This window comes from Melanerpes formicivorus, unplaced genomic scaffold, assembly GCF_026170545.1.
Source record: "Melanerpes formicivorus ecotype bairdi unplaced genomic scaffold, bMelFor1.0.p_v2 SCAF_5, whole genome shotgun sequence".
Lineage (NCBI taxonomy): Eukaryota > Metazoa > Chordata > Aves > Piciformes > Picidae > Melanerpes > Melanerpes formicivorus.
In genome coordinates, this window is record NW_027142357.1 from 9455170 (window position 1) to 9599348 (window position 144179).

At 43.2% G+C, this 144179-nt stretch overlaps 2 protein-coding genes across 7 annotated transcripts; one reads left to right on the forward strand and one right to left on the reverse strand.

Moving 5' to 3' along the window:
- The first annotated feature begins 7149 nt into the window (after nt 1-7149).
- On the forward strand, nt 7150-31429 carry ATIC (5-aminoimidazole-4-carboxamide ribonucleotide formyltransferase/IMP cyclohydrolase). The gene is made up of 16 exons (XM_068138008.1): nt 7150-7254; nt 8068-8194; nt 9932-10008; nt 11088-11154; nt 13363-13451; nt 14744-14895; nt 15027-15183; nt 16778-16903; nt 17068-17175; nt 18355-18440; nt 19670-19759; nt 21438-21566; nt 22528-22620; nt 28752-28934; nt 29807-29962; nt 31074-31429. The coding sequence occupies exons 1-16, from the start codon at nt 7233-7235 to the stop codon at nt 31191-31193; spliced, it is 1782 nt and encodes a 593-aa protein (XP_067994109.1). The 5' UTR covers nt 7150-7232; the 3' UTR covers nt 31194-31429.
- Nucleotides 31430-35077: 3648 nt separating this feature from the next.
- FN1 (fibronectin 1) lies at nt 35078-92414 on the reverse strand. Of its 6 annotated transcripts, none has more exons than XM_068138010.1 (46): nt 92217-92414; nt 91729-91857; nt 90133-90270; nt 88212-88343; nt 87952-88089; nt 85362-85520; nt 83043-83243; nt 82377-82556; nt 80593-80769; nt 79560-79712; nt 77548-77676; nt 75634-75777; nt 73391-73512; nt 72013-72190; nt 71715-71891; nt 70115-70243; nt 69910-69999; nt 69209-69403; nt 67564-67836; nt 64165-64431; nt 62536-62630; nt 62037-62205; nt 61640-61726; nt 60768-60959; nt 58200-58472; nt 56984-57166; nt 55919-56008; nt 54686-54955; nt 54186-54302; nt 52706-52870; nt 51838-51993; nt 50909-51022; nt 48576-48845; nt 46521-46708; nt 45363-45450; nt 45013-45189; nt 44241-44330; nt 43867-44046; nt 43274-43363; nt 42041-42507; nt 41363-41501; nt 39826-39990; nt 38480-38605; nt 37807-37913; nt 37423-37533; nt 35078-36088 (listed from the first exon to the last, which is right to left on the reverse strand). In XM_068138010.1, the coding sequence occupies exons 1-46, from the start codon at nt 92371-92373 to the stop codon at nt 36059-36061; spliced, it is 7407 nt and encodes a 2468-aa protein (XP_067994111.1). In that variant the 5' UTR covers nt 92374-92414; the 3' UTR covers nt 35078-36058. The 6 variants fall into 6 exon arrangements, with proteins under 6 accessions (XP_067994111.1, XP_067994112.1, XP_067994110.1 ...); XM_068138011.1 differs by lacking the exon at nt 35078-36088 and adding an exon at nt 36131-36981 and having other exon boundaries at nt 42041-42375; nt 92217-92413; XM_068138009.1 differs by lacking the exon at nt 35078-36088 and adding an exon at nt 36131-36981 and having other exon boundaries at nt 92217-92412.
- Between the last annotated feature and the right edge of the window lie 51765 nt (nt 92415-144179).

Consider the following 144179-nt stretch of genomic DNA (forward strand, 5'->3'; position numbering starts at 1 on the left):
CATAAATAACCACCTATGGCTCTCTTTCCAGGAGAGCCTCCCTGTGTTGTCTTTGGCAAGCTGCTTTTTTTTTCAGGCATGCTGCAAACTGGCAGCTTTGTCTGCATTTGCTGTCAGGTCTCCGATGAGCCCTCTTAGCAATCTGACAGGGCTTCCTGAATACCCCAGTGAGCTGGAAATGAATACAGGCTCACAGCATTTGCCTTTCCCTGTTGGCCAGCTCCTGGATACGAGACAGAATGGTGAGCAGAAATTTTCATGGAACTGAGTGATGAGGTTTATGCTTAAACCCTTCAAAGCCAGCATGGACTAGTCTTCTACTCAGGGAAATTACTTTTTCCTCCCTGTCTCAAGTCTCTCTCTTCCCTAGACAAGTGTCTCAGAAACTTTGTGAACCAAAGATGACTGAGGCTGGACTGCTACATACAATGTCTGCATTCACTGAGGGTGACAGAACACTGGAACAAGATGCCCAGAAAGGTTGTGGAGTCTCCTTCTCTGGAGACATTCAAACACTGCCTGAATATGTTCCTGTATGACTTACTCTAGGTGATCCTACTCTGGCAGGGCGGTTGGACTAGACAATCATTTGAGGTCTCTTATAATTCCTAACGCTCCGTGATTCTGTGATTGCTTCTTAACCTGTTGCAGGCTCCCTTGCCAGGATTCACTGATTTCCAGATGCTTCTTGACTCTTTGTAATCAACCTTGACTCTATTTGCATTATGTGTTAAAAACTCCTTGATGATGATTTTCACTTTGCCTTTTGGCTTTCCTTTGCTTTGTGCTATAGATTCCCTGTGCTCTACAATAGATGATGCCTGGTGGACAGTAAAACTATGTCACCTATCCCTCCAGGCTCTGGCTGGGAGGGAGAAGAACACTCCACACCCAGGTAGCATTGCATCACCTCCCAGATCCTGTCAGAGCAAATTCCAAATATCTGGGGAAGCACAATGAATTAAAATGCAAATTGAATCCTAAGCCAAGATTCATGTCACTGTCATCTTTATGTATTAGACTGTAGAAAGGAATTACATTCCAGCTGGCTAATTAAGTAAACATGAAGCAAATGAGGGTAGCAAAGGGCTGGGGTCTAGGAATGTGGGTTCAAGTGCTGGCTGAAGCAGAAAATTCTTTTGTGATGTCAGGCAGGTTTGTTAGGGGCAGTTTTTAAAAGCACAAATGACAATGGGACCTTAAGATGGCCTCCTCTACTTGTTGAAATACAACACAGATTTCCACTTCCTCTGTCTACAGAGCAGTAAATTAAAACAAAGTAACTGTGATATGAGACAAGTTAAATAAAAGGACTGAGAATAGAGTTTCTCCCTGCCCTCTGTGCACAGGTTGGGATCTTCCACAAGGTCCTTCCCAGCACTTGATTCAGCCCAAAACACAATGCACTCAGGCAAGCTACAGCTGGCTTTGCAGCACATTTCAGCCTCAACAGGGGAAACCAAAGCGTGGGGAAATGAGACAGATTCCCTGTTTTAAAAGCAAAGGTGCCACATCTTACATAGTGTTTTGATAGTTCCACTCTGATGCCAGAAGAAAATCATCCCCATTGTAGCTGTCCTAGCGCGCTCTAGTGGGAGCCTGTTCCCTGCACAGCATCCCTGCGAGGCTGCTCTCCCAGCAGCAGTCTTCTCACTCAAGGATCCAAAGCTATCCACTGCAGATGTCCAGAAAGCAAAGGGAGACAAGCTCCACTGGAAAGGGTCAGCGATTTAAAATGGTCTAATTGGAGACTAGGTAAACTAGCCTGGTATTTGAAGATAATGTCATTCTTCACTGCTACAGCAAAAAACCCCACCACAATATTTTCCCCTCTTCAATGGGAATCTTTCCTTTCAAATGAATAGTTCAAGAAGGAGTATCAAGAAACCCAGAGTGGCTGATACTTTGTTTTAACTGCAAACCCCATTTGCAACTACATATAGACCTCTTCAGGGTCAAATTTCTTCTTCCCATATGTGCACTTCCACCCCTACGAGGTATGTCAGTAACATACCTCCAGCACTGCCTCCACCTTGCTGAGTGGAGCCTGCTGTGAGGTTACACAGCCTTTCTCTAAACCACCACCATGCCCCTTTTCCCACACATCACAGGATGCTTCCTCACCCACTGACACAGGGTTTCATGCTCTGCAATTCATTGTCTCACTTCATAGTGATTTCAGACAATAGAGAGAACAGGAGAAACTATTTATTACCTTTTCTGTTTGTTTTGGTTATTATTCTGTGCTTGGATAGAAACAAGCCTCTGTTAGGAAAGAAATGGGAACATTCAGGAAATAAATTGTTGTTTGGTTTATGCACCTTTGGGTCTCGTTCATAATTCAGAGCACTGTGGGAGTAACTCAGGTTGGAATCTGCAATATTTATTCTATTGCAAGGAAATAGTTTCTTTTGCAGGAAAGCCTTAGACAGTGATAGCAAAGGTTTAGGGAAAACTGACCACTTGCATCCATTTAACCTTCAAGCCCCAGGTTAGATTGTACAGGCAAAGCTCTTTGGTGTCTCTGAACCTTAGCTCATAGGCCAGTCATCATCTCTGCACCTACGTGGCACTGTGGTCACACATTTACAAGGTCAGACAGCAGACAGTATGCCAGCCACACGTATATGATTTAAATGGGACCTCCAAGGAGCACAGTAAAACAAAAGCTGCTCCAAGCTGATAAGGCTTGAAAAAGAAACTCAAATGCATCAGAGCTCTTGGGTCTCTCAGCTATTGTGCAGTACTCCCGGATAGCTTGTTCATCAGCTCAGCTGATGGAGTTACCCCAGAAGTTTAGTAACTGGTAGCAAGTGGCATGGGCAGTGTGACGCAGCTTTCGAACAAAGTTCAACAGAGCAATACTCAGCAGCCCTTCTTTTCCTGGAACACACAAAAAAGACTTCACCCTGCAGTTCTCATGAACACTTGAAACAAAAGACAGCTAAAACAAAAGATTGGATATAGCACTATCCATTGAGAAATAGCCTGCTTTAAATTCCACTCCCAAATTTACTCTTGTGTAATATTTGGGACAGTGGATCTGAAGCCTGCTGGAGCATGTACCTTTATGAGTACTCAACTCTGAGCTCAGTAATTCCGCAACACTGTGCATAGGAGTTGCAAGATTGTGGTCTCTGTAAGACTGGAGAAACTGGGGTCCAGTGTCTGCCAAGCAGGAGAGGAAAGGACTAGATACCAGAACAAAACAGATGACAGCAGTGCCCCTTGTGAATGCAACACCTTTTTCATTTCCTCACTTTCCATCCAAATGTGTTTAAGTCCAGGCTGGATGAGACTCTGGCCAGCCTGATCTAGTGTGGGGTGTCCTTGCCCATGGCAGGGGGGTTGGAACTAGAAGATCCTTGTGGTCCCTCCCAACCCTGACTGATACTATGATACCATGATACTACTATGATATTTTTACTTCTTTTTATTAACACAGCAGAGTACATTGCTAATTAAGCCTGTTGTTTGGTTGTTCTTTTTTCATATATATATTTCTTGTATGTAGGCCCTGGTATGATTTAGATATCAACTTAATCTGTTTCTTGTAATTCTAGTATTTACCTCTTCCCATGATCCCCAATACGATGTTACTGGATTCTTGGCTCAAGAGGTTCCACAACGGTTTAAAGCACCAGGAAAAGCTCCAGTGAGACCTTGATCCTAGTGGATAAATGATGGGACATGAGCAGAGCCCAGGATATTTGAATATCCTCTAAACATCACCAAAGCCAGTTAATTACTTAAGCTCTATAAAGCAAAACTAAGCATTTGGGGAGGCAGATCGTTTTCCCTGAGTGACAATTCCCAAACCAGGACATTATATTTCACAACCAAACCCATACACCCCTCTAGCACACAGCCAGGAATGCCACTTCTTGAACGTCAGTCCAAGAGAGGACACAGGGTACACCCAAACTGCCTTCCCATCACACAAGCTACTGCATGGACATAAACCTCACCTCATCTGCCAAGGGGCAAAAAAACTGCTGAACAAGCTAAAAAACCCCAACAAACGCCACTATTTACGCTGATAATGTCCCTCCAACTGTCTGTTTGAAAGCAGCAGTGGCCCTGTCCTCTTGTGTGTGTGGCAGACAGGGCCACCTGCTCGCCTGCAGCTTCTGCAACAGCACAGCACTTCCTGCTTCACAAACTGCAGGTGTGCTGCTCCTCAGCCGCTCAGGCGCTGCACCAGAATACACAATTGCTCTCCAGCACTGAAGAAATATGCAGAGCTCTGCTGAGTCTTTCATTTGCACAAACATTAATCATCCCCAAAGCCCACCTCAGCTGTGCAGGTCTGTACTCTTTGTTCAACTTTTATTCTCTCAGAGGTGTGTATTTTCATAATGATAGTGCTCATGTACCACTTAACAGTAGATTTTCATTCGGCCCCAGCCACACTTGTGAATAGTAATATATTACTGCTTGTCACTAGCTGCTACTAAGACTAATACATATACTGGGCTTATTTAGTGTATTTAGTATTTCTTGCTTGGCTATTTCTTACACAGACAATACTGCCCAAGGCCAAAGATACACAATCAAAACAGCCAAGTTCCTGGGCCTTCCTGTTACATTTGTTTTGCAGTTCCCATTGTTTTGCCTGCAAGATTGAGAAACCTTCATTTATTTATGTTGGTTGGTTGGTTGGTTGGTTTGGGTTTTCTGGTTGTGGGTTGGTTTTGGTTTTTTTTTTAATGAAAATGGAGAGCCTAATGCAGCCTGCCCACCCCAGGAGCTGCAAGTGTACAGTGAACCCTCCTGTGGATGATGAAAACATGAGAGGAGCATATCGGAATGCCTCAGGGGCCTGCCCATGCTGGCTTTATTGCTTAAGGAACTGACTCAAACCGTACATATCATACCCACTCTGGAGGTAACCTGTGCCAGGGATGTGCATGTTACACAAAGGCAACAAGATCCCAGCTTGCTGGACCTGATACCTGCAAAGTGTTTTGCATTTTGCTGGTCAATGCTACTGCTGGGAATGACAGCACTGACAATGTGCTACTGAAGTGACAGGACAGCCAGGGAGAGGCTTCTGCAAACACTGTTAGGTTGATGGCCAAAGGTTGTGCTGCAAATTAACTGCAGAGCTTTCTATCTACACAGCAACATAGGCTGCTGATGTCCCACTACTCAGTAACCCTGATGGGGCACAGCAGAGACTTTAAACAGATGTTAAAACCAGCATATTCTGCCAGGGCTACTTGTAAACCACAAGCTAGAAGGAAAACAAGTGAAATTCTTTTGCAAGGAATTCCAGGAAATTTTGAGGCCCTGCAGGGGTCAAAAGCTCCCCCTATTAATTCCCTTTTCAGAGAAACATAACAAACAAACAAAGGGAAGTAAAGTATCATTTTACTATTTGGAAGCTTAATTTTTTACCTCAGACTTGGTAAACAAGTGTTTTGTCTTTGTCCACACCCATCAGTAGATTGTAAGCTCTGTGAGATTTTCCACAGATGAAATTCCAGTAAGTACTTCTGCAAAAAATTAATTGTCCTTATTGCACCACCTTTCACTGCAATGAGGTATTGCCTCACCTACACCTCATTTTTTACCTTCCCAGTAAGCTGTGTTTCCTGTCTCTAAAGAGGCCCCAGAAAAATCTGCAACCTGGCCTGAAGGTGTTTGGCCTGCAGGTACTATACTTGTGGCCACCCGACCTGTCCCCGCCGGGACATGGTGAGTGGGGACACCTCCTCCTGCACCCCAGAAAGGGCAAAAGGAGGGCTGCCCTGCTGGGTCTCCGCACCATGGGTACTTCTCCCTCCTCACCCCAGCGCTGTGGCCTGTTTGCATGCCTTTCCCCCATGTCAGCACAGTACACAGGCGCACACATGCATGGCATATGTGTTTGTGTGTGCAGGGACAGGCACTGCACCAGGACACTGGCATCTGCACACCAAAGGCCCGTGTCCATTCCACACACACATTGCTCTCTGCCCAGTGCAGGGAGAGCTGGACAAGATGACCTTTAAAGGTCCCTTCCAACCCAAACACCATTCTATGATTCTATGATGTGTTGCACTGAGAACATTGCCAGTCCTGTGGCCTGCGCAGAGCAACATGGGGAAGGGCAGAGCAGCCATAGAATACAATCACAGAATGCTTGGGGTTGGAAGGGACAGAAAGTAATTGGCCAGTGGAATGTGCTGCCCAGGGAGGTGGTGGAGTCATCTACCCTGAAGGTGTTCAAAAAAGGATTGGACATGGCATTTCAAGCCATGGTTTAGTTGTCATAAGGTGTTAGGTAATACACTGGACTTGGTGATCTCTGAGGCATTTTCCAGCTTGGTTGATTCTATGATTAAAGGGACCTCTGCAAAGACCAGTGCCATCTTCAACTAGACCAGGTTGCTCAGAGGTTTGTCCAGCCTGACACTGAATTTTTTCAGGGATGCAGCTTCTAACAACCTCTCTGAGCAATCTGGGCCTGTTTCACCACCCTCATTGTGAAAAACTTCTTCCTTAGATCTAGTCCAAATCTCTCCTCTTTTAGTTTGAAGCCATCGGCCCTTGTCCTGTCACAACAGGCCCAAGTAGGTTCCCTTTAAGTATTGAAAGGCTGTAAGAAGTTCTCCCGGGAGCCTTCTTTTCTCCAGGTGGAACAACCCCCACTCTGTCAGCCTTTCTTCATTGGAGGGCTCTCTCTGATCATTTTTTGGTGGCCTTCTCTGGGCCTAACACTTTCATGTCTTTCCTGTGCTGAGGACTCCAGAATGTGACAGTACTCCAGGTGGAATCACACCAGAGCAGAGCAGAGAGGCAGAGTCCCCTCCTTCGACCTGCTGCCACGCTGCTTTTGATGCAGCCCAGGATACAGTTGCCTTCCGGGCTGCGAGCGCACGTTGCTGGCTCACGTCCAGGTTTTTTTCTGCACCAGTACTCCCACACCCTTCCCCACAGGGCTGCTCTAAACTACATCATCCCCCAGCCTGTGCCCTCCAAGTTAGCGAGCCCCCATCGGCTCCTCCGGGCCCCGCACCGCTCAGCAGGGCGGCTGACACCCGTGTGCCTTCCACACGTCCCACGTGCGCTGCACACCCCCGTCCCACCCCGCTGCCCCCCCTCCATTCCCCGCCCCGTCCGGCCCGGCCCCTCCGCTCCCGCCCCCTGTTGCCGCGGGCACCCAAATCCCGCCGGGCCGCCGCTGCTCGTTCCTTTCCTCCCAGCCCTCCAGCCTGCCTGCCTCCCTGCCACCCACCGACGGCGACATGGCCGCCCGGCAGCAGCTCGGTAACGCGGGGACGGCGAGGCCTCGGCAGCCCGAGCTGGGCTGCGACCGCCCGCCCGTGGTGGCGGCGGCGGCGGCAGCGACGATGGGTCGCGGCCCATGGAGCCACCGTGGGGGGATGATGGTGTGGTGGATGGGGTGCTGCCCTCCCGCCGAGCCCCGAAATGGCCGTCGGGCGGGTGGGCCGCAGCCGCCGGGCTGAAGCGCATTTCCCCGCTGCCGGGTTCGGTTACATAGGGCGGCCCCGGAAGGCGAGGGGCGGCCGGGTGCTGCTCGCCTCGGAGTGGGGCCACTGTTTCCAGCCCGGTAGTTCCCATGCCCTGAGAGGGTTGTGCGGGGCTGTTTCCTTTCCTCCGATTACACTTGGGCGTGGGTCCGAGCTGGGGGGCAGCCGCCACTGCGGGACAGAGCGGTCTGAACTGCTGGGGAGGGGGGAAGAAAAGCGAGAGGTGGTGAGGGACTGCCGTGCCTCGGCAGCCCTGAGGCGGCAGCGGCTGCGCTGCCTTCTTCCTGCCCTGCCTCCCTATGGCGGGAGGCGGCCTTCGGGGCGCAGCAGCAGGCCCGGCGGCGGTGCGAGGGTGGGAAACGCAGTGTGTGTGGCCTGGGGGGTGCAAGCGGGTAGCTCCTCCGGTTTGGAGGTGGGGAAGAGTGGTGGTGTGTGCTCCCCTTCCCAGTCACCTCCTGGGCAAGCACTGCCTTACATCAGATGCGATGCTTAAATTATGGAACTTCTAAAGGCTTTGGCCTCTTTTTGTTGTTTTCTTTCTCTGTTGCACTTTTAAACCCAAAATATTTGTGCTCTCCCTACCTGTTAGCTTTGCTCAGCGTCTCTGACAAGACCAACCTGGTGGAATTTGCAAAGAGCCTGAATGCTCTTGGCATGGGGTTAATTGCCTCTGGAGGAACAGCCAAATCCCTGAGAGATGCTGGCCTGCCTGTCAGGTACTGACTCTTTCCTATACACCTCCACCAAAAAGCTCAACTGAGGCCTGAAGTGCTTAAATTGAAAACCGGTCTGAAAGCAAGTCTTCCCTTTCAAAAAAAATGTGCCCCAAAGCAAACTTGAGAGCCGCCTTGGCCAGAATTTGGCTGACAGAGGCCAAAGTGGGATACTGTGCAGGTCAGTGCACGGAGAGATGTCATGTTGGAGATGATGCTGTGTCTGCCTTGAGCCAGCGTTTTTCCCATGAGGCAATCAGTTGTCCTGAAATTCATAGTCTGCCCCTGGTGCTGATCTTCACAGCCATCTGAAAGCTGATCTTTGGCTGGTCTTGGGACAAGACTGACATGTGTCAGGAATATGTCAAAGCTCACTGGAGGTTATTTGTCACAAATAATTTTCTTGGCATGGTGGTCAGCTTTTTCAGACAGCCTTTAAGTGTTGTGTATGCACCATTTGAGAAGGGGCATGTGCAATCACCAGCTGTGCTAGCCCATAATTCTGGGAAATTTATTTTAAGTTTATTCTGTGCTGTGATTAAAATAAACAGCTCTGGCCAAATAAAAATTTTCCAGTGCAGTGATGAAAAAAATCTGTCAATTACTTGGCAGGAGAGGTGACTAAGTCCTTTTTTCCCCTTGCTTCCAGAGAATGCACTGGTAGGCTCCTGGGATACATCAGTATGGATATACAGTGTCCCCAGAGCTCCCTGTCCTGGCTGTTGTCTATCACTTGGTCATGTTTCTCCCAACTTGTTTGCTTGACTGTGCTGTCAGTGAAGCCTGAAGCAAATAATGGTCATATTTTCCCTTCCCTTTCCAATTTATTGTTGTTTTCTTTACTGTTGTAAACAGTCACAGGGAATGGTGAAACCTTAATTAATGTTTTGTCTAAGCTGGGAAGAAGTACCAAGGTATTGCTGCTTTTGAGGATGGTCTTTTATTCTTTCTATAAATTATGGTGACTTGGCATTTGCTTATCTTTGTTATTTGCTGTGTTGGAGAAATAACCATGCTGCCTAGTTGAGCGTGATGCATCAACTTTGTTTCTCTTTGTGAGAGAAGCAGTTGTTGCTCCTCTGGCATGAAGAAGAGGTTGTAGTGAAATGCATGACTTGTTTATTTATTTATTTTATTATTATTTGGTCACTTACTAGAAATTTCGCACTGTTCTTTCTGTTTTCTGTCACTTTTGCACAAGATAGAGATCAACGTCTTGTGATGTGTGAGAGTATTAAGCCAACATTTTGGCATTTTCTGCTAATCCTTCTGGTACTTGGCAGCATTCCGTTAAGTAGTTGACAGATGCCATCCATAACAAAAGAAGTCAGGTCTGTCTTAATGTAGATACCTCATCTCAGAACTACTTCCCAGCCTTCCACAAGAAGGATGTGCCCTAGTCAGTCAGAGCTGGCGTTCCCTTCTAATTTAGTAATACACCTTCTGTATGTTGTCTTCTTACTGAGGTGCAAAACACTGAAGTGTGGAGGAATCATGCATATGTTTTCTCTCTGAACTCTTGTCAGTGATGGACAGGTGGTGATTTTTTTTTTCCAGGCAGACCAAAATACAGCTAAGGTATTTTTTTTACCACTTTGCTAGGGTTTAAGACTTCTTTCAGTAAAACCAACATTGTCAATAGATCTAAGTTACTGCCCTGATGGGAATAATAAACATTCAATCTATAGGTCAAGTCAGTATATCATGTCTATTATCATGCTATGCTTTCTCGTTGAGCAGAGATGTTTCCGACCTGACAGGGTTCCCTGAGATGTTAGGTGGACGTGTGAAAACCCTTCATCCTGCAGTCCATGCTGGTATGTTTCTGTTAATATATTTTCACTGAAAGAGAAATTCATGGGCAGTGAGGATGGGAGGAATGTGTTGACAGATGTCTTTTTTTAAGGGTTATGTGGAAGAACTGAGTAATGAGGACAGATTTACTCTAGCTGCAGAAGAATAGGTGAAAAGCACTGGGTGGAGAAGTGCGCAGTGGCTGAGTTGCTTCCTCTGTTGCTATGCTGGCATCTCTGCAGTTAGCAGAGCTTTACCTCCACAGGGCTACAAGTAACAGGGCTTCTCTGTGAATGCCTTTGCATATTCTTTGCAGAGTCAATTTCAGACTTGCTCAGGCAGAGAGCTCCACTGAATTTATCTTGTGAATGAATCTGATGTGCAGCATATCCTTATGTGACAGCACACTCTTTAGTGGGCAATTTCTGCATGTTTCAGTATTCCCTGTCCCTCTTCAGCAAGGAGGATGTCTGATAATTGGTCAGTCTGCACATCAACCACCTGCTTTTTCATCTCCTGCTATGGTGCTTGAGATTCTTCATGTGGAACTTACTGTCCATCGTACTTGAGGGTTGGAGACGATATCCTCTGGTGGTAGTGTACCCAAGATTGTGCTGTTGGTTACTTTGTGCCAACCAGTCACTTGTGTGTTTCTCCAAGTTCCTAGACCCAAGCAAGCCACCTAAGCTTCTTAACTACAGGGACAGCCTCTCTTGCTTCTATTGTTTTGTAGGCTTTATGTGTTGCTGTCTGATGAGCAGCAGGTGTCCTTTTCCTCTTCACTGGCTACTTAGTGTTTTAAGGGTAGCAACTTAATGCTTATAAAGTGAATGTCTGAGGTGGCTGTTCAACACTTGGAATGCTCTAGTATTCAGCATTTGGGAAAAGAATCTCTCAGTACAGAATCTGAGTAGCTGAAGAGTCAGTAAAATGGAATAAAGGTGGAGGAGTAGGGGCTGAGAACTGTTTGAAACAGGATCAGACCGTTTATGATAGAGAAGTTCTGAGGAAAAGCACAATCTGCAGGAAGATGTGACTTTAAAAAAATATTGGTGATTCAGTTGTAATTTTATTAATAAAAATGTATTGTTTTTGTAATTAGGCATTTTGGCTCGCAATATTCCAGAAGATAATGCTGATATGAACAAACAGGATTTCAGCCTTGTAAGGTAAATTTTGGGGGGCATGATGCAACTCAGCAGTGATCAAAAATTAACATTGGAGACCAATCAACACCTGGGAGGGGGAGCAGTAGGGATTTCAACATCTGCACACCAGAAGATTTTCAATCTCCTTCCTTTTCCCTGTCAGGAGATACTGTGTTTTTAAAGGTACAAGTTTCTACACATGCATCTTCATCACTCCTAGTTAGAGAAAACTAAACCAACAAAGTTACATTGTGGATTCCACAGGGTACAGAAGTTATAAGTTCTGGTTATCTGGGAATTTTGACATGCCACATTTAGTCCGTGTTGGGCCACATTACACTTCTTGCAAAGATTCAGTGCTTTAAAAGCTGGTGCAGCTCCCCTCAGCTTAGCTCTGGGTGTCTGAGCAGATGATGATTCCTGATTTTGAAATACTTGCTCTGTAAATATACCCTTTGATATTTGCATAATGTTTACTGAGTTTCAACACATAAATAAAGAGTAAATGTGAGAAGTGGGTTGGGAACACGTACAGACAGAAAGCGCACAGATAACAGACAGAAAGCTTATTTTGAGAGACATCGTGAGGCCAAGTCAGCCTGCAGCCAGCAGCTGAAGCAAGACAATTTGTGTACTAATGTGCCAAAGAGTTGTTTTTGTTGGGTGTATTTACTGAGTACATTCACACAGGGCAGTTTGGGGCTGTGTTTAACTAATTGTTTTATTGTCTAACTTGTGATTGTGAGCTCTCTGTCAGTGGGTAGCTTCTGGTTTAGAAACCCATGGCCAAATAGAACATAGGAAGTTGTAGGTATAGCCAGGATGAAAGTTTGACTGTGGTGATTGGACCAGAATGCATTTTAGCTTTTCAAATGATTAAAAAAAATAATCCATCCAGGATGGTTGGATTTACAGGCTGAATACAAAAACCTGAAATTTAAAACCACAGGAATCCTCAGAGATGGCTCAGCAGTGGTGGCACTTGAGAGCACACTCACTGCATATTAAAAGGAGCTCTGCTGAACTGCAGGGAGAGTAACTTATATTGCACTTGCATCCAGAGTAATAATTTGAATTTGGGTTGCCTTGAGTAAAGCAGAAGGAGCTGGTCTTCAGCAGGAGTGTCTTTGCATAGTTGCATGAAATTTACATACCCAAGTTGAGATAGGAAACCCATTATCTTGATTTCCATGGATAAAAGCATTAGCAGTGTTAAAGTCCACAGATTCCTGATTGTTGGCAGCAGTTCAAGAGCATGAATGGGTTGGTGGGTGGGGGTATTAAGAATGGAACATGATAAAACACCTTATAGAGAATTTAGAGGCATGGGGGTTTCTGAAAACTCAACTGGAAGCTAATCATCCCTTCCAGTTGAGTTCATCACACAGTGTGGAAACAAAGAAATACGTGTGTGTCACAGCAATCCACTGCCAGCACTGGCCACGTGACACTTTGATACCTTCATGTACTGAAATCAAGAGAGTAAATTAATTTACTTGGGTTAAAAACATGGTTTGTGAAGGTCAAAAGAGATACCTCCTTCAATTACAGTCCATGTGGCACTGGTAGGGTAGGACTGGGCAAGTTACTACTTCATGCTTTCTGGAATACAGACTGAGGCTTCTACCACATGAGGACAAAAAAGAACTCCAGTAACGTCTAATCTTAACTTGAGAGGGGAAAGTCCTCTACTTCCATGTGCCATAGAGGCTTCACGCCTGTGCATTCAGGTTTCTTATGCTGTTGGTATTTTAAAAGTCCAAAAGGAGATATATAGGTTGTTTTCTGCTCTTGGAAAAGTTATGGGAAATTTATTGTACTTTGTTTGCAATGAACCTTGGCCTCTTAGGAAAGTTGTTGGAAGCCTGTTTTTCAGTACTGCTGAGAGCCCACTTTGAAGTCCTTTTGAAATGGCTTGAGTTGTACACCAAAATCACTAAACATTTAACATAAAGTGTAATTTTTATAAATTGTGGTTCTACCTGCTGTAACATTGTTTAGAGAGTTCAGTTACATTTCATAATGTGTTGTACAATCACTTGGCCTTTGGCTGAACACCACTGTCTCTTAAGTCTATTGGAGAAAGAAGCCTTGGCTACAGGATTTTATGTTGGTCTCAGATCTGAGAGGCCAGACCATGAAAACACTGGTGATATCTTGAGCTTGCCAAGTCCAGTTTGGTGGGTTTATTTCTTACTGAATAACCCTGCTTTCCCCCTCAACTCCCAGGGTTGTTGTGTGTAACCTCTACCCCTTTGTGAAGACCGTATCTTCTCCAGGTGTAACTGTACAAGAGGCTGTGGAAAAGATTGATATTGGTAAGTTAAAAGAAGAGCAAATCTCTTCTCCAGGTGGACTTGATGATTCTGATCTATTAAGTGATCTCAATTCTCTTCTGTTTATTTGGTGGCCTCGCACACCCATAAAGGAAATCTACTGAAGAGCTTGGGAGCTGCAAGGAGCAGGTTGAAAGTATAGATGGGTAAACATCATTGCTTTTAAACAGACCTACAATTAAAGTGGTCGGCAAACTTGATGCAAGGGTGGGCAAGTCATGTACTGCCCAAAGGAAGGAGCCTGATGTACTGTAGAAAGATGTTCTAGGAAAGGGCAGGTGGAGCATGCTTCCTACTGAAGCACAGATTGCAGATTAAAGCTCATTTACAGCCTCTGGCAGTATAATAAAAATAAAAACCATGAGCTTTGGAGAGAAAATGCTGAAGCATTCAAAGTGCTCAGGGGATTGCTGAAAACTTCAGGAAGCTGTTAGAAGTAAAGGGGTTGGTCTGCATATGTGGGAGAGTAGTTAGAACCTGAATTTCAAAGCATAAATACCTGTATCATCATCAGTTTTGTTCTTCCTGCTAGCTCTTAACCCCAAAAGGTTTGCAGTTCCTTCACTGCAGCATCTCTTCTTGGCAGCTTGTGAATAGTACAGGCACAGTTTTGTGCCATAAGGTTGGATTGGGACTGAATTTTCTTGCAGTAGTTCCATCCAAATGATGCCCAGCAGAGCTCTCTATTAAATGTTTTATGGAGTAATACACACTCTGTGTGCAGCAGTGCCAGCCTCCACTTTGCCTTTGGAGCAGCCTGGTATCTTGTATGATTTAAAATGTTGTGAGAGCTCTGCAGAGTCAGATTTAAGGGGGAAGCATGGCATTTTATCTCACACAGAGGACCTGGTCAGGGTTCATTAATATTTTCAGAGAGAGATGGGAACCTCTGGCTTAGCAGAGTAGAAGTATGATGCTTAAGCAGTGTGTATAGACAGGCATCCTTGTCAGCGTGTGGCTGCGCTGCTTGAAGACAGTCTTGCCCCAGTTGTTTGTGGCCCATGACCCATGTCCTTGCTGCTGCTGCAATTCTGTTTGCAAAGGCCAGCCAGCATGCACCTTCACCAGTGGAGTGAGTTAAACTTGACCAGCCTTATGTGTTTTGAACAACAGGGTTTTTTTGTCTCTTCTCCTTGCTGGAGAGCTTAGGGAGGGGTATATTCTTCTGGCACAAATGGTTGATTGGTACATGTCTGTTCTTGGCCTCAGATGTGACTCTTGATTATACCATAGCCAGAAAGGAAGTACTTCATGCCTCCATCCTTCTCTTGCAGGAGGAGTTGCCTTGCTGCGAGCAGCTGCCAAGAACCATGCTCGTGTGACAGTTGTGTGTGACCCTGCAGACTACTCTGCAGTGGCTAAAGAGATGGCAACATCAGGAGACAAGGACACCTCCATGGAAACCAGGCGTCACCTTGCACTGAAGGTTGGTTGTGCTCACTTGCAGTAAAGGGCTAGGCCTGACTCATTTACTTTTCATTCATTCACTATTTTAAACACCAAATCCTCTGTAAATTGATGTTGTAAGCTGATGAACATTCCCTGTTGTGTCCCAAGGCTTTCACCCATACTGCTCAGTATGATGCAGCCATCTCTGACTACTTTAGGAAAGAGTACAGCAAGGGGGTGTCCCAGCTGCCCCTGAGGTATGGCATGAATCCTCACCAGAGTCCTGCGCAGCTCTATACAACGAGATCCAAACTGCCCCTGACAGGTGAGGCTTGGGCCTTGCTGGCCACAAGGGATCTCTGGGGTAGGAGAGGAGGTGGCTGGGCATGTCTGTTGGTTGTCTTTAAAACTGAAATACCATCTTGTACTGTAGTCCAAGGGATGGCCAGCAGTGCCTTAACAACTGCTTTATTACTGAGTTGGCACTAGCTTTGCAATGAAAACGATGAGTTGAGCAAGTCAGAAGAGCTTGTCTGCTGACCCTCACAAGACTTACTGTAGCTCTGTGATCTCTGTTGGTGTCCACACTGAAGACACTTTGGGTAGATTTATGTAGTTAGACATCAGACCCAGATTTTGTAACAGAAAATCTTGTTTCCCTTTTAAGATTCTTTGCACTTTGCCATTTTCCTTATTCAGTATTATCCCAGTCTTTCTGTTACACAATTGACTCTCTCTAGAAATGAAGCTGTTCGCTAGGTTTGAAGGGGTTTTGTTCATTTATTATCTTTTTCTTTGATGGTTTTGAGCAGAGGTTTATTACCCTTAGTTTTCCAGAATGCTGCTTCTGCTCATGGTGGTAGAGGGAAATATACTAGCCTCACTCCCAAGAGACTGGGAGAGGTCTGGTGTGTGTCTCTGACATTATACAGGGTGTGCCACTCATCACAGCACTGCTGCAGTGAGGGATACCTCTGTTTTGGAGAGGGTATTCTTGTTCTTTAAATTGGTTTCGGTACTGGTGAAAACCAGCTTTGTCTTGTGTGCAGACACTGCCTGTTGAACAGAAAACAAAGCTTTGTGCTGCAGTGTTTCCTTGATACTGAGATCTCATAGGAAGCTTTTCCATGGCTGTATTGGAAGTTGAATTGCTTGCAGGTCTGCCTCCCAGTATGTCAACAGAACAGCACTCTTCACTTGTCCAGGCCATGGACTACTGCTAAAATGATCTTTTTCTCCCATCTCCTGAAATGATCACAGCCTTGCCATGTCAGTACAAGAAGTTCTTTTTGCAGGGCCAGAGCAAAAAGATTTGAGGACAAACTTTTAAACAGCCTTTAATCTTGGCATGGATTTCTGATGGAAGGACCAGACTAAGCATTTTAATAAAAACTTGCCTTAAATTTTGTGGCTCTGACTGGTTCCAGTTGACATCAGTTAGAGACAGTGTGCTTTAAGTTTGGCTCATGCTGAAGTATTTGCATGAAATTTTATTTATTAGCTTTTTAAAGAAATCTACCTGCTTTCTATGCTCTCTGACAGCTCTGCTTACGTACCTTGATCCAAGTCAAGCTTTGGTAGGCTCCCTCAAAGGGATGGCTCTTGTTCCAAATGGTTGCCAGTTGAACTCATCATAAGGGAGGATGTTCATTTTTGCTCACCTTTCACAAGAGGGAAGGTATCAGCAGCTTCTGGTAGAGGAGAGAATTGCATTGGCCTCTCCTGAGTCTCAAGCTGTGCATTCCTCAAGTCACTAAAGCTTTTCAGGGCACTTAACCAGTTGCTGGGGAGCCAGGGTCAGTTAGCAAGAACTATTTGTAGTAATTTCATACCTGATGGAAGAAATCTCTTCTGCTTGCTCTCCAGACGCTGAGGAGAGGGCTCTGCTGCTTTAATGTGTCTTTGTGCTATATTTGCAGTGGTTAATGGCTCTCCAGGGTTCATCAACCTGTGTGATGCTCTCAATGCCTGGCAGCTGGTGAAAGAACTCAAGCAGGCATTAGGCATTCCTGCTGCAGCCTCCTTCAAACACGTCAGCCCTGCAGGTGGGTGGCTCCTTGTTTCCATACTCTTCTCTTTGAACAGGCTATGACTTTTGGCAGGCCCTGCAAGTGGTGTATGTGTGTACCTTGATAGTCTGGAGAGGTCCCAAGGGCAGGAACTAGCGAGCAGCTCTGATTTGAGTGCCCTGGCTTGTGTTTCCCACTAGGTGCTGCTGTTGGAATACCTCTCAGTGAAGAGGAGGCTCAAGTCTGCATGGTTCATGACTTCCATAAGACCTTAACACCCTTGGCCTCTGCCTACGCACGAAGCAGAGGTGAGAAGGACAGGAACATACTGTCAAGTCTGAAGAGTTGAGCTTCAGTCTCAGAACCTGAGCAGCATGTTTAGGACTCCACAGGCAGAATACTCCCTGTCTGTAGGGTTTTTCTCCACAAGGATCTGACTAGATAGACTCTCTCAAAAATTGCTCCCCCATTGAGCAGACCTTGTAGATTATTTCAAAGGCTAAAAACCATTTTGGATTCTGTTCCTTGATGTGTATAGAAGACCTGTAGAGAATTATGTTTTTAACAATGTATGTATATACACACACATATAAATCTGTGGGGCTTTGGCTAAAGGAGCTGGAATAACAGCTGTGCTGGTAGCACACTCAGCCTTCCACTGCAAATGAGGTGATCAGGAATAATTGAGTAGAAATGTTTCTTCCTGATATTTGGTGGGTGTTTTTCTAAGGCTTTTGTACTGCAGAGGTCACCAAAAAAAGCTTTAAAAGAAGGTGAATTAGAATAAATTCCTCTGATCTAGATTAAATACTTGGTGAATTCTCTCATTTTCCATGGTGTTGCTAGAAAGCCTGCACAGGTCACAGAAAACAAAGTAAACTTTCTTGATAAGTATGTTGGCTTGGCTTCATTTTTCACCACTTTAAAGACCGTGTTTGAATGTTGCCCTTAGAAAACCATTGCTTGACTGGTAGAAAAATAAACCCTTAGAATGGCAGAGACTGAAGAACCTAACCTCACTTATGGCATCTGTGGTGGGAGCTGAGTTCACCTTAGCTGTACCAAAAACTACTTTAAAAGTTTGCTTTTAGCTACATTTCTAGGCCTGGTTTCTTGCAGGAAAAGCCAGATGGGAGCATAGGCATCTAAAAGGTTTCCTCTTTTTCTAAGTGTCTCCCATCTGAAATCTTTCTATATATGATCCTTGCCTCTCCTTGTCTTCTTGCCACCATGGCTACAGCAGAGCTGCTTGCAGTAATGGAGGTGGTCATTGCAGAGTTAGTGCTTTGACAAGTGCAGTGAAGAAGGAAGGGTATCTGAACTATGGCAGTATGTGCATGTGTTTGAGGTAGGACATTTCATCCTTGTTATTCTATGGTCTAGTTTGGTTTTGCTGTAGGATGAAATTATTAGCTTTTATGGAAGTTGACTGGATTGTAGGAGCAAAAACATCTCTTGGATAAGTCACTAAAGACAGGATTTTGCAGGTGCTGATCGGATGTCTTCTTTTGGTGACTTCATTGCCCTGTCTGATATCTGCGATGTGGCTACTGCCAAGATTATTTCCAGAGAGGTCAGTTAAACAGCAGTGAATAATTCAAGTGTGAAAAGGAGAATCACACTGGATGGAGTCATTGGTTTGTAACAGCCATTCTGTCTGAGTTTGACCCATTTTCCTGAATACTGTTATTGGTCCATTTGTGCAACTCAGTATACAAAGTGCAGAATTTACACCTATCTTGATGCATTTTTCTTCCTACCAGTTAAAACTTGCCTGTGTGGGAGAGCCTGTGAAATAGCAGTGCTTGAAATGCTGCTTTCTGAAAGGTGATTGCAAACCTCTGCCTTGGAGCAGGCCTCTGGAAATGAACCCTGATTATACTGTCACAAATATCTGGCTGAACAGCTGTAATCAGAACAATAGAGGACTGGAGAGCTGATGGCCACCTTCTTGCCCTCGGCAGGAATGTAGATGTAGATTGCTACCTGCCAGTTGATACAAGTCATATGTAGGCTCAGTCACTTTCCAAGCTGCACTTTTTGCTTTGCTGGATTCAGCAGTCACTCCATAGCTGACTGCATTGTACAGGTCACTGGCTTAAATATGGAGTTCAGTAGCTGGGAGTTAGTGCTTTGCCAAACACATTCATCCCATTATGTGTTGCTTCTAGTTTTTTGAGAGGGAGAAGGCACAGTGCAAAAGGCTCTCTTGTATGTTGGAGACTTCTCAAATAAATGCAAGAGTACCTTTGACTGGTTTGTGAGGAAAACATCTGGGATACTATTACTTAAAACCAAAAAACCTCACCCTTCTTGTAAGAGAAGAAGGTGAAAGGTGTGTATCACTCCCTGGCACTGATGAGCCTAAATTCCTCTTGGTTTCAATGATGTTAACAGCTCTTTTAACAGTATTTTTGTCTCATCATGAATGTCACTGTTGAAATGTGGATTTTAGCTGTTTTGTTGTTTTTGTTTTTTAATCTGTTAGGGCTAAGAAGTGGGGATATCATGCACAAGCTGTTTACCCCTGGAGAGGGATATTAAGTTTAATTCCATTCTGCTTAAAGGGATGGTGGGGTACTTTTAACACCCTCTTGCCAAAAACTTGTAGTGTGTATTTCTAGGACTGAAACCAATCTTGTAGTAGTCAGTGCTTTGGTTATTGAATGGTACCTATGGACCCTACAAGGTGTGCCTTCAGTGCTGTTCTGGAAATGGCAGGTGGGGGTTTCAATACTGGCTTCTCTTGTGGTTCATTTTGGGTTTTTTCCACATGGAAGATGAAATCTGCGTGTGTTGCAGGTATCTGATGGTGTGGTAGCTCCTGGCTTTGAGGAAGAAGCTCTCAAAATCCTTGCCAAAAAGAAGAATGGTGGTTACTGTGTCCTCCAGGTTTGTACTCCTGCTCCACTACAACCCTCTCCTGTTCTTCCCTTACCTGCTTTTCACAAATGTTGGAGTCTAAATAGCTGGGAGCCTGATCCAGACATCCCTACAGTGCATGGAATTGTTTCCTCTGGGTCTTTGGGGATTCCTGTATGAGATGAAATTCCAGCAGCAGTGTTGTGATCATGTTTAGCTTAATAGTCCTGTAGAGGAGTGATTTTTATAATGTCTTCCTTGGCTTTCAAGGTGATGTGGATTTTAAGTCATTAAATCTATGAACCAGCAAGAGAACTTCAAAGAACCACTTTCTGTGCTTCCTTTCCACTCTTTTGCAGCTTTCCTCTCACTTTTGCTCAATTAGTTTCCTCCCTGAATTCCTTATATCTAAGATACTCTGTCTCAAACCTGTTAGTCTTGGCAGTGAGAAGCCTGTGCAGTTCTGAGGGATGCCTTATCTGGGTGTGGGGTGTTTGTGGAGCAATCTTTCAGTGCAGTCAGTGATAAACATAGCAGCACAGGCAATTTGGACCTAGGGTGATGCACCTTTATATACTGCAGGCAGGATGCTTGTCAGGGAATATTAATATAGCGTGGTCAATTTAGTGTCAGGTTGCCTTCCTGGTTCCTGCAGTGGTTGTTGGGACTTCAAAATCATCCAGTTTTGGTGAATGTGACTTCATCACATTCAGTTCATCCAGTTTTGGTGATTATAATGTTGTCAGAGCAGCCAAACACATCCTATTTGTGCCTGACTTGGAGAGACAAAAGAGCAGAGAGCTTTACTGTAACATTACAAAAAGAAAACCCAAGGCTTAGTGAAAGTTATAATTGTAATGTTACTCCCAGGGGGAGCTGTGGAAGATGGCTCAGGAGCTTCAGGCAAGAAGGAATGAAATGGCAGATACTTTTGGCAGCTGATTACCTCCTGATTTCAATTAGCTCTACAAGGATGAGGTCATATTGATTAAGCCTGTGTCTTCAGGGCCTGTCTGCAGAGGGGGATGCTAAGGCAAGTTGATTTGAGCAAATGTATCTGGATTAGAGAAACCACATAAAACATGCACACTGCTATTTAGAGCTGGTAGCCTTAATGTGGTTTACATCACATCTCAAGAACCTGAACTGGGGCTACCAGAGTTCTAAATAAACCTACGCATGGGTAGACCTGAATGCAGTTTTAACAGTTCCATTTCACTTTGCCCCTTGCACTTACGTAAATCAGCTCTGCTGCATGTTTGTTTGAAGATGTGCCCCAAGAGAGTGCATCTCTGGAAATAATCACATGCACCCTTTTCTTTAATGTCAAAGAGGGTTGGGGGTTGTGCCTTTAGACGTGATTGAAGCAACTCAAAATATTCCTATCTTCCCATGGAAGACCCTTTTTGTGTGGATGTTTTCCTCCTGTGGAAGACTGGAAGACTAGATTTTTATGCTTTGCAACAGGGACATTTGTATGTAAACATCTATACTTCATTACCTCGTTTCACCCTGTAAATGTCACTTAGTGCTGTTGAGACCTTACTGCTCCAGTTAATTCTAATTACTTCTGATGATTTCAGATTGCCTTCCATAAACACTTCACTTCTGCTGGATTCTTTAGACCGTGTGTTTTAACCTAAGCTGTTACTGGGCGTTGGATTTTAATTGCTCTGAATGTCTTATTGGCCTGTCCTTCGGCTTTCAGATGGATCCCCATTATGAGCCAGATGACAACGAGATTCGAACCCTCTATGGACTGCACCTTGCGCAGAAGAGGAACAATGCAGTCATCGACCGGTCATTGTTCAAGAACATTGTTACAAAGAATAAAAGCGTAAGTGTCAGGAGATAAATGAGCTTAAAGATTGGTGGAATCAACCTGGGTACTTTTCTGAAGAACTCTGCACTGTTCTGCCTTAACAGCTCTTAATTTTTATTTTTTTTTTAAACGAGATTTAATTGGCATTTAACAAAGCACAGCAACATTTCTGGACCTAATGTACTTGGGTAAATCAGGGCAGTTTGCCTTGTTTTGATTCCTTGCATAAATATCTCTGAGTACCAAAATATTTTGTATTTCTTATTTATAAGAAGCTACTGTGTGTAGTTTCTTCTGGTGGAAGGACCGTGTGCTAAGGATTCATTGTGATCTCATTCTTGACTCACTGTTTATTTCTCCCTTTTGTGTACAGTGTGTTATATAAACTGTGGCCTTTCTGGTATTGCTCATCATTTAGAGTTCACATCATCAGAAAGTTACAAGTTATTTCTTTGTCTCTGACCTTTTTCTCATTAAAAAACAGATGTTAATGAGTACATGATTACTCATGGGCTCAGAAGCAAGTTCAGACATTGAGGTAATAAAAAACATTTCAATAAAGGAATTGACTTTAAAAATACTTAGTGCAGATATTGATATTTTGAGGTATTATTATTGTTGTGTTCCTATGTGTGTTTAAGCATGTGCTTAACTTTTTTTGCCTCTGAGCACAACTGATGACAGTGAGCAAGTACAGAAGGCTTTGCAGGCTTAGAGCCAGTGATAGAGTCCTCTTGACCTGCTGAGATTGTCTGATCCCTACGAGCTGTGAGATTAGATTAAAAACTAAATGATTGGTTTGGCAGCTATACAAAATTTGCTGGTAATTGGACAAAACAGGACATTTTTAGTTACTTTGCTTTCCTTCTTTATACTGCAGTACTTGTGGTGATGGCTTTGGGGGTTTGCAGATCACTAGCCAGCTGGCTAGTCATGACTGTTAGGATAGGCTATTGACAGTGGCATTTTGTTTCAGCTGCCCGAGTCTGCCATCCGAGACCTGATTGTTGCCAGCATTGCTGTCAAGTACACCCAGTCCAATTCGGTTTGCTACGCCAAGGATGGGCAGGTAACCCAGCTCTGTGGAGCCTGCTTGTAAAACAGAGGTGGCCAGAGAGTGCTCTTGTCAGGCTTGAGTTTGGAAATCATTTCACACAGAGGAACCTACTCAAGAGGTACAGATGAACCACCCTACACACTGCTGTGCAGAACGGTAGCTAAACCTCTCTGTGTTTCTCCAGAGGCTGCTTTAAAAGCTTGCTGTTATCTTATTCATGGCAACGACAGGGCTGGCTCTTTCAGTGACAGAGTTGGAAAAGCTCTTACATGCTTCTGCAAGTCTGGCCTTGAGTCATTACTTTCTAACTAGTGTCTTTTTATATCATTTTTGAGAACTTATGTATGTCGTAGTCTGTGTAGAGCCTTAGGAAATGATAGTAGTTTTCACAGCTGGATTCTGCCTGTCAAAATGGTTCTTGGTTTATTCTTACTTTTTATGTAAGAAAGATGTGATATACTATGTTTATTCCCTGATGTGTTTTATTTTTTATGCTTTTTAAATGCTTATGATGGATGGTGGCATTTATAGAGGCACTATCAAATGTGTAGTTTACATCTGAATCTTGAATTCTGAAAAGAAATCTTTTTTTCCAAGTTATTGCTGGGTGTTCACCTTAAAACAGGTACCCAAAAGTTGTTGTGAATGTATAAAAAAATCTTATCTTGCCCAGTGACTTGGAATGCTTCTGTTCAGCTGATTTTCTGTTCTCCATGGCAACTTTTTCCATATCCCTGGATTATTTAAAAGTGGGGAAAAAATGAAAATGAGGACAGTTTTGATCTTGATCTTTAGTACATCTTAAATCAGCAGAATGGACCATAGGGTGCAGAGAGCTACAGGTAGAGACTGTGAATAAACTGCAGTGCTGCCCTTGCGTTGGCACTCATCTGCATTTGTCAGATGGTTGTTACAGCCTGAAAACATTGCAGCGCTGTCTCTCAGGGCTTTCTGGGGTCATGTGCTGTATGGTTCTTGAAAGCATACCTCTGGAGAGCTGGCATTTTGCTTTCAGGATTTTTCATGGTTTTTTTTTCTTTAAAATGGTTCTCTGTACTCAAGAGCGTTATTTCTTGTAGCCCCAGAACAAAGGTGTCGCTATCTTTGCTCCTTTTTCCTTATTACAGCAGCAATTTCCCCAGTGCTTTTACAAGTCTGGGCTTAACGTGTTGCTGCAGATGTTTCTGAAGCGTGTGGGGTAATGCATGTACCATCTGGAACGGAGAAGGCATGAGGAGAGGAGTCAAAAGCAGTGTGGGCAGGCAGGGGTCTAACTAGCTGGGCTTCAGTCATGTTTTGCATATTTGCAGGCATTTATTTGAATCAAATTCAGATCTCTGTTGTCTTGGATTGCTGTCTTTGTCAAGGAAGGTGAAGATCAGAGGGCTCTCTACTGCACTGAAAAACAAGTGACTTTCTTGATAGTAAAGGTCAGCAGCCACTACAATCACTCATGGAGGAGGTGAATCTACATTGAGGTCTTCAAATCAAAGCTTAATGTCTTCCTTGGGAGAGTGACTACAGTCCAAGTGCAGAAACAGCAGCGTGGCATGCTCTAGGTAGCGATGGAGGTGCTCTGATAGGAACTTCCTCCTAATTTTAAAATCTCTAAAAGCTTCCTAAGACTGTTCAGTATTATCACCATTGTTCTTAAGGTACAGATGGGGAAAGAAAAGAAGGTCTATGGAAAACCAGTCTTGGTAAGATAGTGGTTAGCTTAGATTGTTTTGCTGATGAAGGGGGGTTGTAGTAAGGTGGGAGTTAAGTTTCTTCTCCCTAGTATCAAGTGATAGAATGAGAAGGATTGGCCTCAAATTGCATCAGGGGAGGTTTAATTTGAATATTAGGAAAAACAGTTTTACTGAAAGGGTGGTCAGACATTGGAATAGGTTGCCCAGGGAGGTGGAGTCACCAACTCTAGAGGTGTTCAGAACACATGTATATGTGGCACTTTGGCACGTGGTTTAGTGGCTGTGGTGGTGTTATGTCAACAGTTGGACTTTGTGGTCTTAGAGGTCTTTTCCAACCAAAACAATTCTATGGCTCTCTGCTATGTACAAACCACTGCTCATAGCATCTACTGAGATATACCATCAGATGTATACAAGAATATTTGGGTACAAACCAAAAAACAGTACAAATCAAGAACCAGAAATGGGAAGTAACTTCCAGAGCGTTGCACTTCAAGTGAGATCCTGAGAAAACGTTTTTTGGGGTTTTATGAGCCAAGTCTGGGAAGTCCAGCCAAGTCTGAGAAGTCCAGCTTGTCTTCCGTTCCATTGCTTTTGGTTTGCCCTGGGTGACCTCACATCATCCCCTTTACCTAGCAGAACTCAAGTGTATCAGGCATCCAGAATGTTTCCAACAGCTTGGCTTTGTTGGGTTCATAAGTGGCCATTCCAGCAAGGGCTGGTGCTTATGTTCATAAATTGTAGGGAAGCATGGACTGGGAGGAAGCAGTTATGGACTTCAGTATCATGTAATTTGCAGGAAGCTGGCTGCCACTAATTGCAAGAAACCTCTTCCTTTGTCTTGTCTGACTTTCAGCATTGTGAAGCCAGTCTGTAATGTGTTGATTTGCACCTTCTTTAATGTTACCATCATATTTGAAATTAGCAATTTAAAATCATCTTTTTCTTTATTCTTTGCACAGTAGGATAAATCAGGCTTGTTAACTTACCTCACTGTGTTTCACTGACAGTGCAGGTGTTTGTCAGTTACTTCATTGTTTGTTTGTCTTCCCAGTTGTGAAGTCCTTTATTTGACGTTTCTGATTCCAAATGTATTTAGGGTTTCTGCTTTCATTCATTCAGGGTAAATCTGAGTAAGTCCAGGCCAATCTGGATCATTTTACAAGAATCCTTTGGGTGCTATCACTCCTATCCACTTCATGCTTTTGCACAATATTCCAGCTATGGGACACGTTTGGCTCTCTTGCAAGCAAAAGTGGTTTTGGTCAAGTAGTTCTCCATTTTCGCCCAAGCTTTTCTATGAAGTAATTTTTCTGCTCGCCATGTATTGCTATCTGCTTTCACTCCTCACACTTAATAGGCTCTGCTTAAGTATGCTTTGATTCCCAGGAGATTAAACTTTGGAAGAAATGTTAGTATTTTTTCTGTAGCAAATAGGCAGAAAATAGAGGGGGAAAGATTCCTTTAAGGACAATTCTGAGGCTTTGGCTGTTTTCTTATGGGAGAAAGCCAACATCTGTGGAAGCAAGAGTAAAAGGGAAAGAAAAAGTGAAAAAGGAGTGAGAATAGGTTCATTCAGACAGGCCAGCATGAAGAGAGATTCAGGCAAAATACTTTGTCAGAAGTTCTACCTCCTGATTTCTCTGTTTTGGAGCAGAAACTTCAGGTAGACTGAAGAAATCTTCCCCAGTAGTGTTGCATCAAAATGGATTTTTCTACAAAAAAGGCTTATGCTTTCCCTGGATCACCTTTTTCCAGTGAAATGTGTCTTATGGGCATGCTCTTCCCAGGCTGTAACTCTGAACTTCCTTCCAGAGCAATGTGGGCTCATCAGAGGGTAGGCAGAGGAGCATCTGTTGTGCTCTCTTGCATTGTGCTGTTAAAAAAAAAATGTTCCACATTGCAAATAATCTCCCTCTAGGTTTGGGGGTGTCTGTGAACAGTTTGCAGGACACATCACTTGAAGTAGGAAGTTCCTGTCATACTGGAGTTGTTGAATATGAACTTTGGTTCAGTTATGCATCTTCTGATAAAATGTAGGTCGTCACAAAAAAATGTGAAATATTTTGAGTAGCTCATAGAGAAAAGGAAAAACACTCTTTTGGGGAAGGGTGCTTGGGCACTGACAGGTAGAGGAGCTTGATTTTTAATTTGCTTGGGGCTGCATTGGCCCAGAAACACTTTTTTTTCTACTGTGCTATTGTCCTTGCCAGACAAAGAGCAGGGCTTGCAATAGACTAGCCAGGTTCATCACAAGAGTTGAAGGCCACATTGAAGGCACCATTATGTCTGGTAAAGAGTAGAGGACATTGCATTTCTGACAGATGATACTGGATTTTTTAGAAACCTGAATGTTTTGTGGTGTTTTGGCCCCTGTTACCAGCAGTTTGCCCAGTACTCTCTACCATCTGCATCTCCAGCTAAGAAATTCTGCCTTAAGCTATCTTGGCTTGCCAGGCCTGCTCTTAAGGGCTGTGTGACAGCCAATGGTGTGCAGAATGTGACTATTTTAAGCCCACTCCTTTGTCTATGGAGAGTGGGAAAATCCCTGTGGAAGTGATGATACTTTTACACACTGCTGGTCTTAAGCTCCCTCAAGATACAGGGTCCTCTGCAAGTTTGAAGGTTAAACAGGGTGGTTGTGAGAGCAGAGGTTGGCTATGAGGAGTGTGTGGGGGAGAAAGTGGCACTAAGCCATGAGAAACTTTGCATCTATTTAGTATTTATGATAATGCTAATATCTCTGTGGGTTTATCAAGCACCAATGACTTCAGTTATAGCTGAGCAGATGATACTAGGTAGCTGCCCAAGTTTTTCACTCGCTCCTTGGAGGAATAGCATCCAGCAGCATGTTTTATGATTCTAGTAAGAGGTGAAGTCACTGTGTCTCAATGAATGAGAAGACAAATTATTCATTCCTTTGAGGGCAGCCTTATACTTGTAGCTTTACCATCTGGTTCAGTATGAGCTGGAAACTCTGAGGCACTGGCCAGAACCACTGTCTTCAACAGTGTCCCTGGAACAGTCCCCTAGGTGAACAGTTCAGCTGTGGCTTCACAGCAGGACGAATTTATGGGAAAGAGTTGTTTACTGTCAGATCTCTGGCTTGAAATGGCAGGAGCTCTCTCTAGAAAGCAGGACCCACAGCTCTGAAAGACATGAGGAAATGCACTAACCTGAGTTTTGACAGCCATGGTAGCTAGGTCTGGCCTTTGTGTACCCAAGACACCTCAGTTCAGTCCCTTGTGCTTGCCAGTTGTGACTGCAGGCAGATCCTAACTGCAGTTTGTTCTGCCAGTGTCTAGTAACCAAGATGTCTCTAGGCACATTGAGTTTTCAGTGGCAGCACCTAAGCATTGCCTTCGTCTCCCATGCAAGTTTGCAGCAGCCCAGATGTACATTGAACTGTAGCAAACAGCTTGCAGAATTAACACAGCTACCTGAAAAAATTGTGGAGGTTGAAAATGTCTGATGAGAACCTCAAAGAAAGCGATCAGAGCAAGTACCATGTTTTCATAGCAGCTTTCTTAAGGAAAAGATCACCTAGAATAGAATAAACCAGGTTGGAAGAGACCTTCAAGATCATCGCATCCAACCCATCATCCAACACCACTTAATCAACTAAACCATGCAACCAAGCACCCTATCAAGTCTCCTTTTGGATTTTGCTTCCAGAACCACCAGGTGTGTCAGGTACCAAGCACAAGTGCTATTAAATAAGGTTGGGTTAGCAGCAGCTATGTTAAAAATCCTAGAATTTCAGGCAGATGGCAGAGTGGGAAATGTGTTGGTAGCTTCAGGGCCTTAACAAGTCATGCGATCTAATGGTCCTACTGACCAGCCTTCCTGATTGAGCAGTGGATTTACCTTCTTACCAGCCTTGGTAGACAAACTTCCATGTAATGCATGACGTTCCACAGCTGGTCTTGTTAAAGCCTGGCCCACCAGGAAAGGTGGAGGTATTTGTGTGACCTGGGCATGGACTTTAATCTTCTAACTGAAGTGCCCATTTCAAGAACAGGTAGCCCACCTGCCATCTCTTATCAGTCCTATTTGTCTCTCATCGGTCGTATTTGTTTCTTCAGCCAACAGGATTTTGTTTTGCCTCAAACAAAAGTCATAACTGTATCACTCTCTGGAGGTTAACAGTTTGACTGACAGATGGGGCTGTATTATTTAGGAGGATAAAGGAATGTAGTGTTCTTAGTGACTGTCAGCTCGGCAGAGCTGTGGAAGTTATCAGTGCAGGAAACTGACCCTGTAACTAATTTGTGGGATTGGGGGATGAAGATTTTCTCAAAGCTTCACCGCCGCTCTTCCTCTGCTTCAGTGAGGAGCAGCTAATTTGTGGGAGCTTTTTCCCAATTGCTTTCCTAATGACTGGAATGCAGCTCTGATTTGTGATCTCTGTGCAGCAAGAGGTGATTGTGCCTTGTGTCTTCTGTGCTTCAGGTCATAGGTATTGGAGCTGGCCAGCAGTCCCGCATCCACTGCACACGTCTGGCTGGTGACAAGGCAAACAACTGGTGGCTCCGGCACCACCCACGTGTGCTCTCCATGAAGTTCAAAGCAGGTGTGAAGAGAGCAGAGATCTCCAATGCCATTGATCAGTATGTCACTGGGACCATTGGTGAGGTAAGTGCTGGCTGAGAGGTTGCTGTGGAGAGTCCAGCTTCTGCAAAACAAAGTGTTTGCATAGTATGTAAGCCTGGCTTGAGTTTTGTCCATGGGTGTTAGTGACAGATGATCCCAAAGAACTGGGCTTAGGATGGTGACTTCTCCAAGGTGATTTAATGGTACCCACCGTTCCAGATGCTGGAACCTGCCCTGTGCTTTGCTGTGCTGTTGGCTTCATCACAAAGTTTCCCCCAGCAGTAAGGAGGGGCTGAAGCTACAGTTAATGTTTCAGCTCTCACTGCAGTGTCAGGGCAGCTGTCCTTCCCTTCTTGTCTGGTGCTGTTTGCTTGTGAGGCATTTGACCTTCTCACAAGCAATAGCAAGACAAGAAAACAGTATATCCTTTTTAAGTATCAAAATTAAAAGCTGGACTGGTGACCTTATGAATCATCTGTGTGAGCAGTTGACTGTTTAAGGGACTAAGAACTAGAGCAGTTGCTGTTTCAGAAGGTGAATCATAAACCAAGCTGCTGTTTGTCATGCTTGAAGTCATCTACCAGATCCTGTATGAGTGTGCTGGCATTTACACAGACCAGCATACTGTAGGCAGGCCAAGCAGAGCATCTTGGAAATAAAGTGGGGTAGGAGGAATCCCTCAAGCCCTGGGGTGAGGAGGGAGAAGGAAAGAAGTTAAAAGGATGCAAAAAGAGTAATGTTTTCCCACCACATTTTGGGATTTTAAAATCCCTGGTATGAAGCTCCCAGCAGCAAGTGTGTGGGAGCAGAAAACCCAGCTGATGAGGTGGGTGTCAGAGGCATGCTATCATCACTCATCAGGGCCTGTCAGGGGCCTGTGCTTTGGGGCTGAGCTGGCTCTTTCTGTCTGGCAGGGCGAGGACCTGGTGAAATGGCAGGCAATGTTTGAAGAGGTGCCAGCACAGCTAACAGAAGAGGAGAAGAAACAGTGGATTGCCAAGATGACTGCTGTCTCCCTCAGCTCCGATGCCTTCTTCCCTTTTAGGGATAACGTTGACAGAGCTAAACGGGTAAGGTCACGGCAGGGCCAGGATGTCAGGGGGACTCCAGGAAAATGGCTGCACAGCCTGGGCTGTTGCTTTGAATTCTGTGTGGAGTGCTGAGGAATGTCTCTGTGCCGCACAGCTGGCTAGAAGATTGTCTCCTGGGAAGGATGTTTCTTGTGGTTAGTGGTCTCGTGGGTGGTAATTATGCAGCCTTTGTTCAGTTTGTTGATTGAGATGAATAGAGGACTCAAGTTTATTAAACCATTTAAGAATATTGAGACAAGGCCTGTTGTAGCACAGCGGAAGTGTGCTGGGCCCCATAACCCAGAGGTGGATGGATTGTAACCATCCTCTGCTACCAGAAACTGCAGGAGTTTGAGGGCAGATCCTCCCTTGCCTCCCACCGGGCCAGAAAAACAAGACTCAGACAAACGGATTGCAGAAGTGATGGAAAGTTTAAATGGGAAAGCAGCGAGTGTTTTACAGAGAACTACAAGCACAGTGACAAAAGAGATCCCAAAGCATACCCAGAAGCCTCCCAGCATTTCCCTTCTCCCTACCTAAGGGTATACCCAAAACCCCCAGGGCTCATTCTTCCTGCCCCTCCACTGTTAGGCTAATCTCAGCTGGTCCAATCTGAGATTGCCTCTCCCCCTTCTCCTCTTGGCATTAGGCCTAGCCAGGCCTAAGAGGCCTTGAGATAACTCCCTTTCCATTACCAGGTAGGGAGCATGTCCCATGGGAATGGCAAGGGAAGAAAGAGGATGTGTAAGACCTTGCAGATGGATTTATAGGGAGCAGGACATTATGGGAATGAAATACGCTGTTTCCTGTGTCCACCCACTGGGCTGGACACCTGGAGCACCAGAGGTGTGCCCCATGTGGCAGCAGCAGGAGGCACCCAGCCCAAACTGCCACATCATTCCAGAGGAGTAATTTTACTCTTATTTCTGAGCTGTGGAGAGAACTTAACTGCTCACATGAGGAACTCTCCTGTGAATGGCTTTGAGCAATGGAACCCTTTGTTCAACACTTAGTATCATGGGATGTGGATGAAATGCTGGGGCTGTCAGCTGCTTTTCAGGGGGATTTTGTTTTTCCATCCTCTAATGCTTCCCCTTTTCTCTTTGTTCAGAGCGGAGTGCAGTTCATCGCTGCCCCATCTGGCTCTGCTGCCGACGATGTTGTAATCGAAGCTTGCAACGAGCTGGGGATAACTCTCATTCACACCAATCTTCGGCTGTTTCATCACTGAACTTGCTGTGGGCTGTTGTGATCCCTCTTGGTCACAGTCTCACCAGCAGCAGCAACTGGAATATCACCAGCTTAATTGGGAGGCACCTCCATTCTGTCCATAGCAAGTATTACTAAGATCTGTAAATTAGATTGTTTTTTCCCCCTCTCTGTGTTAACAGAAAATGATGGTGCAAGAACATGGCCTCCAACATAGGAAGTAGCTCTTGTTTTGCAAATAAACACAGTTCTTAGCTATGTGGAGTCTGTGGTCTTGTGTCAGCCCAGTACTGGGTCCTTGGGAAAAAGGCTTCTTTTTGCTCTAGACTTTACTAATCCATTAGAAGACCTATGGAACGATAGGAAAGCCTGGCTTATGTTCAACTTCTTAATGAAGTGATAAAATTCTATGGTGTAAACTAAGCTGGGTTTAGTTTGGGTTTGGTTTTGGGTTTGTTTTTTTTAGAGTCAGCAGGTAGTTTTCTCCAGGCACTTCTAATCCATTATCTGCTTCCCTCTTGAGGAGAGGGAAGTGGTTCCTTTGTGTAAGGCAGTCTCTGGCTGAGTGCTCTGAATCCTGCCCTAGAGGTGTACTTTGGGCTGCTCAGCAGTTTCAGAGTGCTTTCTCCAAGGTAAAAGAGAGTTTGACATGTTTGTTCTTATACTGGGGAGCTCCATCCACAGTTCACAGGCAAGCATCTGGGAAGCATCTTGCCTGCAGCCACTTCCCCTCTCCATTGTGCACAATTTGCATTAAGCAGGTTTGAACTCTGATTAGAAAAACAAAGTGAAAATCTGGAGCGCAGTGAGATGAATAAAGTAACAGCCCAGACACGTTTTCGCTGGCAGTTGCTCTGAATATTTCAAAGAGTGTTGTGGTGGTTGTTTTGGGGTTGTTTTGGGGTTTTCTTTGTTTGTTTGTTTTTCATTTTATAAAACCTGTTTGGTTTTGGCAAGGAACAGTCTTCAGTTTTGTAATAAACACTTCTGTCGTGACTCTGATCTCGGCTGGTATAGAGCAGAAAGTCTGCGTGTGTTCCTTTTGCTCAGGCAGTAGCAGGGGCACATAGGTAGGAGATGGATCAGGAAGAGGGGAAATTAAGATTGTGTTTCTGCCTCTGCTGCAGACTTGCTGTGACTGGGCAAGGATTTTTTTACCTGGCTGCCTGTTTGATCCAGATTGGCACCAACAGAGCAAAGATACTTCCCGGGGGATGAGAGTCTTTGAAAACGCAATAACCCAGATACCGTTTTTCCTTTAATTCTGTCATTCCATCTACTCTGTGTGCTCCTCTTGCCCTCCTTGTCCCTTAGGGACTGCGCAGGACCTCCATGTGCCTGGCACAGACTGGCCTGAAAGGGAGCAGCCTATTCCCTTATCTGCTCTCTACAGTAGGTTATATTATCTTCTGATCTCTGCAGTAGGCTATTGCCAAGTGGTTGGGATTCTGCTTCTGGAACTCAGCTTAAGACAGTAGTCCAAAAGAAAAATGGCTTGCCTGTTGGCTATACTAACCCAAGCCCTGGCTGCTTTCTGTGGTAATGCATCCTGTGGATAGCCAAGGCTTGGAGACTTCCCTGTTTTCATTAGCTTACACTTTAGTAGAAGTTGGATTTTGGACTTTTCCACTGTTCTCCTTATGTCTTTTCCATCATGCTGTTTTGACTGTAGCTGGTACATACCATGCTGAGATTCTCTCAGAAAGCTCTTGACCTATTCTTTACTTGCATCTTCTAAAGCATCAACTGAAACAGAGCCCAGTAATAAGCATCTGGCTGCTCCTGTTCTCATAGATTCATGCTTATCATTTACCCTTTGTTTGCTGTCCTTGAGGCAGTGTTTAATCTAGTGATGGAAGTTAATAGGTAGTAATCTCCAGGTGAGACCTCTGCATGAGATGCTAGTAAATGTTCAACTAAGGTGGCATCGATCTGAGGCCTATCTGCTGTGCTACTCATGCTGAACAACTTGCAGTTCTCTATGAACACAACACCTCACAGCACCCATGGAGGGATGCTTTTGCCCCATCCTGTGCCTATGGTAAGGTTAAAGGACATACAGGAGTCATATAGAATTGAGAAATTGCACCTCAGTGGCCCATGTCCCATACAAGTGTCTTTTAACCTTGCTTCACTTGTCTGACTGAAGACTACTCTGGTCTAGGTCCAGGTGTGAGGCGACATCACAGGAATGCCACTGCAGTGGCCTGTCACCCAGGCTGTGGCAACAATTTCAACTAGCTCTAAGCCTTCAGGAAACTGGCAGTATGTGAAGCCCAGCACTCGCCTGGCTCTTGTTTTGGACATGGAGCCATGGGTGCAAGACTGGAAGCAAGGTGTCCCACTGAGAGGTGATGTGATGCTGTTTTTAAGCTGCTGAGAAGTGCCCCATTTGAGGGATCCAGTCGTGCTGGTACCAAGTCCCTGCTGACAAGTGGGCTTAAGAGCTGTGAGCCTTCCCCCAGTGAAGCAGGACAGATGAGTGGCTTTTTTAAGGGCTGTATTAGTCCAGGATGATTCCTCATGAGGTATGCTTATCTCCTGCTAGCTGAATGAATGAGTTTGATACCTGCAAGGATTAAAAGCAAATGGTGTAGTTCTGCTTACTGTTTCCCATGGGGAAGGCCGTGCCTCCTCTCACAGGGAGGGGAAATAGGTCTGCTCCCCATAGCTGTTGTTTTGTAATGAGCGGGCCGTGGTGCACTGCCACCATATGGTGCACTACCCCTGGCAGAATGAGAACAGCTTCTAAAAGTGTGGAAGCAAAGGGAGGGCAGGGAGGAATTGATCATTCTCAGCTTTTGCTGGCAGTAGCAGAGGATTTTTTTTTTTTTTTTTCCCTTTTATTCCTTTCTGGAATAGAGTCCTGACTCTGGTTTCTGTGCTCACACCAAAGCTCTGATATAACTGGAAAGACAAACCCTGTGGACACGTACCTCCTTGTCTGGGAAAGAACAGCCACTGAGCTCAGCCTGGCCATGAGCACTCTGGGAGCCCAAAGGCATCTGAAAGCTCAGGGCTGATGGACTGAGCCTTGCTTAACCCCTGCTTGGGCAGCTGCCCTTGCCTTGAAGGCAGCTTAGATTGGACAACATTAGTTGTCTTTGAGCTCAAGTTGACCATGGATGTCAAGTGACCTTGTGTTTTAAGGCCTAGCTGCTGTTCTGTTGCCACTTTGTATACTGCAGTCTGGGTAAAGCACAGGAACCTTCAAAAACCTTGGTTCCTTTTGTTCCTGCATGTTTCTAAAAAGAAAGAGTGTGTGGTTGCTGCTTTGGATTTCAGAAGTCTTCACTGCCTGTGTGTTGTGCTCTGCTAGTGGTTTTCAAATGTAACTGAAAACAAAAGCTTCAGCTGAATAACAAAATACTCAGCACTACACCAGTGAATGTTAAACAGAGATTGTCAGCAGTGTAAACCCTCATGCTTTCAGGCAAGGACAGAGCTCTACAGGGAGCTTAAGGCAGTAGCACTGTTTAAATCATTTTATCTTGCAGTACTTACTGTGGGGAGGAGGGGAGGCAGTTGCTGCCATTACAAGTAATGTGACATTAGAGTGAGAGTAGATGGACTGTGACTCCCACTCAGAGGGGCAATTGCTGGGTGTCTGAATTATTTAGTGGCAAGGTGACTAAGGAGGGATCTTTGCAACTGGTGGAAACCAATATCTAACCCTTACTTGGGAAGGACAAAGTAACAGGAAGTTCATCAGGAAGGTTTTCTTTTGTGTGTCTCTGTCATGTAGTTCTTGTGCATTCTAGATACTCACTTGGCTCCTGAACACTGGTAGGATGGAAGTGATTTCTGCTGCTATCATCATACTATTTGCAAATGTTTTGGTTGCTCTGTAGGTAGCAATCTGTGACAGCAGCTGCCATGTGTATTTCTTATGTCAAGAAGCCAAACTTTTCATGCTCTGCTTTATTTAATCCAGAGAAGCTCATTCACTGGAGCAGTACAGTGCTTGTGCAACCAGGCCAGGAACGCAGCTGGATGAATGGTGACAGAACTTTTCCTGTTCCACATCTGCAAATGTTGTGCAAGCTTTAGCAGCAGGGGCAGTGCAAGCTTAAAGGCCTTATTGTAAGCTCTCCTGCTTGACATTAAGGTTCTGAGGAGAATTTCATTTACCTCCCTTTCCACCCCGCAAAGCAGAAGCACATAGACTTGAAAGTGGTCTTTGCTTGTAACCTGTGGACACAGACCCTAGTGCTGTCTGTCCCCCTCTGCTTTTTTGAGGCTTTCTGCAGAGGTAAGGGAAAGGCTTTAATGATGCTAGAGCAGTGCCCAAGGGCATGCTCACTAGTACCTAAACAGCCTCAGTTATGGGCTTTGTTTGACTTTACCACACTGCAAATGGAGAAGGGATAGCTGAGGGTTGAAAGAATGATATGACAACCTCTCTCTAACTCCTTTAGATGGTCAGGGGTAAGTTACCCTGTATTGAAGAGGGCTGGTCTGCCCCTGCGGGAGGGCATGGAAGGAGGTTTTGGAGACTCAGTGTCCATTTAAACCTGTGGGGGAGTCACTGGGTCCAAGTACAACTAAGCTTTGAACACATCCTATGTCATGGGTAGAGATGGCAACTCAAACACTTGACAGCACAGTTTCTAAGTATTTCAGTGTCTGGATCAAGGACTGCCTCTACCTCAGTTCATGTCCCAAGCAGGGATTATTTTCTTTTCCCTCTTCCCTTTCTCTCCTCTACCGCCTTCTGCAAAGCAAGCCTGTGCCTCCTGCAGCGCAGCATACATACTCAGTGTCTGTGCTCTACTAGGGCAGGGGTGCAGCTGGAAGCCTTTTAATTAACAGACTGCTCTACAAAGTCTCTTGAGGTTTACTTCACGCTTCATTGAGATGTTTGCTTCATCGTGTTTCAAGGCAATGTTACTCCAGCTCAGAATAATAATCTTCATCCTAGATTCCGTGGTAGCAAAGAGAATTGCTTAAAGTACATGCCTGGTTTGTAAATCTTTTTATTAAAAGAGTTGATTTTCTCATTTCCACAGTAGTAAAGCTTTGGCACTTACAGTATAAAAATAATCACCGATCATAATTACACCAAATTCCTCTTTGTCAACTGCATACTAAGTGTCTTCAATTCATTTTATTCCCATATAAAAACACTCGAAGGTCAAGGGGAAGAAAACTGATAAATAACAGTATGAGATATAAAGATACAGCTAGAAAAATACTAGGATCATTGAGAAAGAATTAGAACTGTGCATATTTTAAATATCACAGTGACTGGATTTGCTGTTCCTATCTTATTGCTGGCTGCACGCTTATGTGAAAGCAGAAGTGTTTGGTGGACTTTCCTATCACTAAACCTCAGTAATGTTGTACTCAAATGTTCTTTGCAGAGCATGGAACCTTGAATTTTTAGGCCCTCCCTCCCTCCCCCTGAATGTTTTGATCCCCCACCAAATTTGTGATTGAGCATCTCTCCTCCCTTTTTCTTTTTTTTAATTTGAAAATATTGACTGATGTTCAACATTTTGAGCAAAAACAAGACAATCGCTATCAATCATCAGAAAAGTCTGAAACACTCCAAGAGTGGCGCTTGGAGAAGCTGTGAGTTGAGCTTAAGCTGGGAAAATGCCTCCAGAGCAGAGGGCCATTCTCCAAAGATGCGGTTTTGCTAGCATCACTCCAGTTTGGATGGTAATCGTGGCAGGTAAGTATTTATACTTTGGTTTGTCTGTTGCCATTGCTGCAAGAAGTCTTGCTGGATGTTACTTTCCCCGTGGATGTTGTGTGTCTGCCTGTACATCTAGGGGCATGAAACACTCAATGGGGCAGTTGACGTTCTGTCGGGAGGGAAGGAAATCAGTTAGCGCTCTGTCCTGTGAGGACGGACACCACTGCCGTATAGTTTGAGCTGAGAACTGTTGCCAGGCTGTGTAGCCATTTAGCTTTCTCAAGCACAAAACACACAGGCAGTTTGCAGCATCAAGTGGAAACCAGGACATCACTACATGCACTACTCTACGGCCTCAGCTAGAGCATGCAGGCACATCCCAGCACTACGAAGGGTGATGCAAGTGTGGCACTGAGTGTGGCAATGTGAGCTCAAGCGTACCTTCTGGGACGTGCAGAGTGGTGGGTTGCTGGAGCCATGGCTACCATGCAGTTCTGACCAAGCAGAAAGCTACACGTTGCCTTTATCCCTCAAGCCCTGTACAGACCCCACGTATCTGTGCCATAGATCATTCACAGTAAGGGAGGGCAGAGAAGGAAAGTGTACTCACAGCGTTTGTGGCCTGGTGGTATCTCTGTGTATACTGTGTGTAGGTATGGCCAGCAGAACCTTCAGGGGCCACCTCTACGCTAGGCCTGCGGCAGTTGTCACAGCGCCAGCCCTAGGGAAAGAGAACATGGGGGCACTGGTCAGATGACACTGATGGAAATGGCCAAGAAGCTGCCAGTACTCGTGTACATGCGCACAGCTCCACCAGCATCAGTGAAGTTGCTCCCATTTTATGCTGTACCGGCCCCCATGCAAGTACTCTAGCTCTCCTTCCTTCTTATATGGGCCTGTTATGGCCAGACGTGAGAAGTCTTTAGAACTGCACTCCAGCACATCTTTGTCTCTTCATTCCCTGTATTCAGCACACCAAGTCTTTCCTGCTTACCTGCTGACCTCCGTAACAAGTGCAGGAGCAGATGGCCCCAAAGTACTCTTTCTGCCACTGCTCTCCAACTTGGTACATTTTCCCATCATCATAGCACGTGGTCTCATCTGTAGAGGAACAGGCAGAGTTCAGTTGCAGGGCTTGCACTTGACTTTAAGCATTCTCAGAACAGTACAGAGCTCTGGCCAGCATGCTCTCCCTTTTTGACTGGAGCCTCACTGACCAGCAGGGGCAACATCAGTTGGTTTCATAGCTCCCCAGCTTTAAACTAGAACACAAGGGCATTTTGCCTAACAAAAACCATGCTGTTTAATTCAAAGTGTGAAGTCTAGAGGATCTTCAGGCAACAGGCCCTGCAGAAAAAGTACTGTGTCACTGATGGGGGTGATCCATACCACTAACAGTAGTGACATGTCCTGCTTTTGGGGCTCCAGCTGCTGAGCCTGCTGTGACCTTAGCTAACAAAAAAGGAGACTTCTTTTCAAGCTTGGGAATGAGTTTTATGCCTTCAGTTCTTCTGAGAACTGATTCAATCTCTTATTGATTCACACTTACATCAGACATACTGATACTTTGCTTGCCCCCCAAGGCAGGACCAGATGTTAATGGAAACAGCCATGAGATGCTGTTATTTCCAGAATGGGAGTTCAATTAATACCAGAAGGAGACTTACGAGGTTCACACTTGAATTCTCCTTTTCCATTCCCAAGGCAGGTGCAGCTCATCATCTGGCCATTCTCCCCTTGACGGTCCCACTTCTCCCCAATCTTGTAGTTTACACCATTATCATGGCACCACTCTAGAGAAGGCAGAGGAACAAGAGAAGCTGAGTTAGCCCCAGGACTGCAGTCACACAGCAGGAGGTGTACAGCTTGGTGTTGTCCCAGAAGCCAACAGGAAGGCAGGAGAAAGAATCTTTTTGGCTTATGTAAGGCCCAAGGAGGAAATGGGTTTCTGCTGGAAATGGGTTCAACTCTTGCAGCTTTGAGTGCCAAGGACTGTTAGAGCTCTGGGAAATGGCTAGAGGCTCTTAGGAGAAGAGTAAGTGGCATATGACAGAATGGGGAGGGGGAAAGGAGGGTTAGCTAACAGAAGAGGAAATGAAAAGAAATTTAATAGACCTGAGTCAGGAAGGGAAAGAACAATATTGTAAATACTCTTTTGAGCAAATACCCAGTAAAACTCTATCACAGAGTCTGCAAAACACAATGGGCAAGACATGCGTATCAAATGATGAAATATAAATATTGATCCTGTAAAACAAGTGTCTTCCCTGAAGCTGCTCCTCTCGGTCTATGCAAACTGCAGAAATATCACCTTTGCTCAGCTTAATCCACAATTTAAAAGCACCATTTAAATGAGTTGGATGTGCTGTGTTAAACCCCTCAATTGAAGACGTTTGTTCCATTCTCTTATGTGCAGTTTGATATTCTTCCATGTAACCCACAGTCCTACAAAGAATGAAACCTAGTGCCCCAGCAGAGGTGTTGCCTGCTTGTAACAGCTTTAAAAAGCAGCTGACAAAATTAGAAAACTAGTTCCACAAGATGTTTTGCTGTCTGCAATGCAGAACAGCCTCAGTACTTGCTGTGATATCCACTGAAATCCACACAAGTTCTGTCTGGCCCAATGCACCTATGTACATAATTAGAAGATGAAAATTCAACCACAATCTAATATTCAGAGCTGCCAGCTGCCTTCTTAAATAGCTACTTTGATCCTGTCACTTAGGCATCTTGCCTCTCTTGTTTTTACAGCTGGCAAGGTTAGGGAAAATAGAACAAACATTTAACTGTGGTGAGAAGAGCCCTTAAGTGTCAATACAATATTGATGGTTGCTGATACAGCAACTAGGTAAGCTGCACAGCTCAGAGGTAACCAAAGTTTTCCATCACTTGTCATGATGCAAAGCACTGCTTTGGTTCAACAAACTGAAGAGCCCGCATTCATTCGCATCATGTTTGGATCAGGCTGGTTCTATCAAACATGGAGCTTGATGGTCAAAAGCAAGCTACTCACTAGAAGAATCGCATCTGAAATGACCACTGCCAAAGCCTAAACACTGGCACCAGAGTTTAAAGCCAGTTTCAGATAGCCGCTCCCATTCCTCGCCAATGGAATAGAAGGAGCCAGTGTAAGTATCAAAGCAGGTGTCGTCAGCTGGCTGGTTTAGTCCTTCAGACACTGGAACAAAAAGAGAAGAGACAGGCATCACACACAGTAACAGGAACTACTCAAAGACAGAATGACTTTCACTGAACACATGCTATTTTTTTATTTCTTACTATATCCTGGCAGTAATGGAGCTACCCCACGGGCACACACTTGATGGTTCTGTCAGCAGTCCAGACTCCCTGTGATATATTTTCCATTTGCATGTGTCAGAGCAGTTGAATGATAAAAAAACATGACATGAAGGCTATTTTCATTTTGATTTGCCAAGTTTCAAGCAAGTGTGAGTTTTTGCATTTGCTGCTGGGCAGAATAACCTGACTTAAGCCTGTTTTGAAGAGAAAGCTGCTGTGCAATGCTGGGGAACAGCAGGAGATTGGTAGCTGCATGTGCACTTTTCAGGGGCACTTCAGCTTATTGCAGGGGAATGGAGGGAGACCAGGACCACACTGTTGTACAGATTGATTTCCACCTTGTGCCTTGACTAGAAGGTGGGTGTTTTACAGCCACCAGTTCAGTGTCTGTGACAAACATAAGGCAACTGAGGTGTGGAAGGGGGGAACTGCTTTATGTCCCAGAGACGTGAGGAAAGTAGGATGCTGCACAGGCAGGCTTAATGGGTAGACAAAGTAAATCCTTAGTGCCTCATTTCCTCTTCTCCCATCCTGTCCTCATCTTCTTCTTGACCTCAAAAAATATACACAGGAGGAGATGGAAAGAGAGAAAGGGTTGTTGACCAGACTCCCTGGTGCTGGTAAAAGCAAAGCCCAGGTCCCACAGGGTGTGTGGGCTCTGTGCTTTCCAGCTGTGACAAATGCTGTCTCTGACCACAAGTATTTGCGGCTGGTCACAATGCTTCTGAGTGTTGTCTCTTTGAGCTTAATCAGCATCTTTGCAGGCAGCCTGCCTTGCAGCCAGACCTTCAGGATGGTTATCCAGCAGAACTGCTGGACCAAGACAGCAGCAATAGCAAATGACTAACAGAGCAGATAGGCTGGCCACCAGCATATTCCCATAAGCGTGATGCGTTACTGTGACAGCAGATCCTTGCCCCTGAGCAGGAATCTGCTACACCAACATGATCCTTGCTTTCCTTTTAGAGCAGCAAATACCTGATCTCTTGCTTTCTTGGTCATTAACTCTAGAAGAGTGTTTGGAGCCTCAAACTACATTCTTCATGATTAGACAACACAGCAGAACATCTCTAGTCACACCATCAGTTAACCAAAACCAGTGGACCTCTGAAGTCACTTATCCCAGTGCCCTGCTATGAACTTTCCTTGTCTGGAGAGGTTTTGTTTCTCAAGCCTGAGCATTACATAGGTTGGCCCAGGTAAGGACAATGAGGTAGGGACAGCACAGAGTCCATAAAGCTTTTACTTACCAGTATTGCCAACTGTGACCACCTCCTCCAGCACCTTTTGTCTCCGGTGATCTTTCAGGGCTTCCACTACAATGTTGTAGGTGGCTCCTCTTGTAAGACCAGTGAGTGTAGCACTGGAAGAAGTTCCAGGAACCCTGAACTGCAATAAGAAGCATTGCCAGCAATTATTCCTTAGGTGTCACCCTACTCAGAGGAAAGACAGGGTGTTTTGGTTGACTTCTGTGCTCTGTCCCCTTAGACATTGAGAACTTCAGACAATACCAAGTTAAACTCAACTACTCTGGGCTATGGTTCATGAGGGATGTGCTATTAGCACAGTTGCAGGGAGACAGAAACTGAGGGAGACAGAGGAGAAGGGTTAAGTGAGTCTTTGGCTTGGAGAAGCAGCACCTCAGTCTTTGAATCTCCCAATCACCTTCACAGCAGCCCCTTCTCTGATGCAATGTTGATACTGACAGCATTTTGAAGGCTTTCTGTTTTAGCATTTTTTTCTGTAGCCTTCTCCATGAAGGAGAGGAGGGAAGTATTTATCCTGCTCTCAGCCACATGTTAGTAAGACTCTTTAACCCAAGTACAGCTGCCACTCCTTTAACACAGCAAAGGGACTGACTTCCCAAAACAACATCTCCTGCCACAGGTGAGGCTAACACTGTTCCTGTTCTGACACAGTTCAGATACCTGCAGAGTATCTTCATCCTGGCTGACAGGCTGACATGAGATGATGTATTCAGTGCTCTCCAGTAACGGCCTCCAGGAGATGGTTGTCTGAGAAAGAGCTTCCTGACCTGTGGTGTAATTGCGCTTGGGCACACGGGAGTGAGGGTATGAAGGTTCCACAATGATAGGCACTTGGTACCCAGGGATTTCAATCGCTTCATCTACATTTGGTGGCTGCCGTCTTGACCCAGGCCTAAGGGGAGTTGCTGTAGTGGGTGCAGGCCGTCTGTAGCCGTGCTCCTCAAAGAAGACTTGCTGACCCTGGTGTCCTATTGTCTGAGGGTGCCCAGAGGTGCCTGGAAGTTGGATACCGTTTCCATTATCATATCTATTGTTTGTGAGGTAAGGGGTCCCCTCGTCAACGGAAGGTACGTCGAGAATGTCAGGTTGGTTGGGGTGTGGTCTGGTAATCAGCGTGGGAAGATCATCTAGCCAAAGAAAGGTTAGAAGCCATAAAGCAAAGTGTGGCAAATTAACAAGGGTAAATTAAACAGCTGGAGTGGAGCTTTACACTGCTCCAAGCATACACAGACCAGCAATCATTCCAAGATGCAACACACTTTTTATGACCTCATTGTGAAGGTAATTTCTATGTATTTCTATATTATATAAACATCTTTCATGCATAGGCATAAGAAGTGTGTTGGTATGAAATGTTCATAGAACCAAGCAACCCAAAGAAGCCACCACTGCCCACATTGAGAAGAAATGATTACAAGAGAGATTCACAGGTTATCAGTTTAAGGAAAAATCACTGGTGTGCAGTAAGAAACCAGCACCTTGGTCACATTTGGATATGCAGCTGGTATTTTGCTTGCTGCAGGTATCTCAATCTCATACTGCAGAGGTTGTAAAGTAAGAGGAATGCAGTGGGCAACAAATAACATCATCATGTGCTAGATGGAAGTGTTTTAATTTTCAGTTGGGGAGCCAGACAAGAATCAAGCACTGAGCACGTTCTGTTCTTAGTGTTCAAATGCAGCTAAATGTGATTAATATAATTTCAGAGTCTTACCTCCTGCATCCTAGATGGGAAAACCTCCTTACAAAATGTATCTGACTCATAAAAAAGGTGTGGCTGAGTGGTGTGAAAAGGAGATTTTTAAATAACATTATTTCAGTCCCCAGATTGTATTCCCCAAGTGGAAAACATCATCTCCTATTGGCCCACAAGAATTCAAAGATTTGTTTTACCTGTCCTTTTTCTGCCAATCAGTGGTTCACTCTTTTGATTGTTCTTCACAGCAATGACATAGATGATGTATTCAGTTCCTGGTTCCAGACCTAGGGAGGGATGGAGGAGATAAAGCAATCTTAAACTTAAGGGCTGCTATTCTGTTATGCCTATGTGTGTAGTTCAAGGCAGAATGAGAGGTGGGAATGGGCATGTGCATTTCAGATCTGAGGTTTCCTAGGCAGTACAGAGCCCAGTCTCCTGCTCCTCAGAGCAAGTTTGGAATCTGACCACTTCAGCTGGGATCAAGGACACTGTAGATATGTACCATTATGAATCTTAAGAATGTCAAGGCTTTTTCTCTTGAGTGGATGGCAGTTGTGGTGGCAGTAGAAAAACATCTGTGGTCTGTCCAAATCTGTTAGCTGATCTGATCAGTGAAATGCATTGTGTTTGTAGGACAGGTGTGTTTTTAAACCCTCTGTCATTAAAGGAACAAAACTTTGTCTCTCTCTTAGCTGACCAACAACACATTTGATAAATTTGAAGAGAGAGGAGGAAGGCCTAATTAAGTGTTTCAGGTGAGAAGCTCCCAAAGAAAAGAGACAGGTACCAGTAATAGTAGCCTCAGTGGTGCCAGGCCGAGGGCGAGGCAGAACCTCCTTGGCAGGTGAGCCAGGTTTCTCATATCTGATGATGTAGCCAGTGATCTTGGCACGGGGAGGCTGCCAGGTAGCCAGGAGGGAGTTGCTTGTAGTTGTAAGGAAGCGCAGGTTAGAAGGAGCATCAATAGCTAAGTGAAAACAAAAGGAGACAAGTCAAATGCAGTAAAGACAAGCACATTCTTCACCTGAACTACATCCTCTGGCACCATTCTCAAACTCAGGAGAAAAACATATAGCTCTAAGTGATTAGATACAATTTCTGACCGACAATATGCAATGACTGTGTGTTAGCACATGCAGAAAAGTCAGACAAGATCATTACCGGTGGAGGCATCGATCACTACGGGGGAACTGCGTGCGTTCTCATTCAGAGTATAAAGGTAGATCTTGTAGTCAGTGCCAGGCTGCAAGCCTAAAATGAAATTGAAACACAAATGTTAGTTGAGGAAGCCATCTGAAACAGGCATCAGAAAGTCTTTCAACAGCTAAGTTGGAGACTCATCTTTATGACTACCTTTTGTTAGAACCCTAGAATGAATTGCATTAGAAGGGACCTGTAAAGGTCATCTAAGCCCAACACCTCTACAGTGATCAGGAATGTCTCAATTAGATCAGGTTGCTCAAAACCCCATCCAACCAGACCTTGAATATTTTCAGGGCAAGCTGGCCAGTGCTCCATCACTATCATTATAAAAAATACCTTTGTGTATCTAGTCTAAATCTCCCCTCTTTTAATTTAAAACCATCATCCCATGCCCTGTTGCAACAGGCCCTGCTGAAAGGATTATTCCTATCTTTCTAACAGGCCCTCTCTAAGTACTGGAAGTCTGCAACAAGGTGTCCTTGCAGCCTTCTCTTCTCCGGGCTGAACCAGCCCAACCCTCTCAGTTTGTCCTCAAGGCAGAAGTACTCCAGCCCTCTACTCATTTTTGTGGCCTCCTCTGGACCTGTTCCAACAGGTCCATGACTTGCTTGTCCTGAGGATGATCCTATAATATTATTCATCAAGGAAACTGAACTACAAAACAGGACACCCAGTGTATCCTCTGATAAGACTCTGGATGCTCCTGCACCTGCAGAAGCACCTCACTTACCAGTGATCGTGTAAGTCCTGACGTCAGGGCTGATGGTCCTTTGAATGGGGTTCTGGCCACTTGCTGGGACTGCATCGACTTGGAAGCCAGTGATGGTCTCAGTCTTGGTTCTCCAGGTAATAGTAATGGTTGTCTCGGTGGCATCTGTCACACGGGCCCTGCGAGGGGGGCTAACATCTGCACCAGGAAGAAAAGGTCTCCTGTCAGTACTTTGGGGACTGTGAATCTTAAAGCGTTTGTGATGGCCTTTCCTGGAGCTTTGTGCAGAGCCCTACATTTGACACAGTAGGATCTCAGCCTGTGATCCCGGCACAGTAATAGCCAGTCATTTGTAGAGGATCACTACTTACTTTCAAGAGTGGTGACCACTCCCTGGGCTGGTCGGCTGGTCAGAGAGTCCTTCAGGGCATATACACTCACTTCATACTTGGTTGCTACCTAAAATGGACAAAGTTATACCATGTTACAAGGAGGACCTGGCACAGCAGAAACATTCCTGCCCTCATTCAGTGTTTGGTGGCGCTGTATTTCTTGATCGATAGTTAGTGAAGTATGAAACCTTAAATAACTCAGATCAGTGAAGGATTGATGAGACAATTCCAATTATTTCCAGCTGTAATAAAAGAGTAGACATGGACCCTGATAAACAGTACTGTTGGTAATGCTAGTAGTGCACATGCCCAGGAACAGAGGAAATCTTGGAAGACACATCTGTGCTTCAAAGCTGATTCTTCAGAAAAACCTAATTTACATCCTGTTTTCCCTAGGGCTAATGGATACCATTTGTTATGATAAGGTGTTCTTGCTGTGAAGAAAAGAGAAGAGTGGGAGTTATAGCACAGTCTTTCGTCCTTGACTGTGTCAGATCAGGAGTCCACTTAGATTAGAATGTTTTTTTAAGGATCATTTTTGAAAATTATTCATAAAACTCCTTAAAAACTTATCAGTAGCTTTCAAAGATGCAGGGACCATAAAAGCAGTGATTTTCAGCCTTTTCCAGTTCAGGAACTTGTGAAATGTTTCCAGTGGAGAAGAGAGCTATATAGCAAAATTAAACCTACTCCAAAAGGACTTGCATTTGTTTCACTTACATTTTGGAGATGTCTTCAAAATAGGCAAGAGACTGCCAGCGCTTCCATATCACAGCTTGAAAACCACTGCATTAGGTCACTTTATCTGAACTCTTTTGTGAAAGATGAGTAACAGCATTTCACTGGGTTACTGTTGATTGTGAGACTGATAATTTGCATTTAAGGCATCCAATCTCTCAGTGCTAAACGAGGCAGGGGAAACAACAGCAGATTTGGCAGGCCATTTCCTTGCCTTTTAAAAACTGTGGTAAAGAGTAGTTACAGCTGATGGTTAGTCAGACTTCAAACAGAGCCAGACCTTTAGCAGCTGTCATGGTCTACTCCAGCTGAGTTTCCTCACAAAAGAATTTGAAATTACTTGGAAGTTATCCTAACATCTCCTTCCCACATCAGTTTGCATTACACAGAAAGAGTTACCATTAATCCAGACACGACGGCAGATGTACTGTCCGGAGAAAGGTTGATTTCTTTCATAGGACCAGTCTTTTCTTTGGGGGTCACTCTGACTCTGTAGCCAGTGAGGCGAACGTTTGGTGCATTCCAGTTGATGGTAAGACTGGTGGGAGTCACCTGAGTAAACTTCAGGTTTGTTGGAGGTGGAATTGCTACAAAAATCCGGATTAGCACATGGTTAGTTTGAAGAAGACAGTCTTGGCTAAAACAATCTTCTTTCCAGAACACGAGACAAGTTTAAGCCTGAAATATAGGGGCAAGAAAGTGGTGTGGCTTCTGCAAACACAGGCATAAAGCACTGTGGAAGGGGAGAAGGTATCCAGGGGGAGATTCTTAAATCTACAGTAACACTTTTCAGCAGAAATAAGGAGATCTCAATGTTTCAACCCTGAAGTTATGTGAGCAACAAGACTTGCCGTGATACGAGGTGAAGGCTTTGAGAGATGCTTAAATCTTTAGCAGGCCAGTTTGGTTTAATTCTTCTGCCTGTCCCTGCTTTCCATCACACAGCTAACAGTTTAGTCCTGCTTCACTTGCCTATCTCTGTTCATTTCTAATATATGATGGATGATTCACAAAAGTTAAGTAGGAAGGAGGCTCAGGAACTGCAAAGAGGATATAAAATACTGCAAATGCAGAGGGCAAGCACTTTACAGCCACTTACACAAACATAAATTGCTACACAGAGAGCAAGGCAATGGAAAAGCAGAGCTGTGGTGGCTATAAGGCTCATCACACAAGAGTCTGTTCATAAATTAACACATCTGATATCTTTAAAACATTTGCATAAAAAAGGGGCATCCATTGAAGCACTTTTTTTGCTTTACTGTTGGCAGTGCTCGGGCTGTAAACAGAAAAACAATATATACCTTCCCATAGTGCCCACTTCACAGCATGCTGCTGTGAAGCTTTCTAATTTTATAGAGTGGAAATCCAAGATAATTCTCCCTTGTTGCTTTGCTCAGAGCTCTGTCTAAAGCCCATGAGAGTCAATGGGAAGTCTTAAATGACCTCAAGTACATTTCTGAACAGCCCACAAAGGGTAAACCACAGAGAGTGGGGTTTAAAAATGACTGTATTTGCATTTCTGGCAGGTAGTTAGCCAGCTGCTTCAATCATTACAGCACTTGGCTTCAGTTTAGTATAGCAATCGGCACACTAGGAACCACTATCTTCATTACACCCCTGGAATTACAGCACCAACTTTTCATCCACAAATGAATGACAGACCTTTATTACACAGGTAGCACCTTTGTAATAAAGACACATCTGGTAACGCTGGAAGCTTTGCAATGGATTCCATGTTGCTGGAAGTAATTTTATCTCAAGCAATTAGTTTCCTTTCTCTTTTTCACAAAGGAGTTTAAAATGTGTTTTATATGGAAATGGATCAAACTGGCACATAAGGGACTCTCCTAAATGGAGTGTGTCCTCTTCTTCTGGAGGTGATGTGAGCACAGGGTGTGGGCATCCACATGGGCTGTAGTCCCTAGGGTAGTGCTGGTGAAGGACCTAGAGGCTCTGTGAGACCTGAGGGTTAAGTGATCTTGTAGACCTTCATGATGACCTTTTTGCCCCATCCAGCAGCAAGGACCCTGGTGGATGATAGCTGCTCTAACCCCTCTGTTGCTGGTTACTGCAGGTGTCCCATATCCTAAAGACAATTTAGGATGAGGGTTCATCATGAATTAGGCTCCATGACTAAGGACCAGACATTACTGATCCACCTGAGGACTGAGAGAAGGTAATACCCTAGAATTTGCTTCTTCACTCCTGATCTTTCCTTCATTCCTTGCCTTTGCTAGTGTGTGTGTAGGCTGACTCTGCCAGCAGTCAGCTCTCCAGCACCAACTGAGCCAGCTCTCAAGAGCAGTTGCATCCCTTGGCTTCTCCTGGGGTTTCTCTGGCACGGAATACCAGTTTGGTACCAGTTCAGTAGCAGCATGGGAGTACACTTTACCCAGCTAGGCAGAAGCCACCGCTGCCATGGCCTGCTGGGTGGTGTAGTTAAAGGTGTACCTGTGCACTGGGTCCCAGTGAGGGGCAGGCTCTCCATGTCATCGTATATGGCAACGATATTGATAGTGTACTCAGAACCTGGCTTGAGGCCATGCAGCTCAGCAGTGTCTTCTTCGCCACCTGGGGCCGGCAATAGCTCATGGATTCCATCCTCAGGGCTTGAGTAGGTCACCTTGTACCTGGTGACTTGCCCCTGCGGGCTTTCCCAAGCAATTTTGATGGAATCAACATCCACCTCAGTGAATGTTAGTCCTTTAGGGCGGTCAATGTCTGTTAGGCAAATTAACGGTAAGAGTTATGTGATAAAAAGCAGGTTGTGGGTGAGGAAAATAAAAAGCATTTCTGTTACATGCAAAGCAGTTCTCGGTTTTGCGCGGGTGAAGGGGCACTTGATTCTCCTCTGTGCTGAACCTTGTACACATGCTTATACCTGTGCAGAGTAAGGCTAGGAACTTGTGGGTGCCACACAGCAGGAAGGCAATCATGGCCTTCTTGAAACTGAAAGTAGTTGCATTGCCACATTCAAAGTGTCCAGGACATCAATCTTGATTTATATTGGAGCCTCCTTGGCACCGAAAGCCCTTTCACACAACTCTAGAAGCGTCAAGCTATTGCAATGTGGTCAAGAGAATAAGAAACAGGTATTTTAAGACCCATTTCTACCACCAGAGACAGTAACTGGTTTCCAGTGCTAAAGGCAGCCAGACAACCCACCTGACTCGGTAAGTCTGGATTCATGCTGCACTTGCTTTTCACTACTACAAGCTGCTGTGCAAAGTTCCAGTCCAGGGAGAATCAGTCCCACTATTTTCTTTCATAAATTAATATCCAATTAACATACTTATCAAGAAAACAAATTACTCAGTATCTTGTATTTTAAAATCAGATAGAAAAACTTTAGCTTTGCATAGAGTGCACAGGGGATGTCCACAGGTGCAACTGGGTGATAGGCACATTTTCAAATTAGACCAATTTCCTAGCAAGGTGGGAGCTCAGTGCCAGACAGCAAGGTAAGCAAGCCTTGATCCACTGAAGTCTAGTGTGTCTACCACAGAGCTACACCCATTTGTTGTACAAAATTTTATATTGGATCCAAATTATGCTTCTCTATAAGATTATTTGGCATATTAGTTCTGAAGTTTCTGTTATCTAGCTGGCAAAGATGATTTTTTTATGCAGGAATTTGTTGCCTTGAAATTTATACAGATTCCTTTCCTGCTTCTGCAAAGCTTCAGAGGAGCTCCCGCTACCTTATCTGTTTCTGTGGCTCAGCTGTGTTTTGAATACAAACCTGAGCAAGGGAGTAACAGGCATGCAAATCCCTACCCCAGAGGTAGCCCTGAAAAGGCACTTAACATCAGAGAGATCCCTCTGAGTTACATAGTATCATAGTATCAGTCAGGGTTGGAAAGGACCACAAGGATCATCTAGTTCCAATCCCCCTGCCATGGGCAGGGACACCCCACACTAGATCAGGTTGGCCAAAGCCTTGTCCAGCCTGGGCTTAAACACCTCCAGGGACGGGGCCTCGACCACCTCCCTGGACAACACATTCCAGGGCTTCACCACTCTCATGGTGAAGAACCTCCTCCTCACATCCAGCCTGAATCTCCCCACCTCCAGCTTCATTCCATTCCCCCTAGTCCTATCACTACCTGAGATCTTGAGAAGTCCTTCCCCAGCCTTCCTGTAGGCCCCCTTCAGATACTGGAAGGCCACAATTAGGTCACCTTGGAGCCTTCTCTTCTCCAGACTGAACAGCCCCAACTCCTTCAGTCTGTCCTCACATGTTCCCACTTGCTCTCTCCTCTGTGTCCAGAGCAGCACTGCCATCTTGTACAGGCAGATACAGCAACTTGAGGACTGAGCTGTCCTCTTTTGCAGTGCTTCATCCCAAGTTCTTTATATAACTCATGTGTTCTCCTTTATTCCGTCAGCACAGGGCAAGTGGTCCCAAGCTCATTTCAGACCCTTATCAGTAATCACCTTTGCCACCTAGTTTCAGAAAGGAGATCTTTGCAAATCATGTCCACTGATTGGCTGAAGGCGAACAAAATCCCAAGAGATTTTGTAGCTTTAGTGAAAGAAAATCAGAAGCACAGCATTTTGAGGCAGTGGGGAACTGCATTTTGCCAGTGTTTGAGGGAAAGTGACTGTATTTTTGCCAGCATCTGTGACTTAAGTGCATGGTACTTATCACAGGGCAGACCACCTTGCATTCTCCTGCAGACTAGGCACCTGCCACTTGCTTTCACTGGGGATGTGATGCTGCATGGTAGGTTCAGACATCCATAGATAACATTTGTTCTGTTACCATGAAGTGAAATACATACTGGTGACAGCTGTCTCAACCAAGGGGAGGCTTTCTCCATTCTGATTCTGAGCGTAGACACTGACCATATACTCAACTGTGGGCTGCAGACCTTCAATCGTGACTTGTGTTTGATCTGTCAGGAAAGAATAACATTAGTCCACCTGCAGCTGCACAAAGCTGCAGGAAACTGGCCTTCTAGTAGCACTGAATGAAGGTCCTGTATCAGCTATATCATGAACAAACATCATTAAAACAACATGAGATTGCTGTACCAAGCTTGCCATTTGCTTACAGCATGCTTCATTGGCAGTGCACAGCAAGGTATCTGCAATTTTTACCTGCTTGAAGTCCCACAGCTAAAAGGGCAGGTTAGTACAGTGGAAAAAATAAGGCAAGAGACTTTCATCATTTGGGGGGTATACAACTAACCATTAACCCAACTGCCTCACAAGAATCCCAGAGTGGTAATCTCTGCAGATCCCACAAAATGCACTGTGCTTCTGAGAACAGCCAGAGCTGATTTGGCAGGCTCTGTGGCAATGAGATCCAGCTTGCAGCATATGTGATTGAGTCCATGCTATGACCAAGGGTCATGTTATGTGACCTTCAGAAGGATTTCAGAGGAAGTTTTGCTGGATGTTGGAAAATGGCATTTCTGAAAAACCAATGGCATTTCTTTAAAATCTAGGTGCCTTCCAGAGGCATTGAGGTTGCCAAGAACAAGCCTTTGAAGCACAGTGATGTCAAAAAGATGTGAAGCATTCAGGATAAAACTTTGCCCTAGCTTCTCCTGCATGAGACCCTATTAAAGTCAGAAAGATGGCAAAAAAAGGGACAAGCAGGAGAAATTTTGACTTCAAGCATGTGCCTAGTGCCTAATAGTGTTGATTCTAGTGGGCACATCTTGCATTCTTAACAGATCTGGTGAAGGATGTCATATGTTCTTACCTGCAGGAACATTTTTAGTTTTTGTGGGCCCATGTCCTTTCTTGGGGACAGCTGTCACACGGTATCCTGTGACTGGGGATGTTGAAGGAAGCCATCTAACACTGATACTGTTGTCCTGGACATCGGTAACTTGCATCTGGGATGGTGTGTCTATTTCTGGGCAACAAAAGGTTGTTTTTTTCTGAGTATGTTGGTACAGAAAATCCTCCTGCCACTGTTGCCTCCTAGATCGATTTTATTCTACTCTTTCTTTTCTAGGCTGTGCTTCTTAAAACAAAAACCACCTGCTGCTGCTTATTCATCTCTCATGCTAGCCCTGAGCAAGAAACCTTAACCATAATGTGTAGGTGATTGACCTCATACCAATGATAGTTGAGAATCTGTGTTGTTTTAAAGACTTCTAAATGCCTTTATCTGCAGCTACAGTAGGAGAAGTATTAAGCTACATCCAGATCAGGAGTGAGACAATGGTCCTGGAGTTAGAAAGTCAGGTCTCACCAGGATTACATAATATGACAGTGTACCAGAAGCACCAGAGTTTAACTCAGAAGTAACCCCCTGAAATGAGATCCCAACAGGATCTGCACTCTGCATAAGCAGTCAAATATTGCTTGTATCCATCTGGACTCCACAGGAACTCCCTCCTCCAAAAGCCCAAGTTCATGATCCCCTTCTGTGTTGTGTCATTATCACTCTGGGTCACCAGGATACACAGCTCCATTGAAAATTATGGGCTTACAACAGAGCCCATGACTTCTAAAAGAAACCAGGGATCAGTGACACAAATATATGGGGATAAGCAAACACAGAGACATAAGGAGTTTTTGTAGATTTGTTTGTTAGTTTGTCTTGTTTAAAGAGGTCTCACCTGTTTTGTAGGTGACAGTGACTGGCTTGCTACTGGCAGGGCTGTCTCCACGGCCAGTTACAGCATACACAGTGATGGTATAGTCTACGCCAGGTTTGAGACCAGTGATGGTAGCAGTGGACATGGTGCCAGGCACTGTAAACTCCTGCACAGGGCTGCTTCCACCTAAAGGGGATGAGGCAAAATAAGGAATGTAATTAATTTCTAAATGATACATTTTAAATTAATATAAAGTCCAGAACAATCCCATGTGCATCAAGTTGAAGACATAACCTGCTGAAATCAACAGGGTCAAGACCAATACAATGAGAAGAATGCAATAGGCACACAGAACCACCTGGATCATTGAGTCCAACCTGTCATCACAGACCCATGACTAGACCATGGCACCAAGTACCACGTCCAATCTCCTCTTCAACACCTCCAGGGATGGTGACTCCACCACTTCCCCAGGCAGCCCATTCCAATGACGAATGACTCTCTTGGTGAAGAACTTTCTCCTCACCTCAAGCCTAAACTTCCCCTGGCGCAGCTTGAGACTGTGTCCCCTTGTTCTGGTGCTGGCTGCCTGGGAGAAGAGACCAACCCCTTCCTGGCCACAACCACCTTTCAGGTAGTTGTAGAGGGCAATGAGGTCACCCCTGAGCCTCCTCTTCTCCAGGCTAAACAATCCCAGCTCTCTCTGCCTCTCCTCATAGGGCTTGTGCTCAAGGCCTCTCACCAGCCTTGTTGCCCTTCTCTGGACACGTTCAAGTGCCTCGCTGTCCTTCTTAAACTGAGGGGCCCAGAACTGGACACAGGACTCAAGGTGCTGCCTAACCACAGGGGCACAATGACTTCCCTGCTCCTGCTGGCCACACTATTCCTAATGCAGGTCAGGATGCCATTGGCCTTCTTGGCCACCTGGGCACACTGCTGGCTCATGTTTAGGTGGCTGTCAATCAGCACCCCCAGGTCTCTCTCTGTTTGGGAGCTCTCCAGCCACTCCGACCCCAGCTTGTAGCTCTGCATGGGGTTGCCGTGGCCAAAGTGCAGCACTTGGCACTTGGACTTGTTGAATGACATCTCGTTGGACTCTGCCCATCTGTCCAGTCGGTCGAGGTCCCTCTGCAGAGCCTTTCTACCCTCTAACTGACTAACATCTGCTCCTAACTTGGTGTCATCTGCAAATTTGCTGATGACTGACTCAACCCCCTCATCCAGATCATCAATGAAGATGTTAAAGAGGATGGGGCCCAGCACTGATCCCTGGGGGATGCCACTGGTGTCTGGCCACCAGCTGGATGTGGCACCATTCACCACCACTCTCTGGGCTCGGCCCTCCAGCCAGTTCCTAACCCAAATACGCTGCAAGACTCTGAGATACAAGACATTGCCTGCTGCAGTCAAACTTGCCTTTGCTGTTTTCTGCAGTTTACTAATAGCCCCAGAATAGAATACAGCTTCTGGTCTCTGACTGGCCATAGCAGCCTGCCCTCACCTGTTTCACCATAAGTGATCCGGTAGTATCTGACTGTTACTGCAGGAGCATCCCAGGAAATTACAAGGCTGGTTGGGCTGGTGGGGGTGACTTCTAGGTCCCTTGGAACATCAGACACTAGAAAAACAGAAAATTGAATTTTTAAACACAATTAACCTACACCAGGTACATGTTTCACTTACCACACCATGCTCCCTTGCTACTCATTGGTTCCTAGTTCTAGCCCAGTGCACACGTCTCTACAAGAGATGTGTCTGGTTAAAAAGTATTTGGCATTGGACTAGATTTAATGAAAAAAGTTCTATTGGCCCCAAAGACATCTGACTTGATATGAAATTAGCATAGCTCCTCCCACTTGTTTCTAAATCAGGCCCTACCTCAGTACTGCAGGCATTTCCCCAGGAGCAGAGCTTCACCCTCTGGTAAGGCAGATCTGGCTTAACAGTAACTCACCCAAAATCCTCACAGTAACTTTTGGCCAGCACTCTCTCAAGGCTTACCTGTTGTTTGTTGGCCAACCAAGGGTAAGCTCTCCTCTCTGCCGCTGATGGCGATGATACTGACCACATATTCAGTTCCGGGAAGCAAGTTGGTAAGGGTGATGGAGTTGCGTGAGGGGGGCACACGGTCCTCCTTGGGCCTGCCAACACCCTGCTCTGGGTGATGCCGGATCTTGTACCCCGTAATGGCAGCACGAGGAGCAATCCAGTGGACGGTGAAAGAATTGGCAGTTATATCCGAGAAGTCAAGGCCAGTGGGGGAATCAAGAGCTGCGTATTTCAAAGAGACAAGAGACTGAGCTCAACCAAACTACTGATCATCATCACCGCTGCCATGTTTCATTAAGCTCAGCCAGATCCTAAGCCAAATGCTATTCAGCCACAGAACTAAAGAAATATGTGCTCAAGATCATGCAGTGGAATGCAGCTACAGGAAAAGCACATGGCACAGGCAGAGGACACAGCATAAAACAAAGCAGGTGACCAGCAAAGACTGGTGACACAGCCAAGAAAGACTCAGTGACAGAAACAATAGGCTCTGCCTAGGCTTGTCCTGATGGAGAGGGTCTGGAGGGGGGCCACAGGAGTGATCAGGGGGTTGGACCACCTCTGCTGCAGGGACAGGCTGAGGGACTTGGGGTCGTTCAACCTGGAGGGGAGGAGGCTCCATGGATACCTGATGGCAGCCTTCCAACACCTGAATGGGGCCTACGGGAGGCAAGGGCCTGCGGTGACAGGATGAGGGGCAATGGCTTCAAGCTAGAGTGGGGCAGATTTGGATTGGATGTCAGGAAGAAGTTCTTCCTTACAAGGGTGGTGAAACACTGGAGCAGGTTGCCCAGGGAGGTAATAGAATATCTCCAGGGAAGGGCTCCAAGGTAAGATTTGATGAGACCCTGGGCAACCTGATCTAGTTGGGGATGTCCCTGACTGTGGGGTGGTTAGACTAGATGACCTTTGGTGGACCCTTCCAGCCTGGACTATTCTATGATTCTATCTGTACCTTCACACCAGGGCCTATGATGCCCTGTTTAAAACCAAATTCTGCCTCTCTGACCTAATGAAACAAAATTTCCTAGTGTTTCCCAAGACATACACTGATTTGTTCTTTGATATCTAGCTGATTACCCATCAATGAGGTAGCAATACAGAAGAAAGAGCAATCAAGTCACATTAATGATTACTTCATGAGTGGCATTAATTGCACATGTGTCTCAGGATGCACTGAAGTACCTGTTTTCTGGATTCCAGACAAAGGTGCACTCTCATGTTGCTCAGAAACGCTGTAGACTCTCACTAGATATTCAGTACCGGGGAGCAGATCTGTGGAGTTTTAAGTACAGGAAGTTAGACATATTCCTTTACTAATAGCTAGAAGTCACTCAACCTACACAATTTTAACTGTGTTTCTTAAGGGAGGCAATCAGGTTTTGCTTGATGGAAGATCTGAGCCTCCAGGACAGTAAAAAAAATAAATCTTTTTTTGTGGCATTATGGCTGCTTGCAATGTTTTAGACTGAAAGAGCATGGTATCCTCTGTAATTTCTTCAGTAGTTTGTGAAAACTGGGCCAGGGTTAGTTTTCTACAAAGTTTCTTCTAGTTATCTAGTAGTTCAGTTATGCACCAGGCTAAAGCTTTAGCTGTTAACTAAACTGGAGGGCCAAGGATTTCCAACAAAGCTATTCCAACTCAGATGAGCTTCAGATCCGCTCCCTTATTCTGAAACTGAGTATTGCCTCTCACTCAATAAATGTGATTCCAGGACAGATGAAAAAAAAAAAAACCAAACACACCCTTCAAATGCAAAACAACCTTTGCAGCAGCAAAAATTACTGTCAGCTTTTGAAAATGCCCACATTTTGTTGCCATATGCTGTGAGGTTCCAATGAGTATTTATTTTCAGGTCCCGAGCACACAAAGCCAAGGGAGTAATGACCTTTTGCACATTTTAATCCTCTCCCTGAACCTCTGCACTGCAAGTCCTTGATGCTTTTGGCAAACCACGTGAATAATATGTATTTAGTCTTAATACCTAACCAGGCTTGTAAACCAAAGCAATTGCCGCATAGTCTGGATTCACCACCGTCCTTGGATCAATGGGAAAAACTTTCCTGTGTTTTGGCTTTAACTCGAATAAAGCAAGTGGCCAAATCTCATTTAGCGTGAGTTTGTCGGAGGCTGCTTTGACATCAGCTTAGATCAGCTGAGAATTTGGCCAGTTATACTTACAGTAAGCAATTTTTCTTTTGCCTTGAGGCCTCCTATATTTGTTTAACTTCTGCAGGTAACCCACTTACTTGTTAATATCACCATGTTGTCTGAGGGTGAAATTGTCAGCTCTGCAACATCCTCATCCTTCTTCACAGGTGAGTAGCGCACCAAGAAATTGCTCAGCACAATGGAAGTTGGTGCACTCCAAGTCACTCTCATAGTATCAGGCCCCACATTAGTGAAGCGGAGATCAGTGGGAGGAGGAACAGCTACATAGCAAAGAACAAATGTATTTTAGTTCTATGATTGGTAAAAGTGGATCAAAATGTTTGTTCAGGTAATCACCCAAGAAAGTATCTCATGCATAACTGACTATGTCAGACCCATGCAACAGACTTCTAAACTACATCCGAGTTCTACTATAGTTAAGAGAAAATGTGTCTGCACTACTGTCAGGCTCCCTTAACATCTTGGCAATTCCCAATCCTTTAAATATACCCCATGGGCTTAATTTGAAAACAAGGTAGCAAGTGTCAGTAATGTGCTCCTTGCAGCTGGATTTCATATTACTGATGGGGAGCCAAGAGAGGTTTAAAGTTGCCATACAGCAGCCTACAGATGGAAAAGTAATCTCATCTAGAATTCATACATGCATACACAGGAGAGGAGGAGGTATATCACTAATTTCCTATGATTCTACTTCTACTCGTGTGGAAGGATTTATAGCCTCAGGATTTTCAAACACAACAGGACTTCATGCAAGAACCACTTTTCAGCTCACCGCCTGCTCATGCACTACAGAGACCCTTGACAGTGTAGCATGGCTGTCAGTGGCATGTACTCAGAGAGTGCCATTTCACCTGCATCCTTTGGGGCAATGTGCAAAGAGTGGGGCCACCACTGAAACAGACTGCTGGAAGCTCAAACAGCTATCAAGGCTGGAGGGGTGTCTGCGGAACTGCTCCTCCCTCTGGCTCATATTTTAGGAGATCACAGTTTACAAGCCTGGTGAATATACAGATCATGTTTCAGGCTCATGATTCCAACTGGATCCTGGAAATCTGAACAGCAGAAAATGAACAAGCCTGGCAAGTCTGCAGCCTTTCACAGTATGGAAATGCCTCAGGTCAGAAAACTGAGCACTGCATAGCCACCCCCAGCTGCCATTTACAGCTGGGTCTGCCTGGCTTCCCTTCAGTGAGTGGCTCGATTCCTCTTTGGACAAAGCCCCATCATCCTGACAGCCAGTGACAGCATGAAACACTGCCCATGTCACAAAAGACAGAAGTTTTCAAAATTCACCCGTTTGCTGTGTCAGAGTGGTAGGGGCGCTCTCTCCGCCATTAATGAGTGTGATTACACTGATGTCGTAATCAATGCCCGGCTCCAAGCCTGTGACTGTGTAGTATCCTACTGAGGAGTCCACAAAATCTTCAAAAATAGGGACACTTTCTCCCGCTGCCACTACAGTGATGCGGTACCCAATAATGGTGGAGGCATTTAGCGGGGTCCACCTCAGGCCGATGCTTGAGTCAGTTATGTCAACAAAGCTTAGGTCAGTGAGTTGGGGCACCTCTAATGAGTTAAAGAGCACATGGGAAAGGCAAAGACACAGAGGCAAAAGACAGACAAGGGAGAAAAAAGCAGTGTTCATCACTCTCAACATTGACAGAACTGTGGAAGCAATTGCGGTGATATGCAGAATTTCCCTTTGGGTTTGGGGGAAAAAGGAAGGGGTTTGGCGTTAGAGGTTTTCTTTATTTCCTTTTTGCTATTGTACCCTTCAGTGCAGTCTTCAGCTGCCTCCCCAGAGAGGCAATACACTTCCACTTCAGACATATCAAAATTTTCTACAAGAGACACTTGCAACAAATTTACTTTGAGCAACAGGGAACCATAAAGACCTAGCATCTTCTCATGAAAATAAAGAGGGGGAAAAAAAAATACATCCTTTTTTTTTTTTTTTCCAAGGCAGAAAACAAGAGATCAAAGTCTATTAGCATATAAATAAAACAGCTCCTCTGAAGTAACGGTTGATCAACCCTCTAGAATTTTTGTCTTGTTCTAATGGTAAGGTTCACTTTTATCACTGGAATCATGAAAATATCAGCCTGTTTGAGGGAGCTAAATCAGACCACACCCTCAGCTGGTGAGAACCATCACAAAGTTACAGGGTTGATCATCCACTGGCCAAACTGTTTTTACTGGACTTGGAAAAAACTCTCAAATCTCTGTAAAGGCTTGAGGATCTGGCCTAGAATTCCTCAAGTTCTACTTAGCTCTAATTGCTGCAATCTATGTGCTAGAAATGGATGGTACAGAAGAGTAACAAAAGTATCTTCTTGGAAAGATGACAAAGGGTTAAAAAATGACCTTTAGAAGGTAAGAATTCTCTGAGTGACAACATCCCTGTATTCAGAGGTAATGCCCAGCATATGATGTGGCCAAGAGGGCAACTCAATTTGTTGGCTAAATTGTTCAAAATATTGGCATTAAGCCACTGAATAAGGATCCTCTTTAATGACCTCTAGATACTGCCTAAATTTCTGTAGGGTAAACAAGCAGAGCTGTGCTCGTTTTCCCTATCGATATCAATCCTGTTAGCAAAGCTGTTCTCTTCCTGCATGTTAAGCACAGAGTTGGGCAGGGAGTGGGGAATGTCAGGTGCGTCTTTCATGGACAATGTCCAAACCCTCAGGTGCTCAAGGCAATAGACTGATATTGATTTAAACCACAAGAGTTGGCTGTGTAACTTCAGCATGGCAATCCCAAAATCAGTGGGAACTACTAGATGCTCTTCTTCCCTCAGGATTAGGCACCAGTAGGTGAATCAAAGATGCAGGACTGGGAATCCATTCTTTTGGATTATTACAAATTAGCTTAAAAAATATTATGGGACAGTAATATGCAAAAGAGTGGCTTTAATAAATGTGGTTGCATTCTATTTCAATGTCCTTCCAGGAAAAGACATATTTTACAGAACAGATGCAAAAAAAAAAAATGCCAGTTTTCCTCAAAATCGTTGTTTACCTACGTGGAATGCATGTTCCATATCACCTTTAAAGAGTGCTAAAAGCCAGAGACATACATTCTTAGCTTTCCCCCACCGGCAGACAGTAAAGGGCTAAAGCTATTACTGCTTTAATTACGCAGTATCACAGCATTAGTTCACCTCCAGGGAGCATACAGCACTTCAGTGAAGCATGGAAATTTTAAAGCAGTGTTATAAGAGCGAGCACACACAGTAGCTGGCATCATTTCAGGGCTGAGCAGAAACATAAACAAACAAACAAAGCCCTCACAAAGGAAAATGAAATTAAACCATTTGGGGAGATGCACATTAATTTTGCTGCTGTGGTTACAAAGGTAGTTTCATGTAGTGTGAGGTGGCACATACCACTTTGTGTCCCAGAAGTGCTAGTGACAGACCTTTCAATCTCAGCTTTCCTCTCTATTGTCCTGAAGTGATCTCCTGCCATGACTGCTGCCAAAATTTCTCCTGTGCTCACTTCTCACTCATACCTCTCTTCATCTACTTCCTATTTTCTTCAGCTGTGCTCCAGATGCTGGGGCACTGCAGGGTCAAGTTAAAGTCTCTCTTGCTCTCTAGCTCAGTGTTACGACACAACAGATCCATCCATCTCTTTATCACCACCCTGTTGACAGACTATGTGGGATGCCTGTGTAGAGAAGCACATGGGTGTAAACACCGCTCTATCATGTGTCGGTACACAGCTATCCCACTTCTTGAGACTGAATATTAAGTCTACACCCTCTGCCATCAGACTAATAGGAGTTCTGCAATGTGAAACTCTTAAGCTCAACAATTTGACTTTGAGTGGCTAAAACTGCTACTCATCCTTTCATTACCTTGTGTGATGGTTTCAGAGATGGGAACACTCTCCTGGTCGTCCTTGACTGAGTAAACACTGACATTGTACTCCACACCAGGGTTCAGGTTTTCAAAGGTGCAGGTGGTTTCATCTGCACCTACAACTTCCTCCAAGGTAGAACCCTGCTGCCCATTGGTAGGAGCAGTGGTCACTCGGTACCCACTGATGCCTGAAACAGATATACCATCATATAGTTATCTCAACCTGTATTGATTTACATCAGGCCTCAGTATAAGCAACCGAAGCAAATACATGATATTTTACAAGTGATTTTGCCAGCTGGAGCCCAGCAGGGAAAAGGTTGCTTAGTCAACCACCCCAAAATGTGCTTTCTACGAGGTAGCCATGTAATTTCAGTTCCATTTGAGACCTTAACTGAAAAACTCATGACTCACCAAAAAAATTGCATCTACTGACAAAGTAGGGTTTTCAAAAGCTTTCAATTACTGAGTTGCCAAAGTTAATTACGTATCTCACATCAACTATTGTGGGAGAAGAGTGCATCTTCAACACTTTCAGAGTCCCATGTTTACTCTAAATAACATGAACTCATTCTTCACTACCATTTTGCCTTCTTTTCCCTTTTAAAACACTGGGCATATTAGAAGAAAGCCTTCAAATACCCAAACCAGATGAAATATTTAAACATATTCATACTCCAAAAATTGCATTTTACATGGGATGGAAATTATGAAGAGCCCTATAATAACCTATACTTAACTGTAAATCATATCCTTGAATATATATAGGAATATGTCATGTCTCCTTAATGAACGACAAGGTATCAGACAGCCAATATTAGAGTTCTGGTGCAAGAGGTTTGAGCATAGTGCAAGTTCACATTGTTACCTGGAGTTGTGCTTCTATCCCAAGAGACTACCAGGATCCCAGTATCAGGATTGGGCTCCAGGCGCAGGTTGGTTGGTGGGGACAGTGCTGCAAGCATTCAGACAGATGAGTCATTCATTTATGGCACTGAGAGTCATACTAGTTCCATCAGTATCACTCCTCCCCAGTTTACATCTTTACATTTCAAAATTAGCTAAGAAACATCCTCCTGAAGTTGTGACCCTGCATTGCATAATCTAGTGTTACTGTCACCCATGCATCAGGAAGAAAAACATCTTCCAGACCATGGCAGTAGGAAAAGACTAGAACTGTCTCCCAGAAGACAGCCATTCATCCAAGGAGCACAGAGGAAACAAAGGTTACAAGGAATAGCTGTAGAAAAGGAAACATGTCCTACGTGTAGTCACTCTCCTGATGATAGGAGTCTCTCTCTCCTGGCCATCCATCAAGACTGTGAGGCTGTAGGTGTACTCCACTCCAGGGGTCAGACCAGAAATCACAATGCTACCAGAATCAGAGATGACTTCCCGAGGAGCCTCTCCACCTTGGCTTGGGCGCACACCCAGCTGCAGAGAAGTAGCAAATTTTGCTTTTCAGTCTCAAATACACCTGTCCCAGCTAACTATCAGCAATTTGGCTTATCATCTAACATGAGCATCATGGGCCCTTATGCTGAATGTCCACTGCTAATCCTGTAACTTGTCTTTCAGATGTCCTGAAGCCCAGAGGATGTGCTTGTGCTGACCTGTGTGACCTAGACCTGTAAGCAGCGTCTTTTGCACCTCTTTCTTTTGTGCTGCTATCTTCACTGCAGTCCACAGCAAACAGCTTTAATCTGTGCTTCCTATCACAATGAAGTAAGAGGGGGAAAAACACAGGACTTCTGTTTCTCCTACCTTGAAACCAATCCTTGGGGCGGGTGTCCAGGTGATGACAATAGAAGTCTCAGTCACTTCTGTGTTAAAAGGAGGAACAGAGCCAGCAGGTTGATCTGTAAAATGAATTGAGGTAGTTGAAGTCTCACCATTCTGATGGCCCATACTGTTAGAGAACCAGATTAACAGCAGTCCAGATAACAAGAGTTATGTAGGAAGTGCTGAACTATGTAAGTGCTGAAGATCCAGTGATTTGGGAGAGATCTGACAAATTCTGTCTGCTGCTGAACTTGACACAGCATGCAAGTTTCATCACAGCTAGTGCTTTTGTTAGTACTAAGGAAAACAAAAATACTGAAGTGGGCCTCATGAGTCCTCTATGCATTCAACCCTAAGAATTTGGCATGATATCTGAAGTGTTTCTCAAGAAACCTCACTTCTTTTTCTCCTTCACTCACCATTCAGTCAGCAGAACACTATACCCTTGTCTGTCATCCAGCTGTGTCAGCTAGGACCATCTTGTCCCTCACCAACATCTTCAACTCTTTTGAAGTCAGTAGAGTGAAGAGGAGCTCAAAGAATCTGAGGTCTCATTGATAGGTCAGGAACATCACATAGAAGCCAAAGCCTTTGTATACCCCAGAATCAGTTTGAAAAACTTCTTTAATCTAAATTAACCTTGTTAGTAACAATGATGATTTGTTTTTTTCATCTGTAGTCCTGAACTGGACTGATTTCATTCAAATAAAACAGAATATTAATTTGAGCAATAATAAGCAATATTCATCTGAGATATCCAACCATAGCCTAATGGAGAAATATTTATAGATCAGGCTGTCTGTCAGCAAAACAGCATCTTGCCAATGTCAACAGTGCTACTCTGATTAACAGTTTGAACCTTTATTTAAATTTCACATTGTTCTAAAAGAAACCACATTCTTTTCTGAAAAGAGGATGTGGTTTGGGGCTTGGATGGCTTTGAATTTTGTTAGTTTATATGATGACTACATCATTATTTAAACAGCCAATCTATTTGTTCTTTCTAGAAGTATGTGTGGGTTCTTATAGAACTCCCTATCCTCCCAAAGTTTGCTTAATATTTCTTCCAAGCCAAGAGCACAAATCCAGATGACTGAAACAAAAAAGAAGAAATAAAAGAAGAGTAAAGCACACTGTTTGTGTCAGTTTCTGTAACTGCAGTTGAGCTGCCCTAGATGGTAAGGTTGGGCTTGAGAAATGACTGCCTTCAGCTTTATACAAATGACAGGCTAATTATTCCTTGCCCAGTTGAAGGGAGCTGTTTGCTTTCCTTGATTTCTCATGCCAAAACCAAACAAATGGAAAGATCAAGTAAAATTAAATTTCTTTGTCATTCAGTTAAACAAAAATGGAGGTGCCAGAAATAAGTTTTCCCTTTTGATTTTAATCACCAGAAAGCTGACATATATTTTACTAGAAGCTTTTTGATGGAAATAACTCTTTTTCCTGCCAAAGGAATGAAGAAAATTAAATACTTCCCAAGCAGTTCTGCTGGGATGCCACTTCAGAAGGCTTCTTCTGTAAACCAGTTCATAATAGCCACTTTCAGCACAAGTTTTGAAGAAAGACCAGGGTGTCAGGGTAGAGGACTGCAAGCCTGGTTACACTTACACGTTGTGAAGACTCCAGTCTCTCTGGCACTTTGCAAGTCATCTTTAACTGCCACAAGGTACACGGTGTACTCAGTGCCAGGCTGCAAGTTCCTGAGAAGGTACTTGGTGGCAGAAGGTCCCACATTGTAGGTCCTTGGTTGACCTCCTCTTGTAGGACCTGCAGTCAGGCGGTATCCTGTGACCACAGCACGGGGCCGTGTCCACAACACTAACACTGAATGCTCCGTGGTGTTGAGAAATCTCAGGTTGGTAGGAGCATCAAGCTCTATGGAACAAAAAGCAGAACATGCATCAATTTTCCAGCTGTACAGTTATACTTCTACTTCATTCCTACTCCCAAAGTATGCCTGTTACCAAAAAAAAGGGTGTGTAGCAGGAGGTTGTAGAGCCTTTATTTCTCACATAGGGCACATGTGTAACAGTAGGGAAAACAGAAGATGGGGACCATGGAAGAGAGCTGGAAACAGAAATAAAATAACTATATCTATGCCTCAGTGCCATGCAGTAATACTCTGGGCCAGGCAGACCTGCGTGGTGCAGGCTGCAGTGATTTGAGTGGCTGCCATACATGCCACTCCATGGGAAGGCAGGCCAGTGGCTGAGGCAAGACAGATGGACCCGAGCTAGCTCAGGAATCTCAGCAGTTTCTCATGAGTGTGAGCATTTTTTAAAATTCAGCTCAGTTTAGACTTGTCTGCATGCACACTAAAACCTATCTTTAGCTCTTTTCCACTAGAAAGATTTATTCTTTTAAATCTTTGCCCAGTTCTACTCCCTACACTCTCAAAGTCTCTTCCCAAAACAAAACACCCCCACTCTGTCATTTTACTGCAAAAATAAGTAACAGTCAGCAACTTTCCACATAAAACCAGTTCCTAGATCTACTTAAAAACACCACCACCATGGAACCGACTACATAACAATTCTAAGCATGCCCACCCCATGGGACTCATGCAACAGCTCTCTGTTGCTGCCCCTCAGAAGCTGCTGAAACTGATAACCCAGAATACACGTAAACATGAGGCTGAAGTAACGCAGCCTCTTCTGCACTGCACTGGAGCCCTGTGAAGGACAGAGATGTTGCTACCTTTGGCTGAGACATAATGAGGCTCAGAGGGGGAAAGACAAATAACCAATTTGCCTTTACAGCAAGCAAGGTAGCACCAGCTGCAGTGAAGAACCTAATGTCTACATGGCAAGTTTCCCCAGCTTTTCTAGGCCTCAATCATATATTGAAATCAAGAGCAGTGAAAAGAGATTCCATCAATGCTCTTTTTTTTGATGACAAGTGCTTTTTCCTTCCCCGAGTAAATAACATTTTTGTGATAAAAATTAATGTTTTCCAGGGACTCAACAGGAAATGATTTTTGTCCTTTCTATTGTTTCTCCAATCATTTTCTCCCTTTTGGAGGGGAGAGGGAAAAGGCAGCAAGAAGTTCCTTCTTCCATCACTTGCAAAAATGGGGGATGAGTGTGACCATCCTTAGGCCCACCTCCATCTCACAGCCTGACAGCTTTATTTCTCTTTTTGGTACTTGAATGTGTTCTCCGTCTCCTCTGACAAGGACCATATCTTCCTCCACTTTGTAGCCTATAGTCAGTTCCTTTCTGCACAACTGCATTAAGCTTTTACAACTTCCTCTCCCCATACTTAAAAGTGGAAGATTAAAAAGCCACACACACACACACAGTTTATTTGTGGAAGGTCAAAAAGAGAATTGCCTTTACACCGTGGGAAGAGACTTCTGCTGCAGGGCTTTCCTTGGGAACTCTAAATGATTTCTGTTTCCCAGGACTTTCAATTACAGGATGCAATTTATGTGAATACTTTCTGAAATGTGGTTTAGGGAAAGCAGTTACATGGATGATCATAGCCTATGGAAAATTATTCCAGATATTTGCAACCAGTCCTGTGCTTGAATCAAGTGTCTGTGCCCTGATGCACACCTCTCTGTAGACTTTCAGAGGTGACTCTACACCTAGCCTTGGCTCCTGAAAACAATCAGAAAAAATTACAGATCTAACTAGGAACTGAGCACTTCTTTAAATGCCTCCAATGGTTCAGACTCCTAAGTCATACTCTTGCTTTTAAAAACTTGGCTTAAAGAAGAGGGTGTTAATAACCTCTATGCTACACTCAAATCAGATACTTATGCCAAAGGACAAACTTAAGGATCCCATTTTCCCCAAGAAGTCAAAGGAGATGGTAAGAGAGAGAGACCCTATTCAGGTCTCGTAACTTCATGAATGTAAGTAAATAGTATCTCTTAAACAGCACGGCTGTATTCCCAGCTTATCCCACTTCCTTTCCTTCCCTCTCATCTTTCTTAGTCTGAATTCTCAAAAGTTGCTCTCAGCAATAAGTATCAGAACATCAGCAGATGCACACTGCTGAATTTTGGTCCTTTGAATAATGGGACCCAGTCGAAGAACACTACACTCTTCTATAAACACAGTCATTTCTAGAAATAGAAGTCACTCTTCTATTGCCCAATGAATAGGTCCAGTCAAATGAACCACATCCTAGGTTCTGTCTGACTTGTTTTTCTTGGATCAATACCAGAGATAACCATCTGAACCCATGTTCAACTCCTCTTCCACCTGAAAGCCTACATGTGCTCCCCTCTGCACTACTGCAAGGCAAAAAGCAACACCTGACAGACTACTTTGCTTGTCATCTTGCCTCAAATTAGTGCATGCTGCACTGCCACTAAGTCCTTAGCAGTCAGGTTCTGAGAGATCCTGCACAGCTCTTCCATGCTCTTCCATGCTCCCCATGACTCTTGTCAACAACCCATTGAGGTCACTGTAAACCCATTCCCCAGGTCTCACTGGAATAATAGTGACATTTCTGGGGTGCTGAGACAGCCTGTGGAAAGCAATGCCTGATCTGGCAGAGTTGAAATGCAGCCCTTTTGCTGACAAGGCCTGTCCTTACGTGTGCGTGCAGAGCTCTGACTACTACCAGTGGAGACAAAGAGCTGTCAGAAAGGAGAGAGGGATTTTCAGAGCAATCTCAGCAAGGTTCCTAAGTCAGGCTGCAAAATGCTTCAAGGTATCCTCAAAAAAAAAAAAAAAAAGGACAAAAAAACCCCACAGGCTGAACTCTTGTGCTGTGAAAGAACTGCAGGGCCCATCAACTCTCAGTCAGTAATAACGAAGTTGAATTCCAGCCATATGAAATTGTTTTAAAGTGCCATGAAAGTTAAACTCCCATTGAAAAGCCCCAAAGGAGGATAAATCTGCTGAAGAGATCATTGTCTGACTGAATGAATTCCCAGCCCTGTCATCCCAGTTATGGGATACCTCCTGGGCTATAACTGTTGCACATTTCTCCAAGCGACAGAGAAATCTGCACTTCAAAGGTTGAAAAAAAGCATGAAGGAAAGACACTTACTGGTGGTTTGCTCTCCAGTCAATGGTTTGCTCTCCCTTCCCTGGTTCACGGCAAAGATCTTAAAGAGATAGGTTGTTCCAGGCAGCAGGTCAACAACTTCAGCAAAAGAGCTCCTGGTGATAGGCAGTCTCTGGCCGTGGTGGCCGGGGCGATTGACAGGGATCACCTCCACTCGATAGCCAGACACTTGGCTCTGTGGTGGAGTCCACATGATGGTGATTTTGATATCAGAAACCTCCACAAACTGCAGATCTTTGGGTGGAGGAACTTCATCTGTGGACAGAGCAATAGAACAGTGTTTGAGGGAGTCTGTAGCAATTGGCAGAAGAAGCTTTAAGTTTACATGGGAGGAAAAAAGTGAATTTTGATGGAACAATAGCTAGCCCAAAAGTATTTACCAAATTAAAAACATCATGGTAACCTTTCTGTAAACATATATACACATATTCCCAGCCAAACAGGCTACAATTCAAAATGTCACCACATAGTTATAAGTATCACATACGTTCAGTCCTAGAAGCTATCATGCTGTCTCAGAAAGTATAAGACCAGATGTAATATACCACAGAACTTCAAGTACATACAGAGTCAAAAGTCTGGGGGCAGAAGGGAATACTCCAGGGGCTGGAAACAGGAACATCCTTTTAAAATTAAAATTGAGGGGTTTCAAAACACATTGCATGTTCTGAAGGTCTGTAATTAACTTAAAATCCATCTTTTATAATTAAACAAGTACAGGGGCTGATCTGGCCTTTCTTGAAAGACAAAATCCAGTTCCCTCTGTGTTGGTCCACAATACTGCACCCTTGAATTCCTATGTTCAAATGAAATTTCTTCAGATGAGGACTGATACTGCCCTAAGGTTAACCAATGCACATTTTTGGAAGTCAGATGCCAAACCATAAAATCATTGAGCTGAGTTCATTCCTGGTAAGTTCCCACTTGAAAACATGAGCTTGCAACTTGCAGGACCATCAAATTCCACTGCTCCCACACCAGATCCCAGCTCTTTCACTATGCTTTCTTCTGGTTTGGCTATTCAGACCAATTGGATACTTAAAAAACCCTGAAGCCATTTTCCTCTTTCTTTTTAATTGTGTGTGCCCCAAGCTTAGATTTCCTGCCGCTATTTTGGTACATCAGTGCTGCACAATCTCCCATCCTCACCAATTGCAATGACAGTGATTAGGACTGGAAGGAGAAGCTCAGGTGAACCATTTGGGTTTGTGTTGTGGTATCTAAATACACATCTTTAAACATTTGAAGGCTAAATACTGAGACCAAATGATTTAACAGGCTCTTAAGAGGATCTCTTAGCGGAACGCTCTTAAGACAGCTTAGGAAACTGATTTCTTTCCTACAGACACAACACAAGGCCAGACTTTTGACCTGCCTGCAGTCCATCCCCTAGAAATTACGACCCTATTAATGCAGAATTGTGGCTTGACTGTGTCAACTCATAAGTGAGTGTGACTTGACTTTAGAATACCAGTGACATTTACAATTAAAAACCACAACAATGCCAAAAAGCAGAACTAAGTCCAAAGACTGGTTTAGCTAGGGCAGTGTGAGCCTGCATTGTCACTTGGCTCTATGTACCCACAGAAAACTCAGTGGCTGGTATCCGGAACATGCTGATCATTACCTGTGCGTGGGACACCTGTGGTTTCCTGTTGGATGAAGATAGGAGTACTCTCCTGATTTTCTTCCACTGCATAGATGCTGATGTTGTACTGAACACCTGGCATCAAGTCACTGAGTGTTACAGAGGTTGCAGTGTCAGGAAGGTTGAGTTCTGTGCTGCTGCCTTCCACAGAGGGTGTGTAGATAATCCTGTAGCCTAAAGCAAGAGAAGTCCATTTAGTTCTCACAATCAGCAGGCCAGCACAAGGAATGCTAGAAATATGAGCTAAACTGATCTCCCCAAGCTGAGGTTTCATGAAAATAGTCCTGAACTTCAGCAGGACCACTGGCTTCCACAGATGATACATTCATAGTGTCTTACAAAGCACAATCTGACCTGGTTTAGAATGTTTTTTAGTTATGATGTGGATTTAGGTCTATACATTTTTCATTCTTGTTACAGGATGGTTTGGATGACAGATACAATGAGAAGGTCAGGGAGCTCGGTTTTCTTTAACACCAATCTAGAAGGAATAGTTTTGCATCCAGCCTCCTGAATTGCCTGCTTTGGACAATGGAAGCAAGCAAATGCTAGGCTGCCCATGTGCTTTCCAGCTGGTCTCTCAGACTGGGCAGAATTATGCACTAGATCTCTGTCCCAGAGCTACACTTCATTTTCTCTTTTGTCTAGATTTCAGATGCTATCAGAATAGGACCACAAACCTGTGATTGGAGCCTGTGGTCTACTCCAGCTAATGACAATTGATGTGTCATCTACACTTTCCACAGTGTGCTCAGGAGGTGCATCAGGAGCTGTTTAAGGGAATAAACAAGAGGACAGCAAGAGTGAGGATAAGAGGTAACAACAATTTATTGATAAAACAACGTAAGCAGCTTTCAAAGTGCAGCAACATCCACCCACACATACCTGTAGTCTGTGAAGTAGACAGGATCAGATTCTGCTCTCCTTCTTCAGAGATCTGATAGACATTAACAATATACTTGCGACCAGGAAGCAAATCAGGGATGTTGACAGAAGTGGCTGTGCTTGGAAGATCTGAGAAAGGTGGTAAAGAAAAGATTGCCTTAGCAATTCTATCATTCTGCTTTTTCCCCCAAAGAAATAATTTTAAGACCTCTATTCTAATCTGGGCTGAATCACAGTTTTCCTGCAATAGAACATCAGTCGTTCTGCAATGTCTCTTTAGTCCACATCGAAACAACTTCTGTGGAGAGTCAGGACAGATCTCCATACTTAGCAAGCAGACAACAGCTAGGACAGAAAGGCTTGGTGTGTGATACGGCAAAGCAACTTAAGCGGCAGCCCCCCGCACTGTGCTGGCATTTAGCCATCTCAGCTGAGTGCTCACTGCATACCCAGACTGTTATTATTTTCAGTACAGAAATGTATGGAAAAATTTTCACATGGTCATATGGAAAGACTGACTCATAAGTGGAGAAGAACAACATTATATGGACTGATGAAGTTCCCTCCTCCCTCCCTTCCCCCAGATGTCCACCTACATGCCAGATGTAGAAAATTCCCCATGAAGCAGCTCCTTAATGGCCAAACTGAAGCCAAGCACCTTAAGGGAAATTGGGAATTGACTGTAAGCCTCTGCCTGTACAGAGATGAGCTCAGGAGCTGCTTCGCAACACAGCTCCGCTGCCTGGGCAGCCAGTGTGCAGACAAGAAAGGTGGTGACAGTGCTGGCAGTCCCTGTGTAAGCCACTTTCTGCTCATGAGCCCATGCCTGTGAATTCAGGGGGGCACCAGTCCAGGGAGAATTACTAGGCTGGGGAATTATTGTTATCTTCTCATGTTGTTCTCCTATCTCATTTATGTTTGAACAGCTATTATGACCTCAAATCCCTGTGAGATGTTTCTATTACCATGGTTAAGACAGGAAACTGGGGAAAAAAGTCAAGATGAAAATATGGATGGTGACACAGGCTCTACAGTAGATGCTGGAAAAGTGGATTCAGTTTCTAGATCTAAGTTCAGCATCTTTAACCAGCCTTCCAGCTTAGCTAAATTGTCACATCAAAGATGAGTAAGATATGATCCAAATAAAACAACTGACAAAGTAGACGGTACAGATATCCATGCGATGACAAATAGCCAAGAGGGCATTTGTGAAACATTTCTCTTTGTCTGTTCTGACGGAAGGAGAAAGGTACAGCAAAGGTACAGCAGCAGGTTCAGAAAGCAGACTTGGTTCTCTTCTCCTCTGCACTGCTGCTCACTTTCAGATGCTGTGGAAGCCAGCAAGTTTACATGATTTCAAAAGGAAAAAAGACTGGACAAATTCATGGTGCTGAAAGGAATAAATACATCCACCCATACAAATCTACTATCCTTTGGCTCAGAGAGCTGCAGGATGCTGGGGAAGTATTCTGAAGGGGGTTTGCTACCTACTTGTCTTATTCTCATACTCTTTCTTGTACAGCAAGATCCCCATAGCTGTTGACACTAGTGACATACTTTTAGCAATGCTTTGGTCTAGTAGACTGAGAGATTGTCTCACCAAGATACTGTGGCTCATCACCCTCCTCACTCAGCTCATACTCAACACGGAATCCAGAAACTGTGTCAGAAGCAGAAACCCAGGAGACAACAAAGCTGTTGGATGTGATTTCAGTGACTGACTCTGAAGTAGCAACCACAGGAGGAAGAAGAGTTGTCTCTCCTGAAACAGTGTTGCCTACGAGAGAGAATAAAGAGAAGTTTAATAAACCATCACTACTTCCATGTTAACTGGGATGCACAAAATAGACTTGGGTGAAGGAGATGAGTTTTGCCTGGATGCCCACTGTTCAACTTACTTGTCACTGCTGTGGTGCTGGTTGTGGTAAAATCAAAGCGGGTGACTTCTTTGTGGCCATAGCGCTGAACACTGATGAGCTGCCCTTCGTATATCACACCAGGCCTCAGGCCTGAGATGGTGTAGGAGTTCTGGTAGCCAGGGACAGTTGCTTCCTTCCACTGCCTTCCAGAGTTTTTCTGTAAGCACACAGACAAATATTGAGAGTCCCTATTCTGCAAGCACACATATCTAGTGACCTAACCTGCTACTTTGTTATGAAGCTCTGTGACACTCGAACACAGGTGTGACTTGAATGACTAATGCACAGATGGAATCAAGTCCAAGGAGATGAGCCAAGTATGCCAGGAAGCAGGGCTAATGACATTTTTGGTGATTAAGTTTCACTGAAGTAAATTGAAAAGGAACCCAACTTGCAACTTTTTCCTTTAAAGGAGGTATTATTTGTAAAATACGAACTAAACTCACCCCTTTATCAAAAACACAGTAAGCCACGAAAGAATGGATGGAAAACACACAATAACACTAAACCATCATCTGAAAACAATATACAGAAAATTTCCTCCCTTCTACCCTGCAGTTGAACTCTATGGGAAGCTCTGAAATAATGCTCCATCCTCTGAGGTTTGTACTCCAGTGCTTTAAAGCCCATTTCATTCAGGACTTGATCCAAGATACACTGAAGTCAGTAAAAAGATTTGAGTGCCTTTAATGTCTTTGGATCAGGGCCTTTATTGTTCTCTTAATAACAGGCAACATGGAGGTATTAATGTTCTTAATCATTAAGTGGTCTTTTGTGAAGCTGTACTCAGGGGAAATGTAACACAACTCATCTGCATGGGTTAAACCAAATCATTCCTCAAACATGAATGAGTCAACAAGGAGAGAGTAACTAGCTTTGGTTTAGACTTTAGAGAATATGCAAGATGACCATTTATTTAATCCTATCCTAGCTGTTTAGATCTTCATATCCTACCCATTTTTTCCCTCCTCATTAATAGGATAAAAATCTATCCCAGTTGTCTCTGGATACACACATGGTATTAAAACAATGTTTCATAGGACAAAGACACTTCCACAAGGACTAACTTGAGTTAAAATTGTGGAAGGATACAGACGTGCCTGCTTACTGTGCTAGTGGTTTGGTTAATAAGATACTTCGTAAATACAGTGATCAGTAAAGTCTGGGCAGGAAAACATCAAGTGTTTATACAGCACTGGTGGTCTCTGATCCTCAGAGGAACTGCTGACCTTAAGAGGACACAGGCACCAAATGAGCATCTAAAATTTGCAGGAATTATTAGCCACTTCTTTCAGACAACAGAAAAAGCCAAATACAGTATTTTTGGTGAATGCATGATGTTGAATGTGGCACTCACAGGTCTCCAGCGCAAGATGTACTTGGTGATGTGAGATCTCTCAGGAGCATTCCACTGGATAGGGTGGGAGTTTGGCTGATTTGCACTCTCTGTGATGATTACTTGAACAGGCCCAGCTGACCCTGAAAAAAAAGAGGGGAAAAAAAAAAATTGAAAGAATTGCCATTTTTACCACACTGGAGATGCCTTCTGCCTTCATTGTGGAGTTATTGAAATGCAAGAAAGTTGTGCGGCTCATGTACTATTTTGGTACGTGGGAGATAATTGTCATTGTCTTTCTATCCTTACTGCTTCACAGAAGCGGTGAATTAGAATATATTCGGGGGGAGGGGTGTGGAATTTTAGGTTCATTTCTTGAGCTAAACAAAACAGAAAAATCAGAGTGGTCTAGTATAGAAAGAAGTCTGCAAAGCAAAGTTGTATTGTTCAAAGAGAGGGAGCTTCTCAGCAACTAACTACTTTCATTAGTATCTTCTGCAAGGAGAACAAGAAAAAACTCTGAGAAATAACTGACAAATCCAGGTCTAATCTTGGCATGGTAAAGACAAATTCCTGATTTAACATTGAATACACCCTGCAAAGAGACTCTAGTCTTTCACTGTTTTTCTAAATTTCTTAATAAGTTGATTTGAAACACTGAATTTTCATGAAACTGGAGCACTCCACAGGTAGCGAGGCAGGTCTTCTGCACATAAACTACAGTTCAGTAGTGCTACAACACTTCAGACTACCAATTGTATTTAGATAGATCAGGCTCAGCTATATTTTTGCCACAAAGCTCTCCAACAGAGAAAGCTTTTATGATCTGACAGTTCTCTTTTCAGTCCCTCCCAGCCCTGCTGCAGAGGATTCACTGAACACTCAGCAGCATTGTCCTTGTGCTAGTTCTCTGAAGGTCCCAAAGAACACCCTGAAATCTACAAAAGTGTCTTGTTTTAGCCATTAAATACCTTCACCTCCTCCCCCGTTCAACATTTCTAATTATAACTTATTTGGACAAATGTGTAATTTTTATATCTGCTCCATATTTAATAGGACTTCCAGGTACATAAAACTGTGCACACAGGTAGAAAATTTCAAAGCTCACCTAACCTCAAACCTACATTCACAAACACGTTTGGTTGACTTACATATTTTCAGTTACTCTTATGTCTAAAGAAGCCCAAAGCCCTGCTCTCCAGTCTAGAGGTGTGCATATTTCACATAGCTCAGGGAAATGTGTGTTTAAGCAGAGTGACAGAGTCAAGCCCTCAGCAAGCCCCAGTAAGAAATCAAAGAAAAAATACAATCAATTGACAACACTGATGGGTTCAACGAGAGCTGTCACAAAGACCTTCTGTATGATGTGTGTGAAGCAAGTCACAGAGAAGGGGTGCTCACCTTACTTAGATGAAGCCTGTTGCAATAGACTTCAAAGGGGCTATTCCTCTTCAACCCTCTTTCTGAATGAACCTCACATTCTCTTTCTTACCTTGCAGGGCACATAGGGCATAAATACATTGCAGCTAGTGTGTGAACAGAATCTTCCTAACCTATCTTGATATGAAGCAAAGAATCACCTCAGCAATTCCTACAGCCAGTCCTTATGCATCTCCTCCACATTTATGCTCAGAGATGGGTTGGGGAATCAACAAGCACAGTGTTCTCCCAAAAGAGAAGCCACAACACAGTCTTAATATTTCACCTTAATCAGATTAAGACACTGGCAGCTGTAACTTTAAACAGGAAAGTAGAGAGGTTCCCCTTATGTTTTGTTCAGGGAACTGAAACAGAATAAGCCAACAAACAGGCATTGCCTGTCTCTATAAAGACTTCCCGGAACTGACAGGGCAAACAAAAATTCAAATATGTAATTTCTTCAGGGCACCAATCAGGAAAAATGTTTTGTTCCTTGGTGGATTTTGCTTCTGTAGTGAATTGAAAAGGGAAGAATACACAGGTAGGAGTTAAGCAGCAGAAACTGAAGGTTGCAGATGTGCTATTGCTAAATACCTAGAGGCAATGTAAACCCGAGCTGTGCCTTGTAGTCATTCTCTAAACCAAGCCTGACTCTCAGGTGCAGCTGTTAACAGCCTGGCTCTCTCTATATAATCATTACGCCTGTTTGCACCTGCTACGGTGTGGGGGCAAAACGGTTGTTTAAAATGAATAATGTACAGAAACTTGAGCAGGTGATATGTGGACAGGTTGCTTTCTTCACATCTTAGTCAGCAAGTAAGTTACTTATCAGTTGGGTTTCTTACCAGGATAGGTCTGCAGAGGCTGGCAACGCCATTCTCCAATGCCACGACCATAGCAGTAGCACTGGTATCTGACTCCATGGACATTCTTCTCCCATGAATCTCCAATTTGATAAAAGGTACGGGTTTCTGAATCCTGGCACTGATCTAAAGGCATGAAAGAGGCAGTTTAACCACTGTGTGTTACTGATACTATAGCAAAAAAATCTAGGCCAAAGACAGAAGAGCAAGTCACAAGAGACTTTGACACAAAGAACTGTAACACCAAATTTGCAACTGTAACACTGTATCTGCAAATATAGCTGAAGTGGCAACATAAATTTAATCTCATATCAAAGTTCTTGATATGCCACTGGACGTGTTAAATTACATACTAGGGGGCTAATTCAGTTGAGACCGGTTTCTTAAGACACTGTTAAGTACAGGCCATCCACCTGGCAAGTTTCCCAGAGAAGTCAGTGGGGTGTTCCTTCAAAAAAAGGATTTTGAACTATTGTGAATGCCAGTTCTGCTCCAGTCAACTAGGTTCGTCTCTCATCTGAAATTAAACCATGCTGCTCTTAAGGGAATCAATGGCAAAGGCCCTACTGGCTTCAGCAGAATTCTATTATACTTTCTAAGTCCAAAGTGACCCGTTTATTTTCAGCAGAATCTTTCCAGATTTACCACTGTATAAGCCAAAGGAGGACAAATCAAGATCAAATGCTGAAATCAGCATAACTAGGGTAAATACAACAAAGCACCAGCACTTCAGAAGGTTTTGTAGCTGACCTTTGCTTGCGTTTCTGGCTCAATGGAAACTTTCAGTGAGGACCAGCACTATGCTTGCTTGGAAAAACAGAAGCCTTGTTGGAGAGAGAGCCAACAAAACTAAAATGATTACACCTTTACAGATAGCTGAAACCATTTCCCTGCCACCTTCTTTCAAAGGAGTAATTTACAAGAGTTTTACAATCCAAGTTTCCCCAGTAAACCTGTACAGATACTGCTGTAAATAAAGCAGAACTTAACTGCTAGTACTTTTTAACAGATTTTCTTGGCAATAGTTTGAAGTTCTCTTGGATTTAGTAATTGCAAACCAAACAGCCAGGTCTTATCTTCCAATCAAGGTTCACTAGGGAAGTGGGGGAGGCAGAAGAGATGCAATCTCATTCCTGCAGAGAAGCATGATGGTTTTAGCTAACCTCCAGAGTGCTGTTAACACGTGTTCTCATCCTGAGCTTTCTCTCATTGCCAGAACAAAGGGCAGCCAAAAAAATCAATTTAGTCCAAGGTAAGTTAATATAGGCTGGTGCTCCTTTCTCAGTTTAACGAGGAGACCTGAAGATTTTGTGCAGAAAGGAAAGAAAACTGATCCTAGCATCAGTGCCTTGCTGTATATTGTTTTATCAACATTCAGACTGGGAACACTGCCTGATAGGCCAACAGCTCAGATACCAGTATCTGCCCAAATAGTCCCCTACCCTGGTGCTACTATGCCACTTAGCCACAATCTGAAACTGAAACCAAGAGAGTCACAGTATAACTAAGGTTGGAAGAGACCTCGAGGATCATAGAGTCCAACCTATCACTACAGACCTCATGACTAGACCATGGCACCAAGTGCGACATCCAATCTCCTCTTGAACACCTACCATCTGCCACGTTGTAAGAGGTATGTTGCCACAATCCATTACTACTGCATCATCACTGACATGTGGCACATCTGATAAGCTTGGGTTATGTCATCAAAACTAGGAATGCCCTTTCACTTATGCTCCAACAAATCCAGTGTTTCTTCTGCTTTTGCAGTTGTGCAGCTGAAAGCAGAAAGTGGGCAAAGACTGGGCCCAAATTCACACACTAGTTTGACCATACTGAAAACAGTTTCTTCACAGCCTCGGAGTGACTCGTAAGTGGGAACAGCTGGTGACTCACCAACGGGATCACATTTCCATCTCCCCCGGCCCTGACCAAAGCATGTGCAGTTCAGCATGTGCCCCTCGTCATGACGCTTGTGGAAGGTCTGGTTCACATCATAGGTGATACCATCCACGATGCACTGGTCTGGTTGAGAAAGAGCAGAGACACTTTGTCAGCAATAGCTCTAAGCATAAAGACAAAAATACTTCTGCTTGGCACATAATTCCCTGCTCTCCATTAGCTCACAGAGACTGACCATGATGAGCCTCCGTTCATGCAAAAAGGAGCCTGACTGAAATCTGTGCGCATCACAGATCAACACTGCATACACACCGCTGCTCCCAAGTTCATTCATTGGCAGTGTGCAAATAAGCAACACTTGCAGAAAAGAGATGTGTGGGTTGCAGTCCAAAGTACTATGTGTTACTCAAACTACAAAAGTACCTGCTTATTCCTTTTCACAGATTCCACGCATGAAAGAGTCTAAACTGGCACACTAGGTCTCTTACTACCTTCTGAGGAAGGTTTAGACTTAAATACCTCAGTGAGTACTGTCTGAAATCATTAGAACTATACAAGGAGAAAAAGGTTACTCCAAATTCATAAAGGTACCACAAAGAGGTGCAAACATCCTCACAATGTTTTTCTGCTGGGTGTCTCTACTACACTTTGCAGTAATCTGAAGACAAGATCAGGTCTATTACACTTCCAAGATGCTGCTGGTACATACTAATCTATTATTCCCTCAAAACACAGCAACCAGGTTCCCAGTCCCATGCTTGGGTACAATGGTACAGTCCATTAGGGTAAATGGTGATGTGACAATCTGATCTGGCCCAGAATTCCTGGCAGCAAGGAGCAGAAGGACAAAACAAACACAAAACCAACCTAGAAGCTTGTCGTTTTGTCAACTGGGACCCAGGACACCAAAGTTCAGTTCCAGAGTAACTCACAGACCATCTCTCCTTGGGGAACTGACTCCATTAATTCCAGACTTTCAACCCCCACTGTATTTTCCCACATCATAGGCAAGGTACCAGGATAAACTAAGCCATGTTTGGACCCTCCTATAGGTGTAAAGGACCATCTCTGATTGCTCTGTTTAAACAGCTCTATTTGGATAACCTTTGCCTTTAAAAAAAGCATAATATCCCTACTCCCCCTTGTCAAGAAAGACCACTTTAATTCCAGAATGAAACTGCAGAGAACTGGTTGCGTATGTGGAAAAAGGAATTTCAGAGAGCAGAACTTTTAGCAGTGCATTTCTCACTGTTCTGAAGGAAACGCATGAATAAAAACCCTTCCCACAGCCCTGAAGTGAGCCTTTCCCTATAAATTATATCCTATTTCAGCAGTGCCGTGAAGAGCTCTTTTTTGGATCCCTGACAGCAACCCCCTTGCCTTTTCCAGACATGAAGCCAACGGTGTGAGCTAGCTGTAGGATGATCAAATGTCTGTACTTTTTAAGTCTTCTTTTTTGGTACTGCTTAAGCACTTCTCCACTTGGAGAACTCATGTAAGTAAGTAAATAAATAAGAGTAATCTCAGTGCTGTCCTGCCAACTTTTCATATAGATTAGCCAGCAAAGGCTAATCCGCCACAGAAGAACTGAAAATTCATTGCAGACCAATAGAAGAGGACTGCTCTGCATTTATTCCTCGGACTAGTCCAGAGTTTTGTCTATTCTTGAGGGAGAGGTGCCTCTGCTGAGCTCTGTGTGAAGTCATAGTGGTGCTATTCCTAAAATTTGCAAAGGTATACCTACAGATCAAGCTAATCAAGGGTTTCCTGTGCTTGCTAGCCTGTAATGGCTGAGACAGTACTTTTGTAGCATGTGAACAAGATAGGAACTTCATGTAGTTCCTCTGATTCCCTTTCTACTCCAAAGAAAAACTTGGCGAGAAACAGTTCTTGAGTCTGGGCTTGAACTCACAGTCATTGGGGAAAAAAAAAAAAAAAGTAAAACAATTTCTCCTGCCCCTCAACACTTAGACTACAGTGATGACATCAACAAGTAAAATCAGTACCTCTGAGTTGGGAATATGCAATGCAAGTCCATTCTCCACGGCCATTTCCCACACAAGTACATCTCATCATATGGCCCATATCATGCTGTTTATCCCACTGGTCTCCAACACGGTACATGACCCCATCATTGGTTGTGCAGATTTCTTCATGAGCTGGTTGAGAAGAAAGCAAGAGGATACTTCATGTGGCTAGAATTAACAGGATCTTGAGAGCTTAGAGCATTTGCAATGTCCCTTTCATGCAATCCCAGGGGTTTCTGCATCTTAACAAGGAAGCTTTAGGCAAGAGTCAACTTCAAACATTATTTTTGCTGGGTCATGACATTCTCAAAGTGCAAATCCCTTGTATGCACTCATTCATTTTAATTTTCATTTGAAGGCTGCTAAAAGTAGTTTCTTGAAAGTGTCCAAGACAAGCTGTGTGAAAGAATCAGTTCTTACATACATGCCTCTATATGAACATAGCCATTTGAAGATCCATGTGTTCCACAAGCTGTTTAAGGGCTCAGATGCTGCATTGCCATTAATTACTGAAGGTCTTCCATTAAAAACATTAATAGTCACCTTCCCTCCCATATATCCCCTCCTGACATCAAGACAAGCATGCATGGATTGTAAGAATGGGTTACAGCAGTAATTTTGACATTACTGTCATTTTCAGGGTGACACGCAGATAAGGCAAGAAGAACCAATAAGGCTTGAGACAGAAGCTTTAGTACATTCAAGCTAAAAACTCCACTTGCTACAAAGCTCTACAGAGTGCTGGTCCCTAATGCATCATCTATCACCAGCTTGTAGCAAAGTAGTAATGAAAATTGCCTTCTCCTGATGTTGCCTAAGTCTCTGCTAGATGTGATCAGTGGGGAAAAATTGTGACAAAACAAAACTTCAGAAGTGCCTTAAAGGGGTTTGGGCTCAGATGCAGCTCACTGGAAGTCATCAATAACTGATGAGTCACAGCCATCTCTTTCCTTCCCATCTTAAAGAACCATTTATAAGTACTCCATAATCCCTTTATGGTTCTCAGCCTTACCTGCCATAGGGCAGAACCCAAATTTCTGGTCAGCATCATAGTTCTCAGTGGTTCCACACCACTTCATGTTGTCTCTCCGTCCCTCAGAAGTACAGTCAGTGTAGTTGCGATTGTTGTACAGGAAGGGGAAGTGGCACAGAGCACCATTGGAATTGCCACCACGTGTCTGGATCAAGACTGTATCAAAATGAAAAGGAAACAGACACAAATGAACCCTGCACTCTTCCTTTACATGCACAAAAGAGCTTGGAAAACAAATCACGAGCACTGTTTTTTCCCACATGTACCCTGCATGGGCTTCTTTTTTTTTGCTTTAATTAATTCAGATCTGGAAACTTAACTCTAGCATAAGGTCAATTCAGTTCAAACATTCCTTTGGAAGGAGTTGTGGAGCCAGACATGGGGAGTCCTGGGCAACAGGGAAAACCAAAGCTTACTGCGTTTGGGAATTAGCTTTGCAGACCCTTTATGCCAAAGCCCAAACTCAAACTCACACAGTTCTCAGTATGCCTGTATTACCTCACTGAGGCTATTACCCACTTGTGCCCTTCAGCTTAAAGTAAAGCCTCAGCCCTCAAGAAACGATTATAATTCATCTAGAGCAACAGGACAAGTCAAAACCTTTCTGCAGGTTGGAAGCTTTGTGTTTTGCAAGCAGCACTGTCAAGAGGGCTGTAATCTACCTGAACTATTCACCTCTTGAGCAACTCAGCTTTACAAACAATGCAGAATGAGGAGGCATTTGCTGAAGTTTTTCTGTAATGATATTTCTCATTCTCCAGTGTGTTCCAAGAAGCCTCATTAAAACAAGAATGTGTGTGTGGACTGGGATAGTGGTTGCTGGGTTTTTGTTGTTGTTGGGGTTTTTGGTTGGTTGTTGGGTTGGTTTTTGTGGGTTTGTTTGGGGTATTTTTTGGTGGTGGTGGTTGGGGATTTTGTTTGGTTTTGTTTCTGTTTTGTGTTTTTTGTGGGCTGGTTTTGGTAGATTTTGGTTTGGTTTTGTTGTGGTGGCATTTTTTTAAGGAAAGAATATTGTGTGCGCTGCAGAGAAAGGCTTACATTTTATGAGAAAAAAGCAACTACAGTAGAACAGAGCAATTAAAAACATACATATATCTCCAGAGTATGAAACAGTATTTTCACATGGGAACATGAAAAATGCCAGATGCCAGACAAGCTGCCTGGATACTGTTCCATGGATGTTTGACGGGCTTTCCAGGAAGAGCAACCACACAGGTAGATCTGTGCTTTGGCGGGAACACTGATTATCCCCAGACAAGAGGGAATGCTACTGCATTAGTCATATGCCTGCTCTTGATCAGTGATCACAAATCACATTAAAATTACTGCTATATATGGCAACCTGGCTAGATGGTCAGGATGGAGGGAGTGACAGAGGACTGCACAAACTGTACTCCATGGATATCCTCCTCTTTGCAGCCTAATATGGGCATTGCTCTAACAATTCAGCCAAGCAAAGGCTAAGTCTGAGTATCCTTCGGGCCAAAGCTCTATCCTGATGAGGCACTCCTGTTCTCTCTTCTCTGAGCTGACCTTAGGACAAGATTCAAAGGGTACACCTGCATCATCCTGTGTGCCCTCCAAAGATGCAAAGAACACAAAAGTGCCCTGACTGTAGGCAGTCCTGCCTTGATGCTGAGCATGCTTAGAGTCCCTCCAGACTGCTAGAATTGTTCAGGCAGCCTGTCCCTATGTTGTCGACTCCTTTCTCCATCTATGCATGAGGATCATGTGCACATGAAGATCCTCCAAGAAGAGCTTACCATTCTGCTCAGTACAGAAGGAATATCTCCTGTCTTGTTCAAAGTTGGAAGTGGTGCTGCACCAGAGGTGCCCGTCTGTGCGGCCTTCAGTGGTACAGGAGTAGAAAGTCCTTCCATCATAGGTGAAAGGCAGAACACAAGGTTCTCCATCAGAATTGCCTCCATACGTTTGGGTCACAGCTTTAAAACAAGCAAATCACAGCATTAGACTCCAGCTAAAAGTAATCTCCAAATCTTAGGGTTCCATAACAGCAATAGCTCCTCTGGGCCAAGTCACTGTCTGCTGTGAACCCACACTGACTGCCATGGCCCTGAGCCAATACACACCAACAGATGACTTTGCTCCACAGCTGTGTCATTCTTTTACATGTTTTTCCAAACATATATTATTGCAGCTTGATTTGAATAAAGTTATTAATACTTCTCCCCAAGGGCTGTTTTCCTTCAGCAGGTTATATATAACTCACTGGGAAATGTTTCTACTCTACAGAATCAGACTTCAAATAACAAAATCTACTATTTCTTCATCCCTTTCACCTTTCTCCAGTATGTCTTCGTCAAAATACATTTCTCTTGCACACACAAAAGGATTCTACTTCAAAATTAAACCATGAGACTGTCCCAAAGATCTCATCAGACTGAACAGGCACTAACACAAACTCATACCTATTTCCTGGCAGCTCACTCCATTTCCCAGGCAGGTACAAAGCATTTGCTGGCTGCCCTGTGTCTTTAGCCACTGCATACCCACAGAGTACACCATTCCATTATCAGTTATGCACTGGCCATATGGCTGAGGCTGGGGCTGTTGAGGCTGGGGCTGGTACAAAGCAGTCTGCACATTCGTGAAGCTAGGAGAACCAGATCCTGCACCAAAACATGAGGGAAAAGCAAGATGTTACATACAAAGCTAAAGAACAGAACTCTAATTAAATGATGATGATAATGATGATGTCCAGGAAGGTTTTGAAAGTCTTCAGAGAAGGAGACTCCACAATCTCTCTGGACAGCCTATTCCAATGCTCTGTTGTCCTCAAAAGGAAGATTTTCCTCATATTTGGACAGAATTCCTTATGTTCCAGTTTGTACCCACTGTCCCTTGTCCTGTCACTGACCACCACTGAAAAGAGTCTGAGAGTCTGACCCCATCCTCACCTGATAAGCATTGCTAAAATCCCCTCTCAGTTTTCTCTGTTCCAGGTTAAAGAGCTTCAGGTCTTTCAGCCTCTCCTTGTAAGAGAAATGCTCCTTACCATCCTCACAGCCCTCTGCTGGGCTCTCTCCAGTAGTTCCTTGTCTGTTCTGAACTGGGGAACCCATAACTTGACACAGTATTCCAAGTGTGGCCTCACTAGGGCAGAGTAAAAGGGGAGAAGAACCTCCCTCAACCTGCTGGCCACAGTCTTACTCATGTATCTCAAGATACCATTTGCCTTCCTGGCCACAAGGGCCCAGGGCTGGCTCATGGTGAACTTCTTGCCCACCAGGGCTCCCATGTCATTTTCCCACAGGGCTGCTTTCCAGCAGGTTACCCCTAAACTGCACTGGTGGATGGGGTTTTTCCTCCCTAGGTACAGGGTCCCGCAGTTGCACTTGTTGAATCTAACTAGGTTCCACCCAAATCCAACACTCCAGCCTGTCCAGGTCTTGCTGAAAAGCAACCCAACCTCCTCCCAATTTGGTATCATGATCAGACTTGATGAGGGTACTCTAGACCTTCTTCCAGGTCATTGATTGGTATGCTAAACAAAACTGAAGTCCAACACTTCAGATCGAAGGCACAACTCTCTTAGCTTCGCTAGATGCATTTTAATTATCTCACTTAAACTTCTAAATTAAAAGAAGAGCTCCCACTTCTGCCGAGGGCAGATTCCAGTTTCCACTATTGTAGAATGCCTTTAGAAAGTGTTAAGAGAGCTGAATGATTTTCAAGGAATCTTTTAGAAAAAAAAAAAAATAGGTGAAGGAAATTTAAAACAGAAAAATCAAGAGCAGTGACAACAAAAAACTTACCAAGGAAATAGGTCAAAATGGATTCATCTTGACTTTTTTATTGAAAAATATAAGTAAAACATAAATGCATTTACTTAGGAATTTTTAAACTTTGAATCAAAATTTTTGGCCCATTATCATTTGGAATAATACTTTTTGTCTACATTATGAATGCTTTTGCCAATGATTCCCGCAAGAATCTCCACAAATCCAGTTCTGCTGAAATGAAGAAATTAATCGAAACGAAATATAGGCATCCTTAAAGCATTGTGCATTTTGAAATTCAGACCTGAGAGTTTGAGGTCAGCCTGCTGGTACCGAACAGTTAAAGGTCATTAATCAAGAAAAATTTAGTGTAGGTACTGCAGGAAAATAGAAAAGTTTTACATTGCACTCATCAATAGGAAACCCAGATCCTTAAAATAACAAAAAAAAATCCCAAAAGTTAGAAACTGAAGGCTTTAACAATCCTTGGGCAAAATACATATATGTTATTTGTGAATTAGTGTAATTTAGATATGAAATCTTATCTATCTAATGTACATGCTCAACCATTAATAGGTGTACTTATCTTGTCAAAGAAATCAGATGGTCTCAGTGCAGTTTAAAGTAAGGACATTAAGAAAGTTTCCCTGAGGTGAATACATAAAGTTCAAATATTAAGATGAAGGGCCATGCTTCCAAGACAAAGCTAGTAGACAGTTCCTGTGGTTGCATGGCCCTGGGTGAGATTTTCTGCACTGTGTTTGTGCAGGTAATCACATTTGTATGTGCAGTCTCCATTTGCACGTGGAAATAAGGTGTAAAGTAATCCTATCTACACGCACATGAACAAGGAGTATCTCCTGAACTCTGACCCTTTGTTGCTGATGTTTCCTTGAGGAGATTCTTAAACACCTAAATTAGCATGACACAATTCAAATTCAAGTCCCAGCCATTCAAATTGTGCTCTTCTACCTTCCCCTACCTCACACACTATGATGCCCCACTTACCAGTGCTAGTTGTATGCAGGGATGTGTGTCTTTCACATTTCCATTCACCTCTGCCATTACCGGTACAGACACACTGAAGCAAGTTCCCACGGTTATCCTTCTTGCTCCAGGTATCCCCAATTCTGTATGAAGTCTTGGTGTCATGGTCATTGCACCTATCTGTGTAAGGAAGATGACTGTTAGCTATTTCTGTGTTGGATGTAATTTATAGTAGCAAACCACCAACATTATCACCAAGCCAATGATAGTTTAAACCTCTGAGAGCCTACCTTATTTTCTGCAGCCCACTATTACAAGACCTGTATGACTAAAGCTTGCATTGAACTGCACAGGTTGAGGGCATCTGAAAATCCTGATGCTTTAGTGCAAAGGAAAATTCCCATTTATTACCAGAACTGCAATTTGACTTGGCAGTCAGTGTCAAACCTAGCATCATAACATTCCCAGTATGAACATGGTAAACCATGTTCAAAAATCAATGTGAAAAGGCACATTCTGGATTTCAAACATTCCTGATAGTTACTTTAAAGCTATTTTAAGCCCATTCTATCTAGCTCACATCTTCAAGGCTTAAACTTGCTTCAATGTTGTTGGGTTTTTTCCTTCTCTTCTAAGCAGAAGTCTAGTAGCTGTGTCATTTCATACTATACAGGGGTCACAGTTCAAATCTGGGGCTATACTTCAGCTAGGAGAAACAAAAACCTATCTGAGGGCAATAGGTAAATTCAATTTCTTCCAAAAGGAGCATGCACAGAGCTCTACTAAAGTTCATACAAGCTCCTCTTGTTGTACCAGGAATCTTAGACTTCCTAAGTCTCCCTGTTGTCTTTAATAATCCACAGCCCTTGATGAATTGAGTAAATGGGTTCAAAGGACAGCATAACAAACTACTTTTGTCTGGATGCCAGATCCACATGGATTAACTAGTTCTTCCACTACAAAATTTCACTTTTTCACTCAAGGGCAACTTGATACAGTGGCTCAAATATAATCATGGATCAATGAACATAGATTTATGAAGAGCTGTGGAACGATGTATGCATCATGCCAGATTACCACTGCAAGAGCACATGGGATAACAATGTGAAAAACATTCACAGTAGTTAAAATGACCAAAAACTGAGTATTTGCCAGAGAAGTGGTAAATTGGTGAAGTACTCATATCATAATTTGGTCAACATGAAAAAAACCCTGTCCTATGGACACTCAGAGTCTGAAGTACAAAAACCTGAAATGTCTCAAAAATGCTGGCCATAAAAGATGCAACAGCAGCACATACTGAAGCATAATGCCACTTTGTTGGATACAGCTATCATTTTACATGTATAAATTTGAATTTATGTGTTTAATTACATTTGGAGGGGGGAAAAAAAAAGAAAAATTAATAGGACATTTTATGGCAATTTCCACTATCACACAACAACACAGACCTCAATTATGGGAGGAAAGATACTGTCAAGTCATTTTCATTAGTAATAATAACTCTTCCAAAACTCGCAAACAGCATATTCTGGTTTATTCATGCCTATATGACAGTTAATGATTTTTACTCTTTTTTAAAATAGACTTAATATTGCCAAGGCTGGTTTAATTTTCAGAGCTTATTTCTTGGCCAAGTCTCTCCAGATCTTCAGTTTTAATTGCAGCCCTCCTTAGTGTTTTAGTTCTTTACAGGTCTGCTGTTTATATCATCAGAAAGCAGTTATCTGTGTGTGCCCTGAGGCAAATGAATGAGGCAATTTAAAGACTACAAGCCTTGCATAACAAGGTGTAAGGTACAAAGTTAAATTTTCTTGAAGCAACTGGTGTAAACCATGATAGCTCCACAACAGAGCTTGCTCTAACAAAATTGGAATAGAAGGCAGATAAACAAGTGAGATTTTTGGATTTTAAAAGCCTTGTTTGCTTTGCAAATAAAATAAAGTGGAGTATTTACAGTCATGTCCTTCAGTGATGTAAAAACTAAAAAATCACCTGTGCTGGTGAAGCATGTTTACACCAAAGACAAAATGGAAGGAAAAAATAACAACTGAGAAAGGAAAGCAGACAAAACTTGTTTCCACTAATATATACAACAAACAGCAACAAAGAAGGAAAAACAATCTTTAAATCTGGTAGATCCTGCTCTTGCAGTAGGTAAAAATTTCTCTTTAAAAACACCTAATTCTCCTTCAGGAGGGTACTTTGAAAAACAGAAGTGAAGATGCTAAGCCAAACTTGCTGCCATTTTGTACATCAAGCAATTCCTCCTATTTTGGGGAATGCACAACAGCAGCTCAGCTGGCCTGTGGATTTATTGAACCTTTTTTCCTAAGGAGGTTAATATCCCATATAATCCAGCCACTCTGTCACCAGCACAGATCACCAGCTCTCCTGCATGTCCCCAGAGCACAAATGGCAACCAGGATGTGCAAATGCTCCCTTTCCTCCCCAGAGGAGTCTACTTCCCACTCCTTCTCAGGAAATGGCTACCCTTTTAAACCTACTGCCCCTTAGAACAGGGCAAAGGAATAGTTGCTCTTTTTCATGCAAAGTAGATTGGAAAAATAAGATACATGGAGCAGCTGGCAGGTGCCAGGCCAGCACTTACTTCTGGAGGTGCAAGTGATGCGGCCACTGCCCTCCCCCAGACAGGTGCAGTCCACCATCATCCATCCCTGGTAGGGCTTCTCCCAGGTCTCACCAACCACGTAAGATGTCCCAGCTGCATTGTCGTAGCATCGCTCAGCTGTAAGAGGGAAGGGAATAACTGTCCATATAAGGCTCTTCCACATGGGGACACCTCAGGGAAGATGAGGAGGAAGAAGCAATACCACTGACTGAGCAGGGAAGAAGAGAGCTGTGACCTACCCACAGGCTTGCAGGTCCATTCGCCCTTGCCATTGCCCAGGCACACGCACTCCAGCATGTAGCCGCCGGTCTCGTGAGGCCGGCGCCAGGTATCACCAATCTTGTAGGACTGGCCACCCTCATGGCAGCGATCTGCAGAGGGAGAGAGGGGAGATGTGGTGAGGGACCACACCAGGGACAGAACCTTGGGGACAATGTCAGGGACACCCTGTCAGCACAGAAGCGGTGAAGCTGGGGTGGAGGGCAGTGAGGAGAAACAGCCAGGTAGGCCAAGGCTGCTGCCTCCTTCTCCAGTGTGCAAAGTGGTGTCCGACATTTTCAACTGGAACCCATCATTTTCTGATCCTCACAGGCCATGTCCTCTCCCTTTAAGTACCCTCTCCAGGTTTCAAATCACAGCTGAGACCCAGCTGGTAAGAGAGGAATGACAGAGCCTGAAGAAGTATGGTCTTCCTCAGTCCCTGCTGAGGCTGGTGAGGGAAGGTTTGCCTCCATCTTGTTCTGAGGCAGTACCACATGGGCCTCCCTGTGACAGTCCCTATATAATGTGAGGGACATGGTGGCAAGGCCAGCATGTGCAGAATAAGGAGATGCTTGGTGTAACATCCCAGTGGGACATCAGCCCTCTTGGGTTTAGAAACTCTGCCCTGTAAAGGCAGATTTTCAGCCCATCCGAGGCAGTCGGGATCTACTGCTTGAAACAGGCTCAGGGAGAGAAACGTGTTGAAGGGCAGTTTGGAAACACAGGTTCTTCTTTCAAAGAGAATAGGAGAAATATGTATCTGGTCATTTATTATGAGCCACTAAAATGTTTCATTGGCTCATTTATGAAAGTAAGGAATAAAGAAAAAAAGTCATGAAGATTGATTCAAATCCAGCTGCAGTCAATGAGACTCTCTGGTGAGTCCTAAACCAGGCTGATGATGACAAAATGAGACTGTTCTTATGTTTGCAATTTCCTTACTGACTCTTTCTTTTCTTACAAGACTTATCATCCTTTCCCAATGAAGTGCCATTAAATTCAGAAGGGCTTCGGCTCTACTTGTTAGATTCAGTGCATTTTTATTCCCATGCTATAATGATGGCTGCCTTCTGAGTCCTCTCCAGCAATGCTACTAGGATCAGCATGTGTGTATTAAATAAGAAACTGGATACTTTTAAGAAAAAAGATGCCTCAGGGACTTTGAAATCTCAGTCTAAAAGTCCTGACACAGCAATTTTCATCTGTGCTTGTAGAGAGACTAATTATGAACTGAAGGGAAACTGTGAACAATTCAGTGACTCAATAAGGAAAGGATTTCCAGACAGAGATGTGAAAGGGAGAGCAGGGGAGAAAGGACCAAAGGAAAGTGAGGGAGGAACAAGAGGAAAGTATGGATCAGGCTGGTGAAAAAGGATATGCAGAAACATGTTGAACTGGTGTCTGGATATTAAATCCCAGCTCCCCCCTCAGGGACAAGTGTTGGCATGATACTTCTTGAGGACAGGGGACTAGCACTTGGGTGGTATTTATTTTTGGGTTTTTTTTAAGAGTAGTCCCATTAATGCTGATGGTGGTATCCTGGGTCACCAGATGCAGAGCAGACTCATTTTCCAGTCAAAAAATTACTTTCCTAAGTGCACCTGAAAGTGTAACACTCTTGTATGTAGTAACTGTACACACCTGTATGGCTGGACACTAACAGTTATTTTGGGCCTATGCTATTTTTGCACATAGCACTTTACCTCTTCAATGAAAGAGGAATTTAGTTGTGCCAACATATGTACATTGGGCAAAGACTTTCAATTATAAGACTTTAATGGGCTTTGGATTAAACCTCCCCAACTCCAGCTAATGGACACTGGGAATATTATGCAAGTTGCTCTGGAAAATGCAACACTGATGAACAACAACTCTAATAACGAGCTTTTAGTTACATACTGGCAATGGTGCAGCTGATTCTCCCACGTCCAGCTCCAATGCAAGTACAGTCCCAGATCATGGAGTCCTTGGGGCGCTCATATGTCTCCCCTACTCGGTAAGTGGATCCAGTGTACTTGTCAAAGCAAGTCTCTTCAGCTATGAGAAAAGTCAATTTCATGTTACCAAGTGAGTAACATGCACAGTCAACAGAAACACACATTCCATCTCACACAAATGCTCTTTTGTTTCCTGAAGAAAAATTGCTATTGGTCTCCTCTTTTTTTCCTAGGATGAAACAGCAGAGAGCAAGTTACACAAAATTTGTCCCCTCAAGGTCTCAATGATGCTGAATAACCTCATCTTCCCTCCCCAAGAAAGTCAAGAGCTAAGCACAGCACATGGGCAGTCATGCCCTGCAAGGATCAATCCCAGCAGTCTGAAGTGCAACAGTACAGAAGATGGGAGGGTGCAAACATCAACTAGAAGCTGTGTGCTTTGTCCCACTAATCCTCCTCATTTTGACTTGGCAAAAATTGAGTATATGGATCCCAAATTCTGCAACAGCTCCACCGAAGTCAACACCACTACTTGTGAATTGCTCACACTCACACACAACAAAATCATTACAGAAGAGTTATCTCAGCGTTGCCACCAGACTCAAGATCTGGAAGAGAAAAACCTTCTTCATGGCTGGACAGATAAAGTTCACTGTGCTGTGAAATTTGCTAATGGAATTTGAAACTGTAAAGCTTGGGAATCCCTGCAGGGGAAGCAAAGGTAGATCAAACCCTGCTCTGTAGCAGGGCAAGAGGGCTGAGTACTCCTTAAAATAGTCTAGCCGTGGGGCACACAGCACACAAGCCTTTCAAAACAGATTGCTGGGACACTCCCATCAAGCTTACATGAACACTATCAACCAGGAACCAGTTTTTCTCTTATATCTCCAGAGAAACATAAAGGAGTTAAGGCAAACCAGTGGCTTCAGACCAAAAACTACAGATAGATCACATCTGATAATATAAACTATTTGGTATCCCAGAGAAGGGCATCTTCCAGCAGATGCAGCCTTTAAAGTTTTTTCTGTTACCTAAACTTTTCCTGCTGGAGACTAAACAATCTCATTTTACACTCAATTATAGAAAGCTCACAGCACAGCAGAGGGGGCTGCAGAAAGTTGTAAGTTGAAATATTTTTAAACAAGCTGACGACACTGCACAGCTATGAAAAGTTGGAGTGAAGCAATCAAACAGCACAGAGCCAGTGCTGCAAAGTGACTCCAGATTTGAACTTCCCCGTGCGAGTCCAGGAGTCAGTTCAGTTCATTATAAAGAAAAGGCTGGCTCCAAAATTAATGTTTAGATCCAATCCTCCAGAGAGATGAGTGATGTTTGGCTCAGGGTTCTGGTGGCAGGCCCACTGCTAATGAAAAGCATTTCTTAAAATCCCAAGCCAGATCTTCAGTGTAATTGAGTGTCGATCCATTACTGACCCTACGTACCAAACTTCAGCTGAAAGCCCAGTTTGCCAGTTACAACTCGGCAGAAAGCTCAGCTTACTCAGCATCAAAACCCATGCCGAAGTCTTGATGCAGACAGAAAAAGACCACCGACTTACGTTCGGGCTTGCTTTCGCAGTTAAACCCTCGGCTTCCCCCGTAGCAGGTACAGACCAACGTGTTTCCCAGGTAAATGCGCTCCCACTGCTGGTTGATCTGATAGTATCTTCCATTGTCATAGCACGTTTCTGGGGCGAGAAGGTGGAGGAAAAGGAGGGAGGAAGCAGAGGGTGAACAGAAAGTTTGGAGTTACCGACGGCAAGCTGAGGAGGGAAAGGACACGGCACGATTTATCCGCGCCTGTACCGGGCACCGGCTCGCGCGCTGCAGCCTCGCACGTGTGTGGGTCCCACAGAGCCCGAGGGGTTGCAAAGGGCCACGGAGCCCGAGGGGCAGCAAGAGCCACCCGAGAGTCACCCCGTGGGGCCGGGGCGCCAGCTCCCGCCGCGCTCCGGGGGCTCGGGACTGCGCTCGCGTCCGGGACGAGCCCCCTCTGCCATACCCTGCCCTGCCCTGCTCGCGGGACGCGGTCCCGCGCGGTACTCACGCTTGCCCTGCGCGGGGGTGCCCTGAGGTATCGAGGTGGTCTGTGCCTGCCGCCGGCTCTTGCCGCCGGCTTTGCGGCGCACTCCGTCGCTTCCCGCTGCTGCAACCCCCAGGCAGAGAGCGAGCAGCGCCAGCCGCCACACGGTGCGGCCCGGCATCCTGGCACGGCTCGATATGGAACAGCACAGCAGGGATAGCGGCGCTGCACTTAAGCAGCCCGACGGATGGGACAGCGGCGCCGCCCGAGCGCTATATAGGGCGGGTGGCGCGGGGAGGGGGCGGCCGCCGCCGCCCCGGCGCCCATTGGCTTCTGCGCCGCCGGGGGCCGGGCGGGGGCCGCCACCGCCCCACCGAGCGCGGCCGGGCGGGGACTGCAAGCGGCGGGCAACGCGGTGGAGTGTCCGGCCCGCGTGGGAGGCCCGGCCCCGCAAGGAGAGCGGGCTGTGAGACGGTCGTGCCATTTTGTGGAACGTTTGGCTGAACAAAATGGCTTTTCTGGGGTGAGACAAACTTTTCTTTTTCCCTGGAGCAAGGCTGCCTGTAAGCTGATACCGGTCCGTCCAGGGGAAATAAAGTTATGCGCAGGGTAGAAGGTGAGGCGTAACATACCTGTGCAGGTTGGAAAAGAAACCCGAAGTGATGTTTTGTCTAGTCCTGGTGACCCTTAGGTCTTTCACACCTCCTATGGAGAAAACAAATGGTCCTGTTCTGTTCCAAATAAATTTCATTGCCTCTTTCTCTGACTTTATTTCTTGCTGTCCAAAATCAATTCTGAGAACGAAAGAAAAGGGGAAAATAAATACTAGGCTTTGAACCCTTTCTAAACATAGAAGATCTTCAGCTGTAGCCCTGCTGTCTATAAATTTTGTCATCCTCCTTCCCTCTCTTCTTCCTGTAGCCATCTCTGCTGGTTTGGGGAGGTGTCTTTTTTCCCTAGCTTGGAGGAATACTGTGAAGCAGAGAGCATACACTTTAACTGTGGTTCTCCAGCAGGAAGCTGCTAGTGAGAAAAGCACAGTGTGCCCCGTTCTGCCACAATGCCCAGGCCAGCACTCAAGTTCAGATTGTAAAGAAAGATCATGTCCCTAACCATTTTCATGCCTCTCAAGCATACTCTGTGTTGACAAAGGGATTATTAATCTAAAAGTCTGCTATGGTTCATGATCTGTTAAAGAAACTCTTCAGACAAATGTGAGTGTGAAGTGGTCCCCAGTATTTCCAGACATCTTAAGCTAACATCCTTAGGTCTCCTCAAGAGTTGTCCAGCAAGCTGAGCACCAAGCTCTAGTTCCACTTGCTGCAAATCAGTAGTGTTATCCTTACAAAGATAATGCAAGCAGCTTGGGATGAAGACTCTTTCAGTAGGCAGCGTACAGATGGAGCACATGCTTTGTTTCAGGAAAGCATGTAGCCGTGACGTCAGGTATCTGTTTTCAAAGACATTTCTATTCCTCTGGAAGACAAATGCCCACAGATACATTAACAGAAGTTTCCCTGCTGAAAACTTACTGGAAATTGAAACCTGACCTGGCAACTGAGGTGAGCTGTGGTGAGCTAATTCCCATCTTTCCTAACTTTTATGTTTAATTCTACTGTACTGCAAATTTTTTTGGGTTTCCGGACACACACTATCCCTCAAAATAATCACAAGACTAAGATGGCCATAGCAAGGGAGAGCATTAGCTTTTGAAGAGGGGCATATCATTGCAAACTAGCAAATATCCAGTTCCTTAAAATGAGAACCTGCTTTCCAAAAGTGTTCCTGCTTTACTGAGATGTAAGATATGAAGTGTCTTCCTCAAATCTCAGCTTGCAACATAGCTGAAATTCTCTGATAAAAGCAAGGTGCAAATGATGCTGTACAATCATTTAGAACGGGCATGTCCTTTACCAAGCCTGTTCCAAAGGAAAGGTCACTGAGTGGAAATCAGTGCAAAAGAAGAGTTTTCCTTTTATGAAATACATATGTACAATGAAGGGGTATTTTTAGGTAATTTTTCCAATCATCATGCATAGATTTAGGTCAAATGTTTAATTTCTTGTGCACAGTATGCAGTGTAGAGCCGCTTCTGCGCAGTGCTTGCTTCTGCATAGTGTGTGAGCAGGTCATGCTGCTGATAGGAGCTGCTCCTTAAGCTCAGTTGACATAGAAAAGGAAAGTGTAATGTGGAGTCTTCAAGTACAGGAGGATTATGATAAATAAAAGTTGCTGGAGGAAACCTGCTTAAAATGTAAGAGCTAAGTACAAGTAATCCATAAGGAACAGGGTATAGTGGAATAAGCAAACATGAGGAAACCACCAGCAATCCTCACTGTAGAGCAGGAGTCTGTGGTTGCTAGGTGCTGTGTAAGCACAGACAAAGTGTGCTTCAGGGAGTTTATAACTTGTGTTGGTCTAGGTACACAGTACCTACCAGCTTTCTGCAGGCGTTAGAGAAGGATAGTCCCTGTTCCCAAGAAATAAGACTTACAGAGGCATCTCCAGGACGCTGCTTTTAGCAACCCCATTTCTGAAATTCTGCTTTTAGCAACTATGTTTAAGTGACATTTAAAAGGTTCATATACTGGATATAGAATCATAGAATGGTTTGGGTTGGAAGGGACCTCCAAAAGTCACCTAGTCACCTACTCCAACCACCCCTGCAGTGAGCAGGGACATCCTCCATTAGATCAGGTTGCTCAGAGTCTTGTCAATCCTGACCTTGAATATCTCCAGGGATGGGGCTTTAACTAACTCCTTGGTCAACCTGTTCCAGTGTTCCACCACCCTCTTGGTAAAGAACTTGTTCCTAACATCCAGTCTAAATCTACTCTTCTCACAACCTCACTTATGTCTGCTTTAAGTCAATTTCTTGCAGTGTTGTATTGCACTGGGCCTTCAAGAATAGTAGAGTATCCACACACAACTGAAAATGCAGTTCAGCCTGAAAACTGAAAAATAAATACAGTGTTAGTGAGTGTGTGACTGTGTCTAATGCTTTCCACAGCATTACTTTGCACAAATACAGGGACTGATGTAAGATTCTTCTTTAAGAAAATGTTACTGGAAGAATACAAAACAAAATGCTATTTTTTTAATGATGCTCAAATTAGTTTCTTGCATAGCTGTCATTTATTAGCAGCCAGAAATAATCTTATGAGTTGCATTTCAACACAATTTGGAACATCGTGGTTTCACTTCTAAAGAAATCTGACAGCAATTATGACACAAACACATAGTAATTACTATATTGCAGACTGTTAGACTTTCTGAAAGGTCTATAACTCTTTTGTCTGTCCTGTTGTCAGTTTGTCCCTTGAGCTAACGGAAAAGAAATGAAGATTCACCTGAAGTGTTCCTTAGGATGAGATCAGTCTGAGTTTATAACCACCCTTTCTGTGGTTTTTGCATCTGAATAAGGATTCAGGATGTCCTAAACTTCTGCTTTAGCCATGGATGTTTTGATTCATGTTTTTGGGCTCTTCAATTATTTTTTTTTCCCTACTGAAATCCTAACTTTTCAACTCTTGGTTAGAAAAGGCACTGCCCTTATAAGGTTCTTTTGACTTTTGTTACCCCATTGTAGTGCTTCGCAGGTAAATTTCTCCACTGGGTTAACTTAATTTCTTTTACTGCGCACACTTGCAAGGGTCTACATATAAGACTGGGAGCATAGTCTGTCCCTGAAACCATTCTCCTTCCAGTACAGAAAAGACAAAGACAGGCCACTTGTTATTCTTTCAACAACCTTAGAAAAAAGGCCACACAGGCTTAATCATCTCCTTCTAAAATTATCACTCATAGGAACAAGAACCATACAGACAAGAGGTCAGGATTCCTCTTCTTGACATAGGCAGACCATTAAATGCTTCCTGCAGTTCCCAAATATTTTGCAAGAACTCCTGTTGCGAGCTGAAAATTTCTGAATCATCACAATTTCAAGTGTGTGGTTTTTCTTAGGTCACAGCAAAATTCATTTTAAGGCTGCTGAGGCTCTACTGCACAGTGCTTCATTCACTCCAGAGTGTCTCATCCAGCAATCTGGAACATTGCTCTTTAAATGAAATTCATTCCTTGTGCTGGTTAACTGCAGCTTCAGCAGTACATAACTTTATGCCGGCTCTCAGTGTAGGAATGAATTTCATCATGTAGAAACGGTCCGTAACAGGGCATTAATTAGACCTTTGGCACACTCAGTGGAAATTCTTTTCTCTTCCCCTCCTCTTCAGCCTTTCCTAATGAAATACTCAATGTCATCAATGTAGAAAATACATTTCCTTTCTCCTATCTATCTGTGGATTATGTTATTTAGTTTGATCTACATGAACTGTTATAGTTTGCTGGTGGTGAGAAGTTCATGGCCACAGCTCTTGTTTTGGAGTTGGGTCTGCGGTACTGTCAGCCCCAGGCTTTTAAGACTCATGAGTCACGCCCTACAAAATCAGTGGAACAGCTTTGCAGGGCAATAGGGAAGAGATTTTCATTCTTTTCGAAGTAGAGGGGTTCTTTTAGGGGGTTTCATGTTGGTTCATTTGTAGCTTTTCTGATTCTTTAAGGTTGTGTTTACATCATATACACAGTGATTTAAGAATGTAAACTGAGATTTTGACATGTGTCTTGGTGCCAGAATGTCAAGGAAAATGAGAACTCCCATGAGACCCATGACAATGTGAACTGGCAGGCAAGTACAGACCCTCATTCACAGGAGAAGCTTTTGGAAGGGCAATACCAGTCAGGGAGATCTGGAAACAGGTTCTTCATTACATTTTGAGATGTTTGGTGGAGACTTCACACATGCCCAAATCTTGTTCATGTTGCCCCAAATCCCCTGGAGCCCTGTTGGGGAGCTTCTGTAGCACTTCAGAGAGCTTCCCAGGGCAGCTCTGAAAGTCTGAATCAGCAGTTTGATATGTGTCATGAACACCACTGAATGGGGCTGTGAGACCTGACTTAGGACACCAAGAGCAATGTTGCCAGCTCTTGAAAGAACTTATTTCAGGCAGAATTTGATGTCTTTTGTCTTAATGAGGTATATTCTGTCTCCTCAATTGATGGTCTGCCCTACTCAAAGGAAATCATCTAGCTGGTTGCTCATGTAACTTATTTTCCTCCTTTCAGAGGCTAAGCAACTCCGAAGACCACCACAGGGAATGGACAAGCCTTCTCTTCTTCCAGCTCATGGCCCAGTGCACTGGGCACTGGCCCAGTGGCACTCTTGCATGGAAGGAAATGGGATACTGCAGCTTCTCCCCAAAGCAAAGATGCGAAACTGGGCTACTGGGACAAAATACACTAGAGAGGATTACTGTGAGGATTAAGTAGAGATCTGCATTGCTGAGCACAGGAGTGACTCCTCGGAGCCAGAAACCCCCTTCACAATTAACAGGGGAGAATTAGCAATGCCTGCAGTCGTGTGCAAACCTGTATCCATTAAGCATGGTCAATGGAAGGAAAAACAGTTATGGCAGCTGGAAGAGCAATTTCTTGTGACTGTTATTTTCTTCATAATTTTTGCATTTTGACAAAATTCTCATGCAGTGATGGTGATGAAGTCTCCTCATTCCAGTGGCTGTTTTTATTTAGTCATTATGGGTTTTAACAATAAGTTGACTTTTGAGTAACAGAGGATTTTGTACTCTTTCTGTGTAAGGACAACAGTTAGTTCTGTCCATGCTGTTAGTATAATTTGCATCTCCTTCAAAGCCCAGAAACAGAATTTAAACCCTTCCTTTTTCCACTGCAGTCTTCAAAGTACTGAAGCACAGTCAAATAACAATGATATCACCTCCAAGAGCATGAGGTGAACTTGGCCACAACCTCTGGTGTTTGAGTGCAAATGCTTTTATTCTCTCCTAGTGAATATGGCAAATCACATCAGTTTTAGGCAGGCCTGGTCAAAATCCAGAAATCAATGCTAGTGCTGGGTTGAGCTTGGCTTGCTGTGAGGAAGTTGAATACACTGAGCAAGCAAACAGCTATTTATTATGGTGATTATAGGGGAGTGCGTAATGGGTTGAAATGGAGAGTCACAAAGGGCTGAACTGAGCCAGGAGCATCCAGAAGGAAAATATTTTGGCTCCAGTCTCCTATTTGTCCCCTGTTCCCTTCTTACCCCTTTCACCCAGCCTTACATGGAGCCAAGGAGTGTGGATATTGTTTGCTGCCAATTGAAAAGGATTTATCTTTCTTTTTTTTTTCTTCTTTCTTTTACTGTTGGTAACCTGACTTTTTGGCTGCACTCAGAGATGAGAGAAGCTCTCGCTTTCACTTGTTTTTCAGCCCTGCCCAGAAGTTCTCATTGGCTGCCTTTTCTACTTTCCAGCTTCTGGGGAAGAACTTGGGTCTTCTCCCTGTCTTCATTCTCATTTTCCTTTCTCTTTCTCTTTTTTCTTTCTTTTTTCACCATCTCCTGTCTGGTAGTCCAGGTCTCCTGACCTGCAAGGTGTTCCTTGGTTTCTGATGTATTTATTTTAACTTGGCTGTATTTGTGGCCCAGGAATAGTGTCACTTCTCCTATGGGACCTTAAAAAGTTCTTCTCTTTTGTGGGTGGGAATCCAGCCCAGAGAGAGGCCCAGAATAAGGCATAAGGGCTGCTTCTGACTTGTCTTAACCCTTTGTGGAAGATGTGCTTCTAGCTTGAAATTTTAGTAAAGCAGGGTGGAGTTTCATTCTATGTCAATCACTCATAACTGGTCTGAAATAATGGCCTGCTATAGGTATGAATCTTACCTGGGAAGCTTTGCTGCTGAGGATTTTTGGTCCTATGTAGGCCTAATTATTGATAAGATCTTTTTCCTCCCAAGTCACTTCAATTGGAAACTTCTAACTGTGCAGTCAGGCTCAGAAATGGAGCTATTTCAATCCTACATGTCATTGCTTAACTGTTTCTGATGTGGCTTCAAGTGCTTTGATTCATTTTTGGTTGAAAGCTGGACCGTACGGCAAAGGGCTTTCTGTTCTGACTCAGAGAATTTCTGAACTGTGATTACTACTTGGAATTAATTCATTACTTTCAAATGTTGATTATAGTGGGCTAGACTTGGGGGTTTTGTTGGTTTTTCTTTGTTTGTTTGCTTGCTTTGAGTTTTTTTTGGGTTTGGGTGTTTTTATTGGGTGTTTTCTGTGGTTTTTTTTTTTAATGGCACTCAGGGCTGACAATAGTTTGCATATGGGTTTTTTTTACAGTAATCTTCATTCTGATTTTAGGGTTACTTTGCATCTTGGACTGACTTGGACTTCACATTTTCGGTCTGTTCTGAACTACCTCTCCATGAAATAATACAGATGTGGAGCCAATGCTTTCCAACAGTCATCACTTCTTTTACCTTTCTGATACTATGGAATTTAGAATAGAATAGAATAGAATAGAATAGAATAGAATAGAATAGAATAGAATAGAATAGAATAGAATAGAATAGACCAGGTTGGAAGAGACCTTCAAGATCATCATGTCCAATGTATCATCCAACCCACCTAATCAACTAAAACATGCAACCAGGCACCCTATCAAGTCTCCTGAACACCTCCAATGATGGTGACTCCACCACCTCCCCAGGCAGCCCATTGCAACGGGCAATCACCCTTTCTGTGTAGAACTTCTTCCTAACCTCCAGCCTAAACCTCCCCTGGCACAGCTTGAGACTGTGTCCTCTTGTTCTGGTGCTAGTAATTTGTAGTGTTCCTCATTCTTGATATGATGAATTATTGCAGTGGCACTTTTCATGAGCAGTTTTATATACTTCTTTCTCCATCTGCCCTGATACAGTCACACCAATGGAATTTGTGTCAGCAAATCAAAGTTTTATCTCTGATAGTATTTATCCAGTAAGGCAGGTACACTGTAAGGAGTTTTCTGCTGGGACACCACAAGTGAAAAACAAAGCAGTTTGGCCAGAACAAAGAGTTATATCCATGTTCCAGGAATCCATTTCACTGCTTACAAGAGCTTACATGCTGATTTAAAGCTTCAAAGTGTTTTGCAGAAGAGATGGTGGTTCAAACATCTTTACTCTTGCAGAATTCTCCTCCCAAGACCAGCAAGTACCTTTGACTGGTATGCAAGGAAGGGATGGTGACATAAATTAACCTACACTTTCTCATCTACACCCCTCCTGTAAAGGCATAGGAGCAGTTGCCAGGAAGTCATTTAGGCATGCAATGGATGGAAAACTAAATCCCTTACCTGATTACAATAAAGTGATTGCAGTCCAGCTTATTGAACTGAACAACAAAGTTCACAGTTTTCTTAAAAGGCACAGGATTTGGGCCTATTGATCTAGGGACCTTCCAGTCAGGGTAAATATTAACATTTCCCTTTCATAGATGCAGAAAATGAAGAGTAAAAAAATCAGAGAAAGGATTTCAGAGGAAATAAAAGCCTAAATTGTTTGATACAGACTGGAGAGGAAAGTTTCTCATATGTTGTCCAGGATAGCTTCTGGCAACACCATAAAAGATGAGCATAATTCTTCATTGGAGTAGGAAGTTTTGCGAAGATGCATCATATCTTGTGGTCATACGCTAAAAACAAATATCCCAATGCTCTTGATGATGCATCTGGTGTTTGTACTCATTGAATATGTCCCAAGCCAGCCATATTTATTCGAGGAACATTTTTGCTTAACTGAGTCATGTAGAAATTAAAGCAAACATTACCTAAATATGTATCATCAAATCAGAGCATTAATCTGGCCAGATTACTATAAACCCCGTTGCCCTCTATTCCATAGCTGAAAGATGTACAGGAGCGGGTAGAAGTTTCAGAGTCTATAGATACACTTTGCTTCTGCATTTGATTATCCTCTCCAGACCTATACACTGTCTGGAAAGAGGTCATAGCTAAGTTTCCAGGAACAGCACTCACATTTTCCATAGAGTGCCCTAGTATAAAATGCAGATTACATGCACATTAAATGAAGGGAAACTTTTTGACAGTTTCTTTCTTCAAGTCATTTAGAATCAGAAGTGTCCTGTGTAATATTGAAAATAAGTGCTACCTGTGGCATTTATATCCTGACTGACATTTCCTTCTCACTGTTCTCAGGTTCTGTTTCAGTGGTGTACAGGGACACGGAAATGGGAGGCTGTAAAGGGCCTGTATAATTCTCCTGTCTTTAGAGAATACTGTGCTGAAGCGTAGCTTCCAAAAATTAGTCTTTTTTTCCTCTGACAAATAAAACAACCTAAGAAACTTCTTAGATGGAAAAACTTGAAGGAGAAAATGAAAAGCAGAAGAGGAAAAAATACCTTTGATTGGAACCTTTTCTAGAAGATGGAGCATTGGTGCATGGGAAAGAAATTTAAGAAAACAAAAGGCTAAGGATCACAGGAAAATCAGCAGTATTTTAGCAATGTTGTTGTAAGTTGATTGTATGGTAGAGCAATGGGCTCTGCAGTTATGGTGTGTAAGCATGTCTGAAATGACTGCGGCTCAGGTTGACACACGAACACCTACCTCTCATGTTTATTTGAGACCTATGACTGTTTGACAGGCCAGGTTCAACAGGCTTGTAAGCCTAATTAAGTCTCTCTGAAAGGCAGTTTAATTTGGGTTTCTGAGTACCTGAGAGCTCAAATATGTCAGTTAGGCCTGTGGCTCTCTACTGTCTGGTAGAAACATTGCCAAGGGGAAGGTAGGTCATCTGAGGGAAGCCGCATCAGACTAGAGGCAACTCAGTGCACTGAATTTGTTGCTATTGGCTCATAGCTTAAAGATCTGTGATGCACTTGTAGCTGAAAGGCTCAGATCCTGACCTTGCAAAAATTAATTAAAGTGTCTAGCTTTACCTGTTGCAGTAATTCCACTATTTGATTTACCTTGACTGTCACCGGAGAAAAGCTAGGCATGTGCTGTGTCTCTTCAGAGCCCACTCCCCACACCAATGAGAGCTGCATTGAAACACATCAGCATCCTCAGCCCTGACACTGGGAAAGTGTGTATGAATAAGCTGCATGACAGGGTCATAAATTACATGAAAAGTAGAACAAATCTTGGCAGCAGATCATAGCTGCTGGAGAGATGAGAGCTATGGCAGACACATGAGGAGGAAAGGAAAGGAAGACTAATATTTAAGGGGAAGGCAGAAATTTTTATTACTAGACTCTGTTCCACTGAAATGAAACCATTGCTGACCTTGGTTTCTTTGGGAGCAGGCTTGGTCTGATTTCTGTTTAATGTTTTTCTTTTTGTCTAACCTCTCAGGGAGGGCTCGATGCTTTAAAACCATTAGAAATTTTGCCGCCTTTATAGAAAAGCCAAAATCAAACCATAAAGTGCAACTGATTTTTAAGCAGGCTGGAGCAATCCCACTGCAGCATGTATACTGTGAATTTCTATCTCCACATCCATGGACTGTAGCTATATCCTTAAATTTGTGTGTCAGTTTCTGTGGGTCTAAATGTTTGTTGCATGTCTAATGTCTATGACAAAGTCTAAACACTGTTACTGTGTAAAAAACATGTTCTTTTCCTTTGAACTCTCATAACCTTATACTATTCTTGTAAGTGTATTTTAAAAGTGTAGTGTGACTTTAAGACATGTTTGGAAAACCTTTAAGCAATTACAAATATGCACACACAAATATCTGTGCTTAGATGAGGTAATCCACAAGAGGATTTCCAGTTGGCCTTTCGAAAACCAACTATTTTTTATATAAATGTCAACCTTAATTAAAAGTCAACACAAATCAGGAAGTAGAACTCTATAATGCTGCATTGGTTATGATCTGAGTACACCGATTAAATTCTGCCCTGTTACCAAGAGCTAATTCCTGTTCTTGGAGGCAGCCAAGATTTTAAAAGAAAGAAACAGATATGCACCCACTGGAGGATGCGGCCCACCAGATGATTTCATATTGAATCAAGCATGTGGAGAACCATTTTCAAAGTCATTGTGGGGCCTTGCATGATGCCTGATTAATTATGAAAATGGGGCGTCCTAATCCTTTTGGCATCTGTAAAAAATCCCTTCCGTGATTTAAGCACACTGGCCAAAGTTTCCTCCCTGGAGAGCTTCTGTTGTCTGTGTAGGCTTATACCATGAATCAGTGAGTCCTCATGAGTTAATATGTGTGTGATCATGCTCTTTGATGGCTTTTATGAGTGGTACTAAATGGCTTTTCAGATCTGGTCCTCAGATACATAAAATGTGCCTTCCAACACTGCTACTTATATCCAAGCTGCTAGAAGGAATAGGAAATGGACTGAGCTTAATCCATCCTCAAGACAGTCTTAAAATGATTAATTTGCAGTTGTCCTCAAGTGCCACACACCAGGCTTCGCTGCTACTGAATTTTTCAAGAAATCTATTTATTTATTACTGCTACATACATTACTGCATTATTTTAGGGATGAAAGAACCAGTCATTTTACTGCCTAGCTAGGTGGACACACGCCTGAAAATCTTCTCGGATGATAGCACTTCAAATCAGAAATTATATGCAGATAATATTAATTTCAAAACCATGCCCATAGTGTGTCCAGTGCTCTGCACATCATTGCTTTTAATGAATGCACAGGAACACTGCAAACACACCTCAGCTAAGAGCAACTGTTTATGTCTTTAAGTCTTTCAGGACAAATTCTCTCATAAATGATAGATAGAACATCAATTAGATGGTAGACTGTGTTCACCTCCTTCCCTAGATAAATTATCTGTCCTGGGGACAGGATGAGGTCAGAATGGTGTATTCACATTGGTGGTGGAGAGCTAGGTGAATGGAAGTCTCAGGGTATAAAGCCAGCTGGCAGAATGAGGTCCCCTCAGGAACAAAGGAGGTGCTCAGGGTTTCTCTCATGAGTAGAGCAAGCATCATAACTAAAGGTTGTGCTGCCTGTTGTGTGACATTTAGAGAGTGGGAAAGAGACTGGTACCTCTCAAACAAGCTGGTTTGTATGATGCTCAGAACTATTTGGTGGTTTTTGTTATCCTTTTCTTCTGCTATGGGGTTTAAGACAAGGAGGAGCTTTTTAAAGTACCAATCTACATGCTGCCCTGATGAGGAAAGTTTCCAAGTATGAGAGGAAGAGAGTTAGACCTGTGATATGCTGCTGTAAAGAATGTGGCCTTCCCTGTGTTGCTTTGTTGCCCATTTGATCTGATGTGTTGCATGGGCTAGTGACCAGAGGCAGATAGAGTACGGCTGAAAAAGTGACCTTCTGCAACTCCTGATCCACTAGATCCATGAGGATCCATTTTATCACCTGCATGTGAATGCAGCCAACCATACCAGCTGATCAGCATCTAACACTCCAACTATGCAGGTGATTGCGTTGCCAGCCTGAATTATGTCATTGTGCATGTGACAATGGGCTGTGTTGGGCAGTTCTCAGAGAAGTGTGCTCTTGTTTGCATATATAATTCCAGTATTTAAAGAGGAGATTCATCTCCAGGTAACACTTCCTGACATTCAAAGGTCACACCAGATATCAGCCACTGATTCACTTTGTCTTGTGGGGAAAAGGAACTCTATTTGTAAAACTGGAGTTTTGTGTTGATTTTAAATCCAAGCATAGCTTCAGAATGCTTTGATCTGGGACTTACAGATTTGGATTCGGATTCCAATTTACATTCATATGTCTACTAGATATTCATGTTGTGTAAGTTCTATATAAATGGACAAACAATACAGGAACTAGAAGACATGACCTTGTTAAACTAGTGCTAGAAGAGCCGGCAACAGGGGCAGCATCACAAAGAACACTAGTGAGCAACGACTTCCTGAAAGTATAGGGCTTGTGTAGGAAAGGCTCAGCAAGTGCCCATAACCACCTGTAAGTGATTAGAAATCAGTCTTTAGTTGGAATGAGTGGGGGGAAATAAGAATGAGGCTGCAAGCAGCTACTGAATCCTACAAAGAAGAAAGGAAACTTCACCTGTCACCATTTGCAAGTTGCCAGAGGCAATGAAAGTAAAAATACAACAACTCACTGCAGTAGCAACAGCTTTGCAGTGAACTTCACAGTCACCCTACACCCCTTGTATTATATGCTGAGCATGATGAATGCTTCTGGTTTAAAATATTCCAGGGAGAACATTTTTATCTCTCTCCTATTCCAGGCTTCTACCAACTGTGTTTGCATCTAATAAAATCCAGATGCTTCTTGAAATAAAATTGTTACTATATTGGATTGCAAAACTCCTTTTAAAATTGAGGTTGTGACATTTTTTAGCAAATGTTCCCTTTCACTGCATCAGACTCAGGGCAGGAAGCAGTGGATTTTGAGACAGAGAAGCACAGACAGAAGGTGTTTATTCCTATCTGCTAACAGCAGTAGTATTGCTCTGTGGTGCTCTAGTGCACAGTTTTTAACACAGCTTGTACCTAATATTTGCAGACAACTAGATCCTGGGAAAAAACTTCTTCCTGAGAACAAGTCTGATTTCTCCTAACATAGTGTATGTGTATGCAGCTACATGACATCTGAAAAATCCTATAGGGCGTCAAGGTGACCTGAGGATTCAAAACACCAATATACACATGGAAATTTGGAGGCATACTTCCAAAGCAAGACATTCTTGGATGGTACGTTGAGTCAGATTAAGAGGCATCATTGTGATGGTTTGTGACACATTATGGCAGAGGACCAAGATAGACAAAAAGTGAATTTATAGTGGGTCTATTATGACTACAGTAATAACTATCATTTATACTGGTCTCACAGCCTGTTTTCATTTTGTTTAAAAGACCAGAGGCCTTCATGTGCAAAGCTTGGCTCATGCATATCTGTCTTAGATCATCCCCACTACCATTATGGCAAAATACCCTGATGTATTTTGTACTCAGTCATCCCTCTGCACAAATACCTCTCCCAGGAATTCTCCCTTAACCACATCTCTGGTAGGTGCAGATTGTCCCCAGACCAACTGCAATGTTAAGAAATATGCTTAATTTCTTAAAAAGAACTGAAATATTCCCATTTCAAGAACAGTCCCTCCTGAGTTCAGAAGGAATTCACATGTGGCAGATGCTTCTGTTTCCCTTTCTGAAACAAATGCATCTCAAATAATCACCAACTGCTTTTCCCTAGGGTTTCCCTGTGTTTTCAGGTCAGGTGTTACCTGGGATAGCTCAATGCTCTCTTTCTGTCCTCAAATTCTTTTCATGTCAGAAAATTTTGGGAGCCTTCCCCTTTGGAAAACAAAAGCAAACAATCAAGCAAAAAACCAAAACCAACCAAACAAACAACCTAAACCCTATGGAAGTTTACAGGAAGAAAACAAGTTCATCTTTGTAAGGGGAAAAAAAAAAAAGCCTTTATTTTGAATGAATTAAATATGTTACATAAAGAAGTCAGAGAAACATTTCAACTTAAATGTCAGGGAAAATTCTAATAATACATGAAAATATAAACCACTTTGATGTCCTTGAAAGTTTCTAGCTATTCTGATACTGGTTGGAAAACCAATAGTTAAGGAATACAGAAAGAAAATATTTTAATGCCAGGATTATTCCCTGCTAAGTGCATTAAAGGGCCATAGACCAAACTGACTGGCTCTGGATGTTGTGAGTGGAAATGACGTAAGCTACAAGAAATGAAAGAAAAGGTTGGTATTTCCACTTGGCAGATCCTAATGTCAACCACTTAGTCTTCTAATGTGTCTGTGTGTATGCAAATGGTGATTAGTTAGTTCTGAAGGTATTACTGTACAGAAGAAAAAGAACATTCAGTCTGTAGTGCAGTTAGATTTCTTTAATAAAATAAATAAATAAATAGATAAATAAATACTTTACCCTCAGAACAAACACGGAAGATTGAGTCTTCAAAATAACTCACCATATTTAAAAAAAAAAATGCATGCTGTTTTTGAAGAACTGTCATTTCTGTCTCCAGGTAAACATATACTTCACTTCTGGAGCACAGGCTGAACAGGTGAACAGGAGTTGCAGCCTGTATTTCATACCAGTTGTATGCATTCGTGAGCAGCGTCTGAGAAGTACAGGCAACCTGCAATGGGATGGATGGAAGCACTTCACGAAACTGTAGTAAGAGGAAATTTGCTTGGTTTATGCCCATGAATTTTATTATTTGTTGTCCTTCACCTTCACATTGAAGACATTAGAAATCTAAGTTGGAGAACTGAGCTACTATCAAGTACATGACAGAACTCCATTGGTTCTAGTCTTGACTGCAGCGAGAAATTGGATGTAGACTTGTTTACCGTGGGTGCTTGTAATAGGAAAGTAAAGTTACAGCACTCAAAAGATCATGTGTTCCAGTTCTGGTCTTGAATATGCCAGAGGTGTAGGCTCTTCCAGCACACTATGGCTTGACCTTGGCTCTGGACACTTCTGTGAAGGAGATTGCTTCATTAATCCTTCCTGGAACTGCACCTTTCTAGCTCAGAAAGTTTTTCTTAAATCACCAGAGTTTAAAACTATGCTAAATTATTCTCCTTATTGGTGTTCCTAAGTGGCCATGGGGAATAAGTAATCTGTGTCTTACCTGTTCATATGTATAGGTTTCATACTAGCTACTTGTGCCTAGCCAAGTTATTGAAAGGCTGGAGCCTCACAATAACAAGAGTGGCATCATGGCTGATCAGGCAGAGCATGGGAATCATCCTCTGACTCTTGCCTGCACTATTCTACCACTTTTCTTCATTTCTGCAGCTTAAGATGAGAGCTGTCATTGTTGGCAACTGCATCCTACTGGGTTTTTTATAATTTGAAGTTTTCCTTATCCCTTAACTCTTTGCTAGAATTCCTCTGCTGAACCATATAAGCTCCCTTTATTGCTGAGCAATTTCTACTTGTTTTTACCAGACTTCATGTGCTTGATTTCAGAGGTGTTTTCAAGCCACCTGACACTGTCCTTGAAATTCTTGGAAGTTTTGGTGACTTTTGACCACACATAAATGTCCTAGTTATGTTCTATTTATTTTTGACAGCAGTACTAGGAAACCATGTTTCAATTGGAATAATTTGAATATTTTAGCTTAAAGTCAGTCCCTGTGAAAAAAGAGCACTCAGGACTGAATAAATTCTAAACATAATGATATTTAATGCAATCTGTATCCTACCTTATCTCTTCTTTCTTTTGATTTTTGAATGAGATCGAAGAATCGGTTTATTCATAGCCTCTCTAAGTGAGCATTAGCAGTTATGCTCAATGTGCTAATAATGTGCAGCAGCAAAAGAGAAATGGAAAGTGGGCTATGTGGCAAATGTTTCCTTTTCCCATGCATTTTAATTACTTGCTGTGGGTGTACATCCCAAGAAATATGTGAAGTTTGCATACAGAGTAACAGACAGAACGACTTTCAGCAAAAGAATCCTTTCTTTCTGGCTGAGCTGTACGTAAGCAGCACTCCTGCTCCTAATGCGAGCTGCAGTTTATGTGTGTCATGTACATGTGCTTGTGTATACGTGCCTTTGGAAAACAAACTGGGGTGAATCATGTTGGAAGATGTTCTCTGACCTGTGTTGTTGGCAGAGCCTAGAATAGCATACTCATGGAAAACTCAGCTGCCAGCTGGCTGGAAGGGATGGCAATTGTTTTCTCACTTGCATGAATCAGAAGGAGGTTTATTCTACACCTTCAAGTGATCCTCCTGACCAGTTGTGTCTGTTTCTGTATTCCCACTCTTATATTGAGCACTGATGTTGTTCTTTCATCTACATGCTTTTAAACACAGATCCAGCTGCGCTGATGGTTTAACCACCACCCATTTCTGTACTGCAGCCCATGAAAAAATGGGGATTGTTTGGTAGGTATTCAGTGGAGTAACAGCATTCACTTGCAATGATTTGTACCATTCTTTTCCATTATAGGAACCAAACCACCCCAGTACCCACAGCCACCAATAACACTGAGTATAGATATTTTTCTAATGATTTTGCAGAGAATTAATATCATCAAAATCAAAATATTGCCAAGACTGTTACACTCACTTGAGTAGGAGTCCATTGCATTGACTGGTAAGAGAAGCACTCCAGCCTGCCTTTGATAGAAAATGTTCCTCAGAGAAGTTTGTATAGGATGAAGCTACTGCCTCATTTACTCATGTTTTGGCTGCCCTGGTGCAATGAAAATTACAGGGTTCATAGTGATGGTGCCTTTTCAGATATGCATACTCAGCCTTTGGGAACCCCACAGGTTCTTCTTGTGTACCCAAGCTGCCTCCAAGGATTCGTCCTCTGTCCTCTGACTGACCCCAGCCACCCTGGAGCATGAGATCCTGCTTGGTCTTCTTCCCTTCTCTGGGGCCACACTCATCCTGTCTCTCACACTGTTTCATTCTCTCTCTTAATTTTCTACACTGACTTTCAATTTCAGAGGATGTGTCAGAGGTTATACTGTGCTCTGAGAGACAATGTCTCACTCCTACAGACGGCTGAAGGATTTGCAAAAGCTTAAGGTGACTGACAGCATTTTGAGCTATTTAGAAGTGTCAGTGGAGGAATTATAGCATATAAAATGATGGGCAATTAAACACCCAGGGTATTTATTGGATCTAAGCTTATAGCAGCTGATTGTCCTTGACAATTTTTACTTTGGTACTAAACCATTAGTTACTGGCCTAAACCCAATCTCTGGAGGAGCAGATTAGCAGGACTATTATGCTATTGTGCCTAATACCTCTCAAGATTTATTCCCACTGGGAGCTATAAAAAATACTGTGTAATCTCCTGCAGGTTGCAGAGTATGTTGGACACGCTGGCAGTCACACCTCTCTGCTATCAACATCTTCACTGACTTCAGGGCTGATGGATGTTACTGGAGGAATAGAGATAAACTTGGCCCTTGGTGTATCATAAGTCTGATTTGAAAAGCAGCATTTTTTTGCTCAGAGATTAAATGTAGACATTTGCAGCTTTAGAAGACAGTTATTCAAGTAATCCATGCTTTGACTATTCTTAGCATGTGAAAACCCTCATGAGAAGCTCTACAGCCAGGATACTGCTGCCCTAATTAATTTTCTTGTGCATTAGCATTTATAAGCAAATAATTTGCCTCTCTCTGTTTCATTAAAACATTCACTGTAAAGTTCTCAGCTAAAGAGGAAATTAAAATTTCCTTTCACACCCAAGACTTTTCCTGGTAATATCAGTATCTTGATATTACAACGGCCAGCATGTTGTGTAGACAAAGCAGGGCAAAACAGAGATGTACTTCATGGAGACTGTGATGAAGGGCGTTTGTGGAAGTATGAATTCCTCTTGCTTCAGAAATGGGGCAAGAGGGTTGAATGGGAATAACCTGAGCAGATCTTTAATTGATTCCAGAGGAGCCACTTTCCCTGATGCAGCGTGGGTGGAAATCCTCAGGAAGGCTTGCACCAAGGACCTAGCTGTTCATGAGGTGTCTGTACAGAGCTTTATTTTTACCACAGACAACTCTGAAATAGGCTGAAATGCAGGGTTCAGGAGAAAGGGCAAGGGTACAGCTATTACAGTTGTTCCACGGTTGGGATGGAAGACATGCTCCACAGTGTATTTGGATCAGAGAGAGCTTCATACTGCAAGATCCTAAAGTGCTTTTAATTATTCACTAGAATAATTATTCAGGGAAAATACTTATTCAAGGGAAATAATACTCAGGAGAAAGTAGCCATGTTGGGGAGGAATGAAGCAGCATGCCCACACACCTTCCTTGCATAACAGCATTTACGAGAACAAGAGGGAAACAGCAACTTTCTTGTTTGAAACCACACATGAAATTATAAGCAGGTGAAATCCCATTTGAAACTGAGCCAGAGCTGTGGGCTGTCACTCCTACTCTTGTGGCAAGTGGATGGGGTTTCTAATGATGAGATACAGTCAGTGATGTAGCGTTAGGCCTTCAGTGGGAAGCAGGAGGATCCACTTCCACTGACATTTTCTACCTCTTCAGTGGACATTATCCTACATCCGTGTAGAATAAAGCCTTTGAAAGTGCTACACAATGTCTTCTGTGTCTCTTAGGGATCCGTATCTTTCTTTTTCTTTAACTTAATAGCTATTACTTTCAATTCTTTCCTGATCCAAGTACACTAGCATGTTGAGTGCACTGCTGGGTGATAATCTGTGGGACTCAGATGCCCTGATGGAATGTTTTCCTCTTGGAAGGTACTGTGTTCTTATAGTCAAAGCTTTGGAAATGTAAGCAAAATGTCCATAACATTTATAGATTATGAGATCCAGACTTTTGGTAATATCAAATACCCCCCAAATTGCACTCTATTTTTGTGTTTTTCTAAATGTATGGTAAATTCAGAATTTTAGAAACTTCTTTAAAAAGCTGGTATGAAAGTAAAAAATGGCTCAGATTACTTCTATTCTGCTCAGAATCTTGAAAAGTAATATTCCTGTTTAATTTGGAATGAAAATAAATGCTGAAATGTCAGGACTTTTGAAGTGCCTTGGATGAAAATCAGCTTCAATTGGAAAGTCAGTTTGCTGGTGTACCACTTCAACCATAGGTCTGTTCTAAATCTCATTGACATGCAAGAAATTCTGATCAGTTAGGGCTAACTTCACCTTTCTGCACAGGTATGTCCCTGATGTCTGTTAAATGCTTCTGAATTGAGGACGCCACCAAGTAAAAACAACAGCTTCCCTCTTCTGTTATTTTCATGGTCTTTGGAGCAGCACAAACATGAGAAGCTCTGGGATTTTTTGCCCTTCTCTATGTAACTGCAATTGTAACATGTAGGATGGGGCTGATTCCCTTGAAATATTTTATTGCAAATGCTACTGGTGTATTTAGTGTATGGCTGGAATTCTGTCCCACTGTCTTGCAAAACCTGGTATATTCCCTGCTTAGGGAAGCAGCTGGCACTTCAGGAGTGGGCTGATTTTGAAAAATAAGGATGGAATGTGCTCTGAGCTGGGGTGTTGGTAATGGTGGTTTGGATCAAAGGGAGAGCGACTTTACTTTTCTAATCATCCCATGTTTGCTTAATTATGTTTTTCATTCCCCTGCCTCCTCTACAAATGTGTGATGGGCTTGTTATAAATATTAGGAAGTAGAAAAATGTGAATTTCCCCTTAATGTAACATATTTCTGAACTGCATACTCTTCCTTCAGAACACAGCTGCTTTGACTGCTGGTTTTTGTTTGCTTTTCTTACAGCAGTCTTGCCTTTCTTTGGCCTGTTTTTCCTTCTCCTCCTCCTCTTCTGAGTCATATGTTGACACAACTCCGTGTCGGCCCTAGTTGTTAGAGTGGGGTATTGTTGCTGTGTATAGATACAAAGAGGTTATTTTCATGCTCAGTAAGAGAATACCAAAGTTCCCTTCACTTTCCACCAGTCCTGGCTCACTGGAGAGGTCCCAGATGGCTTGAAGCTGGCCAATGTGATGCCCATCCACAAAAAGGGTCGGATGGAGGAACCTGAAACTACAGGCCAGTCAGCCTGACCTCAGCACCATGGAAAATTATGGAGCAGATCGTCTTGGGGGCAATCACTGTGCACCTGAAGGATGGCCAAGGGATCAGGTCCAGCCAGCATGGATTTAGGAAGGGTAGGTCCTGCCTCACCAACCTAATCTCCTTCTATGATCAGGTGACCTGCCTGATGGATGTGGGGAAGGCTGTGAATGTAGTCTACCTGGACTTCAGCAAGGCCTTTGACACCATCCCCCACAGCAAACTCCTGGCCAAGATGACAGCTGTGGCTTGGACAGCAGCACTCTGTGCTGGGTTAGGAAGTGGCTGGAGGGCTGAGCCCAGAGAGTGGTGGTGAATGGTGCCACATCCAGCTGGCAGGCAGTCACTAGTGGTGTGCCCCAGGGATCAGTGCTGGGCCCCATCCTATTCAACATCTTTATTGATGATCTGGATGTGGGGATTGAGTCCATCATCAGTAAATATGTAGATGACACCAAGTTAGGAGCAGGTGTTGGTTGGTTAGAGGGTAGAAGGGTTCTGCAGAGGGACCTTGACAGGCTGGACAGATGGGCAGAGTCCAACATGATGGCATTTAACAAGTCCAAGTGCCAGGTGCTGCACTTTGGCCACAATAACCCCATGCAGTGCTACAGGCTGGGGTCAGAGTGGCTAGAGAGCTGCCAAACAGAAAGGGACCTGGGGGTACTGATTGACAGCTGGCTGAACATGAGCCATCAGTGCGCCCAGGTGGCCAAGAAGGCCAATGGCATCCTGGACTGCATCAAGAATAGCATGGCCAGCAGGAGCAGGGAAGTCATTCTGCCTCTGTACTCAGCACTGGTTAGGCCACACCTTGAGTACTGTGTCCAGTTCTGGACCCTTCAATTTAAGAAGGACATTGAGACTCTTGAACGTGTCCTGAGAAGGGCAATGAGGATGGGGAGAGGTCTCAAGCACAAGCCCTATGAGGAGAGGCTGAGGGAGCTGGGATTGTTTAGCCTGGAGAAGAGGAGGCTCAGGGGAGACCTTATTGCTGCCTACAGCTACCTGAAGGGAGGTTGTAGCCAGACGGGGGTTGGTCTCTTCTCCCAGGCAATCAGCACCAGAACAAGGGGACACAGTCTCAAGCTGCACCAGGGAAAGTTTAGGCTGGAGGTGAGGAGAAAGTTCTTCACAGAAAGAGTTGTTAGCCATTGGAATGTGCTGCCCGGGGAGGTGGTGGAGTCACCATCCCTGGAGGTGTTCAAGAGGGGACTGGACATGGCATTTGGTGCCATGGTTTAGTAGTCATGAGGTCTTGGGTGACAGTTTGGACTTGATGATCTTTGAGGTCTTTTCCAACCTTATTTATTCTATGATTCTATTCTATGTTTGAAAGCAGCAGTGGCCCTGTCCTCTTTTGTGTAGGGCAGACAGGGCCACCTGCTCACCTGCAGCTTCTGCAACAGCACAGCACTTCCTGCTTCACAAACTGCAGGTGTGCTGCTCCTCAGCCGCTCAGGCGCTGCACCAGAATACACAATTGCTCTCCAGCACTGAAGAAATATGCAGAGCTCTGCTGAGTCTTTTCCAACCTTATTGATTCGATTCTATTCTATTCTATTCTATTCTATTCTATTCTATTCTATTCTATTCTATTCTATTCTATTCTATTCTATTCTATTCTATTCTATTCTATTCTATTCTATTCTATTCTAAACTTTATTTCTTTGAAGTCAGATGTTTAGTGTCAAGATGTTCAAGATGTTGAAAGGCTGAGAGATATAGGGCTGTTCAGCCTGGAGAAAAGAAGACAGAGAGATGACCTGATCAATATTTGCAAGCACCTTAAGGGTGGGTATCAAGAAGATGGGGCCAGTCTCTTTTCACTGGTGCCCAGTGATCGGACAAAGGGCAACAGACACAAACTGGAACACAGGAAGATCTACCTCAACATAAGAAAAACCCTCTTTGCTGTGGGGGTGACGGAGCACTGGAACAGGCTGCCCAGAGAGGTTGTAGAGCCTACTTCTCCAGAGACTTTCAAAATCTGCCTGGACACATTCCTGCATTGTCTGCCCTAGGTTAAACTGCTTTGGTGGCAGTGCAGGATTGGAATAGATCTCCAGAGGCCCCTTCCAATCCCTACCATTTTGTGGTTCTGTAATTCTGTGAACTGTTGCCAGCTCACTTTCACAGACCTATTATGGTGAGCACCAGTTGGAGCTGTTTGAGATGACTGACACTGTATTGATTAATTTTTTTCTGTTTTCAGCAGGGATCTGCTGCTCTCTGCAGTGATTTTTTTCATCTCCTAGACTGACCCTGGGTGAAGATTGGCATCATAACACTGAAAGGTTCCTTTTACATGGGTGTCTTGCTGCCCAATCCATATTACAACAACATGATGTAGTGCTGCAATAGCTGATTATTTGTATCCTCTGATTAGGATAGGGGAGAGGATCATTACTGTATCCTCGGTTGAGGCATGTATCGTGTCCTGGAGTGACATTAAGACATCCTCTCCCTCCTTGTTTCCTGCTACCTTTCTTCCTGTCCTTAATGATAGGAAGACATCACAAATGAGTGAATGGACTGATGGGTTTACAAAATAGCACTTCAGGCTCTGTAGTAAAAAGAGTATTAAATTATGAAAATTAAAAAATGACAGGGATCTATTCTTCCTTCAGGAAAATAATGCACTGGGTAGTTGTTGCACTGAACTTTTAACTGGTGTCAGGGGTATCGGTGTGCTGTTTCCATTCCCTCTGTCACAACACTTTGGTGCCTTGATGTTTTTTGTCTCTGCCTCTTGCTTTCTCTACTAAAGCAGTAAATACTTTAGGGCAAGGACTCTCTTACACTTTAACAAAACACCTGTGTTGGAGTTCATCATTTTAGGACTTGTGGTGCTGGCATAAGATAAAAGTGAACATTACTGTCTCACCTATTAGGGAATACATGTTTAGTTGAACTTTTTCTCTGTTAATGTTGTATTTTGTTTTTAGGAGGATTTCTGTCATTTCTAGTGTAGTGTTATCCTTTTCCCTGTCCTCTCCCTTCTCTGGGTGACGGCTCAGTGTTGCATGGTTATTACATCCATCTTCACTCTGTTCAGAAGACTGTCTATAATGAACATGGGTTGTAACTTGCTGATAAAGATGGATGTAGCTGTGTTTATTTTTTAAGAGAAACTGTGAGCCATTTCTCCAGCTCAAGAGGGGCCTGATTTTTGCTTTAAGGGGTTTTGTGACCCCTTTTCTTTGTTTTGTGCAGATATCTGTCCAACCATTTTTATTTACATAGTATATTCACGGAAAATAGCATGTCTCAAATATAGAAAGGAAAAAGTGTGACACCCTCTGAAAGCACTTTCTCAGCTGTTTTGGAAGTTCTTTGTGGGTGTTGGAGTGTTTTAATCATTCAGTAAAAACAATGCCATGTAATTTAGCAGTTCAGAGGCCACTTACACAGCCTACTCACTATTCTAAGGTTGGAATATATTCAGCTGGTCTGGACCACCAAGCATCTACTTAATTCCTCAACAACCAGCTATGTGAATTTGAGTGGTTTCATTAATGTATCCTCTAAATGGAGCTCTTGCTGAATAGCTCACAAACAACTCACACTCTGAAATACTGTCATACAATATTTTCTTGCCCTGTGGGTCTTTTAAGGGCATGTTGTAAAATGCTTTACCATCAGTTCTGATATAGGCTGGCATTAAAAAAATAAAGAAAAGAAAAACACAAACAAAAAAAAAGGAGGACTTTGTTGTAGAGGAAGTTACTCAATAACAAGACAAAGAATTCCAAAGAGATAGATCCACACAAATGAAATAACAGTCTTCCACTGGGGTGAATAAGGCAGAGCAGAAGTACAAATGAAAGTAACACAGTGAGTCTCTGGGGGACCAACTTAACATGAGATCATAGTGGTAGGATGAGATGATTACACTGGAGAATTTTAAAATCCAAGGTGTGATTCTTAATTGGATTAAATGCTGGGTGATTGGTTAGAAGTATAAAACCAGTCAACGTGTCTGAAAATGGGGGAGATTTACTCCCATTTCTTGCAGCAAGAGATTGTTCTATTCCTGGATTCAAGAGCAATGATTTGGGAATTTGTCTTTTGCATAGCAAAAATCATTTCAAAAAGCAGGGTCTGTACAAGGACAAATCTAACCACTTTCCACAGATGAAGATGGGCAAAATTGCTAGAAGGGAAAAAAAAAAAAAAAGAAAACAGGGAATAATAACTTGCTCTCCAAACACAGGAGATTAAATAGAGTGCTCAATTAAGTAGCTCATAATTTATAGAAGCAAGTAGGGGTTTATTTGAAAAAAAAGAAAAAAATTAAAGTGATCAGAGAAGAGAGTGGGTTTACCAGTAGTTCACAGAATCACAGAATGTTAGGGGCTGAAAGTGATCTCAAAAGATCACAGTATCACAGTACCACAGTATCACAGATCACCCAGTCCAAACCCCCCTGCCAGAGCAGGATCACCCAGGAATTCATCCAGGCGGGTTTTGACTATCTCCAGAGAGACAGACTCCACAACCCCCCTGGGCAGCCTGTTCCAGTGTTCCATCAGCCTCACAGTGAAAAAATTTTTCCTCATGTTTCCATGGAACTTCCTATGCCCCAACTTCCACCCACTGCCCCTTGTCCTGTCACTGAGCATCACCAAGCAGAGCCTGGCTCCATCCTATTGGCACTCACCCTTTACATATTTATAAACATTAATGAAGTCACCCCTTGGTCTCCTCTTCTCCACACTGAAGAGACCTGGCTCCCTCAGTCTCGCCTCATAAGGGAGCTGTAGAGAAACTTCTTTCAGACATGAAGGGCAGAACTGATAGCAGGGAAATAAAAGGGGAGGGGGGGGGGAGAGAAATATTTTTAGGCAATTTTTGTTGAGTAGAATGGGTGGTGAACCCAATGGTCTGAAAAAAGCCTTGTTTTAAAACATGACACACCAGCTCAAAGTTAGACAGCCTCTTGTGAAATGCTGCTTCCTTGGAAAGGTAGTCACAAGTGTCTCTTTGGCAAGAGCAAACCAGTATATAAATCACTGGTAAATTGGTTGGTTTTTTCTCCAATTCAGCAATGCCTGAGGCTCTGTATTTAATTAGGAAGAATTTCTTCACTGAAAGGGTTGCCACACATTGGAACAGCTTGCCCAGGGAGGTGGTGGAATCTCTGTCCCTGGAGGTATTTAAAAATCATGTAGATGTAGTTCTTAGGAATATGGTTTAGCCAAGAACTTGTCAGTTAGGCTAATGGTTGGGCTTAATCTTAAAAGCAATTCTGTGATTCTGTGATTAGATAAGTGGTTGTTCTTTCAGCAGCATTGTTCTATGCCTTACACTTGCTAGGATAAAACATATTATCTGTCTACATACCCATACCATAAGTATGGGGGGTGCTGGTGGAATAGAAGCTCAACAGGAGCCACCAGTGTGCGCTTGCAGCCCAGAAAGCTAATCACAACCTGGGCTGCATCAAGAGAAGCATAGCCAGCAGGTCAAGGGAAGTGATTCTCCCCCTCTACTCCACTCTGATGAGACCCCACCTGGAGTACTGTGTGCAGTTCTGGAGCCCCTATTACATGAAGGATCTGAATGTGCTGGAACATGTCCAGAGAAGGGCTGTGAGGATGATCAGAGGGCTGGAGCACCTCCCCTATGAGGACAGACTGAGAGAGTTGGGGCTATTCAATCTGGAGAAGAAAAGGCTCTGAGGAGACCTTATTATGGCTTTCCAGTATCTGAAGGGGGCCTACAAGAAAGCTGGGGAGGGACTTTTTAGGGTGTCAGGTAATGATAGGACTAGAGGGAATGGAACAAAAATGGAAATGTGTAGATTAAGACTGGATGTTAGGAAGAAGTTCTTCACCATGAGGGTGGTGAGACACTGGCACAGGTTGCCCAGGGAGGTGGTGGAAGCCCCATCCTTCGAGGTTTTTAAGGGCAGGCTGAACTGTGGCTCTGGACAACCTGATCTAGTGTGAGGTGTCCTGGCCCGTGGCAGTGGGGTTGGAACTAGATGATCTTTGAGGTCCCTTCCAACCCTAACAATTCTATGACTCTATAATAGTAAAACACAAGATGTTTCACATTTTACCCTCACAGTATCACAGTATCACAGAATCACCAAGGTTGGAAGAGACCTCAAGGATCATCAAGTCCAACCTGTCACCACAGACCCATGGCTAGACCATGACATCAAGTGCCACGTCCAATCTCCTCTTGAACACCTCCAGGGATGGTAACTCCACCACCTCCCTGAGCAGCCCATTCCAATGACGAATGACTGTGTCGGTGAAGAACTTCCTCCTCACCTCGAGTCTAAACCTCCCCTGGCGCAGCTTGAGACCTCGTCCCCTTGTTCTGGTGCTGGTTGCCTGGGAGAAGAGACCAACCCCTTCCTGGCTACAAGCACCCTTCAGGTAGTTGTAGAGGGCAATGAGACAAACTCTGCTCTCAGCTTTAGCTTTGCTTTGGGTCTTTCTACCTTGCAAGGACAGGCATTTAAAATGGGAGCCATATCCTTGAGAAAGGTGAAGCTGGTTTACAAATTGTATGATCATTTCAGCTGTTGCCTGTGCTTTGTTTTCTTGCACAATCATCCTCCTCTCCCCTCAACTTCTAAACCCACTGACTTATGTCAACCAACTTTACCAGAAGGGTAGAAATGTCAAAGATAATTTTGTTTCTGTAAGTGTCGCCAATAAATTGTTGAGTAGGAGAGAGAGAGATCTTATGACTGAAAGGGAAGATTGAAGTGTGAGTTCAGGCGTGAGTAAGTCTGAATGTACCCAGGAGAGATGTTATGAAAGCTCCTCTAATGGGGAAATGATTGAGAATCCACACATCCGATATGGCTCGGTAGAAAACCAGCTTTCATTGCATGTTGAACTAGTAAAATTAATTGGGGGTGCTTCTGACTTGTGGCCTTTGAATTTGTAAGGTTCTCTGTTCTGCTTTCCTCTACAATCTAGTAGGATTTTTTTTTCCTGTGAAAGTCAACACTGTTCTGCAGCTCTGTCTTTAGAAGCTGAGCTGTTAAGGAAAAAGCCAAATAAATTGAGATTAATGGTAAAATTAAGAGAGCTGACAGCACAGCAGAGGTCTTTGAAGAATCTTGGATTATTATGGTATCGAGGCCCAGAAGTGATGCTCTATGGGAAGTCCATGAATCTGTGAACTCCCAGGAAATAATTTCATGGCTTTATGCTGGGCAGCATTGGTAGGAAAAAAGAATGCTTCCATATATACACTTCACTCTATTTTGTAACTTCCCAACAGCTGGCTTGTTCTGCTGCCTCCCTGGATTAACTCTGAGGTCTCTTTGTGCTTCCTGAAACAGCTCTTGTGGCTTTAGAGATATTAAAAACTTGCCCAGACAAGGCCTTAAACAGCATGATCAAAGCTGTCCCTCTTCTGAAGAGTAAGCAGGTTGCACCAGATGACCTCCAGAAGTCCCTTCCAATGCTTATTGTCCTGTGATGCTATGACTCCTGTGATATTGTTGGTGTATTGTGGAACACCTTTTGAAGATGTTTGCAAACTATCCAGTCCAATCAACTACTACTGGCAAAGCAATCCAGTACTGAGGATCTCTTTTTCCTGCACATTGCCAATCTGGGTAAAGACAGGCAGAAGTAAAACTGAAGAACAGAGCTGATGTGCAGTCTGACTTGCAGGCTCCTGAAGTCCCATAACTAGAAGACTTGGATAGCTGGAGAGAAATTGAGGCCAACAAGTTCCTCCAGATCTAGGTCTGGGTATAGAAAAAGTTGCTGAGGGTAGAAGCCTGCTGGAGGTACCCAAAAAGGATCATGGTCCAGCCATCCACTTCCTTATGCCAGAGACCTGATAAACATATAGCAGAATCTGTTGCTTCTGCTGATGAGGAGATGAGGATAGGTAGGGTCTGGCTTTTGCAGGGGTAAGAGTCTGTAAGCAACAGTGGGCCTTTTCCTTACCATCCATGAATTGTTCCCTTATTCTACATGGATAAAAACCCAAGCTTTCAAGTTTCAGAGAGGGGAAAAAAAGATGCCTGGGAGCTTCCTGCAAGTGTTTTCTACTAAAATCTCTCTCTTTTTTTTAATCCTGAAAATTTAAACAAGGCCCATAAAGAGGAAACTTGGAATCAGGTGTGCCCTAAAAGAAGTCAAAGAGTTATGCTTCTCAGCCAACCAGCTCATGAATTGGGCTTCCTCAAACCATGAAGCTGGCTTAACTACCATGAGGTTTTTGTGCACAACAAATCCTGTTTTTCCCACCTACCAGGTGCCTTTAGCTGATGTCTTTAAGGACTCAAGTTTTATTTTGTATCTTCACAACAGGAACAGGAATTTGACAACAGGGCCAGTATTTCCCCATGTTATGCAGAAGCTGGGGCGTTAAGGAAAATTCAATCAGATGTTGACAGTCCCATTGGAATTGGCAAGAAATAGTAGTATGGTATTTTTATAGGCATTTGATTCTCTATTTTGCTGGTGAAGACCATCTGTGAGAAATATGACATCTTGGGTTTCAGAGTGTCTCTTTGTCTGGCCATGGCCTCTGAGGTTTTAATTATAACTGAGAGTAAATGCTTATTTCCAAGATAAACTTCAACTCTCTTCCATGGAGTGGGGATGGGGTGTTACTAAAACAATACACCCAGTGTAGAGAGGACACATGCAAGGTCCTGGTGACTGTGAGGAAAAATGCTGACTGAGAAAACTTGTCTGTGCAACTTCATTAGACACACAGCATCATTTTCCATTAATCAGCATTGTTTAATTGATGCTGCAGTGGTCATTTTGCTTTGCAACAAATGAGTCACTGTCCTCAGTTCTCCCTTTGGTGAGAATTTCCTGTGTTCTTCTGGAAACATTACCTCAAATTTGCAAACAGGTTTTCCTCTCAAAGCCCCTTCTCACATGCAGGCATGGGATGGGTGCAACCTGCATTTGGCAATTCTTATACCACAGATTAAAACAAACAAACAAAAAAATCCTCTATAGCTTCCATGATCCTAGAAAATCTGCAGATACATAAGCTTTCCTGATCTCTGTCTAAGCCTTTCCTTACAGCAATGGTGTACTTTGTTGGTTATATGAGTTGTGGCATCAATTTGCTGCTACCGACGTCACAGTTATGAATGAAGAGGGTAGGTTGAGATTGGGTCTTAGGAAGAAATTCTTTACAGTGAGGGTGGTGAGAAGCTGAAACAGGTTGCCCGGAGGAAGTGAGTGCTTTCTCCCTGGAAGTGTTCAAGGTCAGGCCGAACAGGACCTTGAACAACCTGGTCTATTGGAAGGTGTCCCTGCCCATGGCAGGGGAATTGGAACTTTAAGGTCCCTTCCAACCTGAACCATCCTGTGATTCTGTGAATGGGTTGGGTTCTCTTTTATAGAATCATAGAATGCTAGGGTTTAGAATGATCCTCCAGAGACCATCAAGCCCAAACCCCCTGCAAAGCAGGACCACTTAGGGCAGGCCACACAGGAATGCATCTAGGTGAGTTTTGAAGATCTCTAGAGAAGGAGATGCCACAACCTCTCTTGAGTTATTGCTCTTCAAAGCTGCTGCTTTGGTTGAAATGCTTCCCTCTGAGGCTGAGCACAAAAAGAACTTGAAACAGCTGCTATCAGAGGACAGAGGTGGTCATTGTTTGTTGTTCCCAAGCTCAGGAGCAAAGGTCTGCTTTCTTTGTGTAAGATCTGACTGCCCTTGAGGCTGCTACACCCACATCTGGACACATCTGTGTAGTAGATGATGTGGGATGCTTCTGAACCACTAACCTGGAAATATTTTCCACAGTTCACTTCCAGCCATTTAGGCACCCTCTGCTCCACAGGACCAGGATTAATTTTGCCATTTGCCTCCCAGGGAGCAGGACATGCTGCCTAAAGAGCAATAGTAAGAAGTATGCAGGAGAACTAACCAAGCTGTTTGTTGTATATTTTCCTGGTAGATTTCTCTTTTCCAGCTTTTCTTGGTGGGGGGATAGTGAAAAAGCTGGCTGTACAGCTGTTCCTTTTGTCAGCTCACAAATTACCATTTAATTTGGCTACACTCTTCCTCTAACTGAGTAATAATTATAATCAGATTTTAAATGGGTTGTAGTAGAAATAAGAGAAACACTGATGTTTCTAAAGGGTTGCATGAGAAATAAATAAATAAACCTGAAAATAAATAGGGTGGTTTGGTAAACATAACTGTTACATTGGATGAGAATCATGATTTGAAACTGAAATCCCCTTCCTGTTATGATCATTTGCCTCTAATATATTCAGGGTAAAGGAAAGCTGGCTGGAAATTTTCTGGTCAAAGTAGAGTTTTGATGGAAAATGCCAAATTCTCTCAAACCCACATTGTTTGATGTAGATGGGTAAACACCTGTACATCAGTGAAGCAGAGCTCTGTGTGTGGCAGTGGCCTTAGGAAGCACAGTGCAAGAGGGACTGACTCCTTTCCTCTGAAACACATGATTTTAGCATGTACTGACAAAATCTGAACCAGTTTAAGCTTTAGATTTACAGGATGTTTTTAGTTGTTTCAAAAGGAAGGTGGGGGAAAATAACCTCAGTATTTTTGACCAGCTGCAGCAGAAAGCTGATGCTTGTTAGCAATCAAGGGCATTACTGGGAGAGTAATTGGAGGGGAGGGAGGGGGACAGCTGTAGGAGGGTATGCACTAAATGAAACAGAAGCTCTTTGGGTGGTGTTTTATAAGGGAAAGGTTCTAAGCGGTGCTTCAGGTTCTGATGATTACCGTGGGCGTTCGTGTTCTGCTGCTTGGGACAGGTCTTCTGGAGATATGGTATGTTGTCACTTCCACTTGTTTTTCTGTTGTCTCACCAAACTTTGCATGTATCTTCCTCCAAGTGTGAAGGTTTGTTGTTTAGTACCATCCTTTTCTGAAGCAGAAATTTGTGGTTAGGAAGATCCTGTGTCTGTATGTGAAGGGGGCTTTCGAGATGTTGACTGCTTGTTCCAGTATGTCCTACTATCTTTTAAAGCTACAAAAGCCATATGGATAGTGGAGCTGCTTCTTTGAACCTCCCTGTTGCATGGGAGGATGTTTAAAATGAGGAATAGCCAACTTCTTACTGCTTTCAGTGCTGTTTGTGCTTCCTAGTCTTACTAACTAATGGTGACTGGAATAAATCATTGTATTTCTTTTGTCCTTGTTTCCTTTGAGCAGCTTTGAAATGTGTGACTGGCTAGGTAATCCCACGAAAGACCATCCAAAGATGGTAGCAGAAATACAAGTATTCTGAAAGAGCTTTCCATGTTGTCATATAGTGAAATTGAGGCCATTTGTAGTAGAAAAGCTTCAAAGCAGCATGGGAAATAAGCAAATGGATGGTGAATGATTGACCATGATGAAGAAATACTGATTCACCAAAGACATTGCCCATGATGTTCTTGAGAAACAGCATTGTAAATACTGCTTGTATTGGTTGGTCTTGGTTTTGGTTTTGTGGGAATTCTGTTGGTTGTTTGCTTTTTCTTGCTTTGTGCCTTGGCCAGGGTATCGGAGTCATCTTCTCTGCACCTTTCAGACAGATTGAAAAAATTCCTATTAGCAAACAGAAGAAAATGAAAATGTATTTTTTGTTCTATTTTTTTTTTTCTTCAGTTTTGTGACTTTATGACAAGGAAGCAAACTTCTTTAAAGAAGAAAATGTGTAGGGTGTAAGCAGGAGCTTACTGTATTTTATCCATTTTCTCAAGTATGCATTTAGTTTTTTTTCATTTTAAACCCACTTCTTTGTTCTCATATGAAAATGGTAAAAGTCTTGTTTTCTTATTTGAGGAAGCATCAATATTTCTGCAGAAAACATTGAAAGCTCTTTCATAAGGAGGTCTAGACAGTGATATTTTCTTCTCTGAGCAATGCACAGAAACACAGCCTGAGACAAAGCCTGGCTTGTTTATGGAGTATGGCACAGATAGCAGCTGCAAGCAGTTAAGGGTTAGAGGAATCCTTTCATAGCTGCTGTCTTCCCCAGGCTCACCCATTTCTTGCAATCCTACTCCCTGGGGAACAGGCAGAGTAAAGTATTAATGTAAAACACTGTTTCTTCTTACTTCTGTTGTTAGCCATCTGTTTTGGGAATAATGTATGTTAAACTTAAATAGCTAATGGTCTGGGAAGGCAACACTCATGAATACTTTCTGAAATATGTGGATAATGCTGGTACTACTAATTCCCCCAAAGCCTTTAAAAGTTCCTCTCCTTGTTTGGATAGCTTTACAACCAAGGAAAGTAGGAAGGGTTTTCTGGTGCTCTTGGTTTTTCCTTACGAAAGATATTTTCTTCTGTGTGCCAGTTTCTAAAAGCCAGGTACTACTTCAATTTTGAGGGCTCTTGGATTCCTGTCAGCCAACTTCTTCCAGCTTTTGTTAGAAACAGATGTTCATTTGAAGCAAGCCTGTTTCTTAGCTTTTTGCTGACGCCTTTGAAACAAGTGGTGGTTGGACAATTGTCAGAAATAACCATTCCCCTTCAAGTGTGAGAGAAAGGGTGCAAAGAATGGCAATATATACTTCTCCCATGCATGTGGTTCTCCCACCTCTTGTCCATCCCACTTGTCTTGGTGAAAGAGAAGCTCTGCTCCTCTTAGGTATGTTGTCAGCCTACAGGGCATGTTTTGAGTTTGGAATGAACTGGGTACTCTCCATCTGGCATATTTGTGAAGAGGGAGCAGTGTTGTAAAGTCCTGTCAAAGTTAATGACTGGTTTGGGGTGATGTATCTGCCTGGGTTGTGGCCATATAAGCTGATGGGAAAGTGCTATAGTCCAGCCTAAAACACCAACTCTGATGCCTTATGTCTACCACAAAGGTGTAGGATCACAGAATTGTAGAGGTTGGAAGGGAACTCTGGAGGTCGTCTAGTCCAACCTCTGTTAAAGCAGGTTCACCTGGAACAGGCTGCTCAGGATTGTGTCCAGGCATGTTTTGACTATCTCCAGAGGAGGTTCCACAACCTCTCTGGGCAGTCCCAGTGTTCTGTCACCTTCAAAGGAAAGAAGTTTTTCCACCATGACAATCCCTCCCGGAGCCTTCCAGCCTTCCTTTGTGTTGTTCCTGGATTCCATATTCTGGCAAGGATGCCTATTAAGGGCTGAAGAAGTGAACTGTGAGCCCTTGTCAAGTTGTTTCACCTATTTAAAATATCACACTGGTGCTTTTATTACAGCAAGTATCAATTCAGATTCTTACACTTTTATTCAGCTGCAATTGTCACTGCCTTCAGGCTTCACCCTGCAGGTCTTCTGTGGCAAAATGAATCATTTGAGCTGCTGCTAAGATGGGCTGGGTTATCAGCTTTGTGATCTAAAGCAGCATTCAGCTCACATCTTGAGGAGATTACAGGCTTGGTATAAGTAAGGACTATCCTTTAACTACAAAATAGCCCAGTCTCTGTTGCAAGTCAGTTTAGAGTATCGGGAGTGTAACAGTGGGTGGCTAGAATAGCAGACAGATTTAGATCTTGTATCAATTCTGCAGTGATGGCTAACCGTAAAATCTTTCTACCAGAAGGTAACAAGGAGATTGGACTGCTGGGATCCACCATGTCATCCCCTTTTTCCTACTGCTGCCTCTGGCTTTGCATCCATACAGTAAATATCTCATTTGCCAAACAGTGGCTGAAATCCATCATCTTTGAGCCACTTGAAGAGCCCAGGCAGAAGAGGCTGGAGGCTGTGGCCCAGTATTTCTCACTTTCCTTCCACTTTTTGGATTATCCCAATCTTAACATTAGTGTCACTGTGTATTTCTTTTCTCCTGGCCAGCCCTTTGTTTTTCTGCTTTGACATTCTTTCCAGATCATTTGCTGATTATGCAAGTAAAATATCAAGGCTATATTTTCTTCCCTGGATTGTTACTTTTGAATAAACATAACAAATTCCATTCACTGGAAAGTTACCAGTGCAATTAATTTCTTTAGTGCATGTACCTGAAATCTACCTCTTGGAAGCATTTTGGTCTCTATAAATACAGGAGAGTAGAACAGTAGTATCTGCCATAACTTCTTTGAACATAGTTATTTTAAGGACTTGTCCCAGAGTGTAGCTTTTGTGCCTGCTCTCATGAAAATACCACTGATTCCAGGTAGAAGATTGCACACTGGAGCTATTCCTGGTCATGGTGCCAGTGCTTTTACCACAAGGGAATTGTTTATATGAGTGAACCTTTTGCTGGTTCTAGTCCCAAGTTACAAAATGTCAACTATTTATTAAATGTTAAGTGTATCTCTTAAAGGCTGGGTGGAAATATGATTCATGGAGTACTCCTCAGCTGGATGAAACCCCCAAGGCAGCAAGCTGGTGGCTTCAGTTGGAGGTGTTGCCTAGACAATTACCACCCTGAAGTATGGTAGTAGAGACTGACTAGAAGCTTCATAAATTATGTATTTATATTAATTTTTCCCTTTATTTACTGATTTAAAACCATTGAGGTGAGAAAACAGAATAAAAACAAGGCTGAAGAAATAGGCAAGGAAGAGGCTGGAATCAGTTGTAAGGAATATGAAGCATGAACATTAGCTGGCATGCAACCAGTGCTCTTTTAGCAGTATGGAGATGGTGGTCACTAGTAGTCCTGCCTGTAACCTGCTGACTCCTCTAGGGAGGGTCCATTGCTCAACAGAGACTTGTGATGACAGCTAGAGAGACAGGCTCTTGAGAGCAGATGTGATAGGAAGCCTTCTGACAGAGAGTTTCCACACAAAATTAGTTTTAACAAATTCAAAGCCTTTAGGGTAGAATTCTGGCGTCGGTGTAACTCTGTCACATAAGCAAATAAAGAGGAAGGATTTCCTTTCAGAGTAATGCTTTCACTGAAAATATGTTGAGTTACAGTATTGTCAAACTTCAAAACACCATTGTTTGAACAAGTCTTCTCAATTTAATTGAAATAGAATGGCTTTTTTGATTCCACCAGTTATTTTCCTGAGATGGTAATTTAATTCTTGAAACATTAAACTTCTCTAATTTTGGATGAAAACTGACTTGGAGGTTTTCAGTAAAATTGAAATGTCAGTTTCTTTGTTTCTAATTGGAAATTCTGAGTATGTCCAATATACAGAAGGCAACTTTGGCAGGGTGAGGGGAATGGAAAATTCTGGTTTAAGTGTGTAATTCCAAGAATGTGACTTTCATAAATTAATTCATGTGTAATCTATGACTATAGATGTATATATACACACCATGGTGCTGGAATTAGTTCAGAGAACATCATTACAAGTTGGAAGTGGAGCTGTAGTCTGCTATTTGGAGATCCTCAGGTCCTTACCTGATAAAGGTGTTATGTTGATTTGAATCTTTAAAGCTTTTCCTAACTTTGGTTGTCATTTGGCTACCTTTTCAAACTGCAGTGGTGAATTAAGTGTCTGGGAGAATGACAGTGGGGTGAGTGGAGAATGGAGTAAGTGGTTTGCTTGCTGCAGGAGCAGGCTGGGGACCCACTGTGCTAGGGAAGATGGGGAGGAGACTAGTTCAAGCACTCCTCAAAATATTGTTGATGCCATAGACATGAGTTAGACTTTCAGCTCCTGTGTGGCTGAAGCTGGGGGTATGCTTAAGTGTTGAATGGAAACTGTGAAGAAAATATCTACAGAAAAGCAATCTAAGGTACTACTGAAATTGGGCTTCCTACCTTCATAACCCCATGGGGATGAATTCTTTTTCTTTAGCCAAGTCTATCTCTGTGGAAGCTGTGAGGGAGGCCACAAAGGTGAACAAAAGGGACATATCTGAAGTGAGAAACCTCCACTGCCGTCAAGGGTTGCTGGGCACTGCTTCCTCATCTATTGCTTGTGTCCACAGCCAGTTGCCCTGTGAGCTGTGCTATCAGACCAGTCCTCCCTGAGGCATGACCAAACCTGCCTGTTAGGAATGCCACAAATTGAAGCTGATGCTGTGTCACGTCTTCCTTCCCCAACTGTAGAATGAAGGTGCAGGCTGTTACCCCATCCCAGAGCAGCTGACTCTGACTCTGTTCCAGAGCATCATGGGGGGCATTGAAAAACTAATTTAGCTGTGGCTAAAAATCAGACTGCTGATTCATCACAAAAGCATGGAAAGAGAGATAGGAGCCAGGCTTAGCAATCCTGCCTCCTGCTGCCTTCTGAGTATTGTGAGTCAATATTAGGGACTTAATTCCCTTACTTAAAATATTCTGCAGTATTTATCCGTTTCCTTGGCCAGCTCACCGCCCTGGTCTCTGCTTGTCTTGAGTGGGCAGGTTTTTCCAGAGTTTGATAGTTGGGAGAGCAAAGGCCTTTGCTGGTTCCCAAGATAATGACTATTTGCTTTGAGGGAATAAAGCCTAGTTAGGCAGAATGCTTTTGCAGCAGACTGAATCTTTCAAGTACGCCCGGACAAGAAACAGTTGCTTAGTAGTAGTGACAGAAAAATGTGAACAAACTGAAAAAGTAAAGGCAGAAGAGATTTTCTGTTTGTTCAGTGAAAGGGTCTCTGCCCTCTTAGGTCTGACATAAGGACTTCATAACCATCATGAAAGAGGCAGTAGTGGATGAGGCAGCTCTGTTGCTAGCCCAAATTAGAGCAGCTCTGGCACTGTTCTTAGTCTTCACTGTAGACCCAGAAAGCCAAATTAAGGTCAGAACTCTATGATGTACAAGAAATGGTGCATGTTGTGAAAAGGATTTGTTACCTAGGAAGTTTATCACCTGAAGCAGATGAGTATTGCTTTCTTGCTGATGTTGCACTTTTGGGACATCACTGGAAAGCAGCATTAATGCATCTTACTGATGTTTTGTCAGCCACAGTGTAGGAGGAATCTGGTACCTCTGGGTCATATGAATAAACCATGAGCTGTATGTTTCCTTCCATGTCCTTGCCTTCTCCAAAGGAGCTTGAAAGAGATAAGAAAACCTTTGAAGGAGAGGGAGAAAGATGATAATTGGTCCTAGCTCACAAGGTAAACAACAAACCAGGAACAAACCTAAAAAAATTTTGCTTCATAGGTCTGTGACCTCTCTATCTGCCACAGCTTAATGTTGCTTTGGGGCTAAAGAAAAAAGATCTATGTGCCGTCTAATACTCCTTCACTGGAGGTAGCACTTTCTTCCTTATTTTGCCCTGGCTATGCCCTGTACTGAGCACTGTGAGAAGGGTGGAGTAGGCACTGATGCCAGTTCTGCAACAAAATATTTCCCCACATCTGAAGTACTGGCACTTGGCTGGATCTGGGTGGAGTTTAGGTCACCAAAGCAAATCAGTCCTGATGGGGCCACTCTTGGAAGACTAAATGTAAATGCCTGACTGTGCTGAATGGAGTCAGTAAATGTCAAGAGTTTGTAAGCATTTGGATCCGGCCTTAAATGGTCACAGCAGCCACAATCCACTCTATGCCAGGATTGTAAAAACCATGCAAAACCCTTGTTTGCCAGCTCTTGATAAAATAGCAAGACTGTCATGCAAATTCCTTGCAGATAAAGCCATATGTTTAAGCCTTCCACTCTTGTAATTTAGTGCCTTTTAAAAACTGCTCAGAATTAATGACTTTTACATCAGACACAGCTTCAGCAGATAAATATTATTTTGAAGTGGTGTAATGGTGGTTTGTTAGCCTAACTTCAGGCAGCTCATACTGGTCTGCTAGCTAAAACAGTCGAAAGTAATTTCTTCTTACTTTTACGTTTCTGAAACTTTCAGGATTGTACTTTCAAGCATGTGTGGGTTACTGGCTACTGAAAGCATAGCAGTAACTCATTGGGCAGAAAGCAGTTTTACTAATAATTGAGGCTGCACTCATTTCAGAAAACCCAGAGGTTGAGCCTGCTTCTTTGAGCTAACACTCACAAAGTTTTTCACAACCTCTACAAACTATTGTAATGTTCTGGAAACATTTTTGCATGAAGATGCTAATATACTGGGTTGTGGTTTTTTTTCCTGGAGAGCTTTGAGATGGAAATTTCTCACACTTTACAAACCAGAAGTAAATCTTGCCTACTCCAAATGGGCAAGTTCACATTGAGTGCTTTGGAACCTCCAAATGGTTTGGCTTGCATTCTGCCGTACAAAGGGATAATACTTGAGGTGAAGAAGCTATCTGATGGCTGTTACAAGTAGGTGTTGCTCTTTGTCACAAAAGTTTTTATCCTAAAGTGATTCCTCTTGGCCATTTCTGGGGGGTGAGAGGAATAAATCTGTTGTGCTTGTACTTCTAAATGGGTCCTCACTTATAGAATCAACAAGGTTGGAAAAGACCTCAAAGATCACCAAGTCCAACCTGTCACCCAAGACCTTGTGCCTACTAGACCATGGCACTAAGTGCCACGTCCAATCCCCTCTTGAACACCCCCAGGGATGGCGACTCCACTTCAGTGCTGTTAATTCTGGTTTCAGATGTGCAGTGAGCCACAATACCTGGTGCAAGTAAATAATAGGCACAATGCTATGCAGAAACTTGCAAAGGGGGTTAAACAGTACTAGAAAGTCTTCAATGGGATGACTGCAGAAAGCTTCAGTTGCATTTCAGGAGGAACTCAGGGAAGAGAAATGTCACGTGAATCATAAATTTATTTTATTACAAAATAAAGAGGGACTGGAATAAGCTGTCAACTAGAATGGATGCATTTTGCATCAGATGCTGAAAGCAGTTGATCACATGTGGTATTAGCTTGAGTTTGTCACAAAACCCAAAGGATTAGGAGCACTTGAAGTCCGCTGGCTTTTGAAGACTTGTTTTCAGTTTGGAGTTCTTATTGTCTTTGAAGTTGCTGTTTATCATTAGCTTAAGAGTCTGAACTTTCCCATGTAGCTTACACCAAGATATGTTGTACAGGAAATCCAACATCAACCCAGAGTACTGATTTTTATGTCTTTTTGTGAGGACACTGCCTGGAACAAGGTACCTCACTGCATGATACTGGGGTTCTGTCCAACAGCCATCAGACTAGGACTTCCACTGAAGCTGGATATGAAATCAAAGCTCAAAAGTAAAACAAAATGTCTGACTAGAAAGCGGGGGAGAGCAACTTCCTATTAGGGTGGGGTGTGTGTTTTGCTATGTGAAGTGTTTGCATAGTGCTCTTTTTCTTCAGAGTTCCCTGTGCAATCATTTAAGAAACCAAAATCCTGTCAGCCTTGTTAACAGTAATTCCTGGAAGCATTTCCAAACCACCTCTTGATTCATCCTGCCAGTTTTCTTTCAGATATCTAATATAAATATGTAAACAGTTTATTTTTGCAAGTTTCATGTTTCCTCCTAAAAAGGGTGCTCCTGCACGTAGTTGCAGCTCACATTTTTGTAATGAAGAGGTTTAATTGGCACCAGTATTGCTCTGTTAGTCTGTCTAAATATAATACTTTCTGCTCAGAACTTATCCTTAAGCTACTTTTGGTTTTGCAATGTAAGGATCCCAGACTATTTAAGGACTAATTTAGCTATATTTCTGTTGTACATGCAGTCCTATTGCAGGCAAGGCTTTAAATGGTGGGAGCCCCAGCACCAATGAGGTGGTCTTGTATCATTTTCCATTATATCCATTGATGTTGTTTTTTTAGGGTATTCAAGATGTCAGTCACATTTCCCTTATTCTGTAGGTCTCAAAACTGCCCCCAAAGCAACTGTGGCTGAAGCCTACAGACCTTGTTTTCATGCAGCTGCCTGGGCCTTCTTGTCTTGAATTCTTCCTTGCTATGGTCACTTCTGGGATGCATTACAGGGGATGAGGCAGATCTGGTTTCTAAACAGACTATGCTCAGCTGCTGTGTCAGTGTACTGTGGGCACCCATTAATAAGGATCTAGTCTATATTTTGTGTAAACAAGAGGTGCAGTCATATAGTTTAAAACTCCTCCAGTATATGTGAACTCCAGAATTCTGGATCAGCTGGTCCTGTCTACTGATGTCACAGAATGATAACCTAGAGCAGTTTGCAGAGGACAGCAGTCGGCCAGGCTTTGGACTCCAGAGACAGAGTCTCCACCTTGTTCTTCACAGGTACCATTGACTGTTTTGGGATTGCCCAAACACATTGCAACCTAAAGGCCATAAGAATAGTTCAAACTTGGTTTCAAGCTCCCTTGGATGTAGCAGGACATCAGTGTATGTAATTATTTCACAAGCTTGGAGGCATGCCCATCATTCAGAGCCTGCCACTTCTAATAAGCATGTGCAGCTCAAATCAACATACAATTTAATTGTGGGATTGACATAACATGAAAATCCAGAATGAAAGGAACTAATTCCACTTTGAAATTAGACAAAAGACATTGAGCTTGCTAAAGGGAAACACATTTCCACAGTGATGTCTCTCCAGCAGTTCAGTCTTCAGAAATGCTTAGATAAAGCTGCCATGTGCTGTGGGAGGAAGCTGTTGTTTGACACATTGTACCAAAAGGCGACTTTTTGATAGGATGCTACTCAGGAGCTGCATTTGGAATGTCATGTGACTGTTCTGTTGGAAAATTGTGCTTGTGGCTCAACACATCATATCTGGAGGATGTGCTTCTGGTTGGCATTGAGTGCTAGAGAAAATCTGCAGTACATCAGATGCAGTTTTAGCTTGCTGAGTGGATCAAAAGCTGCAGGATCATTAGCCTGAACTTTGCAATTGCTCAGGGTTAGCACTAATCTCCTGGAGTCTCAGGGTCAGACCAGAGCATACAGTTTTCAATGTGAATAATACTTGGTGTACACAGCCAGGGTGTTATATGATGCATAAACAATTAACCACATCTGACTACCAAGACTGGGACAGTGCAGATGCACCTGCTTGTTTTAGTCTTTCTGGCTCTGCAAATAGCTGCTGTACATATATTTTTCCAATGCTGAAGGACTTGCCTTGTAGAAGTGATGCTAAGGATACAGGGTGAGCTTGCAGCCTTAGATCTGGATTGCTATAGAGTTTGTTCAGCCATGAGAAGGTTTTAGGGGAGACTTTATCACCATCTTCCAGTATTTAAAGGGTGGGTACAAAGAAGATGGAGGCTCCCTTTTTACAGGGAGTCACATGGGAAAGGTTTGATGTGTACAAGTTACTCCTGGCAAGATTTCAATTAGACACAAGGAGAGAAACAGGAAAATTTTTCACAGCAAAGACAATCAGCTATTGGAATAATCTCTCCAGGGAAGTGGTGAAGTCTCCAACATTGGGCACTTAAAATTCAGCTAGATGGATTACTGGATTGTCTTGTCTAGACTGTGCTTTTGCCAAGCAAAGTTGGATCAGATGATCCTTGAAGTCCCTTTCAACCTGGTATTCTATGAATACAGGTACTGAAGAGCAACATTGGTGATACTGCAGCCTTCAAATAGCCTGCTGAAGTTTGACTTGGCCCACTATACCTGGTATTGTGCAGACAAAGGGGGGGAGGGACAACACCATCCCTGCAGTCAGCTAAATCACTTAGCATATGACTAGTCCTGCTAGAACTGTGCTCTTAAACACTGCAACAAATACCACCTGCTTCCCCCATCCTGTCTCAAGATCATAATCAGTGTTTTTTTCCTTTTTGTTCTCTGAACTGCAGGGGGGCTTGGCTTTTACCTGTAGGCACTATTCAGGCTGAGATTAGCATGATGGAGGAAAGAAAACCTGAGGAAGGCTTAAGCAGTGCACTGGTGTTCTGACCAGTGATTTCCCCCACCTGATAAGAGCTAACTTCCTCCTCTCACTGAAAACTCATGAACAGCAGCTGGTTATACAGTAATGGAGATTAAAGGAAAGGGGTTTAAAGACCTCTACACTCTGGGAAGTCACTTGTTTAAACTCTGTTTTGCACTTTGCTATCATAGTTCCCTTGAGTTATTCCAAACCCAAGGAAGAAAGTGTGCTGCCAACTCCTGGGTCATTAATTTCCAAGCCATGCTGGAAGGTGTGGAGGTGAGCATGTTCTTTTTAGTGTTTTACTGGCAATAAATATTTGTTTGGCATATTTTTGTGAAGAGCAGAAACCAGGACTGCTCCCAGCTTTGGACCTACTCATCCAATGGATCTGTGCTGAGGTATTTGGAAGACCTTTGGGCTGTATGGGGTAGACCTAACCAGCCATGGTATTCACTTACAGCCTAAGATTTACAGGATAGCAGGTTCTGAGGGTTGTTTGTTTTGGTTTGGGGTTTTTGTTTGTTTGGGTTTGTTTGTGGTTTTTGTTTGTTTTGGGTTGGGTGGGTTTTTTTTTTTTGTCAGCTGTGTGCTAATACCTTTGCTTTATGCAAAACTTAAGCACTCTTATACAAATTCTGCAGCCTTCAGGCTGTAAAGCTTTGGAGTACATTCCCCTCCAGGTATCTTCGACTTTTTCTGTAGAGTATCTCATCTTGCAGGCGATGCTAATGGTGCTCATACCAGTGGCACTCTCCTCTAGGGTTTGCTAAAATAGGATAAACCATCTCTGGCAGAGGCTAGATTCTTTTTATGCAATGCAGAAGCAAAGTTTTGAATTGTGAACACATTGCTAAGTACTTTGTGGTATGCTTTTTGTTTAGAGAAATGTGCGGTCCAGTCCTAGTCAAGTTTTAACTTAGTCTATTACATTCTGCCTTTCAGTCTCTTCCCTGAACCTTATTCAAACATGATGGCTTTCTCTTGGTGCTTTTTGTGATCTAAAATAGCTGAGCAGCTTAATCTTTCCTTAGATGTCTGCATTTCACTGCTATACAAGAAATCTTTCACACAGAGCTATTTCTGCAAGTAGAAAAACCAATGACTAATTTTAAATAAATGAATAATCTCACTGAGTTGGGAATATTCCTGCAAACAAAGGTCCTTGGGAGTTTCCTAGGATTTGAATGGGTTCCACATTTAGAGCACTTTTGGAAGAAAGTTTTGGTATAAAATACACTTCTAAATGCTTGCTTGTATTTATAGAAAACTGCACTCTTCAAAGTTAAGAGAATACCTTCAGTTTGTAGCTTAAACATTGTAAATGATTTGTTATAAGTGCTTTCAAATATCCTGTTTTTATGATCTTACAGTTATGGATTATTCCTATAGTTAAGAGACTGTTGGGTTTTTTTTTTCTCCTTGTTGCTAAGAGAAAAAAACACACAAACAGTAAAGCAAACTAAATGCAGTCAGTTTAACTATTTGTAAGAAAGTTACATTAAATGTAAAACCAAATAAAATGCTGTCTTTAATATATTTTTTTTTTAATCTGCAGTGCACATATTTCACAGTAATAGCAAGATCTTCTGTTTTAGACAGGAGCGTACTTAAGACTATGCACTTTAAGGCAATGATAAGTTGAGTTTGTAGAGATGCACGCTTAGTACCTGCCTCAAAGTGGTGTGACTGCAGAGCTGTGCAGCTTTAAATCAACTCTATATTAAAAAAACATATCCTAGGTTTTATTGTTTGATCTTGGATAGTATTTCAGCTATGGTAGTGTTGTATTTGCATACTCACAATGCTGTTGTTCTTAATGTCATTATAAATATAAACCAAAATTATTGTAAGTCTGAAATGCGCAATAAAATGGCCACCTCCCCCAGTGGCCTTTGTTACCACGCAGGCTGTTCATGTTTTCACATGAAGTGGCCCTAAGGGCTTGGGGGGGATGCTGTGCTGTCTGTAATGTGGCCTTTATCCAGGGTTTGTGTACATCAGTGTTGATTCTTGAAAGTCCACAGTGAGGGCTTTTCATGTGGAAATAGTTGGTGCATTGAAATCCTGTGCTTCTGAGGGAGAAGAAAAAAAATCAAAAGCATTAAAAACATGAAAACTTAGAGGGCTGAGATGGACCCCCTCAAAAAAAAAAACCCGAAACATATAAAGGGTAAATGGAAAACTGTCAGTTTAATGAAGTGAGTGTAGGTAAGTAGTGATGTGCTGCATGCACACATGCATGTGCTTATATGTGCAAACAGCACTAGGTGTGCCTGCAGCATGGAGGTGGCTGTGTCTTTGTGTGCACATTTAACCTGGTTAGGTCTGGAGGCCATGTCTGAGCATTAACTTTTGCAATGTACAGATGTCCTCAGGAGTAAGAGAGAGGGTATCTTGAGGCAAAGCATCCATAGAATGAATTATTGGTGTGCTTGAAGCTAGAGAGAATGGTTCCCTCCACTTCACCCCATCCACAAGTGTAAGAACTGGCTTATGTGGCCTGTGAAGAGACAGCGAGTTAATGCTGGGTTATTGCAGAATGGTCAGGTTTGGAAGGGACCTATGGGGATCATCTAGTCTAACCTCACCTGTTGTTAAAGAAGGATCACCCATAACAGGTTGCATAGGAAGATGTCCAGGCAGGTTTTGAATGTCTCCTGAGGAGAATCTGAAACCTCCACAGGCAGCTTGTTCTGGTTCTAAGGCACACTCCCAGGGAAGTTTTTCCTCAGGTTCAGAGGAAACTTCCAGTGTTCCAGTTTGTGCTCATTGCCTTTTGTCCTGTCCATGGGCTCCACTGGGAAGAGTTGGCCTCATCCTTTTGACATATACTCTTTAGACATTGATAAGCACTGATTAAACATTTCTACCATGTAGATCTCAGCCATTCTTGCTGTTTCTGCTGTTTCAGATCTTTGTAATATTCTACTTTTAAGCAATGGGTTAAAATAAATAGAAGTACGTATCTCTGTGTGAGCCAGTGGGTGAGATGATCTGCACTTTGCACAGAGTTATTTTTTGCTCCTAGAGGACCATCTTTGCAAAGACTAATTGTTTCAGTAGCATAATCTTTATTGCTAGGAGGAAGCTTCCCCAATGAAAACTAATTTTCAACTTTTTAACAAGATCTGTATCAAAGCAGACAATCATGTGGTAAAGACTGGCATATAGGGGATATGAATAAAAACATCAAGTACCTCTGGACACCTTATTCACTAAACTAAAGGTGGCAACACTTATTACTGTCTTTTTGGAATGAAACGTTTCTTAGGTTTTTCCTTGCTGTTTCTTTCTGCCAAAACTTCTCATCTGGTCTTAGTCACAACGTATGACTATAAAACTATAACTGTTATCTAAATCTTTCTTTTTAAAGGCTTTAATTTTTGGTATAACAACTGTGGTTTATGAATTATAATTATTAATTTGTTTCAGTTTGTTTTTCCTCGCAAAGCGTACAGTCCTCAAAGGACAAGTTAGAGACACTTTAAAATTCTGGGTTTCTCCTATTTCCCCTGCAGTAGTGGGAAACTTGCTGATGCAAGGCAAGCCTCACACTACTTCTAGCCCCACCTCTTCAAACATAGCCAGCTCCTGCCTCCCCCTGGGTTTCTGGGGTCACACCTTGACTTGTGCATCTGTTATGTGATCTTCACTTTTCCCCCCCCTCATACTACAAGCCTTCAAGAAACCTCACCTGAGACCTTGCAGAGTTGCTACTTGTTACATGGGTGCTTTCCTCCTCTTTGTATATCAGACTGTTCGTTCCTTACTTTGTCATTAAATATGAATCCAGCTGTTTCAAGCACTTCTATGTCTCCTAATGCTTACACGACAGAGTCTGTTTTCAATAAGCAGTTCAGAGACACAGCGAGTCCTGTCTTTCTCATGTTATCACTACGTAAGGAGCAAAATAGGAAAATATCAAGGACTAAGTTGTCTTGCTTTTTAGAACATGTTCCTGAGGATTTTGATTTCCATCCAGCAACGGTCAAATAATCCCTTGTTCTTGCCAATGAGCAGTGAATTTCCAGTAGGGATAGTCTTGAGAGACTGGTAAATCCACATGTAGTTTCATCTCTTCCAGACATTTCTCCTTGCTGTCTGCCAGTCAGTGCTTCCCTTGAACACTTTCATTTTCTGTAGAAAACCTTCCTTGTCCTATTTCTGCACTGCTTGTTTTTCTTCCCTAATCTCCAAATGCTTTTCCTTTTTCACCTAGATATTAGGTACACTCTCTTTTATCAGGTGTTTAAATCATTCTCAGTTCTAAAACTATAAATTAAATAAGCTGCTGATATTTGATCATCCTTTCTTTTAAATGTGAGTTTTGAATATTCCTTAACATATGTGGAGCAACTGGGCTATGAACTGTAACCTCATACTTGGAGGATATACGGGAGCTCCCACCGGGGAGAGCTTTTTGTAAATGGCCCAAGCTGAGGAAAAGATGAATCTTGCAGTTTTGATTTTTAGACTTCTGGAGTTCCACAGATGTGAGGGTGCTCCTGAAAATAGCTGGGGACAGTCGAAATAGTTGCTCATACTACATGCCAGTCTGGATTCACCATTTTTTGAATGCTCTTAGAAACACTTGGTTTGCTGCTCTTAATATTTAGAAGTTTTTAGGTCGCTAGTATGGGTATGTCCAAACTAGCATCTACCTGAGTAATATATAAGTAGTCAGGGAAGGATGATAGATCAGATTTCAAGAAGGATGATGCAAAATCCCTCAGGCACCTAAGTGATTATTTCACTGTTTCTGTGCTCACTGGTACTAGTTGCTGTGGCTCCTTGAGTCTGCTCTTCTGCACTATAATTTTTGCATTAATATTTGTGGTGTTATAACCACCACCCTTTTTTTGGTTTTGGTGGTTTTTTTAAGATTTTTGGTAGATATATTGCAGTCTATTGCCATGTCTGAAGCCTCTAGTCTTTGTTGACAGCAGCCCTGTACCAATGAATCCCCATTTGCTGCTTAACACTAAATTAAGAAATAAAGCAGCATTCTTTCTCAATAAATGCTGTCAGACTGTCTGACTAGCTGTTCTTCATGCAGAGAAAGCACTGACACCAGCTGACTGAGCTAAATAGCAGTTCAGATCTTCCTGCCTTCTAGTTGCCCTGCTAGGATACCTAGGAGGACTAATACCAGTTTTAACCCTTGCAGGGAGCCTTTCTATACCATCAGAGCGCAGGCAGCTTAGCATTTGAAAGCAAGTTGCATCAGATCCTGGTGATGCAGGAATGAGGATGACAGAGATTTAAGTACCACCTTTACCTTTCTGCCTTTGGGGGGGTTTAAATGTGCTGGCAATCATGATTTATTTTCTTTTTTAATTAATTATTTTCCCTCTGGCCTTTGGATTAAATTGTTGCTCAGTGTTTGGATTTGTAGCTGTTATACCCCCTCTTTCTGCAGAGCTACATGCCTCTCCTCACCATGTCCTTTTTCAACAAGATGTCAATAGTCCAAGTGTGAGAGAAGAGCAAATGTTCCAGATTCCCAGTTTCTGGGAAGAACTGTTGTGATAGTACTCTTGCATAACATGGGTACATTCAAAGTCTATAGGGTATTATCAGCTAGCTACCTTCTAATTGGTCTGAATCTGGGAGGGTGAGAACTCACTCATGATATAGAATGATCTCATCTGGCTGTCAGAAACCTGTTTCTCTCTGGCCCATCTGCCTGCAAAACTCTTGGGTAAGAATTATTATAAAATATCAAAGTGCAGGGTGCTCCAGGATGTGATCTGGCTTCACATGTGCGAAACAAAGCAATCAACAGGAAATAAGAAAATAATTTGAAGAGCCAGTGTTTGAGCCTCTGAAACTACATCAGCTTTGTTGGGAGAAATTTCCAGACTGGTGCCAGTTCTCAGCAGCTTTAATTTCAGTTCTGATAGTATGTGGCCAAGAGGTTAGAGTTTAGCTTGACAGTTCATAGTAATGTCAAATTCTATACCCACTGACTGCAGTACCAGACTAAAGGCAAGGCTTGGAATTTTAACTTTCCTTGGTTTTCAGATTTTCAGCTGAATTCCACTTCTGTGGAGAAAGTAGATCAGCTAAAGCCTACAAAAATTGGAATACAATTTTATGTGGGAGGTCTTGGTGTCTCCAGTTTGCATGCTATAACAGAAGACTTCAATAGGATGAAATCTTGTAAAACTCCACTGCAGGGAAGTGTCACTTTGTGTAAAAAAACAAAACCAAAAAACATCCCAAAGCAAATTAATAAAGTAAAAATCCCAGCTGTCCAGGAGAACAGTGAATGAATAGATCTATTTAGTGTTCAGTTCTCCCTTTATTTTACACAGAAAGCTACTCCTCAGGAGTAAAAGATGCTACAGAAAGGAAAGTGATTTGCCCATCTGGCTGAAGATACAAGGAGTGTTTTGAATCTGAGTGAATACATGATAGTTGCATTAGAAGACCTTGACTCTGAATCAAGAAATTTAATCTCATCCTGCTTAGCCTTTCTCCAAGTATAAGTGCACCCAGTTGTGAAATGGACAGGAAAGCTATTGGATTGTATTGGATGCACTGTGGAGATGAGTATGGTGGGGTGAGAGGTGGAGCAAACCCAGCTTTGTACAGTGATATCTTTTCTTGAGTTGATCCACTTTTGGCATCTGTTAATGGAAATTCACTGCTTGCTAGAAGAGGCAAATTATTTCCCACAACTGGGCTGTGAACAAGCAAACTTAGCAGTAGAAATCTTAACCCATAAAAAAAAATTGGTTTATTTTACCTTTTCCCTCCCTCATCCTAGGTACAAATGAAACTAATTTTGCTTTAATTCCAGCAGGATAGATTGCCTTACTCACCCTTCCTAAGTTTCTTTTGATGGAAAAATCTGAGCTTAAGAAAAATTTTCAAAAGGGAGTGAATTGCTTATGTAGGTAATATTTCCCTAAGTAATCAAATCTCTAATTCTAATTATCTCCAAGGTAATCAGATACTTGACAAACACAAGGGCTAACTAGTTATTTTTCCATGTCAGACTTTCTTTCCCCCATCACAAGAGCTGTTGAATGAAGTGTGAAACAGTGCATATGTCTTAGTATGGTCTGATGGAACCATTACAAATGCTCATTAAAGCAGAAGATGGAGGAGAATGCAATGAATAGTAGGTCTAAGAAACTATTTGAGTTCCATCCTCTCTTTATTGATAAATTTGATAACCACTGGGAGGCTGTTCTAATTATTTCCCACGGCAGAGATGGGGGGGGGGGGGGGGGAGAAAAAACAGGAAGAAAGGAAAGAGGAATTTATCTATTCAAGTATGAAGGGAGAAGCCAAAGTTGCTTTGTGGTGTGGATGCCAGGTGCTTGTTTGAGCCACAGAAAGGCAAGAGCTGCTCTCCCTTGCACTGCAGCGCTACCACTAAAACTGATGCGACCTAAATTTTTCAGATGTCTGTGGGCCAAATAGTTAATTTGCAGCATCTTGAAGGAAGGGGGACTTTCAGAGGTGGAATGTCACAACTGGAATTAAATTTGAGCACTCTAAAAACTGATTGGGGGGGGGGGGGGGAACCACACACACCCACAAAAAAAAAAAAAAACAACCCAGAAGTCAAAACCCTATCAGTATCGAAAGCTTAGGTCAATATGTAAAAATGTAGAAAAGCGTCAAAGGATTTTCAACTAATTTATATTGAGACTAACTCAAATCTTTTGGCCTGGATGTTTTCAGTCTACATTTCTTCCTTGTGATGACATTCTGTTTCCAGTTGCATCTGTGTCTAGAGCCCTTTCTTTTGAAAGCTTTCTGTCATTTGAAGAATGAAGTGCCATAATCCATGAGTTTTCCAGCAAAACACTGAGGCTACAGCATCACAGATGAATACAGACAGAAGCCATTGTGCAGCTTGGAAACTGAGATACCTCAGGACACCTGAAGCATCAGATATATTCTCTGCTCTGTTAAATATACCACAGAATGCAAGTGTGATGCTGTTTAAGTATAGTTTGAGCACATCTGGTGGATTGTACAAGGGCAGAGAATATTCTGGGTGCTGGTAAAACAGCAAACAAGAATTAACCAAGCTTCAGTATTTCTATGTGATAACATCCTAATTCTTCTCATTGCTCTGACATCTCTTAGCAATGTAACAATGGGTAAGGTATTAACTTTCTTTACATTAAAGGATGTTTTCGGAGGTGCTTTGTGGACACTGAATTGGAAGTCAACAAGCCTGGTGTAGCCCAGCCCCTCCTTTTTACCCCTCCCTGTTCCCTAACCCTAATCCCCCAGAAACCCCCTAACAGGTCCTCTTTCCTCAGCCTCACCCCCTTTCACCAACCCCTTTTCCCAACCCCTCGCCTAACCACACCCTGTACTTATCCCTCTGTTTCCTATCCCGAACTCTAAACACCACTTCTCTAGTGTCAGGGAAAGGAGATGGTGCTGGAATACTTTCCATATCTCACCCTGACATTTTCATTGGGGAAATGACAGGTTGGCTTCTACATGATGCTGTGAACATTTACTGCAGTGGACTTGGAAAGGGCGTGAGTAGTTTACAGGTCTTGGGGAGATTTAGACTCCTTACTTTCTCCTCTGAGAGATATACCATGACTTTTAATTAAGACAAGTAGATTAGCTACAATATTGTGGTATCACTTATTTAATATATGCACCACTGGAAATGCTTATGGCAGTCCTGGGAATGTCTTGCTTCCTGTCTGAGAATGACAATGTTTTCTCTGCTGGAGCAGGGAGATAATACCCCACTTTTTTGTTTGCATCAAGAGACTAGTGAGACTGACATGATCATCTGTTGCACTTTGACAGAGTGTTGTGTCCTAACTGGCAGCACTAATTTCAAAGCATTTTGTCTCTTGCAATTATCTGGTCTTGCCAATTTCAACGTGTTAAGCAATTTCTTAATGGAACTTTATTTACTCTTGCAATCCTTTGTTTAGATCTAATGCCTTGTTTGCTTAAGCTGAATCAAGCAATGATCACTTTGGTCTCCTGAAAGGAAACATTAGCTCTGAGGAAAACAATGAATTATTTACCCCTTAACAGCACCTCACATCCATTTCTGTTTGTTTCTCTTTCCTAGTTCCTCTGAAGTTCAGAGGTTTCTTAGGCTGAAGTGATGATCATCTGGGAAACTATATATAAAGAGAGAGAGGAGTTGAATGTTTCTATCCCTTATTAAATGTCTCTAATTTCTGGTTAATGAGTATTTTTCTTGGGTGGGTTTATTTGTCTGGTGTTTTGGTTTTATTTTGTTTTCTGTTGTTTCCTTCTGGGAGAGATTTTTGAGCAGTAATGCTGTAAGAATGTATGGCTGAATTATCTACTGCTGCTCTGATTTCAGTGGAGTTGGGCCAGCAGAGACTTTGGCCCGCTGCTTGTATGCATTTCTCAGAAATGCTTTTGCAAGCAGATCTGCATTGTTTCCCAGAGGAAAGCTAGTTCCAATTAGTGTATTAATCCAGAGAAGTTTGTAAATGCAGGAAAAACATGGCAAAGTATATATATGAGCGTAAAGGCTACCTCATGTCCAATTCCCTCAACAGGTTTGATAGTGCACAAAATAGCCAATAGTACCTCTTTCATCTTCATCTACTTACAAGGGCCTGTTTTTTGGTTGTCACATGAATGCCTCTTCTCTACCTGCAGTTTCTGAGTACTTAAAACAACAACTTGCATATCACAGGACCAATTCAAATCAAGTTCATAGAACCATAGAATCAAAGAATTGTCATGGTTGGAAGGGACTTCAAGGATCATGTAGTTCCAACCCTTCTACCATGGGCAGGGACACCTCACACTACATCAGGTTTCTCAGAGCCCCATCCCACCTGACCTTAAAAACCTCCAGGGATGCAGCTTCTACCACCTCCCTGAGCAACCTGTTCTGATGTCTCATCACCCTCATAGTGAAGAACTTCTCGTCAGAGGGTTTCCAGCTTAAATGTAGTAAGGTTGAACCTGGCCCATGAAGATGAGCTGAAGAAACCATCAGGTGCTCATTGTGCAGTAGCTTACTTGAGCTCAGCTGTGATATATTTGTAAATATATTGTAAAGATCATATCATGTAATGAGTAAGGGGGACTATGATGCCCACTGCCT

Coding starts and splice junctions, on each gene's coding strand:
- ATIC (XM_068138008.1), top strand. CDS start 7,233: ATGGCCGCCCGGCAGCAGCTCG. Junction 15,184..16,777: donor ATCCAAACTGCCCCTGACAG/GTGAGGCTTGGG, acceptor CTATATTTGCAG/TGGTTAATGGCTCTCCAGGG. Junction 18,441..19,669: donor CCAAGATTATTTCCAGAGAG/GTCAGTTAAACA, acceptor CGTGTGTTGCAG/GTATCTGATGGTGTGGTAGC.
- FN1 (XM_068138009.1), bottom strand. CDS start 92,373: ATGCCGGGCCGCACCGTGTGGCGGCTGGCGCTGCTCGCTCTCTGCCTG. Junction 48,846..50,908: donor GGTTGAGACAGCTGTCACCA/GTATGTATTTCA, acceptor TTTGCCTAACAG/ACATTGACCGCCCTAAAGGA. Junction 37,914..38,479: donor AGAATTCAAGTGTGAACCTC/GTAAGTCTCCTT, acceptor GTTCCTCTACAG/ATGAGACCACGTGCTATGAT.